Genomic DNA, 110938 nt, shown 5'->3' on the forward strand with positions numbered 1-110938 from the left:
CACCCTCAGCCTTCAAGAAACATCAGGCCCATGGCCCCACACTTTATACCCAGTTCTTGGGAATTTTGAGCGTCAGCCTCCACCCAGAGTCCATACTGGCTGATCGGTCCTGGCTCACCCTCCTAAAGCAGGGCTCAGCCACAGAGAATTCCTACTTCTGGTGTGGACATCGTTCACAAACACCCCCTAAAGTCTTTCCATCTGATGGTGTATGGCTGCCAAGCCGAAGGAATTAGGAAAACATTTGTTCTTCCCCCAGAGAATGTCACCCCTGACCCAGATGAGCCCAGAAGCCAGGGACAGGTGGTCTGGATGGGCTGACCAATGTGTTAACTCTGTACCTCCGTGAAAGAGACAGAGCAAACTCAAGAGTTTGGGGCTTCTTCTCTGTGGCAGGGGTGAAGACCCAAACATAACGGAGGATGCTGAAAGCACCTGCTAGGGACAAGAGCCTTCAACCCCACACTGAAGCCTGCTTTTAGATGGGCATGATCTCTAGACTAGTGGTTCTCAATTTGTGGGACATGATCCCTTTGGGGGGGCCCTTTCAAGAGGTTGCCTAAGACCATCAGAAAACACAGATATTTACATTATAATTTATAACAGCAGCAAAATTACAGTTATAAAGTAGCAATGAAATGATTTTATTTTATAGTTGGGGTTACCACAACATGAAGAACTGTATTAAAGGGCTTCAGTATTAGAAAGGTTGAGAGCCACTGCTCTAGACGCTGGGCTGTAGGACCAGAGCTGGCTTAGACCATACTTCAAAGCCACACCTAGGCCCTGGGAGGCCACTGTCCAGGGCCTGACCACACTGATGGATGTGGAGAGCAAGGGTCTGAGCTAGATGTGAGAATGGACAATCATAGGCTTGTCCAGCTGTAGGTTCCGCTTTCCCAGCCCGCCAGCGGGATCTGGGGCTTATCGCTGTGGTAGCTGAGGGAACAATGGCGCACACACTTATCTCCCTGCCAGAGCTATCTCAGCCGTCAGAGCTGTTTGCTCAGTGCAGTCGCTCTCCCAAGTCAAAGGACAAAAACACTATTGAGGCGTGATTTCCCACCAATCAAGTGTGTCGCAGAAGGTGGGCCCTGATGCCCTCCTGGGGCCCCTCCACACCAGGATGGAGCCATCGACCCGGGAAAGGCCATGCCGCTCCCTAGAGCTACCTTCTTGCCACAGGTGCATGTAGCCCAAAACAGCCCAGAAGATCCTGGAAAGCACAGCTCTGAGCCACTCATACGAGCTCATATGCACACGCCCCTGCAGACTGTTAGACAAGCACATCCAGCCAGCCAAGTAGACACAGGGCTCCTGTTCTACATGACTGCCCTGTGTCCGGGTCCACCCTGAGTCCCTCCTCACCTGCCCAAGCCCAGCTGCAAGGCTGCAGTCAGAGCTAAACAAGTTTCATTTGTGTCACTCTGGGTGAAAATGTCACTCTGTTTCCAGTTTCTCACTTAAGTGGGTGCTGCTGAGTGCTAAGAAGCCACCAAGAGGGCAGGAGACATGGCTCTGTGGTTAAGACCACAGCCCAACACTGCCTACAGCTGGAACTCCAGCTCCAGCTCCGACTCCTCCAGCCTCGCTGGCATCTGCACTTACATGCACATACACACATAAATACCACATACATATAAATCAAAATATGAAAACTAAAAAGGAGAGAAATTGCTAAGAGAGGGTGGAGAAAGAGTTCGGCCATCCAGAGCCCTTGTTGCCATTACTGGACTGTTTATCTCAGAGAAACAGGGTTCAAGTCCTGGTACCAATATGGTAGCCCACAACCATCTATAACTCCAGTCCCAGAAAAGCTGATGCCTTCTGGTCTTTGCAGGTACCAGTCACACAATTAGTGCACTGACATACATGTAGGCAAAACACTCACACACATAAAATAAAAATAAACCTTTAAAAAAAAAGGAGCACCTATTGCTTTTATCAATAATCCAGGTTTAGTTTCCAGTATCCACATGGCATCCCATAACTGCCTGTAATACACTCAGGTTCCAACCCTTCTGGCCTCTGCAGGCACCTACATGCACATGGTGCACACAGGCACACTATGGCCCTCACACACGTGCGCATGCATGCACACACACACACACACACACAACAAATAAATCTATTAGATAAAAAGAAAGATGGGAGGAAGGAAAGAAGAAAATATAAGACCACCCAGAAGCACACACAGCAGTAAGTGACCACTCCACCCACTGAGGCTGAACTCAGAGTTTCTGTAAAGATCATGTTATTTCTCTGATTTCCGTGGAGAGTTGTTGGTTTTTTTTTTTTTGAGGGGTGGTGCTGAGGTCAAAATGAGGCCTCAAATTTGCTAGACACACACTGTATCATAGTGCCACACCTAAAGGTCAGAACATCCTGATAAAGCTGAGGTTTATTTACAGCAAACAACATCCGCTGCTTTGTCACAAGAACTGCAGGGTTTGCTCTGAGCCAAGGGAGAAGCAGAGTCTAAGAGCAACCAGTGTAGAGATGGGTGACCAGAGGAGACAACCTGGGCCCAGGCTATGGGGCTTGGCTTAGCTTGGCTATGAGATAGATACAGGCTCATTTAGGAATCCAGACTCAGTAGGGCTAGAGCCAATACCAAGCCTGCAATGGACACAGCTAAGGGCTGGTCCTGAGTTCCTTCAGGGGTACAAGTGGCACCCCTCAATACTCGCTGGAGTGACCAAAAACACCACCAGGAGATCTAAGTTCCATGCCCCTGGCTCCCAATGGGACTGGACAAATTCAGTGATTCAATGGACCCTACCTCACATTCTGGCTGAAAGATAATCTCAAGGAAGAACCTGCCCTTACCTCACCCCAACCTTACCCCTGATTCTGGCCCGCAGCCTAACCTTTGTTCTAACCCTAGCATTAGCCCCTTAAGGGCCTGGCATGCACCCCACCTTTGGCCCCCACCTCTCATATTTCCAGGAGTCCATCTTCCCAGTAGGTTTGGCCAGCTGTCTAAGGGGACCCCACAGCTCACTCAACCCATGGAGATGCTACAAAGGTAACTTCACCTACCCAGCAAGAACACAGATCACAGCAACCAGTGCTGGGGACCACCCCCCCAAGTACAGGCAGCAGGACCCCTCCCCAGGTGGTCTTTCTCCTGGAGGGAAAACTCACAATGAATAGAGTAAACCTGGCAAACAAATGTCTCTTGAGGTTCCAGGATCCAGGGTGGAGCCTGGATTGATTACCTGGCAGGGTCAGCAGGAGGCCCAGTCTCTCTGATACCCCCCTGGACCAGGCCCATCTCAGGCACCCAGGTGTGTGACTGATGGTGTCCATGGTGATCTGGCAGTTAGGACGGATTGTGACAGGACCCACCATGGCCCCAAGGACGGCAGGAAGCAAGAGGTGCATGTGGGCCCCTGGGGTGCAAGTGTAAGGCCCCCCACTGGGAGAAGAAAGATAAAGGGGCCACAGCCACTGCAGAATTTTCCAACGAAGTCTTGAGCCCTGATAAAGCAGAACCCCATATCCTGTTTGGCCACTGCTGTGCCCTGCAGGCGGTGGCGATCACAGGCCTGGAGTATGGGGCACAAGTGGGTGCGGCAGGGGAAGGGCACACCATCCCTATATAAGCTGCGGAGAGCCAGACACTCAGGTCGCAGCAGAGGCAGCAGCAAGACTGCCTAAGCGCCCAGCAGTAGAAGACCGGGGCTGGTGGCCGCCTTCTGCTCCAGGGGTGCCACCATGTTCAGGGGTCAGCAGCTGCTGCTGTTGCTGTTCTTCAGGGGATCCCTAATCAATGCTGGTGAGTGGGCATCTGCTAGGCTATACCCGGGGCGGGGACAGGTACCCAATGGCCTCCAGAGGACCCTGTGCGTGGGAGAGTCTTCAGGTCTTCTCGCCTCGTTGACTCTGCCTAAGACGGGCTACCCATGCAGACACTGATGGACAGGAGGCAGAAGCGGCCCAACAAACTACTCAAACCTGTCTACCTCCTGTGAGCTGGGTTTGGTAGCCAGGAAAGGAACATGCTCACCTGAAATGGGGATGGGGCTCCCTCTTGTACAGTCTCAGCAGTTCTGGTGACAGCAGCGCACAGTGGTAGCAGCGGGGCAAACCTGGCATTCTTCCCCCTCTCCCATGGCTCTGGCCCTGAGAGGTCTTTGAGGAGCCTGGGGTACGTAGGGACAGGGGCATGTGTCACCCTCACAGAGTTGCTTTTTTGGTGCTGAAGTCAAAATTTCCAGGCTCCATTACTCCTGACCTAACCCACTAACAGAACTGAATGGTCTCAGCTTCCCCTTCTGTGCCACCCCAAGCCACAGTTCTGCATGCCAATCACCAGCTATCAGAGACGTCCCCTGAAGGGAAATCATATAGCGCCCACCCTCAAAATACACCCAGCCTGGGGGTAAAGGTGCTAGGAGGGTCTCAGGCTTGAAATAACGTGATGCCCTCCCACCAGGCTGCTCTGCTTCTCCCCAGCAATGGTCTTCCCACTAAATAAGGCCAGTTGTCCGCAACAAAGGTAGCGCAGAACACCATAAAGCAATGCCTATAGGCCCTACCTGGGACCCTGTCTTGCTTCTTACCCAGCATTCCTGGCAGAAAGAGAATGACATGTTGACTAGAACCAGGTCCCTTGGGTCTAGAGCCAGGGATAGGAGACTAAGTCCCAGGAGGACCTGAGGGGGCTGGGAAGCTGAAGGGACAGAGCTGCTCCAATAGCAGGCTGAGTGCCACTCTGTGCAGCCTAGAGGGAGGGCAGAGATGGGAGAATATGAAGTTAGACAGGCCAGATGGGACCTGAGGCTACAGAAGCTGGGAAGGAGACACCTGAGGCAGTGGGATTAACCCAAGACAGGTAAGGTCACCAAACAGACTGAAGGAAAACCATATGAACGAGTCCCCTTGGGCCACGGCAGAGGAGTCAGCTAACACAAGGTGCAGATGGTCCTGGTAGAAGGGGCAGTGATGTTGGTAATCCCCTGAACATCTTCAAAAGAGCGTGTAGTTCAAAGAAAATCAGGGAAGCCAGACTCAAGTTGGGGCCCAGAAAAGGGAAACTTGTCAGGGGAGGGAGCCACCTACATGGGACAGGAGCCCCTTGGGAGCACGCCAGACAAAACAGTGAGGCAATGGAGCCAGACCCATAGGACCAAGAAGGACCAGGACCTCACCATTTGCTACTCACACCTCCTAGAATGAGGTGGCCTCCAGCATTCTCATCCTGCCTGAAAGACAGCGAAATCTGAGCTACTGAGGGTGTTGCCCCGGGAACCTAGCCCATTCTCCACACCCTTAAGAATCACTGGACAGGGGCAGGTACCGCTTCCTAGCCATTACTTTAGATCTCCCCTTCCCATTGCGGGCTGGATCCTGAGTGGGGAATCTAGTGATGAACCAGGCTGAGGTTCAGTGAGAGTCCCATTCCTGCCAGACCCCCCACTGTATTGCCAGAGAGAGCCTACGTCCCAAGAAGCACCCAGAAATGCCATGGTAGTTCTTCCTCATTAGCACAAGTCACACAAGCCCCCAGCTGGTCCATTCTGCTCTTGGTGTTACTCAGAAGTGCACATATTCTGGGAGTGACTGGTGGTAATGACAGAGAGAGCATCTTGCCCAAAGCTCCTGAGATGACATGAGGGCTATCTGTCGCGTTAATGGGGAAGCTGATTCTTGGCTGCTCTGGCTAGCTAAGCAAGCATCCCCTTCCTCTCTCACTGCTCCATGTGAGACTCTCCTGAAGTTATACTTGGTTCAGGAGGATGCCCTTCCTCAATACAGGGGACTGTTCCTTGATTGAGAGTGTGTATATGCACAGCTGTGCTCCCCAGCTAGAAACAAACACCCCCAAACACCTCAGGAGAGCTTGGGGTAGGGCCCAAGTAGAGAACTGAATCCCAAAGGATGGAGTGTGGGGGCCAGCTGGTTAGCAGGGAGGAAAGCGTGTCAGAGAAGGTGCTGGCAGAGGGATCGGGACACTACAGCCCATGGGAGCCCCAGAAGAACCCTCCCTCACATAGTCATCTTGTGGTTGCCTGTCCCTGACTGGCGGTCACTGTGACCCATGCTATTTGGCAATGGTCACCACATTCCAAGGGCCCACTACAGCTGTCTTAGAGGCTGCCAAGGAGGAAAAAGCGAAGAGAACCAAGCACAGGGCCCCAGATGGGGGAGTAGGTAGCTTCTGGGTAGTTTACAGGATAGACTCACAGGGAGACCAGACAGCCAGAGCAGGGACACAAGGAGTGGCCTGGCAGAGGAGACAGCCAAAATCTGTCTCAGCCCTCTGTCCTCTCCTTGTTGTCCTCTCCTACCTCTCAGCACACCCCAGGCCCACCCTCTTGTATCCTTCCTTACCAGAGTTTCACAGAGATGAGTCCTGTGCAAAGGAGGTCCCCTCGGAGCCCTGGCTCAACTGAGCAGTGAATGGGGAGTGATCCTGGCAGACAGGCATCCATGCTTAGCATATCCCTACCTGACATGGCACTTGCTCCCCAGGGATGTCCTGCTAGCTCTACTCCAGCCATCTCTCCAGCATGCCCCAGAGTAGCCAGCACCCTAGGCCCTGTTCTCATGTTATGTCCCTAGCGAGGCTGCCCTCCCGTTCCAGAATGCACAGTGGCAGCTGACTACTCTTCCTTGCTTTGTGTGCCTACCCCGCCAAGTCACTTAAGCAGCATGTGTGTGCTGTATGAGTGGCTGCCACCTTCCGGGGACCCTGCAGGAACAAGCCGTGTGCTGTAGACTATAGCACCTGACATGGTGACAGGCACCAAGCAGGAGCTTCATGCAGCCCAGGCTAAGCCAAAGGTGGAATATATGACTGAGTGAACAAACCAGGAAGTAATGAGAGCAGGAAAGATGTTACAGCTGGGGAAAACTGAGCTGGGATGCCAGGGCTCGGGCTGGACTCCACCTCTGTCCTCCCTCAGAGCCTGCTACCTACTCAGTTAAGCATACTGTGGACAACTTGTGCTGTTTACAACAGGCTGCTGCTACAAACGACAGGCAAATGGTGGGTATGCACTTGGCCAGACCTATGCAACACTAACCATGAGTCCCTGCCCATGCAGGTCTGGACACCACCTCCTTTGCCAACCTAAGTCCCTGGAAGCTGAGGGACTCTCCACAGACAGGTGAGAGCCAACAGCATCCACATGGCTGTTGACCAGAGTACCAGAGGCCCAATGGCCCAGTGTGCAGAAAGGAGGGGGCCACACCTCAACACACACACACACACACACACACACACACACACGCATGCACACATACTTAACTGACCACACCCAAGTATAGCATGCAGGTCTTGGGGGTGCTGTGGTTTGGGGTTTTCTCACGAAGGATTCAGCAATGGAAGTCACAGTTCAGGCTCCAGTCAAGAGTTCTCATCCAAGGCACTGTAACCTCTGTGCCTACCCCTGGGGGAACACTGAGTTGTAGCTTCCTGCCTTACAGGTGCCTGGACTGGAGATGCCACCGATTCTAACAGTGAGGATAGCCTGCAATCCTGTAAGGCCTAGACAGAAGGCAGACCCTGGGCTAGAGCTGAGTGGGCATGTGGGGTTGGGGCTATGGTGGGCTCTCCAGGGTCCCAGCTTCTGGGTCAGGTTGTCCCTGTCTGGTCACTGGACTCAGGACTGGGAGTGTGTCATTTTCTTTGCAGCATCAGAAAAGGGCTGGTGCTCCACGTGGGGAGCTGATCACTTTTCTACCTTTGACCGCCATGAGTATGAGTTCAGAGGGATGTGCAACTACATCTTTACGGCCACGTGTGGGGGTGCCTTGCCCACCTTCAGCATCCAGTTGCGGAGAGATAGGGATGGAAACATCTCCCGAATCATCATGGAACTGGGGGCCTCTGTGGTCACGGTGAACAAAGCAATCATCTCTGTCAGGGACATTGGGTAAGCTATGAGGCAGGGCAACCAGGAGCAGGGGTAGAAGGGACAGCTGCTAACTTGTCTTACCCACAGGGTTGTTAGCCTGCCCTATACCAGCAATGGTCTCCAGATCACACCATATGGCCAGAGCGTGCAATTGGTGGCCAAGCAGCTGGAGCTGGAGTTAGTTGTCATGTGGGGACCAGATGCCCATCTTATGGTGAGAGCCATGAGCTGACAAACAGTATTCAGGAAGGGCCCTCCTCAGAGTCCCAGAAGCCCAGACTGGCAGAACAGTACTGACTGTAGGCCAGCAACCCAAGACAACCCGAGCTTAAAGAGCAGCTCAGTTTCCTCGTTTGAAAAGGAGGAGGAGTCAGCTGGGAAAGAAACCCCACACCCCAGAAAGGGCAGGGTGGGCAGGTGGGAACACCTGAAATCTGGGTGGGGAACCCCTATGCATTCACACAGGGACCAACAGTGTCACCCCGCAGGTCCTGGTAGAGAAGAAGTACATGGGCAAGCTGTGTGGACTGTGTGGGAACTTCGACGGGAAGACAGATAATGAGTTTCTAAGCGAGGACGGTAAGCTGGCTTGGGGCTGAGTGGCTGAGGCCCAGGTCCCTCAGTGGTCTGTTCCTCATGCTGACCTCTGTCCTATGTCCCCAGACAAACTTCTGGAACCTTACAAGTATGCTGTACTCCAGAAGCTAGATGACCCCAATGAGATCTGTGCCCATGAGCCTATTCCCAGGCCTACCACCCTGAAGACCTCTAGATACGTATGTGAGGTGGCCCAGAACCCAGACTCAGAACATGACTGGCACAGGAGGGGGGCGTGTAAGGGTCTCTGCTACCCCCACTTTCAGCTTCCCAAGCTCTGGGTATGTATGATACAAGAGGTGACCTCACCCATATGACTTTGAGTGGCTCTCTATTCAGGCCCAGATCTGCAACCAGCTACTGACCCTGGTGTCCCCTGGGTGTGATGTGCCTAAGGAGTCACTGGTGCTGAGCTGCCAGGCAGACATGGCTAAGTGTGCCCAGCCAGGTCAGCAGAATTGCAGCTGTGCCACGCTGTCTGAGTACTCCCGTCGCTGCAGCATGGCCAGCCAGCCTGTCCGCAACTGGAGGACCCCTGGACTCTGCCGTGAGTCCTAGTCAGGGTCAAAGGGAAAGTAGCCCGGGTAGGGGGGGAGCTAAGCGAAAAGGAAGTGGGAACTGTAGAAGGTGGGCAGAAATCTTCTTACCAGACTATGCCTGCTGCCTGCAGCCGTGGGCCAGTGCCCAGCCAACCAGGTGTACCAGGAGTGCGGGGAGGTCTGTGTCAAGACTTGCTCCAACCCACAGCACAGCTGCTCCAGCTTCTGCAACTTCGGCTGCTTCTGCCCCCATGGTGAGGACATATACCAGCACCCACCTTTTCCCAAACTCACTTGCACGCTGGCCCAGCTTGGCCTAGACATTCTGTATCTCAGTCCCGGGTCCAGGCCTTATCCACCCACCCCCAAACTTCCAGTCAACCCAGGACTCCCTGCAGAGTGAGCAGGAGGAAGGAGGACCTCAGAGTACTAAGGAGAGGTGGGCTTGGAATCATCCAAGGCAACTTCCTAGGGCTGGCAGGGATGGGGGAGGGCAGAGGTGGGACTGACTGACCAGCCAGCTAGGGAGAAGTCCTCACAGTGATAGGCCACCTAAGGAACATCCATCCAACCTGAGCCCGTGCCCTTAGGTACACTGCTTGATGACATATCCAGAAACCACACCTGTGTGCCAGTCAGCCAGTGCCCCTGTATGCTCAATGGTGTGATTTACGGCCCTGGGGAGATCACGAGAACAGCCTGCCAAACCTGGTGAGTACAGAGAACGAGTTCTACTGGCATGGAACCTGAGAAGGGGCACTATTTACCTTGGGCCTCACAATCCACCGGGGACTATTCCAATGCCCACCTGTAGCCAGTGTACCATGGGCCGCTGGACGTGCACAGAGCAGCCATGTCCTGGGCACTGCTCCCTAGAAGGTGGTTCCTTTGTCACCACATTCGACGCCAGACCCTACCGCTTCCATGGCACCTGCACCTACACGCTTCTCCAGGTAAGAGGAGCCCCAGGGTTGGGGGGAAGGGAACAGTGTGCCCACCCACTCACCCCTCCCCTACTCACTCACCTCCCCAGAGCCCGCTGCTACCCAACAATGGCACCCTCCTGGCTGTGTATGACAAGTCAGGTTACTCCCATTCAGAGACCTCCCTAGTGTCTGTCATCTACCTGTCCAAGAAGGTAAGGCTACCTGCCCTGAATCAAGCACATGCTGGGGACAATGGCCTGCAGACCTAGCATCTGGCTCCTGCTTCTCTTACTCCCTACTCGTATTCCTCTGTCCCTCCAGGACAAGATTGTGATCTCAAAGGATGAAGTGATCACCAACAATGGAGACACCAAGGTGCTGCCATACAAGACACGTAAGTCCTTCTGGGTCTGGCACTGAGAATTTTGTGTTGCTGTGCCTTTGGGGGTTGGCAGCAGGGACAGCCTACTTAGCCCTGAAATCTTGCAGACAACATCACCATCTTCAGGCAGACATCTACCCACCTCCAGATGGCTACCACCTTTGGCCTGGAAGTCATGGTCCAGCTACAGCCCGTCTTCCAGGCCTACATCACAGTCGGACCCCAGTTCAAAGGCCAGACCAGAGGTGAGTCACTCACTGACCTGCTGGTCACTCCCAGTCAGCCTGGCTGTCTCTTCTGCTGCAGCTAGATGCAGAGGGGACCCAGGAGTGCCTTGCGCTGGCTCTCCACATCCAGGGAACCCACAGACACAGCCCCCTGAGGACAGTGGTGACTAATGAGAGGGGCATAGCTGTACGGAGGAGATAGGGTATACGGAGGAACTGGGTGGGAGGGCCAGGACTCAGTTGCTCTCACATCCTGCCCCTTTAGGGCTCTGCGGCAATTTCAACGGAGACACGACGGATGATTTCACGACCAGCATGGGCCTTGATGAAGGCACCGCCTCACTCTTTGTGGACTCATGGCGTGCAGGGAACTGTCTAGCTGCCCTGGAGCGGGAGACTGACCCCTGCTCCATGAGCCAACTCAACAGTGAGTCCCCTGCACCCCCACCTTCAGCCACCTAAGCCTGTTGGTGGGAGGGAACAGGATACCCACAGCTGTACTTGTTGTCCCCAGAGGTGTGTGCAGAGACCCACTGCTCCATGCTGCTGAGGAAGGGCAGTGTCTTTGAGAAATGCCACACGGTGGTGAACCCCCAGCCCTTCTACAAGGTGGGTCCAATGGGCATTGGAGAGGGGGAAGTGATAGCAGCGGATGCAGTCCTTAACACCTGGGTCCTGCCCTCCCCACAGAGGTGTGTGTACCAGGCCTGCAACTATGAGGAGACCTTCCCTCACATCTGTTCTGCACTGGGGGCCTATGCCCATGCCTGCGCCTCCCGAGGTGTCCTGCTCTTGGGCTGGAGGAGCAGCGTGGACAACTGCAGTGAGTGCTGGCTGTGGTGAGAGGGTGGAGAGGAGTCAGGAGCAGGGCTGTGGACACAGGACAAATGGGAGCCTGGACCCCAACAGAGCCCCTGTGCGCATCTTGAGGAATTTGAGGGCCTTAACCTCCGCTCAGCCATTTCTCATCCCCAAGCCCCAGACCCTCTCCCCACAACTCTCTGCCCGAGAACCTGACCTCTAGTTTTCCACAGCTGTGCCTTGCACTGGCAACCGCACGTTCAGTTACGATAGCAAGGCCTGTGACCGCACCTGCCTGTCTCTGTCGGACCGTGAGACCGAGTGCCATGCGAGTGCTGTGCCGGTGGATGGCTGCAACTGTCCTGAGGGCACCTACTTGAACCACAAGGCAGAATGCGTGCACAAGGCCCAGTGCCCCTGCCTGCTGGACAGCTCCAAGTTCGTCCAGGCTGATCAGTCGACCATGATGAATGGGGTCATATGGTATGGAGGGCATGGCTGGGCAATGCCTGGTTTGTGAGGGGTCCCGCACACCTGTAAGCTCATGGGTCCCTGCCCCTTTCTTATAGTTACTGCATCAATGGCCGCCTGAGCTGCCCACGGCAGGCAGAGATGTTCTTGGGTAAGTGGATACTAGGAGTTGGCCATGAGGCCATCCCATAGGACCCTACACCACCTGGTGTCCCCCAGTCCACCTGACCCGTGTTCTTCTTCCCTGCAGCAACCTGCGCAGAGCCCAAGACCTTCCAGTCCTGCAGCCAGTCATCAGAGGACAAGTTCGGGGCTGCATGTGCCCCCACATGCCAGATGCTGGCCACAGGCATTGACTGTGTAGGTAGTGAGGAGGGTTTCCATGAATCTTCAGGAGCCCGATGCAGGGCAGGGCTATGCTGCACCTACAGTATCTCTCTAGTCATATCTGCATCTCCATAGCCAGTGCTGGTGCTGAGTCAGAAGCTGGTTGGCAGCGAGGTAGCTGGAGGACAGGGTCTATACAGTTGTGTGAGGACATGGACTGGCTGCTGCTTGGGAACTATGGCCACCTGTTCCTGTGCATGTGGCAGCCCATTCTGATAAACACACACACATGCAGAGAGAGAGAGAGAGAGAGAGAGAGAGAATGAATATGTTACTGGAAGGGTGGCTTCTCTAGAAGCAAAACTCAGCTACCCACAGAAGGCTGGACAAAAGGAAAGAAGACATGGGGAAGTCTCAGGAGCTGGAGCTGGAGTAGCAGAGTGCTGAGAAACTAAGAACCCCGTCTCCCCACCAGGTACCCACCAAATGCGAATCTGGCTGTATTTGTCCTAAGGGGCTCTATGAGAACAGCAATGGGCAGTGTGTGCCTGCAGAGGAATGCCCATGTGACTTTGCAGGGGTGTCCTATCCTGGCGGTTCTGAGCTCCATACTGACTGTAAGACCTGGTAGGTCATGCCTTAGTCTGAACACACAGAGCCTAAGTGCCATCTGGGCAGGCAAGGACTCCCAAAAGTAAGTTGTTCCAGGTAGGGCTCTCAGAGGTGGGGTATCCTAGGGTCATGGCCCAGGTCTCCAGCCCACCTCCTTGTGTGGAAGGACTGTCTCTTAACTACTCCTCCCCCTCCATCTCCCCAGCACTTGCTCACAGGGAAGGTGGACCTGCCAGCTCAGCGCGCAATGCCCATCCACCTGTGTCCTCTATGGCGAAGGCCACGTCATAACTTTTGACGGACAGCGCTTTGTGTTTGATGGCAACTGCGAGTACACTCTGGCCACGGTAACCACTGGGCCAAGTGCCAAAGGCTGCAAGAAGCCAGGGTGGGGACCATGAGGGCTTTTCTTCAATATCCTTTCCTGCAGGATGACTGTGGTGCCAACAGCTCACAGCCTACCTTCAAGGTCGTGACAGAGAACGTCATCTGTGGGAAGTCAGGGGTCACCTGCTCCCGAGCCATCAAGATCTCCCTGGGTGTAAGTGGCTGGGCCCCACGGGGTGGGAGTTCCCAGGTCTCCCAGCTCCACCTTCATTGCACAGCCCTTCCACCATCTCTCATTTGTATCACGGGAAGGGGTGGCAGGAGAATGGTGACCGACTGAGTAGTTGCACACTCAGAACTAGCGGCCACATGGTCTCCACCAGTTTCCCAGGGATGTATAGCATTTGAGGGACACAAAGTAAAGGTGCTCTCCAGGAAGCTAAGCCTGAACCTTCTATCCGGAACTGGCTCCCAGCAGACACTCCTACACATTGTTTCATTGTTCTTGTTATTGTTTTCAGACAGGGTCTCATGTAGCCTAGCTTAGCCTCAAGTTTCTCAGGCAGTTTAGGCTGGCTTTGAAATCTTGATCTTCACAAAGATGGGAATTTATTATGTTGGATTACACCTCTACCTTCCAAACACTCAAATCAAAGACACCCTGGGTACTGGGGTAGGCAGGAAAAGAAAGCAAATGGTGACAGCCCTCCCCACACAGGGGCTATCCATCACAATGGCAGACAGAAACTACACAGTCAGCGGGGAAGAACCCTTGGTGCACCTTCAGGTGAAGCCCAGCCCCCTGAATCTGGTCCTGGACATAGACATCCCTGGAAGGCTCAACCTGACGCTCGTGTGGAACAAGCACATGAGCGTCTCTATCAAGATCCGCCGCGCCACCCGGGTACGCACCGCACATCTGCCAGCCAGCCATGGGTCCCAGCTGGTCTCGGGGTGAGGGATTCCCCACCAAGCCTACATGGTTCCCCATCAACTGCTCCCACAGGATGCCCTCTGTGGCTTGTGTGGCAACTCCAATGGGAACATGAAGGATGACTTTGAGACACGCAGCAAGTACGTGGCATCCAGTGAGCTGGAATTTGTGAACTCATGGAAGGAGAATCCACTATGTGGGGATGCGAGTTATGTGGTGGATCCCTGTAGCCTAAACACCTTCCGGCGCTCCTGGGCTGAGCGCAAATGCAACATTATCAACAGCCAGACCTTTGCTCCCTGCCACAGCAAGGTAGGCCCTGTCCTCCAAGATGGAGGCATCAGACACAGTCCTCCTACCACGGGACTCCAGTTTGGCTGGAGGGTATCAGGTGTGGAGAGGGGAATACCCATCACCAGAGGCCAGAGCCATCTACAAGTTAAAGAGATGGTTAAAGTGCCCCCAGACCTCTGTCCACTAGAAGACCATAGCAGACAACAGTGAGTCAAGTGTCACCTCAGGCAGACAGCTGGCTGCTCTGGGATGCATGGTCCAGAGAAGAGATATTCAGTCATAAGGGACCAGCCATGGCCAGGGGTGAGTTTTCATAGACTCAAGAGTTTTTAGTACAGCTCCTGATCCTTGGTGCTCAGAAAGAATGACAGGGGGCTACCCCAGGCGGTGCAAAAGCCCTGTAGCCAGGGGCCATCTGTGTTCAGGAAGGTAAAGAAGGGAGTAGAGAAGATCAGGTATGCAAGTAAGAGACGCACTGCCTTGGTCTGCCACACCCTGGTTCCAACAGGAGTTGTCTCTCACAGACACCGCTGGGCAGGGTTGACTGAGCACCAATAGCACCCACTTCTAGAAGGTAGCAGCTACTGACAATGGCAGCTTACACTAGAAGGTGCTTTCTCAGAGTTCCAGGGCACTCCCCCAACACCTATACCCCAAGGCTGCAAAGTCTAACCCCAGCCTGCCACCACTGTAATGCCAACAGGAGACCTCTCCCCTCCACAGGTATACCACCTGCCCTACTATGAGGCCTGCGTGCGTGATACCTGCGGGTGTGACATGGGCGGAGACTGTGAATGTCTGTGCGATGCGGTGGCTGCCTATGCCAAGGCCTGTCTGGACAAGGGCGTCTGTGTGGACTGGAGGGCCCCAGACTTCTGCCGTGAGTGTCTCACCCCATGTTCAAACCTGCTCAACCCAGGGGCCTACCTGGAAGCCTCTCTCCAGGCTGGCACCGGATGCCCTGCAGGGCAACCCTGGGTCACCAGCCGTTCCCCAGGCTCTCCCATAGAACCCAAGCCCTTCATACCGGCACTCGGGCCTTGATGCCAGCTGATGTACATCCTTCCTCTCAGCCGTCTACTGTGACTTCTACAACATTCACACACTGGTGGGTGAGAAGGAATACCAGTATTCTCAGAAGGCCAACTGCACGTGGCACTACCAGCCCTGTCTCTGCCCTGGCAGCTTGGGGACCTTCCCGGACACAAACATTGAAGGTATGGGGATGCACATGCGGTGCATGCGGCTTTTGTTCGTGCGTGTATTCACATAGGTCTATTTGTTTATTCTCTCATGCAGATATATTCACAATGCATCCATTCGTTCACACACAGATCCACTCTCATGCATGCATTCATCCACACATTACTCGGCACACATCTGCCCTACAAGTACACTCATTCACACACACAATCACTCATGCACACTCAGCAAGTGTGCCCTGAATTCCAGGCCTTGCTCTTGACTGGGTACATGGCCTCACACAAACTAGCCCTGCTCTCTGGCCTGGGGAAGATCCTTAAAAACCAAAATAAGGAATTAAACTGCCCAATAACACACCACACAGTGGGAGGTTAAGACAGGTCCACAGTTAAATGGGTTGCTGCTGCTCTAGAGTCTGGCGGAGTGAAAGATAAGAGAGGCCAGGAGCTGGGACAGACAGGAGTCTCCACATCAAAAAAGAGCAATTAGGCCAGTCATGGTGGTACTCGCTTTTAGTCCCAGCACTAGGGAGGCCAGAGGCAGGCAGATTTCCCTAAGTTCAAAACCATTCTGAGTCACATAGTGAGTTCCAAATCAGCTAGAGCTAAATAGTGAGATGTCTCAAAATCAGAAGCATAAAAAGGCAGTTAAAACACAGGCACCAAGAGCCAAAACAAGGACACACAGGGCAGAGTTCTAGAGTCCGGAAGGTGACTTTAGAGCTGGTGTGATGTGAGAGGAAGGAGGTGGTGGCAGGAGCATTGAGTAGGGAGCAGAGAACAGTAGTGGGTGCGAAAAGGAGGCTGAGTCTGACCATTTTTTTGCCCCAGGCTGCTACAACTGCTCTCAGAATGAGTACTTCGACCACACAGAAGGGACCTGTGTACCCTGTGGTAAGTCTAGCAGGTGTCCTTGCCACCAGGTAGTACAGCCCTTGTGTGGGTAAAATCCATCAAGCCTGTCCAGCCCAGTGACTCCTTCCTAGATCCTCTCCCTCAGGACACTGACGCAGAGGCTCGAACAGTGTCACAGGACACAGCAGAAACAAAAGTGCAGCACTGGTCCCCTTGGCCTCAGTTCTATTCCCCATCTCAGCCATTACTTAGCCACAATCTTAGGGCAGAGTACCCCAAGCCAGCAAGGTAACTTGGGTACATGATGGGAATTTTCCTATGAACCCAGCTCTACGCTACCCTGCCATGGCACCCTGGCTGGTCTCACACTCTCCCTGCCAGGCTGACGAGGGAGGGAGGGAGGGAAGGAGGGAGGGAGGAAGGGAGGGAGGGAGGGAAGAGGCAGGAGAGGAATACGATAGTCAGGCAGCAATTCCTGACGACTCTCTTCTCTTGCAGCACCACCCGCTACCACACTACCGCCAGCCACCACAGGTGATTGCTTACCCACTTGGTACCACAGGATGAAGGCTTCCCGCCTAGGGCTTACCCTAGCTCCAGTGGACAGCCCTCTCTACCCCACCAGCCCAGTCTCTGCATCTGCCGGGTCCTGGGAGGGTGGGTAATGTACCTTGCAGTCCCAGGTCAGAAGGGAAATAGCAAATAGCATAGAAAACTTAGCCCCCGGGCACCTGACTGACTTTATGTGAAGTAGGAAGCAGGGCCTTGACAGATAAGTCCGCCAGGAGTTCATATTGCCTTCATAGGTCCATGAGCCACTCTGAGCCTTTTGCCTAGCATTCAGTCAGCAGATCAGTCTCTTCCCAAAGAGGCACCAGAGCCAGGTCCTGCCCATTCATGAGAGTACATATGCCCCACACAGGTTCACAGCCTACCACACCAACCCCCACCAGCACCGAGTTCCGCAGTTCCAGCTCTGCAGCTACACCTATGGGCCCCTCCAACTTCCCAGGGCTTCTGACTCCACCACCTTCAGCCCCATCCTCCACTGAGGAAGTAACAGGATGGACCACCCCCAAGAAATCTACAGTCTCCTCAGGAGGTAAAAAGGAGGGGACGCAGTAGAAGCCCAGGGTATGGTGTAAGCATCACCGCCTTCCCACTGAGATATGCCTGCAGGCAATGCTCAGCACAGAGTTCCCTGGGCATGAAAGGCCAGGTGAAAATTTTTCTGAAGACCTAGCTTACAACTCAAGCTAGCTGGTCACTCAGAGTGGACACTCAAGGTCATCTGAAACTCCCACTAGAATATATGAGGGATCTGCTGGGCCTCCATCCTGAAGCCCGCCCCACTCACACACGGCAGCAAACCCAGATGCTGCTGGGGACACCAAGGAGAAAGGAACATCTGTCCAAAGAGCAGAAGTGTGGGCAGAGGGATGATCAGTGGCCCATGAGAGTCTGTGGTCACTGCCCTTGAGATGAGCCCAGCTAGGGGAAGTTGCAGGCTGGGAAAGAAACAAGACTCGTGTTCATCAAACTATAAATAGATAACAATAAGTATCATGAAGGCAGGAGCAAAGAGCAAGGGACTCAAATATGCATCTGGAAAAAGCAGGTGGGAAGCAGTATTGCCATGACTTTCCTCTACAGAATACTCTCCGACTACTGTGGGTACCACACCACTGACATCAGGTTTGCCTCCTACATCCATACCGAAGTCAACACCTACAAGGCTCCCAGTGACACAGGCTACAACTAAGCCCACAGCATCTTCCTCCAGCTCGTCCACAAAGACCACAGCTCAGTTCACAGAGAGTACCACAGTAACACCACTAATCTCAGCAAAACCTGGGATGTCCACCAGCCAAGGTGAGTCAAAGCCCATGGGAAGCAAGGGCACCTGAGTCAAATGTTCACCTCTGACCCTCAGTATTGCACATCCAACTCAGAGAGAGGGTCTGTACTGATCAAGGGGTGAGGGAGAAGGGAAGTCAATGGGGAGAGGAGCGGCAGAAGGAAATGGACACAGCATGACTCCCAGTCACACCTCAGGCCACTGGACAGTCAAGTACAGGAGAAAGGGGCTACATCAGGAAACATGTGCAGAAGGGAAGGTCAAACAGAACATTCCAAAGAAAGCCAAGTGCCTCACTGAGCTAGGAAACTGGCTTAGAAAACAAAGTTAGAAAACAGAAAATCCAGTCCAGGAACACAGCACAGCATATACGAAGGACTGTGAACATAAACTGAACATTGTTCACTGCCATGATCCACAGTGACATCAGCTCAACAGGAAAGTCACCGTCCAGCCACAACAAGCCGAGCAACTGAGACCACAGAACTACCTCTCTCGGGAAAGACCACCCTGACCACACAGCAAACAGGGCAAAGCAATACCCTACCACCACCTACTACAAGCACTTGGACCCAAAACACATTATCACAAACCAAGCCGACACTCGTGCCCTGGACCACACACTCTCAACCAACCACTTCTTTCCACACTACAGAACAGTCCACAAATGCTCCATCAGAAACACCTATCAAGACAACAACCACCATTTTGCAGACACAGAACTCACTGCCCTCTGTAAACCCAACACTTTCTACAGCACAGGCACCAACATCTCAGGCTCTCATGACACCAACTGCATCACATGTACCGCCATCACCATCCACAACACACCCACCTACCACAATATTTCAAACCACCACAGTCAAGGAAGCAGACACAACACACACATTAGCCTCAGGCACCTATACAACCAAATACATGACACAAAGTCAAACCTCATTCTCCACAGAAACCACCTCATCGTCCTTAACACACCCTTCCAGAACAACACAGCAGCAGTCCACATCACTTCCTCCCACTACAGTGTGGAAAAAATCAACGATGGGTGTAAACAGTAGTCCGGAAGTCCACACAACATCAGGACCACCAAGTCGTCCTAATACTCCACATACCACAGACCTTTCACCCACTGTTCCTGTCTCCAGTACAATACAGACCACAGGGACCCCATTGAGAACGTCTCTGCAGACAACTATCACGAAATCAACCCCTTCAACTCCTCAAACTGCATCCACAAAATTGCCATTAACTTCAACTTCCTCTGTGACATCAAATTTAATGACAATGAGCAGCCACACGAGCCAACACACATTATCACTACCCTCAACATCCATGACACTAGAAACTGCTCTCCCACCAATGATGGAAGACACCACAACTCCACAACAAGCAACAATACCTGATACTTACAAATCCACTGCCACAACCCAAACCAAGAGCTCTTTCTCCACATACAAGACATCTACTTCCCACAATCCACAAACTTCCACGTTGACCACATCTCAATCAACATCAGCTCCCGTCTCTTCCATCTGGACCACATCCACTTTGGGTGTAACTGGCACCCCTGTGGTACACACCACCTCAGGTACACATAGCAGCACCAAAACTCCATATACCCCACAATCTGCACCCATAACTGCTACCTCTAGTACAACACACACCTCCAGGACCTCAGGAATTTCCCAAAAGACCACCATCACCTTCCCGACATCATCACCTTCACTGACCTCTGGGACCACAGCACAGTCATCTTTGTCAACTTACACTGTCACAACTTCTGAGGCACTTAACACCCCAACAAGCCAACAGACGACATCATCAGTTCCCACATCAACTTTCCCAACACCATCAGGGCCTCAGACCTCTATGGCCACATCACAGCCACCATTATCAATCTCCTCTGTCACAACTTCTGAGGCACTTAATACCCCGACAAGCCAACAAACGACATCATCAGTTCCCACATCCAGGCCACAAAGCACCACTCTACAAACCACAATGCAGACTACAGGAACCCCACATACACCAACAGCTGACATTTACACAACCACAGCTACCACACAAGCTCACAACTCATTCTCCACAGAGAGCACATCTACTTCCAACAATACACAAACTTCCATGTTGACCACATCTCAATCAACATCAGCTCCAGTCTCTTCCATCTTGACCACATCCACTTTGGGTGTTACTGGCACCCCTGTGATACACACCACCTCAGGTACACATAGCAGCACCAAAACTCCATATACCCCACACTCTGCACTCACAGCTGCTACCTCTAGGACAACACATACTTCCAGTACCTCAGGAATTTCCCAACAGACCACCATCACCTTCCCTACATCATCACCTTCTCTGACCTCTGTGACTACACCACAGCCATCTTTGTCAACCTCCTCTGTCACAACTTCTGAGGCACTTAACACCCTGACAACCCAACAGACGACATCATCACCTCCCATATCAAGCCCACACAGCACCCCTCTACAAACCACAGTGGAGACCACAGGGACCCCACATACACCAACAGCTGTCATTTACACAACCACAGCTACCACACAGTCTCAAAGCACATCCTCCACGGGCAGAACCTCTACTTCCCACCTTTCACCCACTTCCTCCATGACTGGCCATCCGTCCACATCAGTTCCCGCTACAACCATATCAACTGGGACCACCATGGCTGTAACTGGTAGTCCCGTGTCCCAAACCACCTCAGTGACACCTAGCAATCCTCAAATGCCACACACCACACATCCTTCATCCACGGCTGTTTTCTCCAGCACAATACACACCACAGGTCTCCCCTCAGAGACCTCCATACAGACCACCTCCAACGGCCCATCCACATCAGGTCCTCAGACCTCGTCCACACACCTGCCACCATTATCCACCTCCTCTGTGACACCAACTACCGAGATATTTAAGACGCCAACCAGCCCTCACTCGGTATCACTGGCCTCCACCTCCATGCCATTGAGGACTGTTCTCCCAACCACCCTGGAAGGCACAAGGTCATATAGTACATCAATACCTGTCGCTTATACAACCAGTGCCATCACCCCACCCAAAAGCACACTTTCGACAGACAGGACCTCAACTGCCCTCCTCTCACAATCTTCCTCCATCACACCTACTCAGTCAACATCAATTCTACCATCTACCAACTCGATGAAGCCTACCATGCCTGTAACTAGTACTCCTGTGTTCACAACCACGTCACACATGCCGAGCAGTGCAAACACTGCATACACCACACACTCTCAAACGACAGCGGCTGTCTTCAGCACCATACACACCACCTCTCCCCACTCTGCATCACCTGAGCAGTCCACAACAACCTTCCCAACACCATCAGGGCCTCAGACCTCTATGGCCACATCACAGCCACCATTATCAACCTCCTCTGTCACAATTTCTGAGGCACTCAACACCCCGACAAGCCAACAGACAACATCATCAGTTCCCACATCCAGGCCACACAGCACCACTCTACAAACCACAGTGGAGACCACAGGGACCCCACATACACCAACAGCTGTCATTTACACAACCACAGCTACCACACAAGCTCACAACTCATTCTCCACAGAGAGGACATCTACTTCCCACAATCCACAAACTTCCACGCTGACCCTTTCTCAATCAACATCAGCTCCAGTCTCTTCCAGTTTGACCAAATCCACTTTGGGTGTAACTGGCACCCCTGTGGTACACACCACCTCAGGTACACATAGCAGCACCAAAACTCCATATACCCCACACTCTGCACCCATAGCTGCTACCTCTAGTACAACACATACTTCCAGTACCTCAGGAATTTCCCAACAGACCACCATCACCTTCCCTACATCATCACCTTCTCTGACCTCTGTGACTACACAGCCATCTTTGTCAACCTCCTCTGTCACAACTTCTGAGGCACTCAACACCCCGACAAGCCAACAGACGACATCATCACCTCCCATATCAAGCCCACACAGCACCCCTCTACAAACCACAGTGGAGACCACAGGGACCCCACATACACCAACAGCTGTCATTTACACAACCACAGCTACCACACAGTCTCAAAGCACATTCTCCACGGGCAGAACCTCTACTTCCCACCTTTCACCCACTTCCTCCATGACTGGCCATCCGTCCACATCAGTTCCCGCTACAACCATATCAACTGGGACCACCATGGCTGTAACTGGTAGTCCCGTGTCCCAAACCACCTCAGTGACACCTAGCAATCCTCAAATGCCACACACCACACATCCTTCATCCACGGCTGTTTTCTCCAGCACAATACACACCACAGGTCTCCCCTCAGAGACCTCCATACAGACCACCTCCAACGGCCCATCCACATCAGGTCCTCAGACCTCGTCCACACACCTGCCACCATTATCCACCTCCTCTGTGACACCAACTACCGAGATATTTAAGACGCCAACCAGCCCTCACTCGGTATCACTGGCCTCCACCTCCATGCCATTGAGGACTGTTCTCCCAACCACCCTGGAAGGCACAAGGTCATATAGTACATCAATACCTGTCGCTTATACAACCAGTGCCATCACCCCACCCAAAAGCACACTTTCGACAGACAGGACCTCAACTGCCCTCCTCTCACAATCTTCCTCCATCACACCTACTCAGTCAACATCAATTCTACCATCTACCAACTCGATGAAGCCTACCATGCCTGTAACTAGTACTCCTGTGTTCACAACCACGTCACACATGCCGAGCAGTGCAAACACTGCATACACCACACACTCTCAAACGACAGCGGCTGTCTTCAGCACCATACACACCACCTCTCCCCACTCTGCATCACCTGAGCAGTCCACAACAACCTTCCCAACACCATCAGGGCCTCAGACCTCTATGGCCACATCACAGCCACCATTATCAACCTCCTCTGTCACAATTTCTGAGGCACTCAACACCCCGACAAGCCAACAGACAACATCATCAGTTCCCACATCCAGGCCACACAGCACCACTCTACAAACCACAGTGGAGACCACAGGGACCCCACATACACCAACAGCTGTCATTTACACAACCACAGCTACCACACAAGCTCACAACTCATTCTCCACAGAGAGGACATCTACTTCCCACAATCCACAAACTTCCACGCTGACCCTTTCTCAATCAACATCAGCTCCAGTCTCTTCCAGTTTGACCAAATCCACTTTGGGTGTAACTGGCACCCCTGTGGTACACACCACCTCAGGTACACATAGCAGCACCAAAACTCCATATACCCCACACTCTGCACCCATAGCTGCTACCTCTAGTACAACACATACTTCCAGTACCTCAGGAATTTCCCAACAGACCACCATCACCTTCCCTACATCATCACCTTCTCTGACCTCTGTGACTACACAGCCATCTTTGTCAACCTCCTCTGTCACAACTTCTGAGGCACTCAACACCCCGACAAGCCAACAGACGACATCATCACCTCCCATATCAAGCCCACACAGCACCCCTCTACAAACCACAGTGGAGACCACAGGGACCCCACATACACCAACAGCTGTCATTTACACAACCACAGCTACCACACAGTCTCAAAGCACATTCTCCACGGGCAGAACCTCTACTTCCCACCTTTCACCCACTTCCTCCATGACTGGCCATCCGTCCACATCAGTTCCCGCTACAACCATATCAACTGGGACCACCATGGCTGTAACTGGTAGTCCCGTGTCCCAAACCACCTCAGTGACACCTAGCAATCCTCAAATGCCACACACCACACATCCTTCATCCACGGCTGTTTTCTCCAGCACAATACACACCACAGGTCTCCCCTCAGAGACCTCCATACAGACCACCTCCAACGGCCCATCCACATCAGGTCCTCAGACCTCGTCCACACACCTGCCACCATTATCCACCTCCTCTGTGACACCAACTACCGAGATATTTAAGACGCCAACCAGCCCTCACTCGGTATCACTGGCCTCCACCTCCATGCCATTGAGGACTGTTCTCCCAACCACCCTGGAAGGCACAAGGTCATATAGTACATCAATACCTGTCGCTTATACAACCAGTGCCATCACCCCACCCAAAAGCACACTTTCGACAGACAGGACCTCAACTGCCCTCCTCTCACAATCTTCCTCCATCACACCTACTCAGTCAACATCAATTCTACCATCTACCAACTCGATGAAGCCTACCATGCCTGTAACTAGTACTCCTGTGTTCACAACCACGTCACACATGCCGAGCAGTGCAAACACTGCATACACCACACACTCTCAAACGACAGCGGCTGTCTTCAGCACCATACACACCACCTCTCCCCACTCTGCATCACCTGAGCAGTCCACAACAACCTTCCCAACACCATCAGGGCCTCAGACCTCTATGGCCACATCACAGCCACCATTATCAACCTCCTCTGTCACAATTTCTGAGGCACTCAACACCCCGACAAGCCAACAGACAACATCATCAGTTCCCACATCCAGGCCACACAGCACCACTCTACAAACCACAGTGGAGACCACAGGGACCCCACATACACCAACAGCTGTCATTTACACAACCACAGCTACCACACAAGCTCACAACTCATTCTCCACAGAGAGGACATCTACTTCCCACAATCCACAAACTTCCACGCTGACCCTTTCTCAATCAACATCAGCTCCAGTCTCTTCCAGTTTGACCAAATCCACTTTGGGTGTAACTGGCACCCCTGTGGTACACACCACCTCAGGTACACATAGCAGCACCAAAACTCCATATACCCCACACTCTGCACCCATAGCTGCTACCTCTAGTACAACACATACTTCCAGTACCTCAGGAATTTCCCAACAGACCACCATCACCTTCCCTACATCATCACCTTCTCTGACCTCTGTGACTACACAGCCATCTTTGTCAACCTCCTCTGTCACAACTTCTGAGGCACTCAACACCCCGACAAGCCAACAGACGACATCATCACCTCCCATATCAAGCCCACACAGCACCCCTCTACAAACCACAGTGGAGACCACAGGGACCCCACATACACCAACAGCTGTCATTTACACAACCACAGCTACCACACAGTCTCAAAGCACATTCTCCACGGGCAGAACCTCTACTTCCCACCTTTCACCCACTTCCTCCATGACTGGCCATCCGTCCACATCAGTTCCCGCTACAACCATATCAACTGGGACCACCATGGCTGTAACTGGTAGTCCCGTGTCCCAAACCACCTCAGTGACACCTAGCAATCCTCAAATGCCACACACCACACATCCTTCATCCACGGCTGTTTTCTCCAGCACAATACACACCACAGGTCTCCCCTCAGAGACCTCCATACAGACCACCTCCAACGGCCCATCCACATCAGGTCCTCAGACCTCGTCCACACACCTGCCACCATTATCCACCTCCTCTGTGACACCAACTACCGAGATATTTAAGACGCCAACCAGCCCTCACTCGGTATCACTGGCCTCCACCTCCATGCCATTGAGGACTGTTCTCCCAACCACCCTGGAAGGCACAAGGTCATATAGTACATCAATACCTGTCGCTTATACAACCAGTGCCATCACCCCACCCAAAAGCACACTTTCGACAGACAGGACCTCAACTGCCCTCCTCTCACAATCTTCCTCCATCACACCTACTCAGTCAACATCAATTCTACCATCTACCAACTCGATGAAGCCTACCATGCCTGTAACTAGTACTCCTGTGTTCACAACCACGTCACACATGCCGAGCAGTGCAAACACTGCATACACCACACACTCTCAAACGACAGCGGCTGTCTTCAGCACCATACACACCACCTCTCCCCACTCTGCATCACCTGAGCAGTCCACAACAACCTTCCCAACACCATCAGGGCCTCAGACCTCTATGGCCACATCACAGCCACCATTATCAACCTCCTCTGTCACAATTTCTGAGGCACTCAACACCCCGACAAGCCAACAGACAACATCATCAGTTCCCACATCCAGGCCACACAGCACCACTCTACAAACCACAGTGGAGACCACAGGGACCCCACATACACCAACAGCTGTCATTTACACAACCACAGCTACCACACAAGCTCACAACTCATTCTCCACAGAGAGGACATCTACTTCCCACAATCCACAAACTTCCACGCTGACCCTTTCTCAATCAACATCAGCTCCAGTCTCTTCCAGTTTGACCAAATCCACTTTGGGTGTAACTGGCACCCCTGTGGTACACACCACCTCAGGTACACATAGCAGCACCAAAACTCCATATACCCCACACTCTGCACCCATAGCTGCTACCTCTAGTACAACACATACTTCCAGTACCTCAGGAATTTCCCAACAGACCACCATCACCTTCCCAACATCATCACCTTCTCTGACCTCTGTGACTACACCACAGCCATCTTTGTCAACCTCCTCTGTCACAACTTCTGAGGCACTTAATACCCCAACAAGCCAACAGACGACATCATCACCTCCCATATCAAGCCCACACAGCACCCCTCTACAAACCACAGTGGAGACCACAGGGACCCCACATACACCAACAGCTGTCATTTACACAACCACAGCTACCACACAGTCTCAAAGCACATTCTCCACGGGCAGAACCTCTACTTCCCATCTTTCACCTACTTCCTCCATGACTGCCCATCCGTCCACATCAGTTGCTCCTACCACTGTATCAACTGGGACCACCATGGCTGTAACGGGTACCTCCGTGTCCCAAACCACCTCAGTGACACCTAGCAGTCCTCCAACGGCACACACCACACACCCTTCTTCCACTCATGCTATCTTTAGCACAGTGCACACCACAGGTCTCCCCTCAGTGTCATCCATACAGACCACTTCCAATTTTCCAAGCTCATCTGTTCCTTGGCCGTCATCCACACCACTGTCATTATTTCCAACGTCTTCTCTGTCCTCCACTCCCAAGTCCCCTAACACCCCAACTCTCCAACACACACCATCAGTTTCCACATCTATGTTACTGAGTACAATTCTTCCAACAAGCCCAATGATGAGTACACGTTCTCCCACCACAGAACCACCTGTCTCCTCTAGTACAACTGCTACTACCCCAGTTAATTCTGCATTTACCACAGCAACAACTCCCTCGGAGCTGAGCCCATCCTCAGTTCCCCACAGTTCTGTTTCCCCTTCCCCTTCTCTTCCAACAAGCTTCCCATCCACTGTGGTTTCTCTCAGTAGTGTCCCACATTCTCCCTCTGTTCCTTCCCCCACCTCTCTCCGGTCCACATCTTTTCACTCTTCAGCATCCTCCCATTCTTCTTCCATGACGTTCCCTCTCACTCCTACTCCCAGCTCAGCATCACATTCGCCATTGTTCACTATCCCCGCCACAGTGTCTTATCCTTCATCCGTTTCTTCCTTTGAGTCCCCAACTACTGCCTCTACTCCTGTTATTTCCTCTGTTTTACCCCTTGTCACCTCGTCCATTCCTTCCTCTGCTCTCCCCACTTTCTACACAACTCCCACCCTATCTAGTAGGCCCACCGCCAGCATTAGCCTTTTATCCACTGCCAAGACTACATCTTATGTCCCCACCTTTTCTTCGTTCTCCTCAAAGTCCACCACTTCCCAGTTTACTTCCCTCACTACCCAAGCCTCTACATCCGGGCTGCTGTCTTCAACCATGGGCATGACAGTCTTCCCAAGTTCCCCAGACACCAACCACACGGCTAGACCCCCTGGTACCAGCCCACTGCCTACAACTGCGTTCCTGAGCAGCCCTGCTACTACCAGTGGAAGCTCCTCGCCTTCTACCCTAGTGTCAGCCTCCAAACCGGACTCTTCGATCTCTCCATCCCCCCAACCTGGTAAGCGGTGCCATTGGCTGACTCCTTGGTCCCAGCCTACTTACATTCCAGTTGTTTACTCCACAGAATTCTTCACAAGAGTGGTCTGCTGTATAGTGTGTTTTTCCTCCCATTGTCCTTTGGTGCTTCCATGAATGCCTGATCCTGAAGCTTCTTTTGGGTATTTGTAGACCTAACTGCAAGTTCCTTTCTCTTCGCCTCTCACAAGCACTATTCTGTATTCCCCCATCTGTCTGAATTAGGGACTTGATCCCATACATTTCAGGCCCATTTGACTTCTCTAGCCCGTTTCCTGCAAGGAACTCACCAGTGGCCCATATGCCTCTCTTGTTGCTAACGTCTCTAAGCAGCGCTCCACACCTGCCCCTTGGGAAGCTAACATGTGAGACCTGGTTGTTGCTAGCATCTCTAAGCAGCGCTCCACACCTGCCCCTTGGGAAGCTAGCATGTGAGACCTGGTTGGGCCTCAAGTTAGGGGACATGCAGTCTACGTCAGTGCTAAAGAAAATGATAGCCTTAGTCCTCGCCCAGCTCATCCGAGGGGACATGCAGGAGGCACAGGAGGGATGGAGGCCAGGTAAGGCCTGGAAACTAGTGTGTACATTTCTCATTGCTGTGGACCCAATGACAACCAGAGTCCCCACAGGGCAGTGATCCCTACAGGGTCAGCCTGCACAGGAACATGAGTTCAACATATACTGTGAAGACACCTGATTTGAGTGTTCCTCTCAAGACACCCACCTTGGGACCAGGCTCTGCACACATGCTCTAGGCCTCCCTTGTGCAGGAAGTCCTCACAGAGCCAGCAATCAGTTCCTGTCTTATGGTTACAGACTGTCACTTTAAGTTCAGGCTCTTTCCCTAGAAAATGGCCTCGGGAAGTGAGGAGAGAAAGCAGAGTGTCATTTGAACAGAAGAACACCAGACAATCAGAGCAGGGATAAGTAAGCACAGGAGAGAGACGATAAATATATGGAGCATATCTGTCACCCACAAATCATTTTTAACTTAAACCGTGTTGTGTGGAAACTTGCAGGAGCCAGTTCTCTCATCATGTGACTTCTAGGGACCTGTTGGACCATCTTACCAGCCCCCAACTTTTTGTTTTGTTTTTCAAGAAAGGGTTTCTCTGGCTGTCATAGAACTCTCTCTGTAGACCAGGCTGGCCAGGAGATCCATCCGCCTCTGCCTCCCAAGGGCTGGGATTAAAGGCGTGCGCCACCACCACCCGACCCCAATTTTTAACTTTGTAACCCAAGTACCACTGGGTAGTATCTAACCTGGGCTCTTGAACTCACTGACTTCCCACCTATGCCTCCTGAGTGCTGATTCTACGGGTGTCCACCCCCAGACACTGCCCCCACTGGCAGTTCCGAAGGTCAAGAGAGCTGCCAGCCTGCTGAGACATCACCACCACCATTTGTCACTGGATATCATAGCCTCTGAAACCCTTCCAGAAGTCCAGAGCAAAAGGCTTTCTCTGCTGTGTCCCTTAACTCAGGTGGCACAATGCTATTCTCAGATACTGCATGATCTTTTGTGAGGGATCCTCCTTCGGTCCTTAGTATTTCCTACATCCAACAGACCTAAGACACTTTTACTGGGGATTGTGGATGATGACTGACTCAGATCTACCTGGGCCTGGTTCAATGTCAGATTCTTTAAGGAAGCCTTGAATACTGAAGGGAAAGCTGCTACACAGAGAAGAGAGTCGGGTGGGGACTAGGATGGAACTGAGACCTGCTCTTGGGCCTCCATCTCCAGAGACCTGCAGCTTGCAGGAAGAGGAGCGAGAGATTACCTACCAAGGCTGCACAGCAAATGTGACTCTACCTCGTTGCCAGGGTTTGTGTGCCTCCTCTGTCAGGTGAGTTTTTGGCAAACACCCTCCTTTTCGCTGGGACCCAAACCCAACCAAGAGCTGGGTTCTCAAAGTTTCCCACACCTATTCTGACAAATAGAGTGGTTAGTGGTTCTCAGCCTATGGGGTCGTGACCCTTGGGAGAGGGGTTGAATGACCCTTTCACTGTCACCTAAGACAATTGGGAAACACAAATATTTACTTATGATTAATAACTATAGAAAAATTAGTTATAAAGTAATAATAAAAATAATTTTTATAGTTGAGTATCGCCATAATATAAGGAACTGTACTAAAGGGTCACAGCATTAGGAAAGTTGAGAACCACTGCTCTGGGCAGTTCATTCTGGCCACACTTTCCTTGCCCATGAGCAAGTGCTGACTCCAGAGGGCCTACAAATCAGTTATAGTATCCATTCTACTTCGGGACTGGCCTAGAGGGAGAGGGCCAATCCTGACCATACTGTTCTCTGCTTCTTGGCAGTTTCAATACCGACACCCTGCAGTTGGAGACCTACTGTGGCTGCTGCCAGCCTCTCAATACCTATGAGAAGCAAGTCTCCCTGCCCTGTCCAGATCCCAATGCACCAGGTCAGCAGCTCACACTCACCCTCCAAGTGTTCAGCAGTTGTGCATGTAGCCCCCAGCAATGCAAGGACTAAATAACAACTGGTTTCTTGGGCATAAGGGGGTCAAAAACAGACAGACACACATGCAAAAGCCATTTCTGATACTTCCCCAACACTGTAACAAGCAATCCTCTTACTGGCCACCGGCATGGCCTCAAAGAGACCTTGGACATGGCTCACCCTGAGACAGCGGAGAAACAGAGCAACAGCTGTCATGCAAAGACTCCTACCATCTACCTCCTGCAGACCTTGACCAAGCAAAACAGACCTTCTGTGGAAATGAACTACTCACATCCCTTCAACCTTTGATGCCTTGGGAATTTCCTGTCCACCTGTATACACCTCCCAGCCTCTGGCTATAATGCCCAAGAGATCAGAGCACCAAAGAAGGTGCTGGGAAGACTGGGTGGGGTACCTGGGGAGACACTGGGAATAACAGGAGGAAGATGCAGGAGTATGAACCTTGGGTAGGGGCAGGCAGCAAGATAAGCACCAGAGAGGCACAAGCAAAGGTCTCCCCAGAGTCAGGGAGAAGTAAAAGCATTGGTACCCGCTGGACAGGAGGCCATCACCCAACAATGAGCAGATTCCAAATAAACTGGTTCTTTTCAAGGCAGAACCTGGTGTATGCATGCTGCTGTCTTCTTCCAGGATCCTGAGCATGATGTCACAAATATTTGCACAGAGCAGGTCATCAGGACCTGGGACTGTGCTTGGTGGGGCTAAGACAGAAATGAACTGGTCTTGAGCTACTTCCATCCAGGATTTTGCTAAGTCTATGCTGAATGAAACCCACTATCTTCCAGGCTTCCCAGGCAAGGACCATCTCTCATGTGCAGCCCTAGAGTGGGGCAAGGGAGAAAAGTCCTGAGTCCATGGGTCCTATGTGCTTAGATCAAATCTTCCAGGCACAGACTTCAGTGAACTGTAGCCACAGACTTATGGTAGTATATGGACCCATGCTAGGCTCAACACACCCAGCATCACACAGACAGAGCTAGGGCAATCACTTCCTGAGGTACCCCTGAATTTAGAGGCAAGTAGCACTTGAGAGTCCTTGGTTCTGAATTGTACTCAATTCCACAGGGCAAGGACTGAGGCCAGTACCGGACACTCCCCATAAAGATCACACAAATGTTCCAGTTTCCTGTCCTAGCATTTATTTATTTTTTCCTCTGAGAACAAGCACACTGTACTGACGGAGGCCCAGGAGTTACAAAGAGTGGGCCTGTGCCCCAGCAGCTTCCATGTGCAGGGACATTACTAAGCTAGACACCATCACTGGATAGCACATGGTACATAAGCCACAGCCACACAGACTGAGCTCTCAACATGGTCCTTGCAGCCGTGTGTGGATTGCATGTAATGGAGAGCCACGATGTCTAGCTACTGGAGCAAGAGAACTCCAGAGGCTCACTGTGGCCACAGCTAGATCATCCTCCTGCGACACAAGCCTGTGCCGTGGCAGATATGGATCACAACAAATGGCAGCCAGACTAAGGGCTTCATGGAACACAAGGGTCAGCATAGCAGGTGTTGGTTGTTCTGAACTAACTACCCGGGCTGTACAGAGTGGGGCTGCAGAAGCTTGAGTGGACAGGAACCCTGCTACTATCCTCAGATCCACCATGGCAGGCTGGCAGCCTGAGGGGAGGGGGGGGAACCCTCATGCATATGTGACCACACCTAGTGCTCCAAGTGAGCAAGGGGCATCAACACTGCTGTGTAAGTACAGATAAGCCTGTACAGCTGATCCACAGCAATCCCGGGCATCATCTCAAGACCGAGTGCAGGGCTCTAGCCCGGTATCCCAAAGCTTCTGACATGGTCAATGCTCTTCCCCTGATGGGCCACACATACAGTCCAATGCCCCCAAAAGGGTAACTAACAATTGAGCCGCCAGTACTCAAGCTAGGAAGTCCAGTGCATTCTTAGCAGAGCACCTGCCTGGGCTGCCATTTTCACCCCTGCCTCTCACTTCAATACTGCAATTAGGCCTCCCTTTCCCACCCAACCACAAGGGCTTCACAGAAGTGAGAGTGCAATACTGGGGCACCAACTAAGACCCTCTGGAGAGAAGCACACTTTATGAATTATCACTTCACCACCTCTCCCATTAACCTTCAAGTCCCCAGAATGTACTATAAGAACAGCACATTCATTAAAAAACAAAAGATGGGTGATGTCCATGTTTTCCAAAGTCAATAGGAACCTCTCTACCCACCATGCTGCAAACCTAAGGTCTCAAATAAGTAGTGAAATGTTTAAGCTGTCCCTTTAAGAACACTGGTATGCTAGGCACAGGATCCTGCCATGAATGGGGCATGGAGTTTGCCGACAGTCATAAACACAAGCCTTTCGGCACCATCAGGTAGTGCTATAGCAAACCCCAAGAGCTCTGCTCAGCCCATGTGGTCACACACCTCTAGGCCACTGCTGTTACCATCCAGCATGGCCACATAGCCCTGTGTTAACCTTATAAGCACATGGCGCTGTTTCTGGATTCTGAGAATGAGTCAGTGGCATTTTAATAAAATTTGAACAAAATTTCCACTTTCATTCAAACTTCTAATTTCCCTTTAATTTGTAGTTGAACCACGGGACTGCCTTGAATTTCCAGGTCCAGGCACCCTTCTTTGATGGAGCAGGCCTGCTGCAGCCCTTCTCAAACTGTCCTGCATCCCCTCCACACCCACAGGGCTGGCTGTAGGAGTACGACTGGAGGTGCCTTGAGCGGCAGCTTTTCAGACAAGGGGTGTTTATCTGCAGTGCGGTACAAAGACAAACGGTAGAGACAAGAGAGACGCACAAACAAAAAGCCTGCTCTTCTGGCTTGTGGATTAGAACTGTTCCGACAGCAATTCACATAGTCTTTGAGAGACGGTGTCTTTGCTGGTACGCAGCGTGAGTCGGTACATCTGAAATAGAGAGCAGCAGGGTGAGCAGGCACTGAGCCCCAGGCTCTTAGGTATTTTTGTGGTACAGGCTTCATCATTCACAGAAGCCCCACCACCACCACCAAGCATCAGTTTTACCAGTAAAAATAGAAAAGTCTAATAAAAGCAAGTGTTTGCAGCAAAGGGGGATGGATGTTAGTGAGGTGGGAGTCAGCCTTTTGTATTCTGAGACACAGTCTTACTGTGTAGCCCAGGTTGGCAAGCTGTTACGCCTCCTGCCTTCTCATCCTGAGTATTGAGATTATAGGGAAGCACCACAATACACAACAAGCTTGAGAGCTTCTCATCAAGTTAACTATGCAGCACCCTTAGAGATGACCATTACACTCCCCAAACCACTCAAGTGTTGTGAAAACAAGTACCCAGAATCAATAGAATACATAGACTGGAGTTTCTACAACACTACTGAAGCAAGCAGCAATGCATACCACGTTCAAGGAGGGAGGAAGAACAAGATAGCACCAGGAGAGCTGGGCAGACACAACTCAGAGCTAGGCTACTACATGGGCAACGTGGTAGCATGCCAGGCCTTCTGTGAGGAAAGGGAAATCTATGTGCTCTGATGGCCAGTTGTTGTCTAAGTGTCTGCACTGTCATATGACCAACACTTAGAATCTGAGTGTCTCCATAAATAAACTTCACCAAAATAAAAAAACAACACAATCATATTCATCCTCCTGCTATGGAGGCCTCACCTGAGCTTGCAGATTTGGTTCCAGGCGCAGCAAGCAGCCGATCTGGGTGGTTTTGGTATGGATTATGCCAGCACCCACAAAATTTGCAGGGTTCGGATCAACTTCCTCAAGGAGTGCAGAACCAAATCCAATAATCTATACAGAATGAAGAGGCAGGTCAGGATGCACTGGTCACAATTCCTGCCTCAGCAACATCGCCATACAACCCTTTACCTTTGCTTTAGTGATCTCTGTGTCCATAGGATGCTTTGCTTTGAAAATATTCTGCACTTCTTGCTGTGGACTACAAAAAGCAGCATGTTAGTACTATAAACCATGCAGAGACCCATAGATCATCCTGTCCGAGGTCAGCCCCATTCCCCTCTCCACCCATAGTACAGCCCTCTCACTTGCTCAACTGCTTCCAACGTTGAAAGAAATCCTGAGAAGCCATTTCTGTGGGCTGGAAAAATTTGTTGAGCGTAATGGGCAGCTTAACAGACACATTCTGGAAGGTACCACCATACCTATAACAACAGAGTCATGTTATGGAGAACAAATACCTGGTCAAAATGTTTCAGTTCATGGGTCTTCAGAACTTAGAGAATGGCCATGTGGCCACCCATCCCAACAACAGCCACTAAGACTGCATACCAACAGTATTCTTGGAGGAGCTAAGCCACATCCTCCACCCGTTACGGTCCATGTCTATGCCATTCACAGGTGAGCAAGGGACCAAAGTCACTGCTTTGTGCCAAGTGTCAAAGGACTGGTTCCTCTCAGTCCTACTCCTTTGGCAAATGAAGACCCAGGACAGGCCCAAGCAGATTATCAAATCAATTAGCCTTGTAGCTCCCCAAACAAGGAACCATTGTGATGACTAAAAGTAAGACTACATGCCATGACCCAGAAGTCTAACTCCACACCAGCTACCATCATTGTCCCTCAAGCTGTCCTTTCAGCATCAGCAGACAGCACTGCTAAAGGCTAATGCTCTTGTACACTGTAAAGATTTGTCACTCATATTGGTTTAATACAACGCTGATTGGCCAGTAGCTGGGCAGGATATATAGGCAGGGCAACTAGACTAGGAGAATTCTGGGAAGAGAAAAGGCAGTCACGAGAGACGTAGTGGAAGCAAGATGAGAATGCCTACTAAGAAAAGGTTCTAAGCCATGTGGCTAAACATAGATAAGAATTATGAGTTAATTTAAGTTGTAAGAGCTGGTAAATAATAAGTCTGAGCTAATAAGCCAAACAGTTTATAATGTGTGTATTTGGGACTGAATGGCTGCAGGACCAGGCGGGACAGACAACTTCTGTCTACACAGCAAAAAAGCCTGTCTCTCTGCCTCCCGGGAAGCAGGCCTTTCCATGTCTCACCACAAAATCACCTGGGTCAGAAATAGCTTAGCCCACAGACCACAGAGGAGACTCAAACCCTATGGGTGCCATGTCATGGTCACAGAAGCCTCCTCCCTCTCCACTTGCTCCCATCTTCTGGAAGCTCCAGGTCTGGCAGGACTTTGCATACATGCACAGCAGTAACTAATTAATGCCCTTGAGAAGCACACAGGTTGGGAAAGGGCACAAGAAGCGTACACCCCTCACCTGAACTGGATGTTGAGGACAGGTGCCTCTGTGAAATCAGATATACACTCAATGTTGACCACCTGTTGCACCTGTGCGCCCCCATCCACAGTTGGGTCCACAGGCTTGGTCTGCAGGTTCAGATGTGAGCACATTAAGGAGTCCAGGCAGGCAGGGAAAATGGGAATAGCACAGCCAGCCCACAATAGAAAGCAGCAGGGGCCCCCTATAAACCACTCTGCCAGCATCATAAATCAAGGCCCAGAACTGTTGCCAGCCTGTCCTTCCACCATTCAACATGTCCCACTGGCCCAGACCACCCACAGTCATTATGTATCTGACTAATCCCTTTCTCTAAAAGACCTTGGATGTTGTACACTAGCTGCATACTGGCCTTGACACTGCCCAAGTGAGCTCTGGAACTGTGATGACTCCTGCTGTGCTCAGTAGAAGCTATGAGTTAGTAGAAGCTATGCCTGCTAACTCAAAGGCTTTACAGATCAGTGTAGCTCTGCACTTCTGCAAGCCAGAGGTTGCAACATGTGAACTGGAGCCTCTAGGCTCACTGAAACACCTTTGTATCCAGGATCCATGGAATCATAACTAGACTTGGGCAGTTTCTGCTTCCCTCTGCATTCTGCATGGCAACCTGTGCCCACAGCTCATGATCCCACGAAAAAGAAACACATAGACAGTAGTTCTGTATGCATCAGTCCTTTGAGTGTGTAACAGGGGAATGCTGGAGATAGAACTAGGATTTTGCTTATACTTCATAAGTGTGCCTTCCACCACTGAGTCACATCCCTAAACACTACCCCAGTATTTTTTACTTAAATATATCATCTCCAATTGAACACAGATCTACTACAAAGATGATACCCACTGTTCTACATACTATGAGTTGAGCCCAAGGTTCGCATCCCTGGCCGTTGTGGATCCTGGTCTGCACACTGCAGCAGACCCCAGCTGTCCATCTCTCACAGCCCCTCAGCTGCAGCCACCCAACATTCCTGACCATTCCTGATGGCTACATGGAGCCATCCTCTACGTGAGCAAAGGATGTGCCAAATAACACCTAAGCCCAGCAAGCACGAGATGCTCCATACTGGCTAGTTACCACAGGATCACTTTGCCCCACAGAGTAAAGGGCAAATGATATCCACAGGAGAGCAAAACAAGCAGAGAGTGACTCACACAACAAGATGAAAGGCACAGTTGTGTGGGTGGTATCGGATGCACCAACAGGACAACTCAAAGGGAAAGCCGTGGTTTGACTGCCATATGGAAAACACTGCCATTTGAACAAAAACAGCCCCCCCAAACTTCCTCTAACCCTAATTTCTGTCTGTCTGTCTGAGACCCTAGAGATAAACAAGGATATTAGCCTGAAGGTCATCAGCACAGATTAGTGTTGGAGTGAAGTTCAGGAACTGCGTGGAGGTCTTGTTACCATAAAATATGAACATTCGGCCTAGGAAGAAACAGAGATAGTTTGTTTTATAACACATTATGTCACACTTATAATGAATAGTCAGCCAAAAGTGGCCCCTGCAATTCCCAGTTAGATATATTATTGTAAACTATGACTATTGCTAAAATATAAAAACAAGTGTGTGTGTGTGTGTGTGTGTGTGTGTGTGTGTGTGTGTGTAACCAAACAGTTGGTTTGGTCTCACTATATAGCTGCCTCTGGCCTAGAACTCTCAATGTATTCCTGGCTGGCCCTGACATGACAACCCTTCTGCCTCAGCCTCCCAAATGCTAGGATTATAAACACAGGCCACTATATTAAGCTTCTAGTTTAAAAGTAGCATAGCAGGCAAGCAAAGTAGCATTTGCCTGTCATCCCAGTGCTTGAGAGGTAGAAGCAGGAAGATCAGGGGTTCAAGGCCAACCTCATTTACATAGAACATTTGAGGACAGCCTGGGGTACATAAACTGGGCAGTGGTAGCTCTCGCCTTTAATCCCAGCAGAAGCAGGCAGATTCCTGTGAATTCAAGGCCACTCTAATCTACAGAGCAAGTTCTAGGACAGCCTCCAAAGCTGTAGGGAAACCCTGTTTAGGAAAAACAAAACCAAAAGAAAAAAAAAGAACCTGTTTCAAACACAAAACAAAAGCCAAATAAAAAATAGCATGGCAGAATGAGAAAAGGGAAATGGGGATGGGAGGGTATCTTCTCTTCTGCCCCTCACACCTGCCCTTGGGCCTCCTTTTTATGTAGTTACTCAAGGGTAGAAGTCACATTTCTGTAAATTAGAACCACAACCACAGACACAAGGTCAGGAGGACAGCAGAGCCCTCTGAGGAAGGGCCTGCCCTGTGTTGAAGGCACCTAGACCCAACCATACATCCTCCACTTTTGTCTACCAGCTGACTCACTCAGTGATACTAACAGCCAGGACTGTCCTTCTAACATGCCATGCCCCTACAGTGACCAATCAGGACATGCTCCCTGTACCAAATGGCTAGATCCTGTTGACACTTACACCCTTGGAGTTCAGAAAGGAAACCAAACACTAAAAGTTGTGAAAAAAACAGTTTAGCTTCCCTCCTCAACCAAACCTGGTGAAATCACCATGACAAGGGGCAAAGCCTTGGTCGGACCAGACACAGGGGAGCAGTCTCATCAGCCTGGCATCTCTCAGATAAATGCTACTGGTCCCCAGAATCCTGCAGGGCTGCAGGGCTGCAGGGCAGGTCTACTCCCTTTTAACAGACATCAAATCCACCTTAGTAGTAACTCCAACAGTGTGGTGGGCAAAATGTTTTCTTTTATGACTCAAGAAAATTCCCTTCCTTTTTAATTGTGGTAAAGTGTATATAAGTTAAGTCATGCTAGGCGCATAGCTTAGTAATGTATAGCTATCCCCAACATCCAATTTTCCATGTTACTAGTCAGTGCACAGATTATAAACATTTCTCATTATATAATTTCCCCTAATTCTTTTTGGTTTTTTAAAATTACTTTATTTTAGACAGGATCTTACACTATTACCAAGGTTAGCCTGGAACAAATGACAATCCCCCTGTCTCAGTCTCCCAAGTGCTAGAACTAAAGATGTAAGCACCATACCTGCCCTTAAATTTTTGTTTTTTGGTGTTGTTGTTGCTGCTGAAGGAACTCTTGCTATGTAACCTTGGCTTGTCTGGAACATGCTATCTAGCCCAGAGTGCCCTCAAACACGCAAATCTCCTGTCTCTGCCTCCAAATGCTGGGGTTCCTGTGGGCCCATATTTCTGTATGGCATAAAAGCCATAAGCCCGATCTGAGGTGGTCGGGTAGCTCTGCAGACAAGCTGTCTCTGCGTAACAATAGCAAAGATGTACTGCTCCTTTCTTTCTTTTGTTAGAAATGTAGGTCACCTGAGGAGAGGTGTTAGCTGGTCAGGATGTTTGGTGCTTACTTCTTGGTAATTTGGAGGAAGTCTTATAGAGATGCTAATTCAGGCCTACGTGACAGCTAGCACACAGGTAGAATGCAGACATGACTAAAGTCCATTTACCTGGTTGCCTAGGAGACTGCCTAATGTGTTTTCCCGCTCAATTTATGTGATGATATATAAGCTGTTTGGAGAATAAACGTGGGAAATCTTTGGGAGATCGTCAGGAGAAAAGACCCTGAGATGCCCTTCCATGATGACTGTGTAAGTTGTGTCTGATTATTCCTAGCGACTCCCTAACAGTCCCAGTTAGGGAAAAGAATTATCTATGTAGGACCCACACGGGCTTCAACAGGTTACATTTGTGTGTCACCATGCTTGGCTATTTCTCATAATTTCTTTTTTTCTTAAAGAAATTGTCATTAAGTAAAACACATACCTAAATTCTGCCGAAATTCAGACTTAAGTCCAATCTGAAGCAGCTGGTTCTCAAACAACACACCATTATTTTTACAAACAAACCTAGGAAAAAAGGATAGTGAAGCATCACTCAGAGCCACCTGCAGCAAGCAGAGTTAGAAAGGGTTTACAGTATTTTGGAGCAAAAATATTTCTGTGGAGACAGGAGAGACAAAGTGAAGCGCTTCAAGGATCTTTCTTATCCCAGTCTTTAGAGCTGGAGCTAGAGCCAGTATCTGGTGGCAAGCTTCCTCAGGTGCCACTCAGAAACAGATGGTGTCACCTGTGACTATCACCCAGGGAGATCTGGGGTAAGGAAGCTAGGAATGGGGAATATGTAGAGGGTGCAGTTGGATTTTCAGTGCCTGAGACAGTGACATGTGACAGCACATCTTAAGGTCTCAATGCACACTTGAATAGGCTCAGGGACCAAGCTGAGTGACCTCTGCCCTAGATCATACAGCAATCAGCTCAGCCAACTTTTCTACAGTTGAGCTGTTCCCTTGTGCCTGGGCACGCAGGGCAGAGGAGCTCTACAGCTCCCACTCTGCACTGTGCCACAAGAACAATGGAAACAGAGTACCCTCTGAACATACCATAGGCCCAAATGCCAACAGCTCTTCCAAGTCATCCAGCTACAACCCAACACTGTCTGCCCAGTTCTGGCAACAGTGAAATGTCCCAAAATAAAACACTGTCTATTCTGTATAAGAGATAATTTTTCCAACACTTCTGAGAACATATAACAGCGCACATGAGAATGACAGTTCTCTTGTAGGATGTGGCTGGGCTTCAAACACTAGCATAGAGCCCACTTCCCTAGGCCAGCACTCTACTCAGGCCCAGCTTGGATGTTACTCAAGGAGCCTAAGCAGAAGTTATGGGGCTCACACACTTAGATCTGGGTATCAATCTATCATCCAAATGATAAAGAAGCCCTGCCAACCATGAATGTCCAGCTGGCTATTTCCAAAAGGTCACTTCGATTGCACTTGACCTAAGGGAACTCATAGGTAAACAGTCATGTTAAGCTTATGGAGGATGCAACCTCCCTCATGCATGCTGCACTGCCCAAAGCAACAGGTCCTTCCACAATGCACTACACAAACATCATGTGGTAACCCTGTGTGGCCACATCAAAGTCAAGACAGGCAAATCCCTGCACAGTGTAGTATCCTGAAGAAATGTCCCAGAACCTAAAGAGATGGTATCAAGGATCAGACCAGTAGGTCAGGATAAGGAAAAGTGCATGACCTACTGGAGCTGGACAGCACAAGCCAGAACCTTACACCAACACAGGAAGACTCAAGTCTGCAAACAACTAACACCCATATTCCCTACCCCCATCTTCACAGGACACCAAGGAGTAACTAACCCACAGCCCATGGCTGTCATGGAGTAACAGTAACAAAGCAAAGCTAGAGTACTCCTAGATACAGACCCTGTAAAAACTAGGGTACATAGCTGAACCCCATGTTGCCCCTTCAACAAGGGTCTAGGAAGCTGGGTTTTCCACAGCTGTAAAATACCAAGCTCAGCAATTCTCAAGCCATCAGAGGTCTGTTCACAGCCTGCTCCAAACACACATTTCCTAACAGGAAGGAAGGATCATGTGCAAAATGAATACAAGGAAATTAAAACTCTAAAACCACAAGAACCCTGGTATCATCTCCAGGCAGGAAACAGAGGTTTCATTCTAACCTCCCCAGACAAAATCTACTGCCACTGGAGGGTACAAGTGTGGAGCTTCACATCAGCCATGAACCAGGATACAGCGGAGTAAGGAGCAGCAAGGGAAGCTGGCAAAATCAGCCAACAAGAAGGAAGGCGATTCTAAACCTTTTAAAGTGGAAAACAGAGAAAGTGGGTGGACAAGGGGCATGTAAGTGAGCGTGTAAGGGGCTCGACCCAGGGAGTCAGCAAGTGATGTGGGATGTCCTTCTTGTAGATATGTTGCTTTTAATGGCTAATGAACAAAGCTGTTTCAGCCAGTAGCTTAGTAGAGTAAAGCCAGGTGGGAAATCTGAACAAAGATATATAGAGTAGGCAGAGTCAGGTTTAGAAGAGAGACGAAAAAGTATAAACAATGTAAAAAAGAAGTAAATAGTTATAAAAAATAAAGTTTTAAAGAAACAGTAAAAGTAATATAAAAAGTACAGTCATAGATTAAAAGTGTAAAGAAAAATAAGCCATGTAAAGATGGAAAATACACAAAAAAATCTGAATTATGTTTATTATTGTGTTTTCTTTAAATTTTTTGACTGTTAATGAGCTAAGTACAGAAAGACATTCCATTGCACAGGCTGCTAAGAAAAACCAACATATATATTTTAATGGTATCCTGACTTCAAAATTTGAGTCAAAGGATATGTTACCTTGGAAAAGAGATTCTGCATATGTATATTTCTACTCTTGTTTAAGATATTATGCTTATGCAGCTCATTTAATATATAATGTATAATTAAGAAATACGGGTTAATAGATAATCATCTAGATATATAGAGATATATTTCAGTTAAATATTCTTCAAACCTTTCAAAGATCTACTTAATACAGCATTTAAAATGTTTTAAGAACTTAAGACTTTTCTCAACAGTGAGACATGTCTGCTTCTGGCAGCACTGACTATTTCAGAGAGGTTTGTGAACAGTGAAGAAACTCGTTATAGAATTTGCCTTCAATGTGATAAGGCTAGCCATTTGGTTCTTGCTTGGACTGCTTGATTAGGTATGCTGTATAAACTGGACATACAGGACCCACAGAAAATGGTCCTTCAGGGTTCCTGCTTCACTTCACAGAGGAAACTGCCTGACATTCTGCAGGACACAGAAGAAAGCAACTGATGAATATTGCCATTACAGAACAGATCTTTAAATTTCTTGTTTCACGCAAAATTTGCTGGATACTATGGGCCTGTGGGCTAAAGATGGATGCACCAACAATACAGAAGAACTTTAGGTGACTGACTATCCAGGCAGTAAGATGTCTCTGTCAATTCTAGAGTTTGGAAGTTGCTTACTTACAGTGCATTTCCTGTTTACTTAGGTAATATTATATCCTTCTGGGGTCTTTGAAGAGTTGAAGACAGACAGTTATAGTTTATCTTAGTTATGATAAAGGATCAATTATATATAAAACTTTAGACTTGCAAAGATAGAATAGATGAGAGTATTTTCCTTAATTTGTCAAATGCAAATGAACTAAATATTGTAACTATAATTCTTGATAACTGTTTTGTATATGTAATTTTACTGTGTTAAAGTTAAAACCTTCCTTTTTATTTAGACAGAAAGGGGGAGATGATATGGAATGTCCTTCTGCATATATGTTGCTTTTATTGGATAATGAATAAAGCTGTTTCGGCCAATGGCTTAGCAGAGTAAAGCCAGGCGGGAAATCTGAACAGAGACATGGAGAGAGAATGGGTAGAGTCAGGGAGACACCATGTAGCTGCCCAAGAAGTAAGTGGTAACAAACCACAAGCCTTGGGGTAAAATACAAAATAACAGAAATGGGTTAATTTAAGATATAAGAGCTAGCTAGAAATATGCCTGAGCTGTGGGGCAAACTGTAATTAATAGAGTTTCTATATAATTGTTTGGGTCTGGGCAGCCAAGAAATGAAGGAGTAGTCAGGATTCCTGCTTCAAGCAAGAAAGAGCCAGGCAGGTGCCTGAGGCTATGGTGAAAAGGCAGCTATCTATGCACAGCACGGAAGGGGATTTAAAAGGGTATCTGTTAGAGGGTAACAAAAAAACCAAACTGACAGAGAGGAAAGCACAAGGGACATGAAGGTGGGGGTGGAGGGATAAGTGGGAAGAAATAAGCTCAGTATTTATCAAATGTCAAAGAAAAGAAACAGCAAGGGTACCATCCGACTCCAAAGAAAAGCACAGGCACTCACATGCTCTCTCTCAACAAGAACACCAGACCCCTCTCTAATAGTACTTTAGGTGTTAGGGACTAAGCACAGAATCACCCATGAGGTACAGCTCCCACCATGCCACCCAGGCAGTACTCAGAAACTGGGCTACCTGGCAAAGTTGTCTTCGGAGCCGGGTGCAAGAGGTGCAACTGCAGAAGCTGAGTCTGAGAACACGTCCACTAGCAGCCCACCGCCAGAAGAGGGAGGGGGCCCCGTGGGAGCAGGGGGAGCAGCTCCCAGACCCAGCAGGTCTGCTGATGGAGAAGGTGTAGACTGGAAGATAAGAAAAGGGAACATCAGCATGGATCCTTGGATGCTCAAGACTCACACAGCCCTGTGTCCACTCCCAGGTCAAGTAACAAGGAAGTTGGGGAAGGGGGCAGGGAGCAGTCCAGAAACTACAGACCAGCAAGAGAGAGCTGCTGACCACATACAAAATAAGCCTACCCATGAGTTCAGATGAAGACATTCACCTCATTATACCATCATAATTTCATACAACTAGAAAGTCGTCTGCATTTTCCCACAAATGCTATTTGAGCAAAACGACAAAGTTCTAAAAATGTTTTGCCACCAAAAACGTTGAAATACAGGGGTTAAGAAATAAGTCCATGCACATTACTGTCAACTGTTCAAAAACAGTAAGGTTTGCATACGGTGCAAACAGGGGAATAGGGAGTTCAAGGTTATCCAATGCTACATAGCAAGTTCTAGGCCAGTTTAGGCTGCACAATGAATTCCTGGCTACAATATGAAGGCCTAGTTTCAAACAAACAACAAGAGAAAAGTTTTGGTGTGTGGTCTACTGAGTTTAATAAGGGCCATCTACATAAGGTTGTGGAGCTCTCTGTTGGAGCCTGGTGGGCTCAGCAGTGAACGCACAAGTGAAGATTCCACCTCTCTCAGAATCTATCAATAGCCAAAAGCTCATCAGCAAGGGTTAGAGTCCTGTGAATCTTTCTCTCATCCACAACTGACTGTTGACAGGAATGAAAGAAAGAAACGTGCAGGAAGGAAAGTGGGTGGAAGAGGTGGGAAGAGAGTAATCAGTATATATTATACACATGTGTGTAATTATCAAAGAGCAAATTTAGTTAATAAACCTGTAAAATTTAAAAAAGCAAAAAAAAAAGATGCAAAGGTAAGCAAACAGATTGCTAGGATGCATTCTCGGCTCAGCATTAAGTCTGCTTCCATTATGAAAAGAAGCAGATAAACAAGCACATACACTTCTTACAAACCCTTGTTTTTCAGTCCAGGCAAAAGCATAAGAAAAGAGCCCTTGAAGCCAGGCAGTAGTGGTTCATGCATTTAAGCTCAGCACTCAGGCAGAGGCATGGGAATCTCTGAGTTCAAGGCTAGCCTGGTCTATAGAGTAAATTCCAGGAATGCCAAGGCTACACAGAGAAACCCTGTCTTAAAAGAAGAGAAGGAAGAGGAGAGCAAGGAGAAGGAGTCCTTGAAGTCATTATTGTATCACTCAGGACAAGGGCATAGCTTGTCACCCCACATTCAATACCTAACATTCACAGACCTGACTTACCCAAAGGTGCCCTGCCACACCACGGCCAATTCACACACCTGTGTGCTGTCCACAGAGCTCCCCAGGCCAGTCTATAAATGGTGGGGTGCTCCTGGAATGAGACCCTGTGTTCAAGAGTTACTTTGAATAACTTTTGAACATCCATTGGTCATTCACAAGGCAAACATCAGGAAACTAGATCCTGAAGCCATTCTAATAGAGCACATCTTAGACAGAGCGGGTGCCCAGTGGTTGCAAGTACCCTGCACACAAGTGGCAACAGTCTGTCCCAGCCACAGAAACTCCTTCAAGTAGGGGCAGAACTCAGAGTGGGCCTCAGCAAAGAATGCTGAGTGTAGAAATATATTAACAGGGAAGCCAAAATCTTTATTCTTTGAAACAGATGCAATATGCTGTGCTTTTATAGTTCATGGTTAGGCATGTGACAATGTGTATGAATATTATTTCAAACAAATGAGACACCCAGAGTCTTTGTCATGTAAGGGGCAAAGGTATGAGTGACAGCCTTGCCAGACCTTAGGCCAGGCACAGTCTTAATTGCTGCTATTGGTCAGGAAATAAGGAGGCTGGGGACATAGTAAGCTCCTGGGTCCCCTCATGTGGCTGCATAACTCTTTCAAAAGGGCTACCAAACAAAGCAACACATATTCCCCTCCAAAGGGAACAGGGTCACAGAGAGGCTGGCCAAAGAAGAACTAGAAAAGCCTGGGATTATAGCATCTGATGAACCACATCTACAGCAACCCAGGGCAAAGGTGGTCACAAAACCACATTTCTAGCCCTGTTTTAGTTAAAAGACAGTAACAAAGCTCTCCAAATGGTGTCTCCCACCAACGACCATCAGATGTTGTGTTCCTCCATCCACAGGAACAGCTCCATTGTGTCACATCAAGGGGAAGTTTGTTCTACTTCAGTCACTAAGGGAAACCTCCAAGAGGAAAAAGGCAAGCAATTCTAAATTTATGAAGAACACACACCAGGTCTCCTCTAGAAGTGTGTAGTCTTGGGTCTAAAATAAGTCCACCACAGAGAGCCACAGGTGCTCACCTGACCCCAAAAAGCTAAAAACTGGTCTCATAGAATAGGTTGTCCTGACCACATGTCCAGCGCTGGATTCCACTGGACTACCCACAATCTTTCTCACAGACACCCGGACTGTCATTCCCAAGTCTAGGAACGGAGGCCCTGATGGGCACCAGGTACACAGTGGCAGGGACCCACCGCTGCACTGGTGCTGGCTGGAACAGGTTCAGGACCCCCATTCACATCGATGCTTCGCTCACGCTTGCTCTCCTCCAGGTCAGTCACTGTGCTCGGGCCCTTCTTCTTCTTCAGCTTAGCCAAAATGGAGGACTCACGCTCAGGGAAGGGTGGCATCTCCTCCAGGACAGTTGCCTATTGGAAGGAATAGAAGTTGGTGTGGCCATTCTGGCACCCATTACCAGCCCAGTGGCCCCAGCACCAAACAGCCCAGCCAGGAGCCCGCACCAGGATGTCAGTGCTGGCAACAGTACTCAGTCGCAGGTACTCCACAGCCCGCTGCTGCAGCTCCACATCTGCATTCTTCAGTTGGCTGTCGCTGCGCAGCACGTCCTGAATGGTAGCCTTTACCTCTGGAAAGAGGTTCACGAACTTGATGTAGGTGGACAGCAGGAGTGCCCGGGTGGGGACGCTGCACAAGTGGAACTTGGAGTGGAGCAGGTTGAACTGGATCAGAGGGCTTGAGAGGGGCAGAGAGCACAGACGGGGAGTCACACTATCTCATCTGTCCCATGTGCTGTCTTGTGTTCAGCCTGCACCTGCAGTGGGGACCCTATGCTAAAGCAGTGCCTCTTTAAGGAGGGCATACTGCCAGCTTCCAGTGTAAGGGTTTCCTCCTCCCTCAGGACGTCAAAGCAGTGTAGACAGGGAGCAGGGCAGTCCAGTGCAGTGCATACACCTGGTTCCCTGGGGTCTTTTACCTGGAACGTGGGTCCCCAGCTATCAAGTTTCCAAACTCCCCCAGGATGTAGCCGCCCACTTTGACCAAGTTCTCATGACACGCTGGAGCCTGCAATGCCTGTGAAACAAGGAACATCAGGAGCTATGCCACAAAAAAGGCAGCTGACATGAAGTGAAGCCACAGCAGACACACAGGCCCTTCCTTGCAAGGTATATTCTGAAGTCAGTGAGAGCTTCCCCCTAAAGCCCTGGCAAACCCTGGCTTCCTATAGCTGGCTGCAGTGCCAACAGCAGAGGACCCAGCAGCAAGACCAGTGACTATCCCTAGAGACTCTTGAGATGATGTCCCTCATGCACAGGACAGCTAGTAAGTCGCTCAACAGCCCCATCAGCCCTAATAGGCTTTTGGAGATTAGGATGAGAGGAAACTGCTGCTTGGTGGGGGACATTAGTTCAAGAAAGGCATAACCACCACTGGGACAAAAAAAAGGGCGAGAAGCAACACCCCTGGAGCCCATCTCTGTCCCCTCCACTGCCCCTAGTGAGGGTGTGCACCCCTCCCCCACCATACCTCAAACACTGTCTTGGCAGCATAACCCTGCACATCGTCACGGTTGATGACAATCTGGATGACACGATACCACACCTCTTCACTCACATAGTCGCCCGCAATGCGGATGAGGTTGAGGATGGTGTCCACATACCAAGTGTAGTCCACTGCATACTTCTCAGCTAGGATGGCCACCTTCAGCACCTGCAAAGAAGACAGGGCCCTCAGAGAGATACTACTGAACACATCAAGAACAGACTGGCACACAGTCTATGCTGGGTTGCAGAAGGACCTATCGCAGGGTGGACAGAAAGCTTCCAGCAGATCTTAAGAGGGCCAGAGAGACTCAAGTGAGGAAAACTGGTCAACTTCAGGGACACAACAGTGCAACTGTGCACAAGAGCTGCGCCTAGGACAAAGTGCTAACACTCACAACAATCTACTGGGGTCAGCCATACCCCAACCCTGCATTACCTTACCTCCCTGACTCTATAGAACCCTCAAAGTTTGGTAGTTTGAATGAGTCTATGCATGATCCCCATAAGCTCTTACATTTGAATGCTTGGTCTCTAGTTAGTGGAACTATTTGGGAAGGTCTTGGAGTGGGTGTGGTCTTGTTGGAGGAGGCTTGTTACTAGGGGTGGGCTTTGAGGTTTTAAAAGCCCATGGCAAGCCCAGTCTGCCTACAACTTACAAGTCATATGAGCCCTCAGTGTTCCAGAAGCCATGACTGTCTACCTGCCACCATACTCCCCACCGTGATGATGTGCACAGACTAACCCTCTGAAACTGAAGGCAAGCCCCCAATTAAATATCTTATTTTAAAAGTTGCCTTGGTCATAGTGTCACTTCACACTGACAGTATGGACACTAAAACCAAGAATAAATGGGGCCTCATGAAGCTTAAAAGCTTCTATATGGCAAGGACACCTCCATTCCAGCAAAGCGCAGTCTACAGAATGAAAAAGGTCTTCACCAGTAACACAGCTGATAGAGTGCATCTAAAATACATGAAAAACAAAACACAAACAGAACTAAACAGTTCACAAAAGATGAAATATAACTGGCTAAGAAATACTTGAAGACATGTTCAATATCCTTAGCCATCCAGGAAATGCAAATTAAAATTACTTTGGGATTTCACCTTAACCAAGTCAGAACGTCCAAGATCAATAAAACATATGACAGTGCATGCTGGCAAAGATTCAGGGAAAGAGGAGTACTTGTTCATTGCTGGTGGGAGTGTAAACTTATACTGCTACTAAGGAAATCAGTGTGGCAGTTCCTCAGAACCTCAGGATACTAGGAATAAATCTACCTCAAGATCCAGCTATAAAACCAGGCGTGGTGGTACAAACCTTTAATCCCAGAACTCTTACGGCACACAGACAGATCTCTGTGAGTTCAAGGGCAGTCTGGTTTACATAGAATTTCAGGATAGCCAGGGATACGTAATGAAGGAATGTCCCAAAAAAACCCCAAAAAGATCCAGCTATACCATTCTTGGGTATGTACCCAAAGGATTCTATATCCTACACCTAGAGATACTTGCTCATCCATAGTCATTGCTGCTCTATTCATAACAGTCAGGAATTGGAAACAACCAAGACGCCCATCAACTGATGAATGAATAATGATTTTCTTTCTAGCTCCATCAATTTACCTGTGGATTTCATAATTTTATTTTTCTTAACCACTTTGGAGAATTTTTCCATCATGAAATCAGCTCACGCTTGCTTGGCACAGATGATTACACCCTGCACTAACAGATATCCACCCTGGAAGGTCAGGGAGAGGAAGCTGATACCAAGGAATCTTTTATGTAGCGTCTCATAGACACTCATGTAAGCCTGCCGGGCACTGAAAATCATCCAAAAATTATCCACTGGAACTCATGTCCATAGTAGGGAGCAGCTTGGACAGCCCTCAGGCTGCAGGACTCACAATTTCCTCTCGGATGGAATAGTCAGCCGTCTCTAGGTAGCTCAGCATCTCAGCCACAATCTGCTGGGCGTTGCTGCGGTCACACATGGCATAGAGCAGATCCACTGCCCTCTGCCGTACACTCACGTCTCGTTCCGTCTGGGAAATAAGGCAGAGTCAGAGCCACTCCTACAAAGCACAAGTTGGGGGACAGTGCCTATCCACTGCTATATGAGAGTCCATAAGGTAGCATCTATTTATTCCATAGGAGCTGTCTTGTGGCACCCTATAGCACTGTCCCCATCAGGCTGGGTGCTCCCCTATCTCAAAGTCCCTTAATGGGCCCCTTACTATCAATATATGGGACTCAACAATTTAGGCCACTTGGAACCCACAAACAACTGACTGCCAGTCCCCTCATACTTAGTCCAGTCAAGATAAACTCCTCCCTGACCAGCTCTTCTAAGGCTACACTCGGGCCTAATAAGCAGGTAACCACTAAGGCCTCTCCATTGTGTGGGTACAAACTAGCACCTTCCATGTTGCCTGGGAGCTGGTTCCAGGGGAGGTTCTTGAGCCCCTCTCCAGGTGGCTACTGCACACAATGCTTGAGAAGCATGATGCAGGTATTTGTAACCCCCCTGCAGTGGTCGACAACAGTTGCAGGATGACCCAGGGCAGGACAGACGAACCTAACAAGAGTTAGCACAGCTTGAGATGAGAGCTGTCTTTATGACCAAAGGGAATGATGAGAAAAGAGATCAATCAGGACTAGGAAGAACACAACTTCAAGTTTAAGACAGGCACCAAATGCCTATTGAGTTACACAAAACACAGATCATGGCCAGACCTGCTCCCCTACAGCTGAAGACTCACCAAGATGAAGAGTGTGAATCCACAGTTCTCTGATGAACTAGCCTAACAAGCAGGTACAGTGTATAGTGTGAGCCGTGCCAGAGAAGCACACCAGCAATGTTACTCACACCCAGAAGCAGGTATGAGAACAGGTAACCTCAGCTAGGCTCTTTAAATTCTGGAATTCTAATTCTTAAAAAAAATCTAAAATCCTTGAGTAGGAATTTTGCTTTGTAAAAGGTAAAGCTTCCTGGAGGTAAAAACAAAATATTTCCTCTTTCTACCAAAGAAAACTACTTATGTGTACTGAACTATACTATCTTGGACTCCAGACAGGTGTCACATGAATTCATCCCATGGGACAGGACTGTCACAATAGAGACAAACTCAGGTAAATGTGCTTGGCTAGAACTCTGTTCCCAGGTGCTACGTCCATGGGAATGGCAGGACTTCACTGAAGGAATATAGACAGATTTCTCACCCAATTGCTGCATTCCCCCCATATGTCTGCAAGTGACAGGAACCAGGTAAACACCCTGGGATCCAAACCAAACAGCTTGAAGGAACTCATCTATGCCTACAGGAGGCACCTCCCAATTTTCTGGCATCCACACATGACCAACAAGGAGCACACCTTCAAGGCATTGATGACAGTCTCAATGTGGGTCTTTACAGCTTCGTGAGAGAACTCAGAGCTGGCCAACGTGCACATGCTCTCTAGAGCCAGGTAGCGCAGGTTTGTCTCACGGTGCTGCAGGAATTGGCCCAGCTGGTTGCAGGCACGGACGAGCAAGTTAGGCTCGCTGCAAGGAACAAGGGACATGGTAAGAAGAATACAGTCAGGGAGGGCTGGGAGCTACAAGACGAGGACACAGTAGAGGAGATGCACTGTAAGGAGGGAGTGGAGAAGTGCAGTGAGAAGTGAGAGAGAAGAAGGGGTGCTGTAAGGAAGGAGCACAATGAAGGATTGTTGTAAAAAGGGTTACAATGAGACTTCCCAGTGAGTCTGCAGGATATCCTCTACTCCAGAGTGGACTCTAGAAAGCTCTGGAAGAGCTTGTGTCCAGAAAAGTGACTAGGGCAACAGCCAGCCTGGAGCAGGGCTGTGCAGGAAACTGGACCAGGCTAGGGTGAGTGGTGAAGGCTAATGGAGAACTCAGGATAAACCATCACAATTCCTCCTCATATAAGTTTCTTAAGAACAAATAAGACTTTCCTCACCTTGCAAGATTTGTTTTTAACAGTTCATTCTCAACCCTGCTCCTGTCTGACAGACTGCTTCTGCCACAGTAACATTTATCTAAATGATGTAGCAAAAACAGCTGTGCCCGAGTCTCATACCTCTGGCAGAGACCCAGAGCACAGAGCCACAGGCATACATAAGAAAATGCCACCAGGATTGAGCAGAAAGCAAGTCTGTGCTGTATAAGACAACCACAGCCTGTGACCCATCCATGGCCCTCTACAGGGGCTGGGAGTCATCACTATCATTGTCCCAGGAGACCCCCAGAAAACTGGAATGTGCCACACAGGTGTCCCTTCCTTTCAGAGAAGTCTCTTGGTGACAGGGACACAGCAGTTCTAGGGACACTGCCACAGCCAAAGTATCTAAAAGGCACGTGAGCTGGAGAAGTGTGAGGAGTCACCTGTCACCATCTGCACAAACAATAGACACCAAGCGCCAGCCTCTGTCTGCTATCTCTGAGAGTGATGTGTTGCTGATAGTGGCTCACCTGTCATGGTGGATGATCAGGCTGATGGCCTCAAACAGCACAGCATTCTTGGCATTTGAGTGTTGGACCTTCTTAGACTTGGGTGGCTCCTGAGCCTTGTTCAGGATGGTCTCCAAGCACTCAGTCAGACGGCCACGCACCGCAGGGTCTTCTGGGCAAGACACAACTGTCGGCTGGGCTCCTAGCCATTCATCCCACCAGCCCAACCCACACCTTAGCAAGAAGCCTCTGACACACTGTCCTGTGGGTGCCTTTGACGGTTATTCCCAGCTGCAGATATGACAGGGAGCATTTGTAAATTGCCATGGAACAGCTCTCTGTTCCAGTGTCATAAACATAAGGTGGAGACAGAGCAGCTGTGGTAGCCACATCTGCTTCTGATTCAGATGGCAGAAAGTACTTCCACTGAGACAACAGTATGTTAGTCATAAAATCCAAGGATTATGGGCAAAACAGCTAAGAAGCTTCAGGGGCAAGGAGACTAGTTTTTATTATTACCCACAAAAATAGAAAAAATATACAGAAACATAAATAGAAAGAAATTTTTAAATTTGGTTCAAAGCAGAAGGAAAAATTGTGCAAAAACTAAAGCCAGCCATGGTGGTACATACCTGTTTCATAGTACTTAGAAGGCAGAGACAGGAGGATTAGGGGTTTAAGACTACATAGTAAGTTCAAGACCAGAATGAGTTACATAAGACCCTATCTCAGTAAGAACAGAACTAGGGCCAGTGAGATGGCTCAGTGAGTAAAGGCATTTGTCATTAAACCTAATGAGTGCAATCCTCAAAACCCACATGGGGAAAGAGAGAACCAACTCCCACAAACTGCCCTCTGACCTCCGCATACATGTTGTAGTACATGCACTCCCATGTACTACATACATATACACACAAAGTAAATGTAAAAACTAGTAAAGCAAAAACCTATAGAGAGCAAATTCGAGTCACAGTGGTAGGAGGCTGCTATCCCAGCACCTGGGAGGAAGATTACAGTGAATCCCAGGACAGTCTGGGCTGTGTAATAAAAACCTATTGCAGCTGGGTGGTGGTGCACACTTTTAATCCCAGCACTAGGGAGGCAGATGCAAGTAGATCTCTGTGAGTTCAAGCCAGCCTGGTCTACACAGTAAGTTCCAGGATAGCCAGAGCTGTTACAGAGAAACCCTGTCTCAAAAAAATCAAAACCAAAACAAACAACAAACAAAAACCTATTACAAGAAAAAGAGGAGGAGAAAGAGAACAGCAGAACAAAAGCACTCAATAAATTTTATGTGTGGTACTCAAGTAGTTGTGTGTGGATATATGCACATGTGGGAGAGGTCAGCCTCACATTCCATCCACATTACATTTTTGAGATAGGGACACTCACTGGGTCGTGCGTCTTGCCAGTAGCTTACACTAGATCCTCGTGTCTCTGCTTCCCTGCTACTAGGATTACAAGTATGTACCACTAACCCTGGCTTTTAGTTGGTGCTTTAGATTGAACTCAAGTCCTTGTGTCTGCCATGCCAACACTTCACTAACTTGACGTCGCTCTGAAGCACCTCCTAATAAACTTTCAAATCTAATAAACAAGATATTTGGCTGGACAGTGGTGGTGCACACCTTTAATCCCACTACTCGGGAAGCAGAGGCAGGCAGATCTGTTTGAGTTCGAGGCCAGCCTGGTCTACAGCTAGGGCCGTTACACAGAGAAACACTAAATGGGGGATTGGGAATCTAGTAAACAAAATTTTGATCAACTGAAGAATTAAATTTTCCCTCATGAGGAATCTGGAGTGAATTGTCATGGAGTAGGGGCTGCACAGTGCACCAAGGAAGGGGTATGGAGAATGCTACTTGGGAGGCAGTGCTATTAAAACAACAACAACAAAAAAAAAAAAAAAAAAAAAAAAAAAAAAACACCTAGAAGGACTGCAGGGAACATTACCTGGGGGTGGGTAGCACTGCAGTAGTCTCAGAAGTTTGACTGACAGCCAAGGAGCTGGGACAAAGTAGTAAGTATAATCCTGAAGATCTGTTGATGCCGACGTCACAATCTGTAAAACAAGTGAATGGATAACAGGCACCATCCTCAGGAGTCTCTGCGTGACCCTTAGAAGAGCCACACTGGTTCCCTGGCCCATACCTTCTGAGAAGTTTACAGTGTTAGCTATTTTCAATACTGTTTCCTGTTTCCCCTTGAAGAGAAGCTGGCATGGCCAAATCAGTTCACATTGAATGGGATGTTGCATCCCGTCTAGTGAAAAGCTCCAAATGCTCTCTCCACAAGGGCTATGGTGCCCCGAGACACAAATGACCAAGGCTGCTTCCAAGCAACAACCAAGCAGAAACCATTCCTTAGTACTAAACACTGACACCTGAAGAAGGAAATCTGTCTTTTGTAGGATGGAAAATGAACAAAAGTCTAAAAGTGCCTCAGGTTCACTCAGAAGGGACAACCCAAAGAGCTAATGTTGTTCTGACCCACAAGAAACAAGCCAGGCTAAGGCCAGGCATTCATAACTAAGACTAAGCCTCTATGTGTGCTTTATTTGGGAGCTGGGTGGTGAGCCCCCCGAAAAGAGTTCAAAGAGTAAAAAACATCGCACAACAAAATAGGAAAACAAAAGGTACTGAGCCATGTGGCTAACATAGATAAGAATAATGGGTTAATATAAGCTACAAGAGCTAATAAGAACCCTGAGCTAATGGGCCAATCAGTTTATAACTTATGTAGACCTCTGTGTGTTTTTCTTTGGGATTTACTGGCTGTGGGAACTAGACAAGACAGAAACACCAACAAGCAGGCCCTCGTGTTACACAACCTCATCATTAGGAAAATGCAAATCACAGGATACACCCCCATACCTGTGAGTAAAAGCAAGAATAAAAAATAAAACATGCCAGCATAATAGCAAGGTAGTAGGTACATACCTACAATCCCAGTACGGGGGGGGGGGGGGGGCTAGGCTACAGAGCAAGACCTTCTCTCAAAGGGAGGTGGGGAGGGTGGGCCAAATGGTTCAGTGGGCAAAAGGACTTGCCTCACAAGCCTGACAACCTGAGATCAATCCCTGGAATCCCTGGAACCCATTAAAGATGGAAGGAGAGAGCTAGAGAGATGGCTCAGTGTTTCTTCTAGAGGGCCTAAGTTTAGTTCCCAGTAGCCACATCAGGCTGCTCATGACTACCTGTAACTCTGTCTCCATGGGGATCTGATGTCTCTGCTCTCACATGTACATACCCACATGCAAACAAATATGCCTACACAAAATTAAAAAAACCCTTTAAAAAAAATAGGAGAACTTAAAAGTTGTCCTCTGACCACCAACATGAATCATGATGTGCATACATATAACACACTAAAAGACACACATTGGTGAGGATGTGGAGAAATTAGACCCGTGTGTACCGTTGATGGGATGTAAAATGGTGTAGGTACTGTGCAAACAGTATATCAGTTCTTTAAAAAATAAAATTAGTATATAATGCAGCAATTCCACTCCCCCCAAAAAGCAGCATGCAGGAGACATTTGCACAGTCACATTTACAACAGCTCCATCCACAGAAACCAAAATATGGACATAGTCCAGCATCCAAGTAGCCCAAGTTAGCAAAATACATGAGACAGAAATTCAGAGCTGAAGAGATATGGTTTAGTAGTTAAGAGAACATACTGCCTCAAAGGAATGTGCTAGACTTTGTTGACTCCCCATGGAAAATCTTACTCCCTCTGAGAAGTAGATGAGGGGTGGGGTAGAGGAGATGGTGAGGGGAGGGAGAAAAGGGACTGGGATTGGTATATAAAACAAGAAAAGATCATTTTTTAAAAAGATAAATTTTAAAAATTATAGCAATAGACACAGCTTATGGATCTTTTTAACACCAATGAACTATAAGATTTTATATGTATGCCACCACACTACATATATATTTTTTTTTTTTTTTTTTTTTTTTTTTTTGCTTTTTCGAGACAGGGTTTCTCTGTGGCTTTGGAGCCTGTCCTGGAACTAGCTCTGTAGACCAGGCTGGTCTCGAACTCACAGAGATCCGCCTGCCTCTGCCTCCCGAGTGCTGGGATTAAAGGCTTGCGCCACCATCGCCCAGCACTACATCTATTTTTTGAGATAGAGTCTCACTATGTAGCCCTGGCTGGCCTTGAACTCACAGAGATCTGCCTGCCTCTGCCTCCCAAGTGCTGGGATTAAAGAGTTGCTACCAAGCCTGACCCCTCAAAAAAAAAATTTAAGCAGTTGCATAATGTTATATAATAGTTAAAATACAAATTTGGTACAGTTCAGCAGTGGAGTATTTACCCAACATACACAAGGTACTAGATTCAATTCCCTGAACATAAAAATAAATGAATAAATAAATAAAGTAAGAATATTATATAACCACTGAGAAGAGCATTTTAAACATAAAACAGAGCTGTCAGTCTAATATAAGGCGTGGGGGAGGGGGGGTGACTGATGATGGAATGGCTGCGGCAACAAGGTCCTGGAACAGCTTCCTCAAAACCTAAAACTAAGGCCAGTAGCAGGTGGATGTCATGGCAACTGAAACACCATTCCAACTCTGAAGGAACAGACATCCTTCCTATCAGCATACTAGCATGGACACCCACTCTCCCCTCAGAACTTCAAAAGGGCAATCTTTCTCTTCCACTTACTGATGAGACCAAGAGCACAATTCCCATTAAGAGGAGGATGGCTGTGTTGTAAACTAAAATTGTGCTTTACTTCCAGGGCCATTGTCTGTTTTTGTTTTTGTTTTTTTGTTTTTTTGTTTTTTCATCTCGGGTGAATTCTAAAAGGAAATACTACAATAAGCAGAGGGTTTAAAAAAAAGAAAATTTTGTATTGCATCATAAAAAATTTTAAAAAGCTACAAAGGTTACAGAGACACCTTGTTTGCAAAGGCAAGTGACACCACAGGACTTGGGGGTAGGGACCAGATACACAGATGATTTTTTTTTTAATTTATTTATTTTACATATATAGTGTTCTGGGCACCAGATCTCATTATAGATGGGTGTGAGCCATCATGTGGTTGCTGGGAATTGAACTCAGGACCTCTAGAACAGCAGTCAGTTCTCTTAACCTCTGAGCCATCTCTCCAGCCCTACACAGATGATTTGTAAGACCACAGACTGACTGGGAAAGCTCCAGAGAGCAGTGTAGGCAGAGCAGGAAGTAGAACTCTCACAGTAGAAGTTATCCAGTATGGTCCAGGATATTGGGTCCCTCACATCTGTACAGTGCCAACTGTACCACCTAGGTGTGGCCTTACAGCAGATGACTTCACAAGCAGGATTTACCATGCTGACTAGAGGAGGTTCAGCAACTTAAAGTCTCTAACCAGCGGACTCTGCAAAACAATGCCCTGGTAATGTATCTGGCTGTGGAGGAAGGAATATCAGTTCAAGGCCAGTCTGGACTACACAATAAGAGCCTGTCTCCAAGCAACAAGAAACCCAAATAGCATGTCACACCAACTTCTACACATAGATCAGGGAAGGCCATATACACCCACAACCTTTGAAGAATAACAAAGGGTAAATGGTGGCAAGTTGTCTGTTCCAATCCAATGCAGCCAACAGTGCCAACAAAACCCACATGAATGATTCCCAGCCTCAATGACCAACGGGCCCTATCACAACAAAATAAAAGGCCAGTGTGAGCAACCTCAGGCAGTACCAAAGCAGAGGAGCCAACCACATTACTGAAGATAGCACAGCAGGTACTACAGAAGCTACTGAACACCCCACAGCCTGGGCAATGCCATGGAACTGGGCTGCTCACAGTCAGCCACTATTGATGGTCTCCAAGCAAAAAGTAACAAAAGGCTTGAGAGACCAGGGATGACTACACTGCCGTCCACTGAACTGTCACTTCTCTGCAGGATCAGAAAGTAATAACAGCTACTCCAAACATAAGTGAGGGGTTTACACCCAAGGCTTCTAGACAGACCTTGTAAAATAAACAAGCCACAGACCCACTGACAAAACCTGAGACACAAAGTCAGAGCCAGTCCTAGCTACAGTGAAGGTGGGCAGGGAGTACACCAGCTAATGGGCTCTCCCCTTTAGGAAAGGAGACAGAAGAATGCTTCGCACTGGCAGCTGCCCCTCAACATGCACACTGGTAGGGCAGGGTACTTCTCAACCAACAGAAAAGGAAACGTCAAGGACTGGAAGAGGCAATTTTCACTCTGAAATTTACAAAGCGGGCCAAATATCCTGCATTCTAAAATGTAAAAATTACTTCAGTCAAGCAAAGAAGATCAAAACCACCCTGCTATCTGTGCCCACCATGGACTTACTCTGCTCAGTCGAGAGACGGCTAGAGAGACAGAAGTCTTGAACTCCTCGGGATTCTTCTGGGCCAGTGTGGTGATGAGGCTAGTTGCAGCAGTCACTACACCCTGAAAGACAAAGACTCCAATCAGGAGGCCCATAGGAACCACAGGTGACAGGACATATAAAATGCAATCTATAGTACACAGAGTTCCAGGCCTGCCCTAAACAACCCATGAGGTTTGCAAAACTGAGACAGGGAATACCGGCTTCTTCTATTTCCACCTTCTCTCTGGAAACTGGAAATCTAGTCCAGTTTGGTCAAGATACTTGCAGATGAAGCAGGGTTGGAGCTGGAAAAAGTGTGTGAGCCCTATTCTGTCCCCATCTGCTCTAGTTGCTTTCAATTTAAATCACCATGCCTAGTGTAGTGGGAGACAGAACCTTATAGCTCATTTGAATTTTCACAATCCTGTTGTATCTGAACTTGGATGGGTCCCAGACCCAGGGCTCCCTTGCAGAGACCCCACACCCTACACCTGGGCTCAGATTGGAGCAGCTGAAACCCCAGTGCAGCATGGCAGTTACCCATAAGGCCTTAAGTCTACCACTGTACCAGGAAAACAAACAACTGTGTCCAGCACATTATCTCTTGAAAGATTTTGGTTAAGAAATTCCTAGCCAGGCAGTATAGCACACCTGTAATCAAAGTACTGAAGAGGAAGAGGAAGAAATGTTACTTCAAGGCCAGCCCAAGCTATGTAGCAAGACACTAGCTCAAAACCAAAAGTAAATTCTGTCAGGAATCAGGCACTTCTGGGTTCCCAGCATTTGGAATAAGCCAAATCCAGATGAAAGGTAGCTACTCAAGCTATGTGCAAACACCTGACTATTGGCCACCAACTCAGTCTCTCTCCATGTCATGGTTTGCGCTTGTGTGGTCTCACAGGAAGCTAACAACAAGCACACTGCTATATGGTAACACATGGCCCTCAAATATCCCCTGGCCTCATTTTGCTCCCTCTCCAAATCTCTTCCCCAGGTGGCAGGTTCAGACCTCATACCTCTAAGTCATCTGTTCTACCTCACCACCCTTATGGGTCATCAGAGCTGATCCCTGCCTTTCCACCAGTAGATCCCTCTTCTAACGGCCTTTGTGTATTCCTGATCTCACCTGCAGATCCTTGGCCTTGAGATTATACACTGTTCTCAGAAGAGGCCACCAAGCTCACTATAAGCAGGCATCTGACATCTTAACCAGAATCCCCGAGCTTGAGGCTAGGACAGCAGTGTCTCAGGCCTTCTCCAGTGACAAAGCTAGACATGGGTTTGGAGCAGCTGAAAGAACAGCATGCGCAAAAAAAAAAAAAAAAAAAAAAAAAAAAAAAAAAAAAAAAAAAAAAAAAAAAAAAAAAGCCGGGCGATGGTGGCGCACGCCTTTAATCCCAGCACTCGGGAGGCAGAGGCAGGCAGATCTCTGTGAGTTCAAGACCAGCCTGGTCTACAGAGCTAGTTCCAGGACAGGCTCCAAAGTCACAGAGAAACCCCGTCTCGAAAAACCAAAAAAAAAAAAAAGAACATCATGCCATATCATGCCATGCAGCTGAGGAAGGCTGAGCATATGGATATAATGCCCCGTCCTTTTTGACTCTGAACTAAGTTCCTACCACAGCCAAGATGCTAGGAAAATAATATGCATGTGAAAAACCAAAAGCAACCAAGAAATTGGAGTCAAAGAATCAGTATCCAGAGAGGTGATGTCCTGGCACCAAAGACCCAGCCTTTCTACCTGGAAATGACTTGATGGCCATGGCAATTTGACTGTAGGAAGCAAGAAATAACTTCTGCCAGAATTCTACAGACAAAACTATCCACAGAAGCTGCTGAACTAGAGCAAATGCTGCTCAATGCTCCTCACAGCTGGCTCACCCGCACATCTCCGTGACACGTGGCTTTCACAGCCTCTGAAAACCTGGTTGAAGTCTGAACACTATACTTTGACAATGAGAATCTTCATCTTTCTGAGCCTTGGTTTCTTCAGCAGTAAAACTGGGAAATCCCTACATGGTGTTGGTGTGCACCTTTAATCCTAGCACCCAGGAGGCAGAGGCAGGTAGATTTCTGTGAGTTTGAGGACAGTCTGAAAGAGTTCCAAGACAGCCAAGACTATACAGAGAAACCCTGTCTCCAAAAATAAAAACAAAAACCTGGGAAATTCCCATTGTTTACAATTTACCAAGTCTACTGACAGTGAACTACCGGTTCTCTGACACAGCTGATGGCCTCTAGCAACACCTTCTGACCCCCAAGTAGTCAAACCTGCAAGGGCTCAGCTATGTGCACCAGTGCTCAGGACCCACTCACAAACCAGCATTACTGGCTCACCTCCAGGGCCCTCCGCCTTCTCTGCACTCCCTGCAAGATCAACTCCTATCTCAACAAGCACAACACAGGGACAGTGTGAATGGCTGCCATTGCAGAATAAAATGTCCACTGCAAGCCCCATGTACTGTCCTCTGAATGTTCATATAACAATCTTTAACTTTCACAGCAGATTCTCCTGGGGTGGGGAGATAACTAGCAAACACACTTGCCTGACTCCCAGTCATCAGACTCACTTGCTCAGCAGTCCAAGCACAGAGGCCATGGCCCACAGCCAGAATCACCATTATAGTCCTCTTCTACAAAATGTGTAGCTTAGTAAGACTTGCACACTGAAGCTTAACCAAGAGGTGGAACACACCCATCACAGCCCCCACACAAGCAGCTTATAAGGACATAGGTGCTGAGTGGGAATCGCCCTGCATAGAGGGAATCCCTGGAGAATGTCTTGCTGCAGGGAGATGCTGGCAGTCTGTGTGCCTGGCTGCAGAGGAGACAGTACATCACCTCCATCCTCCTGAGAACCTCAAAGGGCCACTTCTACAACACTCTCTGAAAAGCTTATTGAGTGGTTAAGAGTGGAATGAAACACAGACACTTACCAAGTGCTGGTCATTGAGGAGGTGTACCACTCGGGATGTCCAGTCGCCCATGGGAACTAGGTCAGGTGATGTCCTATACAGACGCAACAAGCACAGGGCTGCACTTTGCTTCACACTATCCATAGTGTCTCTGGAAAACAGACATCATCAGTCAGTCAGGAGAATGGTGGCCTCTCAAGGTACCATAGGTTAAGCCAATCAGAGCAGAGCATGGATCTGCGTACAGAGCACATCAGGTTCACCAAGAGACCAGTAGGTCAAGAAAGCCTGCACAGTTCAACATGCCAGCCCTGCACAGGTCATTCTTAAGGACAAAGATCAAGCAGGAATCCAGCCCACAGGTAAAAGCCTACATGTTTGCTCTCTGGCCTCCAAAGGCTTCAACTCTCATCCCTTCCTGGACACTGAATATGCAAGATGGGCTACAGAGGCCAGGTATGTCTATGACACTCCTCTCTGAACCATAGGACTCTTCCCCCTCTGCACGCAATTCATCACAGCAAGAATGAATTGGAGGCCTGAAATACCAGAGAGGTTTCTACACAATGTGTCCTGCCCCACTACTCTGAGGAAGCAGGTTCAAGTTGTCTTGCCGTGGTGAAGAAATGCGGTCTCTTTTTCTTTTGCTTTAGATTTTGTCATTGTTTGATGCAGGGTGTTGTCATGTATCCTACACACACCTCAAACTTAAGATTGTCTTGTCTCAACCCCCTGAATGCTAAGATTACAAGGATATGTTACCGTGCCCAAAGCTAAGACTATCTTAAGAGGAAGCACGCTTGTGTCCTGGCGCAGCCTGCAGCCTCACATCAGCACCTGCTGCAGCTGTGTGTAAGCTGTGTATCAGCTGTTGTGCTCCCTTCCTCACCTGACACGCAGCTGCTGGCGTCCAGTCACACTGTGCTTGAGAGGGCCTGAGGCAAGCAGCCTCTGGGGTCAGGGAGTGCTGTCCTCTCTCCACTCACTCCAAGGCCAAAAGTTGTAAGTGGGTGCAGACACCAAGCAAGAAGGCAACTGTTTTCTAATCTGTTGAAGACAGGCGCTCTGGGGGCTCCCCTTCACCATACCAGACCTTGCTAAGAAGTAGGAAAGAGGCCAGGTGTAGACCTAGCACTCAGGAGGCAGAGACAGAAGGATCCCTGTGAGTTCCAAGCCAAATAGGTCTACATATTAAGACCCTGTCTCAAAAACAGTCAAATAAAGCCAGGTGGTGGTGGTGCACGCCTTTAATGGTGCACTCGGGAGGCAGAGGCAGGTGGATCTCTGTGAGTTCAAGGCTAGCCTGGTCTATAAGAGCTAGTTCTAGGACAGCTAGAGCTGTTACACAGAGGAATCCTGTCTCAACACCCCCCCCCAAAAAAAAAGTCAAACAAACAAGCAGTGGGAAAACAAAACAGGTTGGACAAGTTAGCTGAGAAGCGAGCATCCCCAGAAGAACCAGAACCTGCCAGAGTCCTTAGGGCTGAGGAGGAGCTGTGGCTATGATGAAAAGGAAAAGAAGGGCCGGTGGGCCCTAGCTCAGCTAACTCTTGGTTATTGAATTTTTATTCCCAAATAAAACAAAAATCAAGAGGAAAACCTTCTAAATCTCCCCCAGGATTATTCCAATGAAGAAAATTACTACTCTGAATAACTTTGGCTTATGTGTAGTGCTGGGGATGGAAACCAGGGTTTCACATATATTAGATAACTAAGCTGCAGTCTAGCCTAAAAGTCCTTTTAGATACTCATCCCATGAGAAGAGCAGGCCCACACCTCATTCTGGCTTTATATCAACCCTATGGGAGCCACTGGCAGGTGCCCTCACCGTAGGCTACAACTGCAGGGTCTGTGCAACAAGAACCATACTTGTTTCTACACATTCAACCAGGGTGCTGAACCAGGAGACCATCTCCCCTTGTTCCCAAAAACCTCAAAAAAAAAAAGGAGCAAGCACCTGCCAGCTCAGAGGTAAGGACACAGAGCACCCTCGTACACCCGCTGAGCCCAGAGCAGCTCCCACCTCCTGTAGGTATTCTTTCTGATCCTATACTGTATCCTAGAGGACCGATGCCACCTCTCACCTCAGTACCACATCCTAACTGCTGCATCGATCATGATGTCATCTACATCACTGGCCTCCCATCCCCAGGCGCCACTCTAATCAGAACTGTGCACAACGGTGCACAAACACTATTCACAGAATCATCCAGTGTTCACTAGGATTCGCCTCTTGCTTACAGGGTATCATGGTAAGCTTTGCCTACGAACTGGCCCTACAGCCCAACATTCTCCAACTGGGAGGTATCACCTGTCTTCTGCTAAAAAACCTTTACTCAGCACTGGGCCTTGGGGGTCATTGTGCATGTGTGCTTGCAGATTTCAGAAAATATGCCTGTTCAATGTTTTTCAAGGATTACCCTGTCTGCATACTCTCCATTGAACCAGCCCTGTGGCAATGCCAGAAGGCAGCAACATAACAGAGACATCCAAGCCAGAAACCCTCATGGAGCACAGCAGGCAACACAAAGGACTCCATGGTGACTACTAGGAAGAAAGGCCAGGGAGGCCTTACTAGCAGCTCACACTTGCATTCTGCCCAACTTCCTTTTTCTGTGGTCTCAGCTCTAGCCTTTCCTCTACCCCAACACCCACTGTGGTCTCCTACCTTAGGTACCCTGCTGTTCTCTATGATTTATGCTTAAAGTCTACAGTAATAAAGCCTTCGAGTTCCCACTGCTGCTCAGCTCTGTAATGTTCGTCATCATCAATCTCCCATGGTCCACACCTACATTTCCACAGGACAGTTCTTTCCAGCTTGGCTCTTCTACCTACCTATGCTTCACATCACTCAGGGCTGAGGTGCCAAGGCTAATGTAAAGCTACACCACAGCACAGCAACAGAGGCCTGCATTGTTCTCTATTTTGTGTCTGTGCCATGTGTAGGACATTTAGTAGTATCTTTGGCCTCTGACTACTAGTAACAGAAGTAGGCCCTCCACTATGAAAACAGTAAATGCTCTGAGTCTTTGTTCAGTGCCAGCCCCATCCATTACCCCAGATAGCTGACTAAGTAGAGAATGTAGGTTAGCTCTGACCTATGGGACCCCCCCCCCCACCTATACTCCAGCTTCATAGGCAGCAGAGGGCTGTGATAACAGCTCCAAGAGCCTTGACACCCCATTCAACTCACTAACAACTATCCTATCCTGTCTTCTAGACCATGATGAATGTAACCACTATGTCTGCAGATGGCTGGACAACAGCATAAAGCACATGACCAGGCAGAGGCTAGCCTTGCCTCTGCCAACCCTGAGACCTGACACAGCTCAGGGCTGCTTCAAACTCTTCCAAAGCAGCCCTTTGGCACCACTTGACAGTTCTCCAAATGAACTGAGGGGAGAGATGATGCAGAATTCTCAAGATACAAGGGTTTGGCCTTTGCCCCAATGCTTCTGGGAAGGGATGAGACTCAGCGCTATGACAAACAACTTTGTTTCTTTCTCCTTAGAGTTCATGCAAGGCTGGAGTTCTCTCTGGGCTGTCAGGCTAAGAAGGGTTTTCTTCTATGATCTGTTCTAAGTGTCAATGATCTCAGGGAGAGAATATGACAGTACCTCTGGGCTCTATACTAGGGCTTTGTGATGTCTCACACTACACATAGTGAAGTGTGTTCAGACGGAGAGCAGGCTGTCTGTCAATAGTACCCAGATACATACCCTGCCACGAGGATCTTGGGGATCTCTCCAGCGAAGGCCTCCGCCATCTCACGGCTACCCACATTGGCAATGCAGTGCAGGGCCAGGCCCATAAATGTGGGGTTGCGGCTGGCCAGGTCATTCTTGATGGCATTGTTAATCAAGCGGATCAGTTCGCTGTTCGAGTTCACCAATACAGAGATGAAAAGGTAGCCCTGTATTCCCAGAAGGCAGGGACAAAAAGCTTATGACAAGACGCCTAACACACAGTGCACAGATAAGCAAGCCTGGAAGGTCTCAAGCACCATCCCAATGGGTGCCAGAGAGACTTGTCGCTGAAGACAGTCCACATTCAGACAATGTACCAGTGAACGATATTTTTGCTACCATTCAGCTCTGATGCAACATTGCCATTAAAATGTGTGCATAGTCAGAGGCTCAAGGAAACCAGACCACCTAGTCCTTCCCCAAGCCTCACTTCCTTCTCAATAGTTCACACGTCTATGTCCAGAAACCACGGTATACTCAGATCAGGATGGGAGGGAGCTGTCACTGCAAGAACCAAACCTGGCACCGTTCACTAATAAATATACATACATGTCTGCCTAGAACCCTAGTTTACTGCTATCCCCTCCTCTCTCAAGTTTATGCCCACTGCTACCTCACTACCTGTTCAGACCCAGTCTCATATCACCATTCTGTCACAAGATGGGAATGTGGAGCCTGAAAACACAGAAGGCTAATTTTCTTAAGGAAAATCCTATATTTTGATTTCTGTAAGTTAAATTTTTAAAAAATTTTTAGAAAAAAGAGAAAGCTGTTAATTAAAACACAAACAGCCTTACCACAAAAGAAAGCAGAGCTAAAACACCAAGCCTGAGCAAGTCTGAGCAGACTGAATAGCAGGGACCCTCAACTCTAATGCAGGGGAGGACAGGAAGGAGACAGCACCTTCTATGGCTTTATTTCTTGTCCCTGTGGGTGCAGATCCCATTTCAGACAGTCATGCAAAAGGTCAGAGAGTAAAGTCATGACTGGTACTGTACTCTCTAACAAGGGCCCTTGAAAAGAAGGCAATAAGGCCTGTGGGTAGCAGACACAGGGGTGTAAACACAGAGAATCTACCAGTCTAAGCCAACAGAGCAGTGGGAAGAAGGCCACCCCATCAAAGTCTATCCTTGGCTCCCTAGAAGCAAAGAACTAAGTTGGAATGGACACAGCTCTTAGGTACCAGCACCAGGCAGTAACATGGGCCAGATGCAAACGTGGTTAGTACCCAGTATGGAACAAAGTAGAAGGAAGAGATTCTACAAACTGCACACAAGGTACAAGGCCCTGCCCCTCAACCATACTCACAATCTGCTTTTCCGTGTATCTGTTTGAGCTCAGAAGATTCACAGCTTCCATGTGTCCAAAGTCAATGTCATGACCAAGGAGAAAGATGAAGAGCAACTTGCAGACATACTTCTTTTTACTGTAGCCATCAAGAGCCTTGTCACCTACAGAAAAGGTGAAGAAAGGTTTATATCCAGTGGGCAAGGTGAGGAAGGCAGAGAACTGTGTAACAGAGTAACAGACTGCAGTAAAGGTCTCAAAGAGGACACAGGCCTCCAGTCAGACATGCAGCTACAGACGCAGGCAAAGCAGCTATCTCACCGGGTAATCATGGTGCACACCAAAAACCAGAATACCTTGCAGTTAGTGTTCTGTTGTACCCAATAAGACCTGCTAGTGCCTGTCAGTGGAACCTTGACCTCCTTCAACCTGCCTTGGCCCCCAAAAGCCCTGAAGGGATCTATCTGCAAGCCCTGCATAAGTCATCAAGATAATCCTTTAACCAGGCTTACTGCCTTAGGCAGATACACTTACTATAAATTATCTTCCATTTCACAACAATTATGGGGCAAATCACCTAGCCATAAAACCACACAGACACAGTCCAGGAACACGTGGCATGGCTGAACTCCCTCCTGATCACAGCAATCAGGTTCAACAGGAGACTTACTAGAACACAAAAGCTCCACATGTAACCAAGCACCGTCAGCACTACTGCTCACTTCATCTAAGCACAGGAATATTCCTGAGTTGACCTGCAGCAGTAAGGAAGGGATGCTGCCGTATGCTCTTCTCACTGGGCTGGGCCTTCCAATGACACTGAGTCAGTATAATTATGTATGGTCTAAACTCTGTGAGTTCTAGGCCATACTAACTCCTCATCCAGACTCTTCAAATCTCATTCCTTTTTTGTAGTTGTGAAGAGTGGGAGGCTACAATAAGAAGTAATTCTTTCCAGAATGATGTTTTGATGATTTCAGTTCCTGTAACTCACCCTCAAGGTTCAACAGCTGAAAACTACTACTGTGAATCCCTGGCTTGCTCATGCACAGATGTGGTTTGCAACATCAAATTTCTGCCTGTTAGTGACAGTTTCACATGTGCAACTTTGTGAGGGGTGATGAGCGAGACAAAGCCTCATTCTATATCCCAGGCTGGTCTGGAACTCACTATGTAGCCCAGGCTGGCCTTAAACCTACAGCAATTTTCCTGTAGCATAGCACCACATATCTATAATTCCAGCACTTGCCAAGAGGTGAGAGGATCTAAAGCTCAAAGTCAGCCTTGGCTGCACAGCAAGTTTGAGACTATCCTAGACTATATGAGCCCATCCTCATTTTAAAAAATTAATATTGTATCTCAGAATCACTGTATTAAATCAACCAACACAATGCTGTAACTATTAGAGGTGGCCAAGTGTCAACTAAAGGGCTGGAAACATAGCTCACTGATAGAATGTCCAACATCAGGAAGACCTGGGTTTGATCCCCACACATCTGCCCCAGAAACCAGGTAGCAAACACCTATAATCCAGAACTAGGGTGGTGCAGGTAGAAGAATCAGAAGTTCAAAGTCAACCTTCATGACATCACACTTTCTAGGCCAGCCTGGTTCTTCTAAGTCTCTAAGTCTAAATTAAAGTAGTGCCCTCTTGTGTAACTCGGCATCAATCATTCAGTAAGTTTAGACTACCATAAAAATATAGATATAGATTCAACTCTCCAATGTTCACTGCTCACGTTTTATCTGCTTGCTATCAAGGATTTAATGTCTACATAGACTTTAAACTTAGGACATCATTGCCACACATAATCACCTTTTAAATTTACCCAACATCCTCTGCTTTATCATTCCTTTCTGTGTAACTGACCTTGTACCTGGAATCACGAATCTGTAAAAGTTCTTCTGTCAGAGAGGCCTGCCATTAAGAAATTCTTCCACTTTGTATTTAAGACATGTTTAAGCTTTATTATTATTATTTTAGGGTTTTGGAGGGGTTGGTTTTTGGGTTTGTTTTGTTTTGAAATGGGGTCTCACTATGTGTTATTGGCTGGCCTGGAACTTGCTTCCATGTACACAAGGCTGGCCTCGAACTCACAGAAATCTACCTACCTGCCTATGCCTCCCAAGTGCTAGGATGAAAGGTATGTGCCACCATGCCTAGACTTATTATTTGGCTTATTTTGTTTTATAAGTATGGGTATTTTGCCTGCATGTATCATCATGTGCATTCAATCCCAGAAGAGGATACTGGATCCCCTAAAACGGGAGTCACAGATGGTGGTGAACAACCATGTGGGTGCTAGGTATCAAATTAAACCCAGGTCCTCTGGAAGAGCAAGACTCTTAACCTCTGAGCCACCTCTTCAGTCCTAATTTCGTTTTTTGAGACAAGGTCTCACTATAACAACCATATTGACCTTAAACTGGCAATCCTCCTGACTCGGCCTCTTGAGTTTTATAAGAGTTTGTATATGTAAGCTTGTACTGACTTGTGTCTTCTCCCTCCCCCTCCCTTCCTCCCTCTCCTTCCCACTCCCTCTCTTTTCTTCTTCCTCCCCTACTTACCATTGTTTTAATTCTCTTTTCCTTCAGCTTTGTTTTTGTTTAAAAAAACACTTTTTATAATAAGACACTTTTCCCAGAGTCACCCCTAGAATGGACTTCCTCAATGTCTGGACTTGGCATCCTTCTTGCTGCTCCTGATGTTCCTGCTCAAAAGCTGCCAGCCTTGCACAGCTGCTATGGAGACAGGACTCTGCCCCTCACTGCTCAGAGCATCTGTCTTTGAACTCACACATTGTATACTAACATATTCAGTGGAGATTTCCTTTATTCTGTTTGTTCCAGAGATTCTGAGTTTCCTAAAGCCCATCAGATCTGCCCACCTCAACCCCGTTTCTCTAAGACGCCAAGCAACGTTCCAGCATCAACTCTAGTCTGTACCTGCCACCATCCATCCACTACCTTTTCCTCCCTCTGAGCTACAGTTTCCATCTGACTAACCTTCCAGAACACCAAGGTTTTCTTAAATTACCCCTGACACCATAGCCATCTACTGTATCTTCATTTAAGTTACTGTAACTGGTCTTATTTCAAAGTCTGCCCTCACTTCTGACACTTTCTAAGTTTCCTACCAAGTCTGTCTTTTAAACCTTTAAAATGCTGCAAACCTAGTTCACTGTAACACAAACCTGACGTAAAATCTTCATGATTCCATCTCCTGGGCCTCTGTAGGCCCCAGTTCACAGGATCTTATTTCTCTGAGCACCCTTGTTCTCTCTGACTCACTAAAGAGTGTATTTAAACCAATTGCATTCAAGGTCAGGGAGATAACACTTTCCTAACAAAGGGACTGGTACTCCTCACCTCAACCCATGTCTAAGTGTGAGGCTGTATGCAGTGCCACATGCCAACAGAGCCCAGCTGCAGTTTGAGAGAGGCCAGTGGACCCAGTTCCCAGAGCTCTGGGGTGATTTTGGTTTGATGTAGAAGAGGGTCTCCAATCTGGTGGGTTCTGAACTTTGGCTTTTATCCCTCTACACAGGGAATTCTGACAGGATTATGGGTGTCCAAAGCATCTAGCCTCTGCAACCTGGATGTCAGCCTATATCCTACCCCTAGCTGACAACCAAAAATGCATTTCTTGCAAAAAAGACAAGATCAATCCAACCAATGGTCAGGGCTCTGAAGTTCCTAAGGCCACCAAAACAGCTCTGTCTGGACTCTCTTTCTCAGGTTAGTAAGGATAAAGGCACAGACAGTGCTGGTCCTAGACTCACAAGCCATAGCCACTTCCTGGGTGACCTGGGAATGTTTCTTTTTTCACTTCACTCTGATGCTCTCAGGTTGTCTTGGAACACTGTCTACTCCCCAGCTGACTTCCAATGATAGAACAGGTCTCCTGTGGTATTCAGTAGAGGAGGCATGTGCCACCTAGGCTGCCAGACACCTGGGGATGCAGCAGGTCCAAATGGAGATCAGTTCCAAATGTGAAAGAAACACAAGAGGTGTCAAAGAGTTACATGAAAAAAACAGAGTACACCTCTGTAACTTTTGCTGCAATAACACGCTGCAGCAATACTTTAGAAGCCTGAGCTACACAGAGTACACTATCAAAACTAGCCTCATCTATGTCTATTTACTTCTTTCTGTGAGCTATCTGGTGCCAGGTATGGTAGCATATACCATTAATTCCAGCACTTGGGAGGCAGAGACAGGCAGACATCTGAGTAGAAGGCAGCCTGGTCTATATAGTGAGTGAGTTCTAGGACAGTCAGGGCTACAAAGAGAGACCCTATTTAAAAGAAAAAAAACTTGGACTCAGGAGGTACCATCTACTTCAGTCTTTCAAGTAGTGCAGACCTAAGCCAGCTGGACTGCTCTAACCAGAGAGGACACCTGAGCCACAGGCTCACCAAGGACAGATAACAGACTTTCTGTCTGGCCAGTGCTCAGGAAGGCCTTCCTTCCTGCACTGAACAGCTTGCTTTCCCAAGACTTCCTGGTTCCACAACACTCAGACAATGTTTGTAAAATGAATAATTTAACACCGTTCCTTGATTTTTTTTTTCTTGGGCGTGGGAGGTGTCTGGGAATCAAATGTAGGGCTTTGTACATGTCAGGGGAATACTTTACCAGTACACTATAGTCCCAGCCAAAGTCCTTAACCTCTTTCTGGTTTTTTTTTTTAAAAAAAAAACACTTGTTAATTTTTAGAGGGGAGGGGTAATGTGTGCAAGTGCATGGGGGAGCACACATGCCAGAGTGCAGATAAGAAACAATTTACAGAACTCAGATCTCTCCCCTGCAGTGTGAGTTCCGAGGATGCTGTCAGAATGATGTCATAATCAATGAGCCCTATCTCTCGGGCCCCAAAGCCTTTAATCTTTAGCTTATACATGAACAAATTAGATTATTGATATTAAAACTGACAAAAATATCAACATTTAGGGCTGGAGAGATGGCTCAGTGGTTAAGAGAACTAGCTGCTCTCCCAGAGGACCTAGGTTCAATTCCTAGCATCTCCCTGGCAGTTCATAACTATTTGTAACTCCAATGTCAGGGGATCTGATGCCCTCTTCTTGCCTCTGTGGGCAACAGGCACACACATGGTACACAAACATACCTGCAGGCAAAATACCCATATACACAGGATAAAATAATTTTTCAGCTGGGCAGACATGGACTAAAATAATTTTTCAGCTAGAATTGGTGGCTCTGCCTTTAATTACAGAACTTGGGAAGCAGAGGCAGATGGATCTCTGTGAACTCAAGTCCAGCCTGGTCTACAAAGTGAGTTCTAAGACAACCAAAAATGTTACAAAGAGAAACCCTATCTTGAAAAACAAATAAAATATATAATAATATTAATATTAAATTTTTATTTAAACATTCAAATTTAATCCTTCCTATTCTGAAAGTCACAAACTGTATTAATTATATAGATTAAAAATGTATTAGGTGCTCATCTTTTATCAAATAAGCAAGTAATATGCATTTTCTCATATAACACAATTAGAATAGCAGACACAAGCACTTCACAATGAGGGCTCAGAGCTGCCCGCGTGTGAGAGCTGGAGGGGTGGCTCTGTCCAACTCTGCTCACTTTTGCCTGAGTCTGAGCAGGGGTGACTAAAGGCCCCAGAGGAAGGCCTGACTTCTCAGCTCCCCAGTAGGTTACAGGTGACTATCAGTCAGTACCCTGCCCAGGGCTTCCCTCCACATTATAGTATACTGTGTGTCCTCTGTAAATCTTCGGCATCACAACCCCATCATGGGGTCTGCATTGGCAGAGCCAACCATTAGCATTCCCAATCTGCAGAGAAGCTAATGGGCAGCCCCACCCCTCCCAAAGTAATGAGTGACAGACTCCCAAAAACACAAGACAGTCACTACATGTATAGTGTCAGGGCTTTCAAAGGCCTGTTTTAAAATACTCAAATTTAATACTTTCTGCCAGCTCAACAGCAAATACTCTGAGAAGTAGTAATTTAAATTCTACTAGTTTTCACCCTGCTTGACCAACCAGGAAATTCACTTTCAAGGCTCTTGGGGATGCCCATTCTATGAGTCTAGGAGATCACAAGGATAACACTTAATTGACCTTGCACCTTTTTGGGATACAATCCAAGCTTCTCCTCTACTCATCATTTCTGGGAAATTACAGCTGTTTTCATGGTAAAAGTATACTCGGCTTAAAGGGTTATCTGGGCTTTCCTAAAAGTCTTGCAGACAGGAGTCTAGGCCTGTGCTGTGTTGTGGGCAGTGTTTCAAGGTAAGAGTACTCAGTGGAGCACATACCTTTTTAGCAGAAGCAACATGGTAAAGACAGGTTTCTAGCTTCAACTGACAGGGCAGATACACTTCAGATAAACAAAAGACAGAGGCACCCAGGGGTCCCTGGCCTGTCAAGACAGCTCCACCTCGGCATAGTGCTGAGCAGCACTTTCCAGACAAGACACAAGGTCAGTGTTATTTCCAACATCCAGGAAAAGAACAGGGCCACAGCAATTCAACACATGCTGTTCTCACTACCTAGATCCCTCAATGAATGGATTCAGTGTACTAAGAACCTGATGTGTTTTAGGAGTTTTAAAGAAATGTTAAAAGCTGGGTGGTTGGTGGCGCACGCCTTTAACCTCAGCACTCAGGAGGCAAAAGCAAGTGGATCTCTGTGAGCTCGAGGCCAGCCTGGTCTACAGAGCGAGTTCCAGGACAGCTAGAGCTATACAGAGAAACATGTCTTGAAAAAAAAAAAAATGTTAAAAGATCGTTTCTGTGTTTATTACTCTTCTGATAGTTGTGACAGAAATACCTAAGAAAACAATTTAAGGGAAGGTTTATTTTGGTTCACAGTTCAAGGGTATGTCCTACATGATGAAGAAGTCCGCTTCAGGAACTTGAGGTGGCTGGTCACACAGCAGCCAGTCAGTATGACCAAATAAGATGAATCCACGGACAGGCCTAAGGATCACTTTTCTCCTGTGCACACTTGCTTATATGAGCAGGGATCACTAGGGCTAAACTGGGAACATTCCTGAGGCTGGAGGGATATAGTCAACCCACTTTGTTCTTTTAATTCAGTCTAGAACTCCAACCCATGGTACTATACACATTTAGGGTATCTTCCTTCTTCAGTGACCCTAACCTAGATATCCCTCACGGGCATGTCCAGATGGATCCCGGATCATCGGGTTGACAAAGGACATTAACAACCATCACAAGGCCCTTACTACATTTAGGAAAGAATAGCACTTACCTTTAAATTTTGATCTAATATTTGCCAGTTCCTTGTTTATCCTCTTTATTTCAGCTTCTTTACTTTTACCTTAGAAAAAAGAATAAAAATACATTTTTTTCATTGCCTCTAAAGAAACACTCATTTCTTCTAGGACCCACATTGAGAACTGATGCCAGAATCAAGGTTTTCAGTGGTGCTGGGGTAGGGAAGGGCTGTGAGCCACATGGATATCAAACTACAAAGTCCTGGGGTCACCACTCAGCCTCATAACTTGAAGACAGGAGGCAAGACCAAGGAACAAAATAAAAGCCAGCAGCAGAACCCAAAACCCTAGTTGACTGGCCTAGCGTGGTGACCGCAAGGCGAGCACCCCATCAAGACCAGATGAACTGGACTCCCAGCTCCTCACAAGGGAGCATCACACCACACCACTGTGTACCTTTGTGCCATACCTCTGAGGCTAGAAAGCACCCACACCACCCACTGAGAGCTTCCCCAAGTAAGCCATCAGCTATAGCTCATGGAAGCTGACTGCCATGAGCAAAGATGAAATAACAGTTTAACCCCGCAGGTTTCCAACCGTCTTCTCTCGGAAAATCCACAAACCTGTGAAGCCTAGGAAGTCTGCCCACAAGGCAAAATGAAGAAGAAAAGAAATGGAAGAACAGCTACTTCGAAACAGTCAAACTTCTACTATATGTAATATCCACTACTGGGCATCTCCCTTCCTTCCAGGAACACTACCTTGTTATATGTCTGTCTTTTAACTTTATAAAATCACAGTCCAGAGAGTGCAGTGGAATTAACCAGGACCACACATCTTACCAGGTAAGGATAACTGTGTGTACAAACAAGTTGCTGTATGTTTAAATCACTTTTTAAAACAGGAAGAGAATAATTAAAGGGACCAGAAGGCAGCACAGTGGGTAGGACACTTGCTACACAAGCCGGGCAGTCTGGGACTGATCCCCAGAAACCCAGACAAAGGTGGGAGGTAAGACCTGACTCCACAGAGTTGTCCTCTGGCCTCCACATGCACATCATACTCCCCATGCACATACAATATTAATAAATAAGATTAAAGCTTTAAAAATAGCATTGCCAGGCATGGTGGAGCAAACTTTTAACCCCAGCACTCAGGAAGCAGAGGTAAGGCCAGCCTAATCTATTAGTGAAATCATGTCTTAAAAAAAAAAAATAAAAATCACTTCAACAACTGATAGTTGCTCCAAGAGGGAGACGAACTCTTTTTCTGTGCGAGTGTGGGTATCACTGGCAGATTTCCTAAGCCCCACATCTGTGCATATGAGCAACATTAATTGGACCTAGTGAGGTATCGGACAGAAACAAAACAGAAGACGACATGAAATTCAGAGAGAGATATGTTGGGGAGGAAATACAGGGGATATTGAAGGAGGGAAATGAGATATAGATGACAGAAATTTCATTGTGTACATGTATAAAAATCTCAAAAGAATAAAAAAGCAAAAGAAAAATGTAAGTTTCATGCATAAAAGCATTATAGACAATGCACACACAGTACCACACATGGTACCCAACTGATATTATGTTTTTTATAGACAATTTAAAAATAAATCTGAATTTTAGGGTTCTTTTTAAATAAAATTAAAATGGTTTCAAGTAAAAAATAAAACAGATTCAAGGCCAGAGAGAGGTTGCAAGCATTTGCTCCTGCTGCAGAGAGAGGATTCAAGCTGAGTTCCTAGGAGTTACCTACGTCATGCAGCTTACAACTCCAAGTTCAGCTCCATGGGACTTGATGCCCTTATTCTGGTCTATGAGAACACTGTAAGCACATGATGTGTATACATAGCATACATACAGCAAACACTCATACAAATAAAAGTAAATCTTAAGGTGGAGTTGGGGGGAGACTGGAGAGATGGCTCAGCAGCTAAAAGCATTGTCTGCTCTTCCAGAGGACCAAGATTTGATTCCCAGCATCCACAACTTCAGTCCTAGGGATCTGAAGCCCTCCCGTACACAGACATACGTGCCGGCAGAACACCTGTACACATGAAATAAACCTAAGTTTTAAAGAAAAAGTTAAAGAAGCCGCTCCATGACAGTGAGAAATGCAAGTGCTGGGATTGAGGGGGGTGGATATGACAGAGATACACTGCATTCATGTACAAAGTTAAAATAAAAGATATAAATGAAAGATAAAAATAAGCCAGGTGTGGAGGTGGACATCTTTAGTCCCAGCACTCAGGAGGCAAACAAAGGCAGGCGGATCTCTGGGAGTTCCAGGACAGCCAGGGCTACACAGAGAAACCCTGTCTCAAAAAATTAAAAAACAACAACAAAAAAATATTTAAAAAAATTAAGGACCCTCTCAGGTTCATCCTGATTTTACGGCTGATCTTCCAGAAGGACAACCCACCTGTAACACCAAACCCAGGCCCAAGGTTGTCAGAGCCCCAACACTGACTTAGCCACATAAAACCTTGCAGGGCCTGGCTTCACACTGCTGCTGCCCAGCTTATCTGCTTCCCAACAAGGCAGGCCCAAGTATCACTTATCTCCTGTGCGTACTTGCCTGTGAATAGAGCTCACTGTGGCTGAACTGAGAGCATGTCTGAGTCCAGCTCTGCCCTAGCAAGCTCAAGATGCACAGGTGAGCAGGACAGACAAACAGGATCCTATGCAGCTGGAACACAGAGCAGCAAAGCCTGGAGCCCAACATCCCCTCCTCACTGTCACCAGCCTTGATGGAGCAGGCCTTAGGACCCTGCCTCCCATGAGCGGCTGAAGGCTCCGTCAGGGTGGGCACAGGCTTAGCACTGGTGCTTCATAAATGGCGAGGGGCAAGGAGAAGTCTTTTTATCTAAAGTTTTTGTTAATACTGTCTTTAACCAGGTATAGTTCAAATTTATAATCCCAGTATTGAGAAGACTGAGGAGTTGGAGGCTAACCTTTTAGTATAAAGAAAAAGTAAAAAAAAAAAAAAAAAAAAAGAAAGAAAGAAAGTAAAAGTTAAGAATAAAAAGCCAGGCTTGGTGGGACACACCCACCCTACCCTAGCATAGGCCTCATCATCTCCACATCGCCTTAGAGCATCAGGCCCCACCACATCCTGCTCTAAAGAGATATCGGGGTATCCCCTGCAAGAGGCCTAGCCTTAGAAGAAAGGCTCTTGGAGCACACAGTTGTCACCTGAGGTCCCAAAAAACTTGGACTGTAGCTGTACAGTTCCTCTGGTGATACAGGACCACCTGCATATTAAGGCTGCTCCTCCTTCCAGAACTGTGACTATGAAATGGATCATAAACAACATTTACAGAGAAAACAGGGCTGTAGAGTTTCATTTCAGCAAAGAAATGTTTGAAGTAAAAAGGGCAACTCATTTTTGAACCTACTTGTTATCCAGAAGCAGTTTGCCTACAATAGTGAAAAAAGGGTTGTGGGGGCTTCAGTTATTCTAGAGAGAACTAAGATTTAGGCCATGAATAAGAAATGAAAAAAAAATCTTAAAAATGAAAGGATTCGTCTACATTGTTTTGTGTTTAACATAAACTATAACAGCTTTAACTTGTAAAATATTTCATAATCTTTTTTTTGCCCTCCCCCCACACTTTGAAAGAGGGTCTAACAAAGAATGTGGTGGCCTCAACTAGCCTGGAACTCATGGCAACCCTTTCCAACTTGGCATCAGTCACCATAACTGGCTCTCATTTTCTTATAATAAAGGAAAGGGGACCTCTATTAGGAAACATATAAATTCTGATATTATCTGTAACTGATCATTCCATGTAAATCTGCTTTGCAGAGATGTAATACAAACACCCTTTAAAGCCGGGCGGTGGTGGCATATCTCTTTAATCCCAGCACTCGGGGAGGCAGATCTCTGTGAGTTCAAGGCCAGCCCGGTCTACAAGAGCTAGTTCCAGGACAGGCTTCAAAGCTACAGAGAAACCTTGTCTCGAAAAAAATAAAAAATAAATAAAATAAAAAATCATAAACAAACACCCTTTAAATTAGGTGTATAATTACAGATTCTAAATACATTACTTAAATTAAAAAATGGCATTCTTTCAGAAAAAAAACTTAAAAATGCAAGATATTGGCTAACAAGAAGATGGTAAGAAACAATCTTATGAAAAAGAATGTAACTGAAGAGATATAGAATGCCTACCTGGCATAGCAAGGCCCAGGGTTCAATTCCAAGCACCACACACATTAAAAAAAAAAGTAAGACAGTATCGTTGCCGTATGTTCAAAGACAGCCTGGAGTAGAGCCAGGCTTTCAACAGTGGTAAGTAAAGACGTCTACTACCACACTGAAGACCTAAAATCCAACCCTGCATGTTGTCCTCTCACCTCCACCAGTACAGCGACACTTGCACCCCATGTATACAAAATAAAGCTTCAGATAAAAGGTATACAGCAGCTTCTGTTTCGTGTGTGGGTGTTGTATATGTAAGTTGTTTGTTCTTTAGTTTCTTTAGGCTGGATTTCATGTAGTGAAGGCAGGGGGATGCCTCAAAAAAAAAAAAAAAAAAAAAAAAAAACCAGCTACCTGTGGTGACTTTCTGTAAGTTCAAGAATAGCCTGGTCTACACAGCAAGTCCCTAACCTGGTCTACACAGCAAGTTCCAGAACCATGCCTCAAAAATAAATAAATAAATGAATGAATGAATGAATAAATAAATAAGGGATTGAATGGTCAATAGTTAGGCAGGAAGAGGTCAGACCGGACTTCTGGGGACAAAGAGAACTCAGAAAGGAAGAAGTGGGGGAGGGTCATCAGCTGGACACAGAGGCAACAGGACGCATGGGAAGAAAGGTAAAGTCACAAGCCATGTGGCAGCATGCTGACTAGTAGAAGTGAACTAATTTAAGAGCTAGTTAAAACTAAGGCCAAGCTTTCATAATTAATAAGTCTCTCTGTGTCATTATGTGGGAATTGGCTAGCAGGACAGAAAAAGACTCGTAACACTAGACTACCCTGCTCCCCAAATTCTTTATGGGCCATGGACTTCAAACATCCAGAGTCACAAGAAGAACCATCAGCATATGACTGTGTGAGGAGCATGAGTTGGGGTGAGTGCAAGAGTGGACACAGGTATTTGGGGGGCAGTCTAAATGTACAGGATGGGTGAGTGTGCAAGGGGAAGTAAGTTCAGAACCATTATGTCCAGGCAATGTAAAAAAAATGGGCAACTGTCACACACACCTCCCACAGGAACACAGCAGGACAAGGAGGTGGCAGAGTCATCACTCAGAAAACTTAAGTTTCCACTCAGTGGTCCCCAGTGAGAAGGAAAACCTGTCCACCCGCAACCCAGAAGCAGCACTGTCCTGAAAGCGTGGTCAGCCCTGGCTCTCTCCAAGTGGAGACCCCAGGTTCACTGTGAGTAGCCCTGGCCTTTCCAGTGTTTCTGACCTACCCTGTCTTTGCTCCTGGGTTCTTCAATCCATCTGACCATGGTTTCCCCTACAGAAAATTCAAGTCTTCCAAGAACAAAGAATGACCCTAATCCTTTAAAGAACTACCATTTGCCACCAGTACAGTCCTAAGCCATCTATCTCACCTTCTCCTTGATTGATGCCCTCAGTCCTTTTCCTGGACCAGAGCCCTGTGTCTGCTACCTCCCAGCACTGCAGACTGAGGAGCAGCAGGGGATAGAAAGGAGAGCAGGTCAAAATCTCCTTTGTAAGGAATAACCATGAGCTGAGCAAGTACACACAGACTCTGGTACTGCTGCCCCAAGATGGGCAAACGTTTCCCAGCTCTGTGATGGCTCAAGGCCTGCTCTGATAGGGAAGACAGCATCACAGAGCCCAACGTTACTGTGAGGATTAGGTAGCATGAGTGACACAGGTCATAAACACGGCCCTCTTCAAGGTGCTGTTACTTTCACTCAGCTGAGCACAGTGGTCACCAAAAGTTGAACTCTGGAAACACCACAGAGGAAATCACACCAGATGAAGTGATATGCAGGATTTAGAGAACAAGGGATACTAGCAGACCTGCCCTCATACGCCCAGATGTTTTGCAGGACACATCTACATTACATGTATGCCCCCTGCCTTGTGTCACACTTCTCACCCTCAGGCAGAGGGCCTCATCTTGCTAAGAACAGATCTAGGGAGGGGGAAAAAACCACACTTTGTGGCAAAGCATTAGGTTGGGGTCAGATGAAGTGGTGTATGCCTTTAATCCCAGTATTCAGGATCACTGAGTACTGAGATCTTTGGGGTCAGCCTGGTCCACATAGAGAGTTCCAAGCCACTCAGGGTTATAAAGTGACATTACAAAGTGTCCAAAAAATAAAAATAAAATTAAAATTGGATATAATCAAGGACAGGGCTTACTGACTTATTCTGACTTTAGAAATCAATTTTGAAAGGGTAACACCAGTCTGAGTAACTAACAGGTCTGTGTCAACAAGCCTGCCAGACAATCTGAGCTGTGAGATTCTGGTCTTAGCCACCTTGACTCTCTGAAATGCAGCAGCAATCTCAGCATGGACTTCGGAGCACCCCTGGCTAATAAGTGACCCAGACTAGCTGCAGACATTGGCCAGGAGCAAGCTGTAATTGGCCTCAGTGAGTCTCAAACAATGCACAGAATGGGGACAGGCTGGGATTGAGCACCTAGGAGAAAGCTCATTCCTCAGCAACAAGCTAGTTAATCATTTCTTCTCCACAGACCAAACTCATCCCTGATACTGGTAGGGAATGGCCTATATTACAAAATACCTGCCAAGGCTGGGCATGTTGGCAGACACCTCTAATCCTAGCATTCAAGAAGCTAAAGCAGGAGGATCACAAGTTTGCGGCCAGCCTGGACAGGGCAGTAAGACCTTACAGAAAGAAATACAGATAGAGAGATATCAAAACTGTGAGCTTTGACATGTACAATAAAACTCTAAGACAAAGTGAAGAGTTTCAGTCAATTGTATGCAGAGGCTGAAACTCTTCATTCTAGATTGTCCACATTAATGAAGAGAAGCACTGAAGATGGTCACCACAGTAGCCACTCACAACCCAACCACAAGCTGCAAGACCCAGGCTGCTGGACTTTCCCGCCTCAGATCTTCTACTGACAAGACTACCATCAATCAGAATGCTCTGAAGATAATGGGCAGAAGATAGTGAGTGGCCATGGGTTTGACATGGTAATAGTTAGGGATGCCTCTGTGGTCTGTGTTAATAGGGGAGGAGGGGGATTTAAATCCACACCAACAAACACAAGTGAAAGAGTGCACAGACAGCCTGGTGGTGCATGCCTATGATCCTGAGCATGTGAGCCTAAAGCAAGGTTGACAGCAGGGATATGGAATGAGGAAGGAAAGGAGGAAGGAAAGGGGGAAGGAGAAAAGAAGGAAGAAGGGAGGGAGGAAGGGAAGAAGAAAGGAAAAACTTATTCATTGAACATTAAAAACCATTCTGTTGATAAACCCCAGAAGATAACCCCATGTGCCTTTAACACACTAGCTGGCCCATCTTTTTGGGATATGATTCCCAAACCACATGGTTCACTCACATAAAGCATGTGTGTCATTGGCTTCCCACATACTCAGCTCTGTCTGTCCTCTATCTCCCCAAAGGAAATCATTAGCAGTCATTCACCAACCAGCCTGGGCCCTAGTCCTGGCAACCTCATTAGCTCTTAATAGGCTTGCCTCTTCTCAGCCCTTCATCCAAGTGGGAAAGCACAGGCTGCTTTCCCTCAGCACAACACTGTCAAGCAGCAGTTAATCTGTTAGAGATGTGCCTCTACGCTCCATACTTTGGTACCTAGTAGCTTTTGGGGTTCTTTCTACTTTTAGGCTATCAAGAATAACATCCTGGGGACTGGAAAGATGGCTCTGTGGTAAATAGCACTTGTTCTTGCAGAAGACCTAAATTCAGTTCCCACACTCACAGGGCAGTTCACAGCCATTCACTAACACCAGTTCTAAGGTAATGAACACCCTCTCCTGACCTCCATGGGCACCAAGCATGCACAGGGTGCAGATATATGCACGCAGGCTAAACAGTCATAGACATAAAACTAATAAATAAATCTTTAAAAACTTATGCTAGAGGAATGGCTCAGCAGTTAAGAGCACTTATTCTTGCAGAGGACCTAGGTTCCATTCCCAGCATCCACATGGTGGTTCACGACTGTCTGTAACACCAGTTTTGGGAAATCCAACGCCCTTTTCTGGACTCCTTAGGCATAGTGCATATAAGGTACACAGACACACACAGGCAAAACACCCATATAAAATAAAAATAAATAAATATTAAAAATAAAAAAAACTTGCCAGGCAATGGTAGCACATGCCCTTAATCTCAGTACTTGGGAGACAAAGGCAGGTAGATCTCTGTGAGTTCAAGGCCAGCGCCTGCTCTACAGAGCAGAGTTCCAAGACAAGGACTACACAAAAAAATTCTGCCTTGAGAAACCTTAATAATTAACATCCCACAGGGTCAGCCAAAGCTACAATGAGACCCTGTCTCAAAAAAAAAAAAAAAAAAAAGATCACTAGGAATATTTACATGCAGGTATTGTATGCACATTTCCTTATTCTTAAACCATGCCTCCCAGAGGAATTCCTGCTCTATGGTAACCGTATTTTACACAGAGCCACCAACCCCACTGTCTGTGCCCACCCTAGACTAGCAGCCAGTCAAGGAGGGGACTTAAGCCCTCCCATGGGAGCCACACTCAGCACATAGTTTGCAAGTAAAAGAGAATTTACCCCAGATCCGTTTTAGACACCAGAAAAATCTGTGAGACCCACTCAAGTAAGTTGTGAGCCACAGTGATTAGGGTTCATTCCTTCCTTCTTTCTCTTTCATGTGTATGTATGTACACATATGTCTATGGATGAACCTGCCTATGTGTATAAGCCAGAGATAACTCTCAGATATCATTCCTCAGGTACCATCTATACTTGGGATTGTTTTGGTTTTGGTTTTTTGTTTTTGTTTTTTGTTTTTTTTTTTTTGGTCTTTTTTTTTTTTTTTTTTTTTTTGTTAGTTGGTTTAGGTTTTTCAGGACAAGGTTTCTCTGTGTAGCCCTGGAACTCAATCTATAGACCAGGCCAGCCCTGAACTTAAAGAGGTCCACCTGCCTCTGAGTGCTGGGATTAAAGGCCACCACCACCTGGTCCACCTTGGCTCTTTTGTTTGTTTGCTTGTTTGTTTGTTTTGTGGGGTTTGTTTTGTAGGGTTTGTTTTGTTTGTTTGTTTTATGGGGTTTGTATGTTTGTTTTGTTTTGCCACTGAACCTAGAATTCATCAAGTAGGTTAGACTGGCTGATCAGCCAGCCCCAGAAATTCCCTGTCTCCTCCTTCCCAGTGCTGTTTTAAAAATGTATACCATGGTCAGGCATGGTGGTGCGTGCCTTTTAATCCCAGGACTCAGAAAACAGGGGTAGGCAGATTTCTGTGAATCTGAGGCGAGGCTAACCTGGTCCACACATTGACACCTTGCCTGGCCCCCAAAAGGACAACGCCACATGCAATTTTTTATTTGGTTGGTTGGGGAGAGGTGTTGAGACAGTCTCCCTATGCAGCTGTAGTATAAACTAAACTGGCCTCAAACTCAGACTTCTCCAGTGTTGGGATTAAAGGCTTATGCCACCTATACCAGGCCTACAGTTTTTTACAGGGTTCTAGGGGTTGAACTAAGACTTTCACACTTACATGACAAGAACTTTAATAAGTGAGCTATCTCCCAAGCCCCAATGGTGCTTGGGTGTGCTATGGTTTTAAGTGAACCTGTCATGAAATAACAGGAAGCCAACACATCCACTGCCTCTGCAGTCACCACTCATCCTCACTGTTCATATAGCAAAACTTTTGGAAGAGTTAAGCCAGCTATGATTGTCCCTTGAGCCACCCCACCAGACTTACCTAAATCTTCTTCCTTACTGGTCTATGATGCTTTCCACCCCAATACACCTAGGACATCCTCAAAAGAAGGTATGCACTATAGTCTGTAGTATCCATGACCTGAATCTGGGCCCCAGCACTCAGCAGCAGCAGTATTCACAGCAGCTGCCTCACTTGCTCAGCCGGAGTAGGGAAATGCACAAAACCTGCAGTCAGCTATAAACTAGGGTGGCCAGAGTGATGGTTCCATTTCTCCTCCTGGGCTTGTACCTTTCTGCCCTCACCCAGTATGCCCTCCACTCCAGCTCTAAATGGAACAGTACCCTGTATTTCTACCTCTAGCCAGAATCTCTTCTCTAAACTCCACGCTTTTTTATAACAAGTCTCCCTACTCTCCTAAAGATCTAAGACACCCAAGAGCCAGGCAGTGGTAGTGCACACTTATAATCCCAGCACTCAGGAAGCAGAGGCAGGCAGATCTCTGAGTTCGAGCCAAGCTGGTCTACAAAGTAAGTTCCAGGACAGCCAGGGCTAGCTACAAAGAAACCCTGTCTCAAGAAACAAACAAAACAAAACAAAAAAACACCAAAGCTAAGCTTTGGCTCCAGCCTCCTGCCAAAGAGAGGGGATCCAGGCCTGCTGTCTCACTTAAGCAGGAGAGGGACTCTGTAGGAAGTGACTTGACAAGCACTGACTGACCTGGTTAAAAGGAAACCACTCAACTACAAAGAGACCAATGTGGCCAGCTTCTGGAGAAAGACCCTGCCTTAAACGAGGGAATGAGAGCCAGGTATTATGGTTCACATCTGTAATTCCAGTACTCAGTAAGTGGAGACAGGAAAATCATGAGTTCAAGTCCAGTGTCCACTACACAATAAGTACACAGTAAGATGGAGGTCAACAAGCCTACAAGACTGAGAGAGAGAGAGAGAGAGAGAGAGAGAAACACAGAGAGAGAAACACAGAGAGAGAGAAACACAGAGAGAGAGACACAGAGAGAGACAGAGAGACAGAGAAGAGTGAAATTAGCCCTGGGCCTAAGGCCACTCTAGTCCTTCCTTGACAGACCAACCTGTCTCCAAATGACAGGGCTTCAGGCCAGAACAAAGCTCTGTGGTACTTATAGACAAGAGGATGATTCAAAACCAAGGTGGGGACTCACAATGTCTAAATCCTAGAAAAATGTCACCTATTGGCAACGAAAAAAAAAGAAGAAGCAACATAAAAGGAACAAAAAGCCAACTAAAGGCAGAGGCTGTGAATGGCAGAAGGATAGAGCCGGTGGGGCAGCACAGGGCATTCAGAAGAGATGAGTGAGACACGTGGTGTCCAGCATGTCAACCAGACCTAACACTGCAGATCAGCAGCTGGGAGGGCAGCCCCAGGGACTTAAGGAAGTGGAGCAAAAAAAGAAAGACCAACGGTGAGGGCTGAGGAACTTCATGGAGCCTGACAAGCAACTAAAGTGTGGATCAGAATGCAGATGGGTTTCAAAATTGATTAGAACTACAGCTACCATTTCCGGAATCTGGAATGTCCCCCAAAAGTCAATGTGTTAAAGGCTTGTTCCCCAGCTTGAGGAAGAACATGACCTCCCAGCACTGGCCATGGGTGGAAGCAACCTATATGAAGTGGGACACAGGGCAGGTCTTTTGAGTCATGGGGGCTTTGCTCTCCTAAGGGGCTGTGGGCCCCATCCTCTTCTACCCTTCACTTCCTGATGCTTAGTTAAGTGACTTTGCTCCATTGTTCCTTCCAAGAAGTCCTGCCTCAGGCCCACAAACAATAGGACCAACCACTCAAGAACTGAAAACTCCAAAGCTGTGAGACAAAAGTCAACTTTTTCTCTGTTTAAGTAGATTATTTCATCTATCCTTCAAACTTCGAAACTATAAACTCACTGGCCTAAAATAAACTTAAATCCCAAGGATAAGAAACATTAACTAATGTCAGCCAGGCAATGGCGGCACACTAACTGTGAGTTCTAGGAACTGAACTCTGGTCCTCCGCAAGAGCAGAAAATGTTTATATCCACTGATCAATCTCTTCAGTACCTATTTCAAACAATTTTAAAATCTGGGGCACTCAAGCCAAGAGATCAGGCAATTGACAAGGGCCTCCTTCCAGATGATCCATTCAGGATGGAAGGTGACAGGGTAGAACAGCATCACGGTAGATCTAAGCCAGGTACAGGGCTCAAGCCTTTAATCAAAGTACTAAGAAGGTAAAGCAAGCTACCTCTGTGTAAATCTAACCTAGTCTACACAGAATTCCAGCCAGTAGGGGCTACATAGTGCAACCTGTGTCAAAATATTAATTTCAGATGGGTGTGGTGGTCCATGCCTTTAATCCTAGCCCTTACAAGGCAGAGACAAGCAGATCTCTGTGAGTTTGAGGCCAGTCTGATCTATTCAGCATAATCAGAACATCCAGAGATATGTACGTAAAAAACCCCTCTCTCAAAATCCAAAATAATAATAATTATTATTATTTTATGTATTTTAGTGTTGGTATTATAAGTGTGTGTCACCATCCCTGACCAGTTAATTTTTAAAAAAAAAGTGCTCCAGTGCCCATGCATACACACAACCTAGAAAAAAATAAAGGAAATTTGAAATATTCATCCTCAGAATACCCTTCAAGAATGGTGCTGCATCAAAATCATAGCAAAAATCCTTATCCCAGCACTCAGGAGACAGAAACAGGTGATCTCTGAGTTCAAGACCAACCTGGTCTACACAGTGAGACCTTGTCTAAAAACAAACAAACAAACAAACAAAAACGCGTAGCAACACAAGTGTGTTAGCACCTGGAATCCCAGCACTAGAAAGGCTAAGATGGGGGGGGGGGGGGGGTAATCAAAAGAGCAAGGCCAATCTTGGTACGTGGTGAGACCTTGGTTAGAAAGAAAAATCACCTGCAATTTACTATATAGTACAGAGAGCATGTGTCTAGGGATCCCACAGCCCCAGCTTCCACCCCTAGCAAGGCTAAAAGAAAATAAGAATAAAAGTATAGCAAAGGAACAAGAACATAACACAGAGATCTGTGGTTTTTCTTTTTTGTCTCTCTAGTCTCACCTCACACCCACTATCCTCCTGCCTCGGCCTCCAAAATGTGTCGATTCTAACAGTGCACCTTCACATCCTGCTGGTTTTCTAGGTTGCTTGTTTAAAAAAAAAGATGAAGAAGCATATTTAAATTAGGTCTGCAGCAAATGTCTCATCAGAGGATATCGAGGACATCAAGGGTACAGCACTACACAGAAATGGATCCACACCCTCCCACCAAAAGGAAAACAATGACAAGAATGTCAGCTTCAAAAGACAGGGATGGTGGTGCACGCCTTTAATTCCAGAGGATCTCAAGCCAGCCTGGTCTAAGAAGTTGAGTTCCAAAACTTCCAGAGCTACCTAGTGAGACCTGATCTAAAAACAAAACAAACGAACAAAGAATGCCAGCTGAGCCAGTCCCAGCAGTAGAAGGACGTGCCAGGGAGTACCTGCCTTACTCTTCCTAGGAGAGTGACTTGCTACTCTATGAAGGGACAGTTAAATACAGCAACAAAGGTTTAACAGGGAGAATTGACTGAATGCAGCCAACAGGGCAGCATACCAGTCTTCCCAGCTACTCCTGAAGCTGAGGCAGGAAAATGACTGAATCCAGGAGATGGAGGTCAGCCTAAGCGATGTAGCCATCACCACAGAGCATGTGTGCTAATAGCAGTGAGGAAAGAGAGCATACTTTAAATTCCTTGTAAATAGACTCACAACAGCCCACAATACCAATAAGCTTAGAACTGGTCAAAGATTTTCTAATTTCTATAGGCACAATGAGGCTAAAAGCAAGGCTCTGATCTGTTGGTAATATGACCAGCAACAACCACCTCCACCAAAAATAAAAAAAGCTAATGATCTGGTTTTTGTTGTTGTTTGTGGGTGGTTTGGTGTTTTGGTTATGGTTCAATTTGGTGTCTTTGTGGGTGGTTTGGTGTTTTGGTTATGGTTCAATTTGGTGTCTTTTCAGAAAGGTTCTCAAGTCATCTAAGGTTAGCCTCAAACTTGCTATGTAGCCTGATCCTCCTGCCTGCCTCTGCTTCCCAAGTGCTGGGGTTCCAGGCATGCTCAGGCTGGGCTTCGGTCAGAAGGGCTTCTGTAGGAGGAACCACAGGATACAAAGCTGGGCTGCTTGCTTGCTTGTTTTTTGGTTTGGTTTTTGTTTGTTCGTTTGTTTGTTGTTGTTGTTGTTTGTTTGAGATAGGTCTCTATTAGCTCTGGCTGTCCTGGACTGTGTAAACCAGACTGAACTCAGACTCACAGAGATTCACCTATCTCTGCTCCCAAGTGCAAGGATTAAAGACATGAACCACAACACCCAGCCTTAGAACTATATTTTGAAGTATAAAAAACACAGGACTTTTCCAAAATACTCAACTTGTATTTTCATCATTTAAAAAGATTTCACCATAATCTAGTGCTTTTGAAACTGCAACTAGAACACAGACTTCCTCTCCACCACCTCACAGGAGGCATAGCCTGCCCTCAGGCAACTGTCTGGGAACCTAGGGAGCCAGCAGCCTAGGCCCCAGGGCAATCTGAGGGTTCACCACACCTACCTTACCACCAACACACTTGACCTTCATCAGAAGATGATCCAATGTGAATCTGGCCTTCTGCCTTTCAGCTACCCTTGAGGCCAGTGTCAACCAAGGAAGGTAAATGGGAGCAGTAAATGCCAAGCCACTGTGGTTCTCATAGGTTGAAGTTTCAGGCTCCAGATATGCACAGGGCAGAGGAACCAGACTGACACGAAACCCTGGCTACAGGTTTTTCCACATGAGCACACAATGCAAGAAGAGAGGCACTGGCTCAAAGCTTTGGTGGCCATGTGAACTGTATACTACAGCACCTAATAACAGAGAATGGGACCTCCACAGCAGGACCTCTCTTCCACTGGGGCACAGGCAGATGTGGACACATCCCTGCCCAACCGCCTCTGAAAATCCCAATACCACCAGTCCAGCATTGTACCCTGTGGCTCCTCCCACAAAAGCCCTTCTGACCTAACCTACCCTCATTCCTACCTCTAATCCTCAGCCCTTCTTCTCTAACAACACTGAAGAGAAATGGGTGAGGTTGGTGATGGAATTCTTGGCTGCAGGGGCCACAGGGTGGCCAGGAGTAACACCCTTTTCCACCCAGTTCCCTGGAGGGTTTTGGCAACTCTGACTTTGTAACCTCAGGCTCCACACTCTAGGTCTTCAGCAGTTCTGTGTATAGTACACTATTTCCCAGTGAAGCCTCTGTCTACTCATAAGCTATCTATTTTATACATCTTGGCCAAGCCTAACAATGCCACATCCCCCCCCAGGACTAATTATGAAACACTGCCATGGCCCTCATCTCAGCACAGCAACACCCAGTTAATCCTAGACACCCTGAAATCTCCCAGAATAAACTGCACATGTGGCACTGTGTTTTCAGGACACGTCACCCTTGTTGGCCTTCACACGGAAGTCAGGAAAGTATAAAAAGCAAACCCTTATTATATATTTTTGCAATCTAAGTGTAAGGCAGCATACAACTTAGTAAAAACCATCCGTTTGATTTTGATCTCTGGTTTGGTTTTGTGAGGTTTTTTTTTTTCTTTTTTGTTTTTTTTGAGACAGGACTTCTCTGTGTAGCCCTGGATGTTCTGGAACTCGCTCCGTAGACCAGGCCTTGAACTCACAGATCTGCCTGCCTCTGCCTCCCAAGCACTGGGATTAAAGGTGTGCGCTACCACCACCACCCCGTCTGGAGTTTGTTATTGCTGCTGTTTTCAAACAGGGTCTTCCTCTGAAGCCCAGAATGATCTGGAATTCATGGTCCTACTGCTTCACTCAGCCTCTGCAGTGCTGGGATTACAAGCATGCAGAACACCTAGCTTATTCATTTAGGTTTTAAGTGAAGGCTATTCAATCTGCATTTCTGTCTAACTAGGGAGATTTTCATTTAGCGTCTACACACAGAAGTTGAAGCGCCATCCAACTTTGTACCTCCAATAGCTTCCACATCAGGCCACACCAGGCCACATACCATTCACTGCGGACCAGATGGGAGGGTGGGAGCGGAACATTCCAGTATTTTATTAACCTGCAGTCAGGTGAGGACTACACAACACACTTCCATTCCACCTGAAAAGAATGCTTGCTAGGCAAGGCCACACCCAAGTACATAATCCTCCAAAGTTACCTTGGAATTGCAGATTTGTAATATCCAAATACCTTATGTAGCTCTATTATTTCTCCATGCCTCCTGTAGGATCACCCGCCTCCAATCAGAGAAGTCCATCAAGAAAGGTGTCCATTCCACTCCACCTCCAGATCTAAGAAATCTATCGGGCAAGAGCCCACCATGTCCATCCTAATGGCAGTGCTGGTTCGCTGCTTTTTTTTTTCTTAAGTTTTCTGATTTAAGAGGGTTTTTTTCTTTGTGATAGCATTTCACTGAGAAACCCAGGCTGACATCAAATGCAGTCTTGCCTCTGGAATTAAAGGTTTACACTACCATGCATAGCTTCAGCATAGTTTTTTGGTTTTTTATTTCTTTTTAAATTACATTTACTTATTTGTATATGTGTGAGCATGCACATGTGCCATCATACATGTGTTGAAGTCAGAGACAACTTGAGGAAGTCAGTTCTTTCCTTCCATCATGTGGGTCCTAAGGATCAAACTCTAGTTGTCAGTCTTAACCCTCTGAGCTATCTTGGCAATCTAGGCCAACCAACACTTTTGACAAATTTATTACAGATTAACAAAAATACTTTTGTTTTTGGAACCTTATAAATCCTCAAGTTTGAGCTCGGGGTTGGCTCAAGAATCTGCCACAGATGAGATCCACCAACACTCAACCCTTCTGCTCAAGAGTTCACACTATGTATTTCAACTCTTCTCATACTATGTAAACTCCAAAATACCATTTTCAGGGATGGGAAGATGGTTAAGAGCTAAGAGCACCTGTTTTCTTGCAAAGGCCCAGGGCGCGTTTCCCAGCACCCACCCAGCACTCAACAGCCATCCAGAACTCCAGTTGCAGGGAATCCAACATCTTCGGACCTCAGGCACCAGGATGAATTCAGTACTCAGACATACACGCAAACAAAACTTATACACATAAAATCAAACTGATTTTTTTAAAAAATAACCATTTTCGCTGGGCGTTGGTGGCGCACGCCTTTAATCCCAGCACTCGGGAGGCAGAGGCAGGCGGATCTCTGTGAGTTCAAGGCCAGCCTGGTCTACAAGAGCTAGTTCCAGGACAGGAACCAAAAGCTACGGAGAAACCCTGTCTCGAAAAATCAAAAAAAAAAAAAAGGGGGGGGGGGCTGGAGAGATGGCTCAGAGGTTAAGAGCACTGGCTGCTCTTCCAGAGGTCCTGAGTTCAATTCCCAGCAACCACATGGTGGCTCATAACCATCCGTAAGGAGATCTGGTGCCCTCTTCTGGGCTGCAGGGATACATGCTGGCAGAACACTGCATACTAAATAAATAAATAAATAAATACAAACCATTTCCTACAGCAGATGCTCATCTGCCCTTCTAGTCTGACTCATCTGTTTTTTAAAGAGCCGAGGAAATGCCATTTAATCCCACAGAGACAGCCTTTCTAAGAACCCTGCTGCAAGCAGTTGCCAAAGCAGCAGAGAGAATCACTCTAAGAGATAAGAGGTACCAGGTGTGGTGCCACACACTACAATCCTAGCACTAAAAAGGCTAACCTGGACTACACGTGAATTCAAGGCTGGGAGCAGGGAGGGCCATGTGATCGCTGCTAAGTTCTGACATGGGAAGATGCTATGGGATATGCAATGAACAGCCAATTTGTCATAAAAGAAACAGTGACACCACCCTCCAGAGAGGAGGGAGAGAAATTGCTATGAAGATGGCACTATGGTGCTATGAAGTGGGCATTGCCTGAACGCCCTGATCAAACTACAGTGCAGCACAGGAGCCCTGCCTGTAGCAGAGACTTCCTTCCTCATCCCTCTTCATACTGTCACAAGCTTACAAAATGGGTTTCTAAGGAATATGAATTATGCAGAAGATTGCAAAAGAAAATGTGCAAGACAAGCATTCTTCTCAAAAAGTCAGCACTTTCAATGGGACAGTCAGGAAAGAAGACAAAGTGAACTGCATAGACTTTAATTTTGAAGGTTCTTTTTAAAATTCAACAAGTTAGGCATGGTGATACATGACTATAATCTCAGCACTGCAGAGGCAGCCTGGACTACCTAAGCAGATCTTATTTCCAAATTAATTAATTAGTCAATTAATAAATATGCCAAGTGTGATAGCTCACACGGTGCTCAGAGGGCTAAGACAATAGGACTACACAGTGAGTTCCAGGTCAGCCTGGACTACAGTATGAGTCTCACAAAAGTAAAGATTTATTTAAACTAAAACAAAGGCTGGAGAGATGGCTCAGCAGTTAAGAGAGTTTGCTGCCCTTACAGAGGACCTGAGTTCAGTCCTAGCACCCACATCAGGTAGCTCACACCCACCTTCAGCTCCAGCTCTAGAGTATTTGATGCCCCACAGGCACCTGCTCTCATGTGCACATAACCACATCAAATACAATTAAAAACAAAGCAAATCAGTCAGGCACTGGCGGCACAAACCTTTAATCCCAGCATCAAGAGGCAGAGACAGAGGCAGGGTGGATCTATGCGAGTTCAAGTTTGAGGCCAGCCTGGTCTACAGAGCAAGCTCCAGGAAAGGCTCCAAAGCTACACAGAGAAACCCTGTTTCAAAAAAACAAATAATAAAAATTAAAAAAATAAAACAAAGTAAAATAGAGCAAGTCAAACAAAGAAAACAAAAATTAAAAAAGGGAAACCCTGTCCCAAAAAAAACCAGCCAGGGGGATAAGAGCACTGGCTGCTCTTCCAGAGGTCCTGAGTTCAATTCCCAGCAACCACATGGTAGCTCATAACCATCTGTAATGAGATCTGGTACCCTCTTCTGGCCCAGAGGGATACATGCAGACAGAATATTGTATATATAATAAAAAAATTAAGAAAGAAACAGCCAGGCAGTGGTGGCGCACGCCTTTAATCTCAGCACTCAAGAGGCAGAGATGGGCAGATCTCTATGAGTTCAAGGCCAGCCTGGTCTACAAGAGCTAGTTCCAGGACAGCCAGGGCTATTACACAGAGAAACCCTATCTTGAAAACCCCCCCAAAAAAATAAATGAATGAATAAACAAACAAATAAATAAATAAATAAATTCAACAGACCAAGTTTAATTTGTTTTTACCATTATGCAGGAAAATCAAATAACTTTATATTTAATGTTTACATGGAACTTAAGCAGAATTTGAATTGTTATGCTCCATTTCTGAATGTCCAACTTATAGCTAATAACTGAGGTTCTATGAATAAATAAATATTTGAGACTTTAGTAATGCTAAAGTACAGTTCAAAGGGGCATCCATAACAGCAGACCCTGATAGCTGCGCACAACAAACAACATTCTTCTCTTAGGAACATTCAAGACATACCACTTGGCCACCCTTGTCTTCCTTCACTTGAGCCCTAAGGAGGCACCTAACCTACATTGTCTCTAAGCCCCAATCCCAGCCCCAGCCCCCACACAGGGATAAATGGCAATTTTTGCAATTTCCTGCCCATGGCAACATGACTACTCTCACAAAGACCTTCTGTCTTTCTGTTGTAGTCCTGCCTGTTCTGCATCAATTCTCAGAATATGCCGTGTTCAGCACGGTCATAGAAAGATGCTCTTTAACTTGTGATGAAGTTGTGTCCAGAAAACCCACAGTAAGGTGAAAATAGTGCAGCAGAAAAGGCATTGAACTCACTTAGCCCAGAGTCACAAGCTCAGTAGCACACTGCAGAACCACACTTGTCTATACTAGTGGCCAGGGACTGAGGGGATGCGGCACTCACTGCCAATGCTCAGTGTCATGAAAGGATCATGCCCCAAGCAGCCCAGGAGAAGATACAAACTCAAAGCCAGATTTTCATGGACTGTGCATTGCTTGCATGCACATTAACAAGAACAAAAACCCCATCGGGCCAAAGCACCTTAGTCGGGGATCACTGGTGTTCCCAATCATACTGGACTGTTGGTATGTCAACAGCAGTAGGCAAGCTCCATTTCACTGGGGCTGTGGCCCAGTGACAGTGCTCTCACCTAACATGAGTGAGGCCTGGGTTCCATCCTCAGCACTGCAAAAACTAGAGGAAGGCATGCTTATTTAAGCGATATATGGTTCTGCCTGATAGACATACATCACTCGTGGAAAAGCAAGTGAAATTCCAAACCCCTAATGTCAGACAGAAGGGTTGTGGTTTCCTTGGAACACTATCAATACAACAGGCTATATAAGTGTCAAGGACCACGTTGAGTAAAAAAGCCAACCTCCAAAGGTCACATGCTGTATAATTCCATTTATGTGACATCCTTGAGATCACAAAATTACAGAGCTGGTGATCAGATTAGCGGTTGCCATGGTGGGAGGCGGTAGGTGTGGTTATGAGAGCTGATGCCACGGAGCTTCATGGTAACAGAGCAGAGCAGTCTCTCACAGAGGTGGAAGTCACACGAAGATACTCAAACTAAAACCACACAGCACCACACACACACACACGCTCAGATACACGTTAAGTACAGGTAAAACTACTGACATCTAGGGGCTGAAATACTCAAGGCCTCAATTCAAAATCCAAAACCAAAATAAAGAAAGAAAGAGAGAAGGAAAGAAAGTAATGAAATCTATATAGCCCAGTGGTTTGTACTGTTTTCCAGTGTTGAAAATATCCCATTTACAAAAGATGTCCACATCAGGAAAGGTGGAGTAAAGGATGCCAAGGACTTTCCTGTCAGTTTCTTCACAACTTCTGTATTGACTGGTTTTGTGTGTCAACTTGACACAAGCTAAGCTAAAGTCATCAAAGAGGAAGGAGCCACAGGTGAGGAAACGTCTGAGACCCAGCTGTGAGGCATTTTCTCCTTTAGTCATCAATGGGGGAGGGTCCAGCCCATGCTCAGTGCTGACACTGCTGGTCCTGGGATCTATAAGAAGGTGGGCTGAACAAGTCATACGAAGCAAACCACTAAGCAGCTCCCCTCCATGGCCTCTGCATCAGCTCTACATCAGCTCCTGCCCTATTTGAGCTCCTGTCCTGACTTCTTTCAGTGATGAACAGCAATGCTGAAGTGTAAGCCCAATAAACTCTTTCCTCCCCAACTTACTTTTTAGTCATGGTGTTTCATCACAGCAATAGAAACCCTAACTAAGACAACTTCCTATGAATCTATAAATATTTCAAAATAAGAAATTATAGCTGGGCAGTGGTGTCACATGCCTTTAATCCCAGCACTTGGGACACAGCAGGCGAATCTCTGTGAGTTCGAGGCCAGCATGGTTTGCAGAGCTAGTTCCAGGGCGGTCAGGGCTACACAAAGAAACTCTGTCCTGAAAAACCAAAAGATTAAAAAGAGAAAGAAAAAGAAATTATTTTAAAACTTGAACTTTAAAAATAAAAAAAAGACACTAGAATTTTACTTTTTTAATATCTGGTGGGGCAAATGTGCCAGAGCAAACACGCCGCGGTGTGTATGGAGATGCTAAAGACCACTGTTGGGAGTCAGTTCTCTCCTTCTACCACAGGGGACCAGGGATGGAGCTATGGTCATGGACTTGGCAGCCAGTGCCCTTACCAGTTGAGCTATCTTACCAGCTCAAATTTTTTTCTTCATGACAGCTTACAAGAGAAACAGCAAAGACTTAGCAGTTAAGAACACTGGGTATGCCAGGCATGGTGACCCAGGCATTTAATCCCAGCACTCAGGAGGCAGAGGCATCTCTGTAAGTTTGAGCCTGATCTACAGAGCGAGTTCCAGAAAAGTCAAGACTACAGAGAACTACAGAGAATCCCTGTTTCGGGGAAAGAGAGAGAGAAAGGGAGGGAAAAAAAGAAAAGAATACTGGCTGTTCTTGCAAAGAATACTGGTTCAATTCCTAACCCTCACATGGCTGCTAACAACTGCCTATAACTCCAGTTCCAAAGAGTCTGATATCCTCTTCTGACCTCCACAGGTAACAGGCACACATGTGGCATACATACATACAGTCAGACATGCATGCAAAACATTCATTTTATATCTGTATATAAAATGTATATATGCATATATATAGATATATATATAATACTGGATGCATATATATATTGTATGTGTACGTTGTTAAAGAAGCAAAAATCAAGCTGAGGTGGCCCAGCAGTCAAGAATACGTGCTGCTCTTGCAAAGGACACAGGTTCAGTTCCCAGCACCCACCAACCACATGGGTAGATCACAACCACCTGTAACTCCTGTTCCAGGGAATCCAACAGCTGGCCTCTTCTGGAACCTGCAGGCACATGATACACATATAAACAAGCAGGCACACACATATACATAAATAAAAATAAATAAAGGCAAGAGAAACAGAAGCAATTTACAGGACTCTGACACACCGAAACAACATTACTGAATTCATAGCCCTGGCTGAAGTAGATCAGGAAAGAGCAAGTAAGTTAGTCTTAAGAGACAGAATTTGTCTGTTACCTGAGCTGCAAAGCTACAGGTCTAAGTGACATGGGAGCGGGGTGGTGGCCACCTATGCTAAGAGGGTAAACTAGTAACCCAAGTGCAAACAGGTGCAGAACCTTCCCGCTCACATCCCTTTTTCCCCCTCGATCCTTCCCTTTCTCTCAAGGTTCAACACAGACCTTCAAAGAGAGAAGCATCAGGTTAAAAAGCTGCTGAAACAGATTCCGACGATACTGCAGCCTACAAGTAACTCTTGAGAACCAAGGCTCACTGGCAGATGGCTTCCAGTTACCGGGCTGGATGCAGAGTCAGGATCCTGCGTTGTACCTTGGGGGCTGACCTGGGGAGCGCCTCTCCACAGAGCCACCACTCACTCTCACCATGAGTAAACAACAGTGGCCCCCTCCTCATGGCCTAGGGATCAAGTTCGCACCAACTCTGGTCCCTGCTCCCTCCTGAGAGCTTCTGTGTCTTACTTGTAGCTGACTCACTGACAGAGGACATATTGTGTGCCAGACACTGAGGGGCACGGAAGGGGTGAAGAAAAGAGCGAGGACAGAGGGCCCTTACTTTGGTGCTTCCTGTACAGCAGGACACAGACTCCACTGGAAAAGGCATCACAACAGAGGACACAGCTCCTTAGAGGAGGGCCACAGTGTCGATAGAGGCCAGACAGTAGGAAAGCCAGACAGAGACCTGGATCCCAGATAGGCCCAGGTACCCCCTCTTTCAATGGTTCCTCTGGGAATGATCTTGTATGCTTCCTACATCTTTGAGGAACAATTTACCACCACTACAACTGAGGCACCTGGTGCTACCAAACATACTCCAAGACACAGAATGCCCCCTACACCAACAAATGCCAATCATTCCCAAAGATCAGCTGCTCCAACACAGGGAAAGCTTGCTCTACAGTCAGGCAATAAGTCATTTACCAAGTTCTCACTAGGTGCCACCTCTGATCAAACACTTGGGTGAGAAACTGGCTTTCACTTTCAATGTCCTGATCAGCTGAACTCTCCTCAGAGAATACAATGACAGGATGGGGGAGATGACAGGGGCGGCGGGCCAGGCTGCCATGCCATACCTGAAGATCCACATGATGGAAGAAGAGAAGGGATTTCTCAGAGAGATGTCCTCTGACCATCACCTCAGAGGCACCATGGCTTGTAGATGAATACACCTACACACACACGCACCTATAAATGTAGTTTTTTAACAAAAATTTTAGAAAAAAATGCATCATGACTATGAATGCTATGGTCTACAATTTTGGTAAGCCCTAGTCCAAGGATGCTTGTTTCTTTGCAGAGGACAGCAATCTACTCCTCCAGAATCCTGCAGACCCAGGCAGGCTGGGGTCCTGCACCCAGTCTTAGGGAATACAGTCTTAAAGTGTTAGTATGATGACAGCACCGGACAAAGTTCCTCAGGACACACTTTAATCTCTAAAGTAACAAAAGTCATGGAGTCAGCTATTTGCTGGATGGGGGGAGGGGGAGATTTAATAACCAACTGACAGGAAAATAGCTTTTCTTCTCTTCAGTAAGGGGCTGTCTGATCACCCTCCGAAGTTTCTGTAAACCAAAGTCCTGGGCACCCGCCCTACCTGACCTTTAACCTTCCGACCCATTTCACTTTGAGCGGATTTTTTTTCTACCCAGGGGACACTGTCTATAGAACTGCTCTCAGCAGAGAAGCAAGAGCAGCTTCCAGCATCCACACCCGGCTGCGGCCGGTTCCCTGGGGGAATGAGTCACTTTAATCGCAGTGGGTGAGATCTAATCATCGCCCAACACTCCGCCTGAATCAGGTCCGAGACGTACGGTGTCCTGATCCCCGCCCAAAGAGAAAATCCACGCTGTTTTGGAAAAGGCTGGGTTAAAAGCTCCATTACTAGAAAGACCAAGATGACATCATGCTGGGGAGGGGCGTCTTGGGCCGGAAGCCCCTCGACGGTGCCACAAACCCCACAGACACCCCACCCCGCCCCACATTCCCATTGCTACCCCTAGCTCTCAAGACACCTAAACCCCGCATCTCAGTCTGAACACCCACAGGCAATTCCCAACCGTCCAAACCGATACACGCACCCACTCCACCGGGGTCCGCACCCCCTGATCTCTGCCTCGCACCTCTGCTTCCTACCCCCACCCCACTGCCAGATTAGCACGTCCAGGACCCAGCCCCACACGCTGGCCTGAATCTCCACTCCACACCCCCACTGTCTGTCCAACACCAGGGAAACAACCACCCCCGCCCTAGCCTGGGTCTCCGCAGCAGACAACCAACTCCCGCCAGATGTGCACCCAGGACGCGCGCTCTGTACCCTAAGTGCCCGCGCGGGACCCCCGCCCCACCGCGCGATCTTCACCCCGCAGCCCTCATTCCCAGGCCTCCGCCGACCCGCGCGCCCGCTCACATAACCCTCCCCATCCGGGCCGCACCCCCAGGTCCCCGGCCGCACCTGCGGACCCCCAGCCGCGCCCCCACTCAGGCCCTCCCGGTGCCTAGCACTCACAGTTGCGGATGTCGGAGATGAAGACCGCTAGGCCCCGCATCCCGTCCCCCTTGGATACGGCCGGCATATTCGCGCCCCGGGAGCGGCCTCGGCGGCGGGCTGGAACAGCGCGGGCGCGGCCGTCACGCCGAGGAGCCCTGGAGCGCGGAGCCGCCTAGCCGACTCGGGCCCCCGAGCGCCGCTCGCTGGGCCGCGCGCGCGAGCACGCACGACGCACGCGCCGACGCGCACGCTGAGCCCTCGCGCCCGGCGATGGGCGGTGCGAGAGGGCGTGCGCATTCTCGCGGTGCAGTGCGGGGGGGGGGGGGGGAGGCGTGGCTCTGGATGGGGCCGGACCGCGGCCTGGAGAAGCCGAGCTGTGCTGTGCTGTGCTGTGCGGAGCGCGCAGGCGCCGCGCCTCCTATTTTCACCGCCTGGCAAAGGATCCTTCTAAAGTAAATGTGACTAGCCCCCGGATCTTGCTGTCATGAGTGGGCCCGGCTTCACGTAGATAAGGACACCGACACCAGAGCCGACCAACCCTGTGTCACGCAGAAGACGGGGGAGGGGAGGAAGTGGGGTGCTGTGCTGCTACACTAGCACCTGCAGCGGTCAACCTTCGTCTGTCAAACCCGCCTCAGCATAGCTCTCTTGCGGTGGGACTGGCCTCTTTCCCCTACCACCCGTGTGGAGCCGGAGCCGGAGGCACTTGCGAGCCTCTAAACTGGGACAAAAGGAAGCGCTGCTCCAGTACCCAACTTCCTTTACAAAAGGGGAAACAGAGGCTTGAAGATACACTGACCACCCTTGCCGAGGTGACTGTTGTATGGAGTACAACCTCTCAGCACCCATTCAGGCCCCTTTGCTTCTTACTTCTGTTCCCCTGTTCCACTCTCTAGCCAAGTGGACCCAATGAATCCTTCCTGTGATCCCATTTTGCAGAGGACCTGGCTGGGCCCAACACTTCTGGAAATGGAAAGTATGATGGCCCTTCCCCAGCTCTCTTCTGTGAAATCAGGTGGTTATGAAGAGGAAACTCCCCACCTCAGGTGGTTATCCTGGCCCAAATCCACCAGGCAGACTTTTGTCCCTTCCCATCCTTTTTTGCAGAGTCCACGTGGAGTCTAGCCTGGAGATGGAAGAGACAGGAGGGCCCCACTAAGGCCACTAAGGCCCTGTAACTGAGATTATAAAAAGCCAACTCTCTGGCAAGGCTGCTGAGTTTGCCTAAATTTGTTTTTGTTTTGTTTGGGGTTTTTTTTGTTGTTGTTGTTTTGTGTTTTTGTTTGTTTTTGGTTTTATTTTTTGTTTTTGTTTTTGTTTCCGAGACAGGGTTTCTCTGTAGCGTTTGGAGCCTGTCCTGGAACTTGCTCTTATAGACCAGGCTAGCCTCGAACTCACAGAGATCTACCTTCCTCTGCCTCCTGAGCGTTGAGGTTAAAGGCGTGGGCCACCACCGCCCTGCTGCCTGACTAAGTTTTCTAAGGCAAAGAGCCAGCACCAGAGAATAAACTTCCCACAGTCACCTCCTGGCAGAGGTATTGACTCTTTAGTTTGTCCTCCCCATCAAAAGGATGCTTCTGGACCATATGAGGAGTGCTAAGCAGGGAGCAATATGAACCCCCAATGCCTATGCCCAGAGAGGAATACAGATGCAGGAGGGGCTCAGACTCCTCCATTGCACTGACTCTGAGATTCACCACAACTGTCTGTGATGGTTAATAGTTAAATAAAATTTTATCATAATTTATTCATTGAAGGGTATGCAATGTGGAGACCAAAAGACACCTCATGAGAGTCGGTTCTCTCTTTCCATCTTGTGAGTCCAAGGAAGCACCTTTACCTGTTGAGCCATCTCGAAAGATGGTTGATCTTGATTGTCAGTTTGAGGGATTTATAATCACCATGAGAACAAACATCTGGGCAAGCCTGTGAGGAAGTTTCTAGGTTAGTTAAGTTGAGATGGGAAGGCCCACCATAAATATAGGCAGTGCGGGTCCTGTGCTGGTTAAAAAGAATGAATGGTGTTGGAGGGTCTTCTGTCTTTGTGTTGCTTTCATTGGGTAACAAAGAAACTACTTTGGGTCCTTGATAGGGCAAAACTTAGGTAGGCAAAAAAGACATAGGCATTGGGGGTTCATATTGCTCCCTGCGTAGCACTCCTCATATGGTCCAGAAGCATCCTTTTGATGGGGAGGACAAACTAAAGAGTCAATACCTCTGCCAGGAGGTGACTGTGGGAAGTTTATTCTCTGGTGCTGGCTCTTTGCCTTAGAAAACTTAGTCAGGCAGCAGGGCGGTGGCAAAAAAGACAAAACTAAATTCTAAAAAAATAAAAATAAATAAAAAACCGCCAGAGAGTCGCCAGAGTCAGACATGCTAAATCTTTCCTGGTAAGCCACTTTTCACGTGGCAATACACAAATTAATAAAAATGGGTTAAATCAAAATATGAGAGTTAGCCAATAAGAGACTAGAGCTAATGCCTTGGCCTAGTTGATAGAGCAAAACTTAGGTAGGCAAAAAATCAAAACTAGCGCACACCTTTAATGCCAGCACTCAGGAGGCAGAGACAGGTGGATCTCTGTGAGTTCGAGGCCAGCCTGGTCTACAAGAGCTAGTTCCAGGACAGGTTCCAAACACTACAGAGAAACCCTGTCTCGGAAAACCAAAAAAAAAAAAAAAAAAAAAAAAAAAAGTAGAAAAAAAGCCATAAATCCTCTGCCTGAGACAGACAATGGTTAAAATCTTTCCCAATAAGCCACTGCCACATGACAATACATAAATTAATAGAGATTGGTTAAACTGAGATGGAGAGTTAGCCAATACAAAGTTAGAGCTAATGGGCCAGACAGTGTTTTAATTAATACAGTTTCTGTGTGGTTATATTGGGTGTAAGCTAGCCAGGTGGCCAAGACAAACAAGCAGGTCCTCACTCTACAACAGAACCGGAACTGAATTCATCTGTTTCCTGGCTGTGGTCAGAATGTGAGCAGCTGCCATGGCGTCCCCACTGCGATGGACTATATCCCCCAACCATGAGCTTCAACAAGGCCTCCTTTTTTTCTTGTTTTTTTAAATATTTATTTATTTATTTATTTATTATGTATACAATATTCTGTCTGTGTGTCTGCCTGCAGGCCAGAAGAGGCACCAGACCCCATTACAGATGGTTGTAAGCCACCATGTGGATGCTGGGAATTGAACTCAGGACCTTTAGAAGCGCAGGCAAAGCTCTTAACCTCAGAGCCATCTCTCCAGCCCAAGGCCTCCTTTTCTTAACTTGCTTTTGTCAGGTGTTTGTCACAGCAAAAAAAAAAAAGTAGACAACATAGGGTCACACAGTGTGCTACATCAGGCCTGACCAGGGGCTGTAGGAAAGACTCCTCCACCTGCCAGCACCTTTTCCCTCCCAGAGACACAAGTACCGGGATCATATTCACCACTCAAGCCTGGAACCTGAGTACATGGTCCTTCAAGGCAGCTCCTCATTGGAAGAGAGGCTGCTGATGTGCCATCCTGAGGAATGAGAGCCCCACCTTTCACCATAACCACTAGGCAGTAAGGGCTCTGCAGGCTCCAGCTGGGGATGTTCGGAGAGACTAGCAAAATATCCCAAACAGACAGCTTCTGCAGCACCGCCTGATCTTGTCTCGGTTCCTGTGCTCACCTGGGTCTGCTCACGCCTCCTGTCGGTTTTATAAATGGCCCAGTTTTCCTGTAATTTCTTCAGTAGGTTATAGATAATGAACCTTGTGGAGTGCTGGGGGGAGGCGGGGCGGTTCTCTGTCTAGCACAGGTGTGCCTAGATCCTGAGCTTATTGAAGTATAGAGGTGTAGAAGTCCTCAGACCCAGTGGCTATCTCTGTGATTAGATGACCTGAGGTCATCAGAAGTGACAAAAAGTCAGGGAAGGCCAGGTCCTGAAAGCAGAGTAACCCATGCCCAAAAACAACGTATACATATGGAAGGATTCAAAAATTCTAAAGTGGTTGTGGGTGTGGCTCAGTGGTAGAACATTTTTCTTGAATGTATGAGACCATGCCTGAGGCCCCCAGGACCATAGAAAAAATAAAACAAATGTCATTGAGCATGGTAGTTCATAGTTTGTAATCCCAGCTGATTCAGATGCTAAGGAAAGAGAATTGGAGGTATAAGATCAAATAGGCAAGTTAATGAGACGCTGTCTCGAAATTAATTTTCATTTAGACAGGGTCTCATGTGGCTCAGTCTAGCCTCAAGCTTGTTCTGTAGCTGATACTGGTCTTCAAATAATCTTTGCAAAGGCTAGTGTTGTAGCTTAGTGGTCAAAGGCTAACCTATTGTAGAGATCAGGCTGTACTTGCTCTAAGTTACTACATTTTATGTGAAACCACAGCTTTCAGGCTGTGCCTTGTCTTGGGTGACTCCATTTTACAAGCAGCGTGTGACTCTATTCTGAGTGCAGAAGTAGAGGCAGGGCAACCCTGTATCTCATTCAAGCACATAGGCACCACCACCTTTCCAGCACCACCCATGAGGCACAGACTGATAATTGACATTACTAAGAAATTGCAAAGTCACCACCTACAAGCTTATCAAAATATATTGGAACACAAGGACACATGGGTGCATTAAAATGGTCTCAAAAAAGCCAGGCCTTTCTGGGTAGTGGTGGTGCACACCTTTTCTCCCAGCCCTTCCAAGGCAGAGGCAGGCAGATCTTTGAGTTTGCGACCAGCCTGGTCCAGGGCTACACAGAGAAACCTGTCTCTAAAAAGGAAAAAGAAAAAAAGAAATTGAATGTATTGAATACACCAGACACTTAAAAAGAGAGAAAACTAACTCTCCCATGGCAGCAGTGGTGGCAGAGATAGTCCCATAAACTGACATCTGACCATCACATGACCATCACATGCCCATCACATGGCCATCACATGGCCATCACATGGCCATCACATGGCCATCACATGGCCATCACATGGCCATCACATGGCCATCACATGGCCATCACATGCAATATGTGCCTTGAGGGATGTATAGACATAAAAAAGCTCCTTATTGTTCCCTGGGGCAGGATGTCTGACTACTTGTCACTGTCCACTCAAATTTCAGTCTGTCCACTTTTCCGTCTGGAAGCAGTCCTGCCATGGCCCTGCTCCTGCACTTCTCCAACAACTCTCCCTTGTTGCTAGTTAATTAATATCTTATCTAACCACATGCAAATAAGCTCTCTGCCTCTGTCCTCAGTGAAACCTCTCTGAATTCACCTCTGTCTTTGTTAGCGTTACTATTGCTGTGATGAAACACCATGACCAAAAACAACAATTTAAGGAAGAAAAGGTTTGTTTTGTTGATGCTTCTGAAGTCACAATCCATTAAGGGAAGCCAAGGCAGGAAACTTAAACCCAGCTTGCTCATCATAGCTTGTTCAGGACTATCTCTCTCTCTCTCTCTCTCTCTCTCTCTCTCTCTCCCTCCCTCCCTCCCTCTCTCCCTCCCTCCCTCTCTCCCTCCCTCCCTCCCTTACCCCCCCCCTTCAGTTTTTCAAGACAGGGTTTCTCTGTGCAGCCTTGGCTGTCCAGGAACTCACTCTGTAGATTAGGCTGGCCTCTTGTCTTCTGAGTGCTGGAATTAAATGCAAGCAACACTAAACTCATGTCAACCTGCTTTCTTGTAGAATCTAGGACTACCAGCTGAGAGGTGTCCTCCACCCACAATGTGCTGTGCCTTCCCTTATCAATCACTAATTAAGGAAATGTCATACAGGCCTGCTTACAACCCAATCTTACAGAGGCATTTTCTCCGGTGATGTCCCCTCCTTTCTGATGACTCTGGCTTATATCAATTTGGCGTAAAATTAGCCATCCCAACCTTTTCATGGTTATTGTTTCTTTTTTTTAAATTTATTTATTTATTAAAGATTTCTGCCTCCTCCCCGCCATGGCCTCCCATTTCCCTCCCCCTCCCCCTCCCCCGATGGTTATTGTTTCTTTTAAAAAAAAGATTTACTTTTAGTTTATGGGTATACGTGCTTACCTAAATGTATGTATATGTACTATATGGGTGCCTGGTGCCTGCAGAGAACTGAAAGTGACATTGGATCCCCTAGAAATGGAATTATAGATGGGAACTGATCTTCGGTCCTCTGCAAAAGAAGCCAGTTCTTTTCATCACTGAGCCATGTCTCTAGCTCCTTTGTTTTATGTATATTTGTTTTTGCTTGTTTTGGGTTTGGGGATTTGGGGGATGTTTGTTGTTGTTTGGAGTTTTTTTTTTTAAAGGCATGCAAGTAGAAGCTGTAATCAAGACTGACTCTTCTTTTTTTTAAATATTTATTTACTTATTTATTATGTATACAATATTCTGTCTGTGTGTATGCCTGCAGGCCAGAAGAGGGCACCAGACCTCATAACAGATGGTTGTGAGCCACCATGTGGTTGCTGGGAATTGAACTCAGGACCTTTGGAAGAGCAGGCAATGCTCTTAACCGCTGAGCCATCTCTCCAGCCCCTGTTTGGAGTTTTTTTAATATTTATTTTTTATTTATTATGTATACAATATTCTGTCTGTGTGTATGTCTATAGACCAGAAGAGGGCACCAGACCTCATTACAGATGGTTGTGAGCCACCATGTGGTTGCCAGAAATTGAACTCAGGACCTTTGGAAGAGTAGGCAATGCTCTTAACTACTGAGCCATCTCTCCAGGTCCCCGGGCTTTGTTGTTTTGTTTTGTTTTGAGACAGAGGCCCCTGTAGTTCAGGCAGATCTAAAACTCACTATGGAACCAAAAATGAACTTCAACTCTGTTTTTCTACCTTCATTTCCCAAATGCTACCTACCCATCCCTTTAACTCTTTACTAGCCATTCTGTAACCAACATTCTGATGCTGCTCACTGATGCCAGGCCCACCTTCAGAAGTCCTGATGAAATGGCCTGGTGAACTAAATATGTAGCTGGGGATAATCTTGAACTCTTGATCCCCTTCCTCCATTTCCAAAGTACTAGGATTATAGTTGTAGGAAAGCATTTCTGTTTTGTGTGTGTGTGTGTGTGTGTGAGTGTGTGTGTGTGTGTGTGTGTGTGTGAGTGTGTTTTATAGGACGCTGAATTCACACATGCGATACAAGTGCTCTACAACTCAGCTATATTCCCAGCTCTATAGTGCTGGAAGTTTTTCAAATATTCTCAGTACCAGACTGAGAATGGAGTGTGGTCTGTAGCAGTTAACTGCTCTGCCCAGCCGCTTAAAGGAGTAAGATTCAGGAAGTGTTCTGGATTGTCAGGTATATAGCTGTAATGGTGATGGTATCTCAATTTTATTATCCACAGAATCTAAAAGGAAAATTAGTCAACTTGTAAATACACAGACCGTGTCTCAAAAAAACAAAACAAAACAAAACAGAATCTAGCTGGGCAGTGGTGGTACACACCTTTAATCTCAGCACTCAGGAGGCAGAGGCAGGTGGATCTCTGTGAGTTCTAGGCCAGCCTGGTCTACAAGAGCTAGTTCCAGGACAGGAACCAAAAGCTACAGAGAAACCCTGTCTCAAAAACCTAAAAAAAGAATATTGTATACATAACAAATAAATAAATATTTAAAAAAGGGGGGGGCTGGAGAGATGGCTCAGAGGTTAAGAGCATTGCCTGCTCTTTCAAAGGTCCTGAGTTCAATTCCCAGCAACTACATGGTGGCTCACAACCATCTGTAATGGGGTCTGGTGCCCTCTTCTGGCCTGCAGGCATACACACAGACAGAATATTGTATATATAACAAATAAATAAATATTAAAAAAAAAAACAAAAAAAAAACTAAAAAAAAATAAGAATAAATTGTACATGCCAAACCAGACAGGGCTACACAGCAAGACCCTGTCTCAAAATAGGAAAAGACATACATACATGCATGCATATGTACTAATGATATGTCAGTAATCCCATGACATGGGACATGGAAGCAGGAGGATCAAAGCTTCAGGGTCATCCTCAGCTAGATGATGAGTTGGAGGTTAGCCTGGAATACAAGAGACTCTATTTCAAAAATAAACAAATAAATCAAATAAATACTAGGATGTAGCATAGATGTAGAGTTTTTACCTATCTTAATTAGGTTTTTCAACTTGACACAGTCTCTACTCATCTGAGAAGAAAGCTTCTAGATTCAAAAAATTGTCTGGATCAGATTGGCCTGGGGGCATGTCTGAATGATTGTCTTGAATAGTAACTGATGAAAGAGTATTTGGCCCACTATGGGTGGTTCTAGCCCTAGACGAGTGATCCTGAGCTGAATAAAAAAGCTAGCTAAAGCTGGACAGTGGTGGCTCATGCAGTTCGAGGCCAGCCTGGTCTACAAGAGCTAGTTCCAGGATAGGCACCAAAGCTACAGAGAAACCGTGTGGGGGATGGGGGGGGCAGGGAGAAGCTAGCTAAGCAGGAGGCTGTGGGCCAACAGCTTTCTTTTATGGTTTCTGCCTCCAGGTTTGCGCCTTGAGTTCCTGCCATAACTTCCCTCGGTGATAATGGACGTGACCTGGACATGTAAGCCAAATAAACCCTGACCTCTTCATGTTGCTTTTAGTTGGTGTTTTATCAGAGCAACAGAATGAAAATAGAACACTGCCTAACATGTATGAGGCTTTGGGTTCAATTTCCAACACTAGTGAAAAAACAGTCAGCATTTACCATGCAAGGTGTCAACAGCTATAATCTCAGCCCTTGGGAGATGAAGGTAGGACGTTCAGGATTTTAGTGCCAACCTCAGTTAAGTAGTAAATTACCTCAAACCCTGTCTCAGAAAACAAACAAGGTTGGAAATGTTTGCTATGAAAGCATCTAAGTTTCAAACCCTAGAAACTGGGTGAAAAAGCAGGTCATGGTGACATCCTGAATCCCAGTACTGAATGGCTTGTCTTAGTTTCTATTGCTGTGATAACATACTGTAACCAAATCCAATTTGTAGAGGAGAGGGTTTCTTTGGCTTGCGCTTCCATATCTCAGTTCATCACAGAAGGGAGTCAAGACAAGAACTCAAGCAGGACAAAAAACTGGAGTCGGGAGCTGATGCAGAGGCCATAGAGGGGTGCTGCTTGCTCCTCATGGTTTGCTCGGCCTGCTTTCTTATAGAACCTGGGGATGGCCCCACTCACAATGGGCTGGGCCTTTCTTTCTACATCAATTACTACTTAAGAAAATACCCAATAAGCTTGCCTTCAGCCAACTCTTACCGAGCCACTTTCTCAGTTGAAGTTCCTTCCTCTTAGATCACTCTTGCTCGCGTCAATTTGACGTAAGAGAAGCTGGAAGGTGATGGTGCACGCCTTTAATCCCAGCACTTGGGAGGCAGAGGCAGATGAATATCTGTGAGTTCATGGCCAACCTGATCTACAGAGTGAGTTCTAGGACAGCCAAGGCTACACAAAGAGACCCTGTCTCAAAATATAAAACAAACTAACTAACCAGGAGAGTGGGTAACCCTTTGGGGTCACTGGAGAACAAGTCTAGCCTAGTTAGTGAGCCGTGAGCTGATGGGACCCTTCCTCAAAGGAGGTGATTTGAGTTTCTGAGGGTGACACTCAAGGTTGTCACCTGACCTCTACACACACACACACACACACACACACACACACATGCTTGGAAAATATACAAAATATAAATAAATAAATAAATAAATAAATAAATAAATAAATAAAAACTGAGAGTCCAGAACTTGATAAAGGACATGGGATTGATTGCAAGTTGGTCAAACCTGAACTAGAAAACAACAAAATCCATCTTAATTTCTCTCCACCATTTCTTTGGTACTCTTATAAATTTTTAATTATGTATGTGTGGTATGCCTGGTGTCTGCCTGCCTGTCTGTCTGTCTGTCTGTGTGCATGTGAAGGCCTAAGGAAAACCTTGGGTATCATCCTCAGGAATTCCATCCACCTTCTTTGAGACAGAGTCTGGCAATGGTCCAGAGCTCATTAATTATTCTAGACAACCAGGCTAGTTAGCCCCGGCCATCCTCCTGTCTCTACTTCCTAAGTGCTGAGTTTACAGGCATGCTTTTATACAGAACCTATATCATTTATGTCTTCAAGACAAGCCCTTTGCTGGCTGAGCTATAGCCCCAGAACCTCGGTCTTACAGTTTACAGAACAGATGAAACCACAGAAATGAGTAAATCCAGCCATGAGACAAATCAATGCTCTTTTCAGGCAAAGGCAGCTCCTCCTGTGGTTGTACCCAGGCTATCCCACTCTCAACAAGGCCTTAGATCACTGTTAGATTCTTTCTGTGAAGACAGAGGCAGGCAAATCTCTGAGTTTGAGGCCAGCTTGGTCTACAAAGCTAGTTCCAGGAGAGTCAAGAAACCCTGTCTCAAAAAGAAAAAAAAAAAATCTTTCTGGTTCAGCATTAACTTCCTTGCTGAGGATTCCAAGGGAAATATTTTCTCCTCCTTATGCAACAAATCCCGTCAGCTCAGGCCCACACCCATAGCTATTGACCTGGCTAAAAGCTCTTTGTTTTCTCAAATGCATGAGGACAGAGGCCAAGCTGATGAGAACTTCAGATATAGTGACTTAAAGAAGAAGAATGCTATTGTTCCCTTATGGAATATCCATGGGTCCACACTGCAGGGCTGGCAGAGGGCTCTGTGCTCCCCAGCACAAATCATTTCTCTTTGTCTTCTGAATCTTTGTTTTGCCTGTCATTCTCAGGTAGTAGAAAAGGAAAGGGTAGAGCCAGGGGTTCCATATCATGCTGGAGGCTCTGAGTTTCTCCTTAACACTATATACACAAAGCAGGGGCTGGTGGTTTAAGTCTGCAATCCCAGCAGTCAAGAGGTTAAGGCAGGAAGACTGTCACAAATTCAGAGCTAGTCTGTAGTGATATTTTGTTTACGTTTTAACAAATAAAGCTTTCCTGAAGATCAGAGTGCAGAGCTAAGGCACTAGGGGCCAGGGAGTGATGGCACACACCTTTAATAGCAGAACTCGGGAGACAGAGAACTCTGTTAGTTCAAGGCTACCCTAGGCCAGGCAAGATTGGATCTGTCTAAAAGAGAAACAGACCTCACACAAAGATGATACTAGGACTGGGGACAGGAATGATATGTCTGGGCAGAGAGAGGAATATAAGGTGGAAGGAGACAGGAGCTCAGTGCAGTCTGAGAATGCAGTCTGAGAAGAGAGTCCAGGGATTGCCCCTTCAGTCTGAGCAATGATATGGTAAAAAGGTCTTTCTTGTGGCTGGCCGCACTGCTTCTTTGATTCTTCAACTTTTACCCGCTAATATTGAAATATTAGAATTCGTGCTATAATAGTCTGGCTACCTAGTGAATTTCAGGCTATCATGGACTACAGTGTAAAATCCTCAGGAGAGTTAGAGATGTCTCAGCAGTTAAGGGTACCTGTTGCCCTTCCAAGGACCCAGGATCGATTCTCAGCACTCATGAAGCGGCTTAGAGCCATCTGTAACTCTAGTTCCAGGAATCCATTGCCCTCTACTGGCATCTGTGGGCACCAGGCACGCATAGGGTCCACAGACATTACACAGAGGCAAAATATCCATATATGTAAAATTTTTTTTTTTTTTTTGGTTTTTCGAGACAGGGTTTCTCTGTGGCTTTGGAGCCTGTCCTGGAACTAGCTCTCTAGACCAGGTTGGTCTCGAACTCACAGAGATCAGCCTACCTCTGCCTCCCGAGTGCTGGGATTAAAGGCGTGCGCCACCATCGCCCGGCTGTAAGATAATTTTTAAACAAAGAAGAAAATAAGGAGGTAAGGACAGGAGAGATGGAGAGATGGCTCCCCAGTTGAAGGTGCTTGCTTCTCTCACAAGGACCCCATTAGATTTCCACTGCCCATATCAGTAGGCTCACAACAGCTCTTGGGAATCTGACACCCTTTCCTGGGGTCTGGGAGCGCTTGCATGCACAGACACACACAGAGACACACAGACACAGACATTCTCTCTAAAAATAAATTGTTTGTATGTTTGGTGGTGGTGGTGGTGTTTGAGACTGGGTTTCTCTGTGTAACAGCTCTTGCTGTCCTAGAAACTTGCTTTGTAAATCAGGCTGGCCTCGAACTCACAGAGATCCACCTGCCTCTGCCAAAGGAGTGCTGCAATTAAAGGCATGTGCACCACCATCACCACCTGGCAATAAACTGTTTTCATAGTCCTGATTGTCCTGGAACTCGCTCTGTAGACCAGACTGGCTTTGAACTCAAAGATATAATGGCCTCTGCCTCTCAAGTGCTGGGATTAAAGACTTGAGCAACCACCACCTGCTAAAATAAATATTTTTTCTTGAAAAGTCCCCCAGAGAGCCACAAAAGAACTCCTCCTGAGGTCTCTCTGCAGAGTTGAGCTTCTAAGGCCTTTGTTCCTTGCATCATCC

The 110938-nt window shown here is 47.4% G+C and overlaps 2 protein-coding genes across 3 annotated transcripts; one reads left to right on the plus strand and one right to left on the minus strand.

Moving 5' to 3' along the window:
* The first annotated feature begins 3720 nt into the window (after positions 1-3720).
* Muc6 (mucin 6, oligomeric mucus/gel-forming) lies at positions 3721-29841 on the plus strand. The gene is made up of 34 exons (XM_041666869.1): positions 3721-3781; positions 7438-7491; positions 7646-7886; positions 7956-8082; positions 8357-8447; positions 8532-8644; positions 8805-9012; positions 9136-9258; positions 9595-9715; positions 9819-9957; positions 10038-10142; positions 10252-10324; positions 10420-10557; positions 10805-10966; positions 11054-11148; positions 11230-11362; positions 11574-11823; positions 11910-11962; positions 12062-12171; positions 12614-12765; positions 12956-13097; positions 13181-13291; positions 13796-13981; positions 14084-14323; positions 15029-15185; positions 15379-15522; positions 16339-16401; positions 16861-16896; positions 17285-17464; positions 18016-18234; positions 18447-18465; positions 19204-19267; positions 27988-28076; position 29841. Coding segments are annotated over exons 1-34 (4200 nt in total).
* Positions 29842-31703: 1862 nt separating this feature from the next.
* Positions 31704-98826, minus strand: Ap2a2 (adaptor related protein complex 2 subunit alpha 2). Of its 2 annotated transcripts, none has more exons than XM_041666336.1 (22): positions 98592-98826; positions 73637-73705; positions 66397-66539; positions 65062-65255; positions 61364-61493; positions 58406-58507; positions 54030-54138; positions 52098-52248; positions 50999-51167; positions 49531-49668; positions 47608-47790; positions 47057-47154; positions 46584-46815; positions 46317-46490; positions 43662-43825; positions 39609-39691; positions 37169-37258; positions 35809-35932; positions 34608-34724; positions 34432-34501; positions 34219-34353; positions 31704-33484 (listed from the first exon to the last, which is right to left on the minus strand). In XM_041666336.1, the coding sequence occupies exons 1-22, from the start codon at positions 98656-98658 to the stop codon at positions 33407-33409; spliced, it is 2820 nt and encodes a 939-aa protein (XP_041522270.1). In that variant the 5' UTR covers positions 98659-98826; the 3' UTR covers positions 31704-33406. The 2 variants fall into 2 exon arrangements, with proteins under 2 accessions (XP_041522270.1, XP_041522272.1); XM_041666338.1 differs by having other exon boundaries at positions 52098-52245; positions 98592-98825.
* Between the last annotated feature and the right edge of the window lie 12112 nt (positions 98827-110938).

The sequence above is a fragment of the Microtus oregoni genome, unplaced genomic scaffold, assembly GCF_018167655.1.
Source record: "Microtus oregoni isolate MIOR12 unplaced genomic scaffold, Mior012 000016F_ref0000370, whole genome shotgun sequence".
NCBI classification, from domain to species: domain Eukaryota; kingdom Metazoa; phylum Chordata; class Mammalia; order Rodentia; family Cricetidae; genus Microtus; species Microtus oregoni.

Coding starts and splice junctions, on each gene's coding strand:
- Muc6 (XM_041666869.1), top strand. CDS start 3,721: ATGTTCAGGGGTCAGCAGCTGCTGCTGTTGCTGTTCTTCAGGGGATCC. Junction 11,824..11,909: donor ATGATGAATGGGGTCATATG/GTATGGAGGGCA, acceptor CCTTTCTTATAG/TTACTGCATCAATGGCCGCC. Junction 17,465..18,015: donor ATCTACAGTCTCCTCAGGAG/GTAAAAAGGAGG, acceptor TTTCCTCTACAG/AATACTCTCCGACTACTGTG.
- Ap2a2 (XM_041666336.1), bottom strand. CDS start 98,658: ATGCCGGCCGTATCCAAGGGGGACGGGATGCGGGGCCTAGCGGTCTTC. Junction 43,826..46,316: donor CAGCCAGCACCAGTGCAGCG/GTGGGTCCCTGC, acceptor CTTATCTTCCAG/TCTACACCTTCTCCATCAGC. Junction 34,502..34,607: donor CGTTGGAAGCAGTTGAGCAA/GTGAGAGGGCTG, acceptor TGCTTTTTGTAG/TCCACAGCAAGAAGTGCAGA.